Source organism: Copadichromis virginalis, linkage group LG7 (genome assembly GCF_057382275.1).
Source record: "Copadichromis virginalis isolate Kocher_CV1m ecotype Utaka linkage group LG7, C_Virginalis_male_GT1.1, whole genome shotgun sequence".
Lineage (NCBI taxonomy): Eukaryota > Metazoa > Chordata > Actinopteri > Cichliformes > Cichlidae > Copadichromis > Copadichromis virginalis.
In genome coordinates this window covers 44118862-44228815 of record NC_140624.1, presented here as the reverse complement: position 1 = coordinate 44228815, position 109954 = coordinate 44118862, and the positions used below count along the sequence as shown (strand labels likewise).

Here is a 109954-nt window from a genome sequence, read left to right as displayed (position 1 = left end):
TAACTCTTAAGAAATTCGCTAGAAATGATCGCAGTTTAGCTTGCCAAAACTCATGACAGCTTAAAATTTCATTTTCTAAATACAGTAAAAATAAAAATGCACTCTTGTTGGCCAATCCCAGTAGTTTTAACAATTTTTGAAATACTCACAGCAGTCCATCTGGAAACCAGCAATGTTCAAATTAATATAAATCACCTTTCATCCTCATTCGATGCTCAATTTGACCTCCAGCAGGTCGTCTCGTCTACGTTTCTAAATGCATTGAGTTCAGAGTGATAGACCAAGAGTTTGTCACTGAATGCTTTGGTAAGTATGAAAATAATGTGAATCACATGCTGCCTTTGTAGCCAGAACAAAGTCCGATTTTGGACTGACCTGTCAGACAGCAGCCTCTATGATCAAAATAGCTGGCATATTTCATCCCTGCAGAAGAAACTGGAAGAAATGCTCAGGACTTCACCAATACATGTGACATGATAATTTTTTCAGTACATTGTGTATATACATTGTAAAAAGATGCAAAAATAATTATTCCCCAAGAAAATTAACAAAGAGTGATCTAGAGTAACAAAAATTAGGATGGTAACAGGGCTAAAATAAAGATGATGGAAGGTTCCCTAACTTTTCAATGGTCAGTGTTCCCAACATTTTGAGATATTTAAAAAAAAGAATATAAAATCTTGTGATCTGCTATATTTTAAACTTACCAAAATGAAAAAAATCTATCAGAATATTACAAGAAACTTTGTCACCTAGTAGTCTGTATGGGTCAGTGCGTTCTCATATGAATTCAGAGGTCAGGGTCAGGTTTTTGCTGTTTTACGTGATGGAAATACAGTACATGGAAACAGATTGATGGGCCTATAAAAAAATTACCGGCTTATAACAAAACCTCTGACTGTTTTTACTTTTAGATTGTGAAGCATTGCCCAAAAATCTAAGACTTAAACGGGGGCCAGAAACCTCCGGTTTGTCATCAGTATTGGGACATACAATAAATAATAAGGAAAAAGGACTGAAGCATTTCTAAAAATAAGAAGTAGTTCAAAAAACAACCACAGGCACAGAAAGAGACATTTTTGGCCATATGATGACAGCTCTGAAACAATAAATATCTGTAATTCCTGGCATGCTCCAGCCCTGTCTATTTGTAGGCCTCCTGAATCATTCAGACATTTTTCAAAGAAAGAGAAGGAAAACAAAGCCTTTCCCACTAACTGGTCTTGTCTGTTTCCATGTTGTTGACCAGAACCAGACCTCTATAAGTACACTTCCTCACGCCATTCCCACTAGGTATGTCTTGTGATTCTGTGTTTCCGCTTGTCCTCAGCTCAACTCTTTTAACTTACTTCAGCTGACTTTTCCCTGTGTCTCCGCACTGACCTCCACATTTATTCTTGCACTCTATTTCCCTCAGGGCGCTCTCTCCCTCTTTCCCTCTAAGCTTTCCTATCTGCTCCCACCTGCTTCTTGGCTGTAAACAGCCTTGTGAATCAAATGGACAAACCTCAAGCAGCTGTAGGAAAATTCCACAGGTCTGGCTTTCTTGGAAGAGTTTTAGTATTTCATCTCTGTCTTTCTTTGCCTGTATCTGGTGGCAAATCTGCCATTTACCACTTTAAATCCAGTCGATCCTCTCATCTCATCTCAGCACTGCTCAGCTTACTCCTCCCTCCTCTGTTTGCTTTGTAAAAAGAATGATGACAGCCAAGCCTCATCCTTCAAACTAACCTTTGGACACTGTCTCCTCCTCTGACCCCTGTAACACAAGCTTAACGCCCTAAATGAAGTTCTGAAAAACAGACTTAACTTCTGTCCTCTTGAAACGACCTCCTGCTTGCTGTCCCGGACCACTGCTGCTGATCTGCACTACTTCCTAATGAGTATTATCAACCGTCCCTGACATCTGGCTGTGAACCATCTGCCTTTGAGTCAGCTCTCTGAGCTAAAGTTACCCTCACAAAACATCTTCTGGACCCTGTGACATCAGCTGTCAAAAACAATAAGTTATTGCCAAATATTAAGTCATTTTTAAAATTTTAGCAATGCCATTTTACTGGATTTTAATGGGTGGATAATGTGCACTTATCAGTGTATGGGTAGAGAGGTGAGCTCAATTTAAAAGCAAGATTTACATTCTGTTACATCATTTTGTGAAAGCCCAATAAAAGCTCAATCATAAATTACAGAGTAATAAATTTAGAACTTACATTTATTTATTTTTCCGGAAAATGAACGAGCAAGTGTGCAGGTCCTCTTCTTTGACGATCTACAGCACAATTCCAGGATCACTATAACTGCAAATATCCAGTAAGCAGCTACAATGCATGCTTATCATTTAGTAATTTATGAGCATGCTTTGTTTTATTAAATTATGCTAACAAGAAACAACATGTGGTTGATTGCATTGGCGTTAGTTATGCAAGCATTAGTCAAGAACTAGAACACAATTATGATAATTACAGTAATATAATAATATCTGATGATGGTAGATGTTAAAAACATAAATAAATCCAGAATTCAAAAAGTTTCTGCAATGCATCATGGTGGAGGCGCAACTTTGTGTGCTGAGATTTAGGCTAAAAAACAAAACTCAAAGGATTACGAACTCAGCGGGCCGATATCATCAACCAGTATCAGCTGTCTATAAATGCTGATATTAATCTATCAGTATCGATATTTATTTATCGATATCATTCTATTAATGATAAGGGAAAAATGAAGAGATGATTGAAGAGATGATTGAAGAGATCACCATTCAGATGTTACGAGTGTGAGTTTGCATAGCTTGTCCACCAGAGGGCACTATGCAACTGCCCTGTTTGTAACAACCAGCTGATCCAAGCTGCGTGAACAAGTAAATAAATATCTACGCAAAATCAGTTTACATTTTGTGTCTGAAAGAAAACAAATATTCCTGATAAATTGATTATTAAATGTGCAAATATCAATCTGAAAAAACGTACATCAAGTTGGATGGTTATGCACCATCAATATCTATAAAGAAAAACTTGTAATTCTAATCTTTCTAATAGTGGTTCAAATGTTTCTATCATAAGAAAAACAATGTCCACCACAACAAGTCTTTATTATACTGGTATGAGAGGCAAAAGCAGAACTCTCTGTACTGAAAACAGGCCTTAACAGGTCTGAAGTGGTGGGGAAGGCCTTGGTCAAGTCCATATCACAGTGCCTGTGGGCATCAGATAAAGTATGCCAACATTCCTCTGCTGAAGCAGAGGGTATAAAATAATATTTCACTCAGCTGCAGTTTGGCTGTGATTGCACAACGCCAGGCAATATAGACTGAATCACAAAAAAGGCTGAGGGTTAGGGCCCAGTCCTACTAGTCTTAAATTTGAAGCTTAAATCCATTCCGGTAAATGGTTTCCATATTTAACTTTGTACCAAGCCTTTAGTTATGTTCACAGTATGGGCAATAAAGTTACAAAATTGCCAAACACTGGCAGCTACGTTGTCACTGAGTTGCAGTTAAACTGTTGCGCAAAATGCAGGATTGCATTTGTGAACTTTCACTTCCTATTCAGTTAATGTTGCAACAGTAAATCACCAAAACACTTGTTTCACAGGGTTCCTCAGTCTCAGTGACTGAACGAGCAAAAACCTCTGACAAAAAACAAACAAAACAAAAAAAAGTCTGACAGTAAATTCACCACCACCAATCCAATGAAACCACAAAACTAACACCAGCACCGCCAACCCACAGCAACCCTCGTCGGCTTCCTGCTTCCAATGCGTGTCCCTGCAGCAGTGCCAACTGATGAGGTGTCAGAAATTGTCAGACTGACAGATATAGAGACAGTCACACTAACACAAGGCCAGCAGGAACTGATCAGTGAAATAGTGATGCACAGTAGCTGCTTTGCCATTTGTCTTATTCTGCAATGAATCACTTCCTCCTTTTTTTACTATTTTGGTTCCAGGAAAGCACATACAGGACGAAGTAGCTCCTGTGTTTAGCTTTGGTCAAGTGTGATAGTCTAATGCTGTTAGCCAGTTAAAAATACTTTTTTCCGTCTTTTGTGTGCGTGTGTCTGTGTGTGTGTGTGTGTGTCTGTGTGTGTGTCTGTGTGTGTGTGTGTGTGCGTGTGGGGGGGGGGGGGGGGGGGGGGGGGATTTGTCTGCCAAACTCTATGAAAAGCTCTTCTCCGCACTGTGCTTTTATGAACTGCACGCTCTTTATTACTGTAACACTTCTCCAGCTCTGTGGAGAGACAACACTCTGTCTGTTCACATTTTCTATGCTGGCCTCGGTTAATTGCCATAATGTGCTCCTAGTCTGTTGCAATTACTTTTCCCCCCTAAAACATTTAAATGCTTGGGTGTGGGCAAAATGGCCTGCAGGCATTATTAAGGTGTCAGAAAACATACTAACGCCACAATCATTTGCTGTACTGTTGACAAACTTATTTTTGACTGGGAGGTTCTGTTTATGAATGAACAGTATGTCTGTTATGCATTGACCTTGTGACCTTGATTTGTTGATTGCTCTGCACTAAATAATTTTCATCGTTAGTTGAAAATTGACATCTGTCTATTATTGCAATATAGCCTGTATATAAAAGATAACCACTATAACATCATGCCTTGGTCAATGAAGTCCTGTCTTTCAACTGTAACTTGGTGTTATGCAACTTAACAGTGGTGGATCTGACAGTAGGACCCTTATGCCAGTCCTTTATCTTCCATTTTGAATCTAATGAAGGCTACAGTTATGTTGTGTTAAATAAAACATGAAATTAGCAATTGAGACTATAAACACAGTAAACTGGGCAGTTTCCCCACAGATCTCAAAACAGCTTCTTTTTGCAACCAGAGGAGTTACTCTAAAGAAATCAGACTGGCTTTCGATTGGCCAACTTATCTGTGCGATTAGGGTTACATCGCCACCTGCTGCTTCGGCATGCTGTGGACATTAATATTTTCATGTGGACAGTAGAAAAATCCTCATTTTCATGCACTCAGAATAACCCTTTTAACACAATACAGCGACAGAACAGGTGCGAAAGTGAGAGAAACTGAAGCATGCGAAGGCTTGCACTGAGATGTGGTGAAAAGAAGCATAGAAACAGATGCAGGTAATGTGTGTTTTAATTGAACAATAATGCTGTAGATGCTATTAGTTGTAACCATAGCTGTTCCATCACATTTATCTCTCCCTAACTCACTTCCATTTCTGAGCTTTCTCTAAAACTTATTCAACTTTCATTGTGTTTTCCCCCCACTTTTATGTTTTATTCAGTTTGTGTTTTGCGTGCTTTTTCAGCATTTTTCTATTATTTTTTCACGGGTTCAGTACAATTAACTGATTTGCTATGGATTTAGATTCTTTCAGATTGACAGTGTGATGGATTTTGAAGGATACACTTTTGACAAGTTGAAGTAACACTCCTTATTTTCTTCCTGAACCTGGTCCACAGAGTAAAAAATCTTCTTGAAAAAGTAGCTAATTTATGATCGATACTTGCTGAAAATCCTGTTTTTAATCCACATCAAGATTGCAGCTGCAACCATATTCCAGTTCATTTTCTTTTTATCTCCCTTTCCATGGTGACCCTGCATTTTATAACCCCACTTAAGGGCCAGAATCATTTCCAGCCTCTCTGAGACCTTTCATTGTCATCTGTTCCATTACTTCACAAAGATCACAAAGATGCGAGTTCAGAGAAGCAATCCACCTATAATTAACAGGCTTACAGGTTTTCCAAATTCTGGGCAGTCTGCCCTCCAGTCTAAAAATGCCTCAGATGCCTTATCACTAACATCATCTGACCTAACCTTTTGGATGATTTTCGCTTTGATTTTTCCATCCTTCCATCCATTCATCTAAAAAAAAAAAAAAGCACTTTTCCGTGAGATTTGCTTATGTCTGATAGCTTTTTAACAATCACTTAGTTTCTGTTTTGTTTTGTTTTGTTTTACAGCCAGGTTGATTCCACGTGCATGCTGCCCTATGTCACTTACGTCATTTTCTTTGCTGAGAAGATAAATTTATCCAAAGGTAGACAATACAGAGTAGTCCAACAATAGTTCACAATCTGAACCCGTTATCCTGCTCAGGATTACTTCCCTAGCACATCACATTCAGGAAAATGTGAGGCAACTGCATCCACCAGGACATTTGGTGCTGATAAAAGCATTTGTCTTTATTCAAAGTCCATGTAATATAGGCCAAAAGCATCTAATCACAGAAACACTTTGTCCATGTAATAATTATTAAATGCCACTATATGGGCTACTACAGGGTCATAAATGATACTTACTCTGTCTCTGACGTATGAAAAACTGATACTAGCCAAGCCGCTGTCCTAACAGCACCTCTCCTGACAGCTATTTTAAAAACATAATGTAAAACATTCACCTTCTCAAAATTGTACATTTGCAGCGTCTATGTAGAAATAACAACCCCAGAAGTCCTGTGTCCATGAGGCCCAGGCTGTTTTGATGGACAAAAGGAGCCTACATAATATAAGACAGGTGATTTTAATTTGTGGCAAATAATAGCTTACCAAATCATCCAAATAACTTATCTGGAAACTTATCCTGGAAATCCAAATGCATGTTAACAACAACAACTTGGTTACAGTATTAGTTTAACATGTGCTTACTTTTTAACTTTGATAACAAAATGTTTACGCACATAAAAATATTTATCTTGGACTTGATAAGTCTGAACATAGTAGCTTATCTGGCATCACACACCCCGGTCGTTACTAAAGGAGAGCTGAGCATAAATTAAGAACACGTACACTAAGTATAAAAGTAAATTATCTCCTGGAACGGGATCAGAAGATGACGGTGACAAGAAGGTTTGAGTGTTTTATGCCTACAAGTAAATCTAAAAACAACCATATCATAGCTGTTTTAGGAACCGTGGAAATAGTTCTCAAAGTGGGTGATTTTTTTTTCCCCCACAGAAAAAAGAGAAGAAAATAAACCAGTCGGACCATAAAAGCAGGAGACTAAAGCTCAAAGAGTTCAGAAAAGCATCATTGTAATTGGTTTAAGGTAGTTGGCAGAATGAATGAACGGACCTCTGGGGCTGGCTTTACAAAGATAGATTAGACTGGTCTGTATGGTTAGATAAAGTCTCACATTTCCACAATGGAAGTCAGACCATTTAACAAAAACAACAATGGACTAATTTTCAGCCACAGAAACATCTTAACCCCAGACTAACTAACTCTATTATAATAATCTAATATAATAATATACCAACTATTTGTACCCAAATAAAAAAGAAAAGGGAAAACTGCTGATATGCAAGTGGTCTGTAGTTTCCTTGTATGCTGTATTATAAATTATATTAGTGAAATTCAATTCAACCTTTCAATTTAATTTTATTTATTTGGCACCAAATCACAACAACAGTCACCTTATATTATAAGCTAGAGAAACTAAAACAATAAAGAGAAAACCCCAACAATTAAACAAGAATCTATGAGCAAGTGATTTTGGTGACAGTGTGAAAGAAAAAATCCCTTTTAACAGGAAGAAACCTCCGGCAGAACAAGGCTGAGGGAGGGCCAGACATCTGCTGTGATCGATTGGGTGATGGGAGGACAACAGGACAAGAGACACACTGTGTAAGAAAGCAAGAGATACATAATAACTAGTGATTAAATCCAGATAGGTGTTTCAACGTATAATGGGTGAAAAAAAGGTGAGTAAAGAAGAAACTGAGTGCATCATGAGAAGCCCCCCAGCATCCTGGACCTATTACAGTATAACCAAGGGAGGATTCAGGGTCACCTGACCCTGCCCTAACTATATGCTTTATCAAACATGAAAGTTTTAAATCTAATCTTAAAAGTAGAGAGGGTGTCTGTCTCTTGAATGCAAATTAGGATCTGATCCAAATTAGCTTGTGTTTTATTTTTCCATTGATTAATATCAACCTGTCCACTGTTTATTCCCTAGACCAGAGGTGGCAGCTCATATATATCTTCAACGCTATATGTTTTATGGTCCTCCTCTTAATTTACCCATAATTCACTGCACTATTGTCCTGCTTAAGATAGTCAGAGTCTAAAGTTCTTTGTGCAATGGATGAATTTAGTCACCTACAGTGTATGTGAACTATGACTGCTTTATCAAAGCCATAGTCAAAATCTGTTCCCTGAAACTTCTGTGTACTCCTCTCATAGGCTCTGTATGTAATGAAGGTTTTACTTTGTTTTTTTTAGCTGCTGCCATGTCTAATGTTGGTGCTGTTTCAAATTTCAGCAAAACTTTTGCTAATGCCACTATCTCAACGTTTATCTTTCAAAGGCAGAAAGAAAATTGTATCCCAGATGTGATTATTTGAGATCTCAAGACATCTATATGTCACCTTCAGACTCCAGAAGTTATCCTGTCCTTTTCTTAGGTAACAGTAATGTAAAAATTGCTCAGTACAGGTGAAGGTTATGCTTTCAAAAGTAGAAATACTTTCTTTGTATATAACTATTGGATGTGGCTGATACAATACTACATATGGTATAACATTACTAAATCTGCTTCATCTACTTAAGAGCAGTAAAGGTGTTCTATCACATAAACTCACTTAAATCTTTTTGTCTTTTTTTTAAACTATTTGGCTCTTTGGGATTTAAACAGACATAAAATTACTCATGTCTGAGAAAGATTATGAAGAACCTCGCGAACCTGAATGGATAAGTGTTTAAGAAAATGAATAGGAAGAAGTTAAACAATGTGGCCCCAGCTAAAGGAGATACATTTCCACAAATTGGATACATTTCCACAGCAAACTGTAGTAAGAAACAACAGAAACTGGAAAAGTATAGATCTTGAATGAATGCCGTTGATGTCCAGCTAAGAAACGCCTCTGAACTACCTGTTAAATATAAAGTAGTAGACAATATTATCTCCATTTTTGGCTTCCAGAGTTCTTTCAGTTATTTCTCTTGTTCAGTGACGCACCACTTTTGCAGAGTTATGCTACTATGCCACCTTGTGGATAATATAATATAACATATCTAGTCTGTCTGTCACAGAGTGAACACAGAGGGGCATACAACCATTCACACCTAATTTAGAATTACCAGCTAACTTAACACGCATGTCTTTAGACTGTCAGGGGAACCCAGAGTGTCACGGATAAATACAACAAAATAAAACTAGTACTGGTACCGAAAAAAAGAAAATTTATTCATAACACAGGTGAAAAGACCCAGGGAAACCAAGTAAACGATAAAACGATAGCAAAATAACGCTGAAAACCGATAAAAACCCTGAAAACCATACATTTCACACCCGAGCCTCAACTCTCGCGGCCCGGTACCAAACGACTCACGGACCGGTACCGGTCCGAGGCCCGGGGGTTGGGGACTGCTGACTTAGATCACCTGGCTTCCCCTTTCTGATGCTCGAATTGATCTTCTGTATTTTTCTTGACCATGTCTACCTTAATGGACTGAGTTGCTGGATGTGAATGGCTGATTGGATATTTGCTTTAATGAGCAGCTGACCAGGTGTACCTAAGAAAGCATCCAGTGAGTGTATATTGCAGTTTGATGCCTTTAAAAATATTTTTTCACATCATCAAAACTAAGTAGTAATTCTATTTTCTTTTCTCTTTTCTAAAACTAACTATTATAGGCAGCTTTAAGGCATATTATTTATTTATTTGTTACATATTATTAAGGCAGTGTCTCACAGTAATGCTTGTATTTTGTCAGTTCTTTTGTGTTGGCATACGTCTTCTTCAGGATTATATTTCTCCCATTTTCCTAATAATAGGAGATAAGGTAAAGATCAGTTAGAGACAGTATCTGTAAATAATGTGAGATTTGTACAGCCACAATGTTTACACCATACGAGAATTAACCAGCTTTCACAACTTCTAGGCACACAGCACTGAACACCGTGGGTGTCCCATTGGGATCATCACTTATTTGGAAACATTTCTATTGTTGTTTGGGCTACACTCAGAGTAGCGCATATTTGGAGCTTATTTTTTTCATATTTGGATTTTCAATTTTCTTGTGTTTCCATCAGTTGCATGGTTTTTCTTAGGTTGCAGCCCACTTTGTTCTCAGAGTCACCACACAATAGGGCTCTCTGCAGACACCAGCGACACAGAGATATGCTCATAAGGCATCACATCTGCATTGAGCGCTGGAGATCACAGTTTATTTACCCAAGACTATTTTTTCACACTAGACTCACCCTCCCACAAATGATTGCTTTTTGGCACTATTCAGTAGTGTCTGTTTGTAGTCTTGCAGCACACTGATAGGATCATCTTTTGTGCTTAAAATACCAAGATGTCCCTGCCACATTATAGATTGAGTCTTGGTGAACAGAAGCCGAGAGACATAAAACTACAAAGAAAACATTACCCCATCTGGAGACTTTTGATGGTTGAAGTCTCTGCTTGTGTTTTAAAATCAGGACCAAATTCAGCGCATGCAACTGAGCCTTAATCCCCAAAGAGCATGGCCTCATTCCAGTGATTGATTCTCATTCAAATGAATATTGATTGTCCTCATTCAGAGAGTTCAAGCAGCCATTTGTAACAGTAACAGTCTGATATCTCCTCCTCTATTCCTCTTCCTCTCGCTGTCCTGGCTGTATTCAGTATCAGTAGGATGCTGTGGTGTAATAGTTACAAAAGCCTACAGACAAGGTTCAAGGTAAATAATAGTTTTTTTTATCAGAGCTCATAAATATAATCGGTATCATAACCATATAGTATTATAATCATTGTCATCATGCCAGCCTTACCAGGCCATTACTGCCAGAGCTGTCCAGGGTACTCTAGTGTTTAGCTCATCATTACCTAACACCCTAATCTAATAGATAGACAGAGCAACCTTTTTCTCTAAAGCTCACTCTGCAGGGCACAATCCCTCACGTACTGCTGAAGCTTTAAGGCACACAGCGGTCTCTCTTAATTTGATGCTAGCAAACATCTCAGCTCCTGTTACTCTGACAAACTGCAGCCTGCATGGCAGACAGATTGTCCTAAATACAGGTGTTACTTTCTTAAGTTTGGCAACATTTGATTTTTGCGTCATCGTTGACCACAAGTTTGGTGATTTTTATTCCATTTTCAAAGTGATGTGTCTCTGTTTACATTCCTTGTGTTGTGCTAAATCAGTTATTGCCTAATTGAGCCAGCAGTCTCTGATGTATATAATAAAGAAACCTATGGAGCAACAAAGTGTATTTGTTTTTTTTTGTACACCTATCTTGGCTTTAAAATACAAATATACCTGAGATACCCAATAACAGTCATTAGTTACTTCTTTTCCCTATTCGCACTTTGCTCCTCTCAGATGGTTAATGCATATCACTCTTCAATTAGTTTCGTTTTTGCATGCTGCAGTCTGGTGTTGGTTCTCATGCTGACAAAGAAATGTTTGCTTATCATAACAGGAAATTGTCATGCTCTGTGGTGACCACTGGGTTGTGCAGCGTTCCATCTGTACCATGTAATTTTTGCTGGCAGTCTTTAAGTGTACCACATGCACCTGTTTCCTGTCATTCTGTATTTGTAGTGGTTGTACAAATGTACCTAACACAGTGCCCCTTCGACCATGGTACATGTCGTCACGCCCTCATCTTGTTGAATTCAGTTGGGAAAATCCAAAGTTAGCTGCGAAGATTAGACCAGGTCAGCTGATCATAGCCTGTATGCAAATAAAATATAACAAGTCATTATGTGACTACTTTCTAATTAAATATTTTCCTCACACTGCACCGGTACACCCGATCTTAGGTTGGGTTCCCCCACCTCCCAAATCCCACTTTAACTACTGACCCCTTTTTCCCCTAAATTTTTTTTTATCAGATCATAAATATGAGTAAAAATTGGGCAATGTATGTGTTTTAACAAAAATTAAACATTTTTAGTTTGACAAATTTCCTTAATATAGTCATTCTAAAATTGAGGTGTGAACCCAATAAAATATGGAATAACAAGTTTGCTTGTATGTTTTTTCAGAGAAAATAAACAAATTATAGTTTGGTGCTATTTTGCAGATATTTATTCCACTTAAATTCAGCTTTGATCCTCTGTTGTTGTTAATGATTGATTAAAAGAAACTGTGGTGTGTGGGGCGTGAACCTTTTCCAGTTTCTCAAGTTTGAGAAGCAATGCTCTAATGGTTTCTCCTTTGCTCGCTCCTCGTGGAGCTGGCAGTAAAAGAATACTATAACCTTGGACATAGATCTCACCATAATGATGATAGATAAAGTGCCAAACAGAAATTTACTGGTTGGAAGGAGTACAGAAGCACTCGAACAAGTAAGTGTGAGACGTATGTTAGTGCAAGAAATCCTGTGCAGGCTACAATATGTGCCTTCAGAGGTGGTAAGCAGAAGAGTCTAAAAAGAGTAAAGTATTTGCCACAGCAACACTTTTAGGAACAACTAATACAGTTTTTGCCCTATCCAAGCTTTTTGAGCCAATTCAAATGAAAAATTACCTTTTTTTTTTAATGTTACAATTTCTCACTTACAACATTTGATTGCAATAAAATAAAGTTTCTGTTTTTATCTCCATTTTATTTTTTAAATTCAGTTGAAAACATCATCCTTGAATAAAGTAATCACTGGTTTAAGCTTCAACTTAAACTGTTTATATATTTGGTTGGTTATTGTTCAGTTCCTTAGGAGTTAGTTCATTTGCGTTATAATTACAGAGGATTATAATTAGCACATTTAAAGTTTCTGAAGATGCCAACAACCACTGCTAATTTGCCTGTGTATATAAAAAGCATAGCTACATTAAATCCCCACTGCTTCTTTAAGGAAATGAGTGTAGCTCTGCTGAGTAAACATTTGCTTTCTATATGGCTGTATTTATTGCTTTAAAAACAATAAAACCTCTGCTGAACAAATGGCAACTACAATAATGACTTTATTGTGCTGATGTCATGAAAGATTTTGATGAATCATGCAACAGTGTAATGCAGGAGGCCACACCTACATCGCTATCAATTACAGCACCATTTGAAAGTTTCAAGCATCACAGGTGGGAGCAGAGCCTTGAACACTAATCTATGGTTTGTCAATCCGGTGGCAGTTCCTCATCTGTACGAGCTTAGAGCCATCTGGTTTAGAAAATTGTTACTGCAGAGACACCTATTGGCTGCTGACAGTATTAGCTTCTTTATTTAGCTCACTATAGTTTTAATGCAGATTTACAATATACATTCATCCATTTACTTTGTGAAAATAATATATATATAAAAAAAGTAAAAGCTGTGATTTATTGATGTACAGAATTCAATTTGAGGTATTTGGTGGTTAAGGCCCAGCACAGCAGAATGGAATCCCAGCGGTGATAAGGATCGGGGCATTACCCTGTAGACACGGGTGGTGGAGATGAAGATGAAGGCTTGAACTGGGTTGCACAAAGGCGACTGCAAGGAAAAATGAAGATGAGCGGTGAGATTTAAAGTATGGAGTGAAGGCTGATTGGCCTGAAGAAGGCAAGCAGAAAGCTGATTGGGCTAGACCTGTGGTGTCACAATCAGCTTGAGAGTGTGGGAAAGTGGAAATGATGTAAAGCTTAGATTAGCCAGAAGCGTAAGCTTCATGTAAAACTGAGGTCATTGTAATCACCTCTAAACATTGACTTAATACTTACATTGGTATGACATATACGTATGTATGTACAAATATGTAGGGACTGCTTTCTTGCATTTGCCCAATATAAAATTAGAAAAATCCTATATTAGAGTGATGCTAAAACCTCTCCGCATCCCCAGCTGATCCAGGCAGACGGCTGCCCCTTCCTGAGTGTCAGGGTTCCTGGGTCAGTGACCCAGTGTTTTGCAGTTTTGTTCATGTTCAGGTTATTTTGCCACTTCCATGTGCTCACTTCCTGCTTTTCCTGTGTCAGCTCGTCTTGTGTCATTAGCCAGATTATGTTCAGCTGTGTACTCACTGGTCTCTCATTATCATCCTCATTAGTCTGTGTATTTAAGCCCTCTGTTTCTACTTGTTCACTGTCGTGTCATTGATGTTACGTTGTCCTTCCTGTGTGTTCCCTCAGTTCAGTCAGCCGTTCAGTTGTCTAGCCAGTCAGTGTCCGTTCACCCACTCCCTATAATAAACCTTCACCTACCTGCCAGTCCTGCGTTTGGGTTCCTTCTTCCTCGCCTCCACACAACGCCTGACACTGAGCCTGGTTCTGCCATCGGTTTCTTCCTGTTAAAAGAGGGTTTTTCCTTACCACTGTCATCAAGTGCTTGCTAAGAGGGCTGGCCATTTGCCAACAAACGATTGTTGGTGTTTTCTCTGTATTATTGTAAGGTCTTTACTTTATAATATAAATCTCAAATTTAATGGACTTGAATTACTTCTTGTATGTTTGTGTGTTTCAGGCTCTTGTTGTGGTTGTAATTCTGTAATGGATCTTTGTGCCCATCTACATTAAAGCTGGGGTAAACAGAACTCTAAGGCTGCATATTGACCTGAAAGATCCTCAAAATCTATTCATTTCCACTACCCAAATGACATAAATGACTACTATGTCTGACAACACTTTGAGTAATGACAAAAATCTCATGCTTTGTGGATGTATTTAAATCATCACCTGAATACCTGAATACTTCAGATGAGGTTTGGAGGACATGGCATTCGCATTTATATCTCTGTTCTCTCCCTTGTCTTGTATATCTTCACCAGAATTTCAGTAAGTGCCTCCAAAAGCAGCAGAAAATATTTATATTATACCTGTTTTCGATGGTCCTAAATGAAATCCTACACTTTTTTTCTCCCAATTCAGGCAGATATTTTTTCTGGTACAACTTTTGTCCAACAGGCCCTTGGGCCTTGGTTTTTCACTTCTAGCAGTTACTGCACTATATACTGTCAAAGGTTTGTACACAGGAAAAATTTCCTTTCTTTTCTATGGAACTCACAGATATTTTCCTAGAAAACTACAGTGTCATAGTACAATAACAAGTGTTATCGTACTTGAGAAGACTATGCCCAGTCATGGCACGATAATACTTGTTATCATACCATGACTGGACATAAAGTCTTCACAAGGCCATGTGACTACACATGGTGATTTAGAAACACATCACACACACACACACTCTCTGTCTTTCTTCACTGCTGGTTTAAATGTGCTGACTTGTTGTAGTCAATTGCCCGTGGACTATGATAACCATGAATTGGCCTTATGTTGCTTTGTAGTAACAACACATCCACAATTGAAAATTTTACAGAAGGAGTAGTTACATAATTACAATATGTGTGTTTCCAATAAATAAATAATACATTTTATCCAAGGTGGACTGATCTAAACAGACACTTTACAGACCATCATCGTGGTTATTGGATCATTCATTTTCATGGGCTTTGGTAATATTTTACTTACAATTTATTTGTTGGACAGTTTAAAAAAAAAGGTGGGTGGTGGTGATTCTCCTCAGCTTTCCATGAAGTGAAGGGCAATGAAAACTTCAAGAGACTCTAGATGCAAGCTGTCCCTCAATCAAGGGTAACATCAGTGCAAACTGCTATCAGCCCCTGCCAGACTCCTTCCATATCTTCAGGGATCCAGTTACAGGAGACCTCCCATTGCCTGGCATGGTGATCGGACTCATTATTTAGGCTACCTGGTACTGGTGTACTGATCAGGTGTGTGCTGGTGTAGTTCTTCTTCCCACCAGCAAGAGTCGCTACAGTTCTTTCATGTGTGGCGAGACGAGGTTGGGATATAAAGTAAATACTCTTTGCAGTTTTAAAAAGACAACGCCACCCTGGGAATTTCACCCAGAGAATACTGAAAGTAACACTAAATCACCAGAAAGGCACTTAGGTTCGCTATACTCAGTCCAGAGACGAGGTTCAATGATCAACAAATTCACAATTTATTAATAATTATTTAAAACACCATATAAAAGCACAATCATAAATATTCAAGTACAAATATGCTTAAAAAGGTATTCAGAGCTGAGGCTTACCAGTGGAGGGGCAGGGATGCCACACACAACTAAAGAAAGAAAACACACCAAAACACAAGTGCAACACACTATCACACACTCACACTAATAAACTAGACAAGGCAGGTGTGTACACTCAAGGGATCCCACCACCAAGGCACCCTAGTCTCCTCCACGTCGGCACTCCGCATCTGAATAAAAGAAACAAAGAAAATGTTAATATATTACAACAAACTAATGTGTAGCACCGGGGGATAACCCAACTGCAGGACCACACTGGTGATCTACAGCTAGAAAAAGGGCCTCCCACCAGTGGTGTAACAGAAATCCAAACTACAAATCAAAAGCAATAAAACAACATACAATCTGGATAAAACTCTAAAATCTGGAGCAAACGGAATCGCCGTACTGCTCCAACTTGCCGTCCACACGACGATAAGTTAACAGTCAATCAATATGCACGCCAGCTGACTCCGATAACCGGCATGCATATGGCCGTTGTCCACGCCGACGTCCACTGTAAAAGCTGACAGCAGCAGGGAAAGAATTCTCACAACGGGAACAGACGGTAAAAGCACAGCAAGGCAAAACAGCAGCACTTCAGTTCGCGTAGCTTGGCGCAAAACTAAGGCCCACACTTCCTGCGAAACATAATAAATAATTACTATAAAAGAACAATAGAAGGCAGAGAGCGTAACAAAAGTTGATTACGTACCAAGTAAGCCGGGTCACAGAACGTAAGCAGAATAGCTCAGAGGAGGCTTCTATAGCTACGACCAGCCGCGATGGAGACTTTAGAGGAGTAACCCACAAACGATCTCTACCACACCGAGGAAGTCAGGTGACCAAAAAGGAGATCACAGGCAAGCGATGCAGAGACACTCAAATGGCCACTATTTATACCAGCGCCCCCTAATGGGCCAGGCTGAAAGTGGGTTGGACCGAGGGATAACATTCATCCTGCCACACATGCCAAGTGCTTCTACAAACCACCAGGCAAAGACATGTAAGTCAGAAATACATTGTACAGAATGTGATTCAAAATTACACATTACAGCTCTTCATCCGGGACTGGCATCAACGACTACTGCGACAGCTACTATTGCAGAGTCGGTAACAGTTGACGGCGGGGAGCGCAATGCAGCACGGCCCACAGCTATCTCGACATGCACACAAGTATGTGGAAGTGAATTTGAAAGTCACTCATGTGCCAAGATCTGCCTTGTGTTCATTTACCCAAAGAACTCACCTGAAAAGAAACTTAAGGCCTATGCCATCCTAGACGACCAAAGCAACAGGTCACTCGCAAAATCATCGGTTTTTGACACATTTGGCATCACAAGAAACTCATTTCCATATAAATTGAGAACCTGTGCTGGATTGGAGGAAGTGACAGGGAGGAGAGCTTTTAACTTCATTGTGGAATCGGCAGATTGCACGTCACGTCTTGAGCTCCAGACACTTATCGAGTGTGATATGCTACCCGACAATCGCAGTGAGATTCCCACAGCTGAAGCTGCTCGAAACCACACCCACCTTCAGGAAATCGCAACCGAAATCCCGGCTCTCGACCAGAGTGCTCAGATCCTGCTGCTCATTGGAAGGGACGTTATTCAAGCACACAAAGTTCTCGACCAGCGCAATGGACCTCCAAATGCGCCATTTGCACAGAAGCTAGCTCTTGGATGGGTGATCATTGGCAACGTTTGCCTGGGTGGAGCTCACAAACCCGTGCGTGCTAACATTTTCAAAACGAACATCTTAGACAATGGTCGTCCAAGTCACTTCCTTCCATGCAAAAATGCCATTCAGGTAAAGGAAAGTTTCAACTCGCAAGGCTACAACAAGGTCAACACCCCAATGCGAAGAAAGCACTCTTCGATTGGAGAAACAGTTTTCAAACAAACAAGTTTGGACGAGAGCCTCGGCTACTCACAGGAGGAAAGGGCCTTTTTACAGATAATGGATAAGGAAGTCTACCAGGACAGTGCTAACAGTTGGGTCGCGCCACTACCTTTTCGTTCACCCAGGCCACGGCTGCCGAACAATAAGCGGCAGGCTATGCAACGCCTTACATCAGTACGCCACATGCTGAACAAACGCCCTCAGGTAAAAGGTCAGTTTACAGACTTTATGCAAACTTTGTTTGCATAAAGTTGAGATAGTACCACCACTCACTAAAGAAGAAGAGTGCTGGTACCTCCCCTTCTTCGGCGTGTACCACCCGCGCAAACCGGAACAAATACGCATTGTCTTCGACTCAAGCGCACAACACAATGGAGTATCCCTCAACGATGTTCTTCTTACTGGGCCCAACCTCAACAATAGCTTGTTGGGTGTGTTGATGCGACTCCGTGAAGAAAAGGTGGCAGTCACAGCCGATATCAAACAAATGTTCCATTGCTTCGTGGTCAGGGAGGACCACCGGAACTTTTTGAGATTCCTCTGGCACCAAAACAATGACATGGATCAACCGATCGTGGAATACAGAATGACTGTACATGTCTTTGGCAACAGCCCGTCGCCCGCGGTTGCAACTTACGGACTCAGAAGGGCATCAGAGGACCGAGACAAGCAAGACATCACTACACAACATCTGGTGGAACGACATTTTTACGTAGATGATTGTCTTGCCTCCTTCCAATCAAGTACTGATGCCACTGTTGTTATGCAAAACGCTCAAGACACTATGGCTTCATCTAATCTGAGGCTACACAAGATTGCATCCAATGACATGGACGTAATGAAGGCATTCCACAAAAACGATCTAGCCAAAGGTCTAAAAGACCTCGACCTAGGAGCTGACATTCCACCTATGCAAAGAAGCCTTGGAATAAGCTGGGACATTGCAACAGACAAATTCACGTTTCAAGTGTCCACTGCTGAGAAGCCCTATACCCGCAGAGGGGTACTTTCAGTTGTCAACAGTCTGTTTGACCCTCTCGGGTTTGCAGCTCCGGTCAGCATCAAAGGCAGAGCTCTCCTTAGAGAACTTTCCACAGACATATGTCAATGGGATGATCCACTCCCAGAAAAGTTGCTCCAAGAGTGGAGTGCATGGAAAGAGTCCCTGAAACTTCTCGAAGAAGTCAGAATACCGAGAATGTACACCTCTATATCCTTCAATGGTGCAGAAAAAAGGGAGTTCTGTATATTCTGTGACGCGTCTACAAAAGCAATCGCTGCAGTAGCCTATGTCAAGCTAACAGACTCAGAAGGCAACAATGAACTGGGATTCATGTTTGGCAAAGCAAAACTCACACCGCAGCAAGAAATAACAATCCCCAGGCTCGAGCTATGTGCAGCTGTTCTTGCTGTCGAGATTGCTGACATTATCACAGAGGAAATTGATGTTCCCTTCCATTCTACAAGATTTTTCACAGACAGCAGAGTGGTACTTGGATACATACAGAATGAATCCAGACGATTCTACGTCTATGTATGCAATCGCGTACAGAGGATTCGAAAATCGTCCAACCCAGAGCAGTGGAACTGCGTTCCAACAGAGCTTAACCCGGCCGACATAGCTTCAAGATCAATCCCAGCTAGTGCACTCTCATCAAGCACATGGCTCAAAGGACCAGATTACCTACTGAGAGCAACTCCTGAAGTGACTAAACATACCTTTGAACTAGTCAATCCTGAATCAGATCCTGAGATCCATCCAACAGTGACATCACTTTCAACCAATGTCGTGGCTTCTTTCCTCGAAACGAGACGATTTGCGTCTTTCTCTACTTGGGGGTCACTGTTGAAAGCAATAGCAAGGCTCATTCATATTGCAAAGTGTTACAGGAATAGCACTCCCCCAAAAGGGTGTCATGGCTGGCATATCTGCAAAAGTCTTAGTCCAGAAGATTACAGTAAGGCAAAGAGCGTTGTTCTGAGTGGTCTTCAACACGAGGTTTACCCTGACATCTTCACATGTCTTCAAGCCCAAAAAGACATTCCAAAACAGAGCCTTCTCAGAAAACTCTCTCCTTTCAAAGACAATGCAGACTGTCTCAGGGTTGGTGGTCGCCTTTCACAAGCCAGCATGGAAAGCGACGAAGCACACCCCATTATCATCCCAGGCAACCACCATTTAACTACTTTACTAATCCGACACTACCACCAACAGGTGCAGCACCAGGGGCGCCATTTCACAGAGGGAGCCATGAGATCCGCTGGCTTCTGGATTGTTGGTGGGAAACGGAGCATCAGTTCAGTCATCCACCACTGTGTAATTTGCCGCAAGCTCAGGTGGAACACAGAAACGCAAAAAATGTCAGACTCACCCATCGATCGTGTGACAGTCTGCCCCCCGTTCACTTACGTCGGAGTTGACGTCTTTGGACCGTGGACAATAAGCTCTCGGAGAACAAGAGGAGGCCTTGCTAGCAGCAAACGCTGGGCCGTCATCTTCACCTGCTTGGGCATCAGGGCCATTCATGTTGAGGTCATCGAGACGATGGAGTCGTCTAGTTTTATCAATGCTCTGAGACGATTCATCTCTATCCGAGGACCAGTAAAGCAGCTGAGGTCCGACTGTGGGACCAACTTTCTGGGAGCGTGCAAGGAGCTCGGAATAACTTCAAAACACTGCGGCAACCAGGAAATTCAAGACTTTTTATCCAAGAATGAATGCACATGGATCTTCAACCCTCCTCATAGTTCTCATATGGGAGGAAGTTGGGAGCGCATGATTGGCATCGTGAAGCGCATACTGGACTCTATGCTAACTGTCAACTCAGTTTGCCTGTTGACCCATGAGGTTCTCGTTACCCTTCTAGCAGAGGTAACCGCTATTGTAAACTCTCGACCGCTACTACCAGTCTCATCAGATCCAGATTGCCCCCTTCTTCTTACGCCTGCTACCCTCCTTTCGCAGAAAACTGGATTACCACCTACACCACCCGGACACTTTGACAATAAAGATATGTTCGGACGCCAATGGAGACAAGTGCAACATCTTTCAAATGTCTTCTGGCACCGTTGGAAAACACAGTACCTGCCGACACTCCAAGAGCGAAGAAAATGGCAATCTGTGAGTCAAAACCTTCAAAAGGGAGATCTAGTTCTTCTAAAGGACAGTCGAGCTAAAAGAAACCACTGGCCCATGGGGGTGGTTGTTGAGACCTTTCCTAGCCAAGACGGACATGTCAGAAAGATTGAGGTAAAGGTCACTTCTGGAGGAATATCTAAAACCTTCTTAAGACCAGTGACAGAGACTGTACTCCTGCTGCGAAATACTAATAGAGACATTGATCCTTAAAGATGGTGATGACATCCAATAGATGTCAGACGGGGAGTGTGCTGGTGTAGTTCTTCTTCCCACCAGCAAGAGTCGCTACAGTTCTTTCATGCCAAGATTTGTTTGTTATTAGCTGTAGAGTTAGTAATGCAGCACACTTTGAGAAAAGACTGACTCAGCATGTTGTTCAGATAAACATCTGCATCCATCCTCTTCGTTGTTTTACAGAAAGCATCGCTTGTGAGTATTTAAGTTGAACAAGAGTTAATGCAACTATATTTGCTATTATTTATGCACTTTTATGGTTAAAGGTGTACTGTATTCAGATTTACTTTCTTTCCAATGTTAGCTAGTTTAGCCAACTGATTTGCATTATCGTGTGAATATATAGGCTGAATATTGCTTATTTCTTCTGTTTGTAGTTTCACTCTGTTGATAATTGAAGGCAGCGTCAATAAAAGGGACGATACACCTGTCAGTTGTCGAGGAGTTTATCTATCTGCATAACTGTATCCAGTGTAGCAGTGAGGGCAGAATAAGGTGAGTAAAGAAATAAACAGAAACACTGGGCAGCTCAGGTGCAGTTTTTAGCAATCATTTACAGTTAGTCTGTAGTCATAACCAGAGACTCAAACAACTGATTTACAGATTAACTCATTAACATATACACATTAATGCTCCTTCATATTGATTTTTGAAGCATACTCAACAAGCAGTCTACAATGGGAGGATAACTATGCTTTTAGTTTAGTTCTCTTAGTAAGAGCCTGACGCCAATGTAATATTTTTTGTTCCATTACAGATAAAGATGAGTTGATTCATTGGTTGTGAAGGAAATTAATATTTAAAGTGGAAATCCATGACAACCAATTTTCATTTACTTACCAATCCAATCAACCATTCATGGAATAAAGCAAAACCCTCTTAGTCTCAGACTTCATCAGCCAATGCTGTGTTACTGCTGTACAGTTTTTGGTTTAAAGTCAAAATTACAAGACTAAACACACAGAAAAATGAAAAAACTCAACTGATGCAGAGTGGGAATGGATAGCTGCAAAATTAACAAGGACTTCTTTACCAAGTTTCATGAGGAACACTCAATAGCAGCTTTCTGACTTCACACAAAATTACAAAAAACAGTAAGCCATTTTCTGATGGGAAGTTTATCAACGATTGTTGGTGGGCTCTGATCTGCTAGTAAGCCCATAGAAAAAAGAAGAACAGGCAAGAACACTGAGTCATAGACAGTTTGTCGGACTTTGAAGCACGTGAAACGGAGCATGGTGCCATAGGCTTCCACACAGCTGTCAGGTGGCTAAGTCTGCGTAAAGTGCTAAAAAGAGTATGGGAGCAGAAACTCAAGCATTTTGTGAGGAGAAAGGCAATTGTATTTCAGATCTCTCATATGACAAATTATTGATGTGCACTAATAAATGAACTAAATAGCAAACTACAAGACCAGAATCTAATATGTGAATTGCACACCCTGTGATGACGTTTATGAGAATGTTGCAATTTATATCAAACCAGGTGGAGAGCAGCATTCGTACTCACATGTCAATAGTGAAAGAAATTGTACCATCCGTTGATCGCCTCAGGTGGTACTCACCCATGTTTGGAGCCTTGCATTTTAACTTTTTAAGGTGATTTGAAGACTTCAAATTAGTTAAGAGTGAAATGCACATGATTTTGTCTCCTCCACTTGCACTTTATATACTACATCCAGTGATGTTCAGCTTGAACTCACTGACCTGCAGTCTGATTCACTGCTGGCAAAGCATTTCACGTCAGTATGCTGACAAGGTGTAAAATATACACTCAAGTTTTATCCCAAACATTCATGTTTTTACACACTGGGTTATTCATAGATTAAATAAAGGATGTGTGTTAGTTACACAAACTGGTAAATGCTATTGTGACCATTTACCTCACGGCATTCACACTATAAAGATGGCCTAGGCTATAAGAAGGTTGCCAACACCCTGAAACTGAGCTGCACACGGTGGTCAAGACCATACAGCAGTTTAACAGGACAGGTTCCACTCAGAATAAACCTTGCCATGATCGATCAAAAAAGTTGAGTGCACGTGCTCAGTGTCATATCCAGAGGTTGTGTTTTGAAAATACATGTATGAATGCTGCCAGCATTGCTGCAGAGGTTGGAGATGTGGAGGGTCAGCCTGTCAGTGCTCAGACCGTACGCCATACACAGCATCACATGGCTGTCCTCCAAGAAGGAAGCCTCTTCTAAAGATAATTCATAAAAAACGCCTGCAAACAGTTTGCTGAAGACAAGCAGACTAAGGACATGGATTACCTGTGGTCTGATGAGACCAAGACAAACTTATTTGGTTCAGATGGTGTCAAATAACCAGGTGAGGAGTACAAAGAGTGTGTCTTGCCTACAGTCAAGCATGGTGGTGAGATGTCATTGTTTCGGGCTGCATGAGTGCTGCTGGCACTGAGGAGCTACAGTTAATTGCAGGAACCATAAAACAGAGCATGATCCCCTCCCTTCATAAACAGGGCCACAGGACAGTATTCCAACATGAAAACAACCCTACACACACCTCCAAAAAGACCAGTGCCTTGCTGAATAAACTGAGGGTAAAGGTACTTAACTGGCCAAACATGTCTTCAGACTTAAACCCTTTTCAGCATCTCTGGGGCATCCACAAATGGAAGTTGGAGGAGCGCAAGGTCTCTAACATCCACCAGCTCCATGATGTCATCATTGAGGAGTGAAAGAGCATTGTAATGGCAACCTGTGAAGCTCTGGTGAACTCCATGCCCAACAGAGTTAAGCCAGTGTTGGAAATAATGATTGCCATACAAAATATTGACACTTTGGGCACAGTTTGAACATTTCCACTTAAAGGTGTACTCACTTATGTTGCCAGCGATTTAGACATTAAGGGTTGTATGTTCAAGTGACGAATAAAGTATGCTGAAAAGCATGAAACCATGGTCGGGTCTGTCGTACAGTGATGAATTAGAATGGATGAGATGGATGGTAACGTTTTCAGACAATTTAATTGAAATTTTTGCTGTATAAGATGTATATATGTGTTTAAATGCTTTATTATTGCTCACTCACAACTTACATAACTTCAAATGGAGCTTTATATTCATACACAGGGAATTGCTGGTTGGGCTCCCATGAACCCCAGCTGGATGGGCTCTCCAGAGCCTCCGGCCAACGTGGAAGGTGCAGTCTCTGCAGAGTGTGCTCACTCTGAATAAACTGGCTTGGGTGCATAACAGTCCATAGGGGAGGCCTCAGTCTTTGCAGGTGCCAAGAAGAGGCCTAAGTTACAGTTTGTGACATTTGTATTTACAGACAGCTTAGAACCCAGCTGTGAAACACATGGCTTGGACTGTTCATGAATAGTGAACAGTATCGACCAGGTCCAAAAACAGACAGATAAACTGTGCTCACCTTACAGTAAGCACAGTTTGAAGAACACATTGCTGAAAAGCTGGTTCATGAACAAGGTACATGGATCTTTCCAATAACAGGCCTGAAACTAAATACTGCAGCCAGCTTTAGGTTTAGAAACATTAAACATTTTCTTATAACTCCCATTAGCAGAAATGAATGTTATTTTCAGTTGTCCCAGAGAATCCTTAATTATGGCAGATTTTGCCATGCTACATGCAGTCCTATTCCCATTGTTAAACACCTCTAAACACATAGCTACAGTTCTTTCAGGCACAGGGGTTATAATCACTGGACTTAAGTCTTTAGAAACAGAGTCAGTAGAACAATAATAGTCTCTTTTACTAGGCAAATTGGAAACAAAAGCCTCCTAATTCAGCTCTGCTGGATTGGCGGTACATGGAACTGATATGGAACCTATAGTCAGTACTATTTTAGTCTCAGCTCTCTCGGTTCTCAAGAGAGCTGGTGGCAAGAAGTCGCCATTACTCATCCCCGCTGTTTGATCCGGCAGCGTGGTGCAGAGGAAGCCGCTGGGTAGCCGACTCCTCATTCCCAGCTCACATTCTGGCCAGAAACATGGCCGAGCAAACCTGCTGCTGCGGCTGGGTGATGACTGGAAACCTGGAAGGCAGTAACGGGGAGGAGCCTCAGGGTGCTGACCTTAATCGCTGGGATGCCAGAAATACAAAACGAAACTGAACTGGAATACAGAAACCTAAACCAAACACACAGAGAAACACATAGCCATGAGGGAGATGGCAACACAGGACAGAGTGAGACGCAGACATGAATGAGCACGAGGGAAAACGAGCGAACAAACCACGGGAGGGAACACAACTGAACATGATCTAACTAACCAGACAGACAGCTGTCACAATAAAACAGGAAACACTGAGACGTAGACTGACACGAGCTTGACAACAGGACATGGAACAAACATGAAAACTTAGAACAGACTGGGGAGACGAGATGGGAAAAAAGGAGAGAAACTCTGGAACAGGTAAGGGAGACAAAACAGAGACACCTCTAAGACTGCAAGGGCAACAGAGAGGTAGAGAAAACACAAGACAGAGGTCGAGCGAGCGAGAGAGGGCGAGGGAGAGCTGATGGGCTGGGGAAACATGGGTAAACATGCCAGACAGGGGAGACATGGAATGAACACAAGGAGGGGGAACTTGACAACAGGAAAGGAAAACAAGACACAAGGACACACATAAACAAAAAACACACAGAAGACAAAGACACAAGGGCAACCTAAATAGACAAGAAACTAAAACATAGAATAAACTCAAAATGACTAAATAAACCTGAATAAAGACCAACCAACCAGAATACAAAATTGACACCAAAACAAAAGAACTCAAAAACACTTTGTCAAATGACCCAGGATCATGACAGTTACACATTTTAACACATTTTTCAGGTCAACATTCTTGAATCAGCAACGTTCATATGTGCATCCACCTTCAGCCAACTGGAGTATGTGTTAATGTCTTAGACAAACCCACTCTTTGTTTTCCCTTCTTTTACATCTACACTATCTACGCCTCCTGCTTTCATCTCCCTCTCACATGCACACCAAAGGTTATAAAGGTAATCGCTTTCTGTAAACGCTTCAAACAGAGCCGACTCAAACAACACTGCTGTTGTCTGTCTCAGCTAAAATGTCTCAAGATTATTCTTATTTTGAATTCTCTTACATAAACAGAAATGCAGAAAATGATGCAAAAAACACCACGGCTCTTAATAATGCTGCAGATATCTCTGTTATTGTGGTGTACTTCCTGGTCGTCTTGGCAGTTGGAGTTTGGGTAAGTTTTGCAATCACTTTTAAAACCAATTTCTCTGCAATTCCTCAATAATTTTATAAACTGTTTCCAGCTAAGAAGATTTAGTATAGTTTGTATGTTAATGTGTCCTAATGTGTCTTACACCCCTGATTCTAAAAAAGTCAGGACACTGTGTAAAACGTAAATGAAAGCTAAATGCAATGATTTGAAAATCTCATAAATTCATATTTTATTTCTAGTGGAAATTTCAAATTAACCTAAAAAAACATGTACCATTAAAAAAAATCCTAATTATGAATTGGATGGAGGAATTTTGTCCCATTTTTGTCTAATAATATAGGATTCTAGCTGCTCAACACTCTTGGGTGTTCCTCATATTTTTGCCTAAATGGTTGGAGTTGGTGAAAGGTCTGGATTAATGCCAGGGAAGATCAGTCTTTTCTACTATGAAGATATCCTGTTGTGATAGATGCAATGAGCATTGTCTTGCTGGATAATACAATGCTCTCACTGAAAAAGATGTCGTCTGGATGGGAGCATATGTTGCTCTAGAATCTGCACATACAACACCTTGCAGCATTAAAGGTTCCTTTACAGATCTGCAAGCTGCAATGGCATAGGAAGCAAGTCACCCTCATACCGTCGAGTGACTGAATGCTGTTAACAAGCCATGTTTTTCTTCTCCTCTTTAGTCTGGATGTCTTTGTTCCTTCAATGTAGTCTGTTACAGTTTTGCACATATTTAAGGATTTTCTAAAAACGTGCCTTTGTCCTGTTACAGTCTATGGTCCACACTAACAGATCCACTGTAGGTGGCTTCTTCCTTGCAGGGAGGAGTATGGTATGGTGGCCGGTGAGTATCTTTATATTTAGAATTAGATCCTTTACAGTATTCTTCCTGCATTTAGAGCCATTAACAATTTTTTATTGCTGTGTAATAAAATGTGATGTAAGCTATCATAAAAGAAGCATTTTATGGCACAGTGGTGGTTATCATGGTCATGTCACAGCGAAAACGTCCCCAGGTTCAAATCTTGACATGCAATTTAGGATAGCTGATCCTTCTACATGGACCATGGATGTGAGATAGATAATGTGCTGTATGAATGTGTGGTTAAAATATGCCTGGAGGTCTAAAGCATGTTGAATGCAGGGGCTTTTCCCAGGCACCTGGTTTCATCTCATAAACCTAAAAAATGCATGTTAGGTTCATTAGTGATTCTATACTGACCGTGGATGTGAGGTCGATAAATGTGATGTATGATTGGGTTTGGTTACTAGTCTAGTTTTGAATGGAGATTAAGAACAGTAACGTCCCATATAAATATGATTTATGGAGTTATTTGAGATTAACAAACTATCTTAATTACTTCTGTGTAATCAAATGTTTAAATCATTTAATATTTACACAATATACTGAGAATATGGGCTAGCATAAAAAGTAGGGGTGGGAGTCGATTAAAAAAAATTATCTAATTAATTAGAGGCTTCGTAATTAATTAATCTTGATTAATCACATTTAATCACACAAGAAGTTCAAATGTTTTTTAATTTTAAAGGGTTTTAGTGGACGACAGAAGAAATATTAGACATTGACATGAATATTGTCAACTGAAGCTCTTTTAATTTATGGGAAAAAAGGATTTAAACTGTATTTAAATGCAAAACAGAAAAAATAATAATATCCTTGGCCAAAACTGGACACACTTAAAAGTAGAGTTATTTTAAGTACTTTAAGTACATTTTTCAAAAAGGTATTGTCTTTAAATAATAATAATAATAACAATTTCAACATAAAGTGGAGTTTTAAATCTTACAAAAAATAAGGCAGAAACATAAGGATTATTTATTTGACCAGCTTCACCTTTAAACTCTGAGTAACCTTAACCAACATTATTTTGTACATTAGGCTAAAACAGTGTGGTCATCGAACATTTTAGTGCAAAAAATAACAAACTCACTGGACTCACAATACCTCCATGCTTATTTACTGTCCACCTCTATCAGCCAGTTACTTAGGAAAAAACTAGCCTGTTTACTTTTTCAGAGCTCAAAGCAGTTCTCTTTTTTGTTACAATGTAACTTGGAAGTGAGAACATTCTCTCACATGGGACAGAAGTGGCAGCACTAATCAAATACTTGCAGGCCAGGACTGGGTTCATCCCTGCTCGACCTGACCACCAGTCTGTCTCGCTGATGGTGATTTTCTGCTCTGTACAAACTCAGGGCCCTGTTGCACAGGGCTTCCTCATCTGAATCTGGAGCACAATTTCTAACGCCACTGATAGTGGTCTACAGTCCAGAGCAATCCATTTTGCGAGAGAATTTGTACGTTTGTCCGATGTTGACTTACTAATTTTGGTCCCGAAACCAGTCATTTCATCAAATTTGGGCTGCTGACACCCTTTGTTGGTAGTCGAACTGCTAGCACTAACAGCTCCCACGGTTTCTGTGCTCGCTGCAACATGTTTTGCATTTAGATGGTACCGTAAGGTTGAAGTGCTTCGGTGGTATGCAAAGTCCCTTTTGTGCTTTCTTCTGATTCTTCCATTTTTGTAACTGTGTGCATCAGTGTAATTGGTACACAAGGAAATTGTGCATTGGTAAAAGTTCTCCTTTGATTCCACTTTGAAATTAATTAATCGCAATTCACAAGTTAAATTCCCACCACTAATAAAAAGCATAACCAAGTTGATTCTTGAATGAATTCTTAAGTCTCCTTAATTTACAAATGGACCTACTGACAGATTGAACTGTGCTCTCCACAGATTGGAGCATCGCTGTTTGCCAGCAATATTGGCAGTGTCCATTTTGTAGGAATTGCTGGTACTGGCGCAGCTTCAGGAATAGCCATTGGTGGATTTGAATGGAATGTGAGTAACTGTTCCTGAGCCACTCATCAATTATCACTTGTTATATAGAAGAATTTCTCGCCTCTGATACTGAATCAGTTCATGTCAGCTCCTGGTTTACTGATTTTTATGAGCGCTCCATTGTGCAGAGAAAAAAGGATGAAAGGAAACAGAGTTCCTGATTATTGCATATCTGTGTGTTTCAGGCTCTTTTTGCGATTGTTATCCTGGGATGGATCTTTGTGCCCATCTACATTAGAGCTGGGGTAAACAAAAGCCCTCATATATATATTTATATATACATGAGGCACATATATTTACCCTTTCTAAATAAGCAATGATTAATGAGTAAAATCTCATGTGGATGTATTTAGATCATCACCATGCCTGAGTACTTGAAGAAGAGGTTCGGAGGACAGCGCATTTGCATTTATCTCTCTCTTCTCTCCCTTGTCTTGTATGTCTTCACCAAAATTTCAGTAAGTTCCTGAAAGAAAAGCAGAGAATATTTCTATTGTGCCTGTTTTGGATGATCCTAAATGAAATCCCACTTTTCTTTCCTCCCCATTCAGGCAGACATTTTCTCGGGTGCAATTTTCATCCAGCAGGCCTTTGGGTTGAATATCTATCTCGCTGTTATTGCACTTCTGGCGATTACGGCACTGTACACTGTCACAGGTTTGTACACGGGGAAAAAATCATTTCCTATTTTACTGAACTTACAAACAGACATTTTCCTCATAAACTACCCAAGAAGCAATATCTACAGTTATATTATGACTGGGGTAAAGTCCTCTCAAGGCCGTATGTGGAGATGTAGACACACGCCACACACACACACACGCACACACGCGCACACACACACACACACACACACACACACACACACACACACACACACACACACACACACACACACACACACACATAATTGCTCTCTTTCTTCAATGTTGGTTTATCTTTGCTGAGTTGCTGTGGTTGATTGCCATGGACTATGATAATCCTGAATTGGCCTTCTGTTGCTGTTTTGTAACAACACATCCACAATTACAAGTTTTAAAGAATGAGTAGTTACATAATGACATGATGAGTTTATTGAAGAGGACTTTTTTATGTATATTAGTGCTGATAAAATCTCAAGTGATTAAGTGAAGATTTTCACAGACTGATAACATCATATATTTTATCCCAGGTGGACTGGCAGCAGTGATCTACACGGACACTTTACAGACCTTTATCATGCTTATTGGATCATTCATTCTGATGGGCTTTGGTAATATGAAATATTTTACATACAAATTATTTGTTGGAAAGTTACAAAAATAAATAATAATGTTGATCTAACTTGCATATGATTTTCCTCAGCTTTTAATGAAGTGAAGGGATATGAAAACTTTGAGAAACTCTACATGCAAGCTATCCCCTCAATCACGGGTAACATCAGCGCAAACTGTTATGAGCCCCGGCCAGACTCCTTCCATCTCTTCAGGGATCCAGTTACAGGAGACCTCCCATGGCCTGGTCTCGTGTTTGGACTCACTATTCAGTGCATCTGGTACTTTTGCACTGATCAGGTGAGTTAAGCAAATAAGCATTGGGCAGCTCAACTGCAGTTTTCAGCAACCAGTCTGTAGTCAAAAACCAAGACAAATTCAACTGATTGCCTCGGTGTGTTCATATATTCATACTAAATTCTACTATTTCTATATGAACAGATCTATTGAAAGAAATTCACGTTCAAGGTGTTGAAAATGCAGATGGAGTCTTGGATCCATCTATGAGTAAACAGGGTGAAGCAGAAATGAGGAGGACCTGGGTTGCATGAATAGGAATCATAAAGGCAGAATGACAGACAAGCACTGAGATTTAAAGTATGCAGAGAGGGGAGTAGCAAGGATAGTATGTATTCTGCCCTCACTGCTACACTGGATACAGTTATGCAGATAGATAAACTCCTCGACAACTGACAGGTGTATCGTCCCTTTTATTGACGCTGCCTTCAATTATCAACAGAGTGAAACTACAAACAGAAGAAAATAAGCAATATTCAGCCTATATATTCACACGATAATGCAAATCAGTTGACTAAACTAGCTAACATTGGAAAGAAAGTATATCTGAATACAGTACACCTTTAACCATAAAAGTGCATAAATAATAGCAAATAGAGTTGCATTAACTCTTGTTCAACTTAAATACTCACAAGTGATGCTTTCTGTAAAACAACGAAGAGGATGGATGCAGGTGTTTATCCGAACAACATGCTGAGTCAGTCTTTTCTCAAAGTGTGCTGCATTACTGACTCTACAGCTAATAACAAACAAATCTTGGCATGAAAGAACTGTAGTGACTCTTGCTGGTGGGAAGAACTACACCAGCACAGTATGGCGTTATTTTTGTGCCACTATTCTGAGCGCACGTAAAAAAAATTTGCAAGTGTAGATGATGCATTTTGAGGAGAAATTTATTTTGAGCGAAGAAAAGCTCAATTTGAGTGAACAAAATTCATTCCTGTGTGCAAAAAATGTATTTCAGTGTTTGCTATTATCCACACACACACACACACACACACACACACACACACACACACACACACACACACACACACAATGGCAGCCCCTCTCGCTCGGTTTTTGCATTTGCGCTTGCTCGCAATGTGTTGCTTGCGCTCTCAACATTTCTGCCCGTGCGCGTTCAACTCTTTCTGTACACCGTTATATTTGTGCCACAAAACCAGCCAATCACAGACTTGACTCACAAAAATTCTGATTGGCTGTTTTGGTCTCCAATCAGCTCGAAATGACGAAATGCAATATCCCAGAATCTATTTTGTCCAAAATTCAAACAAGGCAGTGGCGGAGGAACACAGAGTGGCGGAGTTTGAAATATTACTCTTTCTGATCACAAAATAAACTTTTAAGATATTTTCATGCGAGAATGGTGCTGAGTAAACTCCAAATATCTGCTCGATTTATCAAGACATCACATATTTGCATAAGTGCTCTAATGTTTTCGGAAATGCCTGTTACCCTCCAGCTGACCGCAGAGCTGGACTAGCCATTGGGAATACCGGGCATTTGCCTGGTGGGCCATGGTGATTTTTCATTTTTATGTTTGTTTGTTTTTTTTTAAAACGGTATAAACAATGAAAGGTGGTGGATTAGCCAATTGGTCATGATCAACTCTGGGCTGGACCAATTACAATACATCTGTATTGAGGGGAAAAGGAACAAGATAAGTCCTTTAGCTAGAATGAAAAAAGACACAAAGCTGGAGTTATCCAGTGTTTTTGCTGCACAACTGAGTGTTCTCCCCTCATTCACCCCCCTCCCTCTCCTGTTGCTACTTCAATCATGAAACTGATCAATGATCAGCTGATCGGCTTTTCTGCCACAAGTCCTGTCTTTCTTGTTTGTTTATTGCCCACTTTGCACCAGAAAGACGAAACCAGCGGATGTCGCGCTAAACAACAGCAGCGCGATCAAGCTTGATCAGCTGTTGTTAGAATTTATTTAATATTAATTTTTCTAGTATCAGCTGATGTTTGCTGGAGCCACAGCTGTAAAAGTTGCTGCTCATGATATCGGTTTGGAAACATGAAGGTGATACAAATCATACATATATACCAACAAGACAGTGTACATCACTGTCACAACAGTGTTTGTTTTAGTTCAAAGGCTTTATGGTTTTTCCTATAATACCTGGTGGTGTAGTCGGCTGATTTTTTGTCAGTTCAGCCTTATACATTATGCTAAACCCGAGTGACCACCCCGTCAGCTAGTGGGTAACAGGCATCTCCGAAAACATTAGAGAACTTATGCAAATATGTGATGTCTTGATAAATCGAGCAGATATTTGGAGTTTACTCAGCACCATTCTCGCATGAAAATATCTTAAAAGTTTATTTTGTGATCAGAAAGCGTAATATTTCAAACTCCGCCACTCTGTGTTCCTCCGCCACTGCCTTGTTTGAGTTTTGGACAAAATAGATTCTGGGATATTGCATTTCGTCATTTCAAGCTGATTGGAGACCAAAACAGCCAATCAGAATTTTTGTGAGTCAAGTCTGTGATTGGCTGGTTTTGTGGCACAAATATAACGGTGTACAGAAAGAGTTGAACGCGCACGGGCAGAAATGTTGAGAGCGCAAGCAAGCGCAAATGCAAGTGTGTGTGTGTGCGTGTGTGTGCGTGTGTGCGTGTGTGTGTGTGTGTGTGTGTGTGTGTGGATAATAGCAAACACTGAAATACATTTCAGTGTTTGCACACTGCTCAAAATAAATTTCTCCTCAAAATGCAACACTTGCACCTGCAAATATTTTTTACGTGCGCTCAGAATAGTGGCACAAAAATAATGCCATAGGAGACATGACCAAAGGAACAGAATATAGTCAACTGATGAAAAGGTCCAGATAGCAATCAGGAAAAAGGGAAGCAGGACAGAAAATGAGCCTGCGATAAAAGCTCAAGGGCCATCAGAGGCCAGCAGAGAGTGATATGAACCTGCAATAAGATTTGTGGGTTGACAGAGGTGAGTGGGAAGAAAAAGGCCTGTAATAAGGCTGGAAAGCTGTTGGAGGCCAGGCCAGAGCCTGCATTAAGGCTGCAATGTTACAGGGGCCAGGAAAGGAGGAGAGAGAGAATTTTGGCTCAAGGCCTGTCAGAGGCCAGAAGAGAGTGTGAGCCTGAGATAAGACTTAAGGGCCATCAGAGGCCAGGATGGAAAGCAGAAAATCTCCAAAAGGCTGAGAGTTCAAGAAAGAAGACAGAACCTACAATATCGCTCAAGGGCCAATAGAGGCCAGGAGGAAGAGCACAGAACCTGCAAAAGGCTGAGAATTGACAATGGTCAGGAGATACAAGAGAGTCTGCAATAATGCTGGAAAACCATTTGAGGCAAGGAGAGCAGAGAGAGAGCCTACAAAAGAGATTGTAGACTAATGAAGACCAGAGAACAAAGTACTTGTAAACAGTAATAGAAATTTGAATAAAGGTGGAAAAAGGCTAAAACTCGCTGTATGTCTTCTTACCAAGAATTTAACTTTTGAGTGACTTTAACATGAGGAGCAGAAACCACAGATAAAGAAGACATGGATGAAGAGAGAAAACACATGGACGATCGGGGCGATCGTGGCTCAAGAGTTGGGAGTCCGCCTTGTAACCGGAAGGTTGCCGGTTCGAGCCCCGGCTTGGACAGTCTCGGTCATTGTGTCCTTGGGCAAGACACTTCACCCGTTGCCTACTGGTGGTGGTCAGAGGGCCCGGTGGCGCCAGTGTCCGGCAGCCTCGCCTCTGTCAGTGCGCCCCAGGGTGGCTGTGGCTACAATGTAGCTTGCCATCACCAGTGTGTGAATGTGTGTGTGAATGGGTGGATGAAGCGCTTTGGGGTCCTTAGGGACTAGTAAAGCGCTATATAAATACAGGCCATTTACCATATAGCATGATGCTGGAATTTAAGAAGAATAGGCTACTGCTGATCATAACAAGACAAGGAACAAAGCCTTGTGAAGCTGCTGAAGCGCCACCTGCCTAGCCTAGAGGTAGCAACCTTACTCAGAGCGGAAAGAGTGGTGCGGCTGGTCAAATAGAATAGGGTGGTTTTGCTCCATGATGAGCACTCCTTGTCTTGCACTCAGGGCCCCATCATCAACCGTAGACCCTAAACCCAACTTGAGAGACCACCGAGGAATCTTCAAAGCCAACTCAACGACAGTGTCACCTCCCCCAACAATTCAAAGATTTTGACATGGACATGTGGGGTTTTGGAGACAGCTAACCACCTAGTTGGGGGATCTCATAAGCTGATGAGGTAGGCCCTCGTTGATGCAAGTTCCCAGCAGAAACATGCTTACTGTATGATTCAGGGTGAAAGGTCTTGTACCTGGGGAGCAGGTGTGGGCCTTCAACCCGGAGAGAAAGATAAGCATTTCTCCTAAACTGATGAGCCAGTGCGTTGGACTCTGCAATGTGTATGACAGACTGTCAGATGTGGTTTACATGGTGTGGCTGGTCAAAATAAAAAGGGTGGTTGTGCTCCATCGTGACTGTCATGCACTCAGGGCTCCAGCACTAACCCTAGACTCTCAACCCAACTTGAGAGACCACTGAGAAATCTTCTAATCTGACTCAACGACAGTGTCACCTCCCCCAACATCTCAAAGATTTTGACACAGACATGTGGGTTGTTGGGGACAGCTAATCACCTAGGTGAGGGCTGTGTGGAGTGTGGGAGTGTCTAAATGTAATTTCCCATCATGCCTCTGGAACACTGTGTTTCATACTTAATTTAAGAAATTTATGTTTACTGTTATGGTTATGTAGCTGTAATAGTATGTTCCATGCTGCAGGTCTGTTTAGACTTATACGTGTTCTTTATGATGGAAAAGAGATGCATATGTTATAAGTTATGCACAGTGATAGTAACCTGCTGGAAGCACAGTGTTAATATGCTTTTTAAATGCAAATGCTCTCGCACTCTGGGGCCTCTGGATGTCTGGGGCCTGGATCTCCTCCATGCCTGCTTCATGCCCTGGGGGACCGGGCTATGGCTCGCTACATCCTCTTGCAGACCATTACATGTGGAAACCATTTGAATACAAGCGCGCTGATCCACACAGGTGTGCACATGGGTGTTCACTGTTCGTAGACTTAAATTACACCTTTCTTGGCTACTACTTCAAAGCACATTGTGCGCTGTCAGTCCTGCGTGCTGCACAACAACATTGAATATTTAGTATTTACTGCTGTCTACACTTAGCTAGATTAATGCGATGATGTTGTGTTTAGTATGTTGCTTTGGTTTTTGTTGCTTGTTTTCTATCCTTTTTCTCTCAACAGGTGATCCAGGAGATTCCCCCCCCCCCCTTTTCTCACTGTCCCTCTCACCTTCTGTTTTTCTTTTCCTTCCTCTTTCTTTCTCCCTTTCCTATCCCTCACTCATGTCTGTCCCGCCTGTAACAACTGAAAATAAAATAAAATAAATAATAAAAACAAAGGTCGATCAAATGGACCAATACGGCAATGCCACAATGATCCATTTGGCAAAATAAATCCATTGGGTATCCTTGTTGGTCTTCAGGCAACAATTCTGACGGCTAAAGAACCAAATGGGACAGGCAAAAAAATAATAATAATAATAAAAAAAATAAATGCAGAATAAAAGAGCACAGCCTTTGGAGTTGTAGGGTTTACAGCAGTATTTGAAGATTCAGTGCCTCCTTGTGAGTTTCTTGCTGTCTGATTTCTCAGCTTGTTGCAATACTTCACATTGAATCTGGCTCTATGAGTAAATGTATTTTGTTGCTTACCACCACTGAATTGTACTACAATTGTTTCCTAATTGTAGGTGATTGTGCAGCGCTGCCTCTCTGCCAAGAGTCTCTCTCACGTGAAAGGAGGTTGTATCCTATGTGGATACCTGAAGATACTGCCCATGTTCCTCATGGTTTTCCCCGGGATGATTAGCAGGATCCTGTACACAGGTGAGTGTGGTGTGTGGTTTTAAGAGTCTGTTGTATGCAACTTATGTAGCAAGCTTACTGGTATATTTAAAGTTGTGATAAACTGAAATACTGTGGATTTTCTTGCCTTTAATCTAGATGTGGTAGCATGTGTGGATCCAGATGAATGTGAAAAACACTGTGGGACCAGGGTGGGCTGCAGCAACATTGCTTATCCGAAACTGGTCGTGGAACTCATGCCTAAAGGTTGGTGACCTTTGTCTTATTAACTTTTAATTATTGCAGATTTTTTTTATATTTCTACTTTTTAATCTGTTACTCTATTTCAGGCTTGCGAGGTCTTATGCTGTCTGTGATGCTGGCCTCTTTGATGAGCTCCCTTACCTCTATCTTCAACAGTGCCAGTACTCTCTTCACCATGGACATCTACACTAGAATTCGTCGCTCTGCTAGTGAGAAGGAACTCATGATTGCTGGCAGGTAAAACACATTTTCGTCGCTGTGTCTGATACAATCATCGTCTAAATTGTTGAATACTGACTGGATTTGTTTCAAATGTCTAGAGTTTTTATCTTGGCCCTGATTGGTGTGAGCATAGCATGGATTCCTGTGGTGCAGGCAGCCCAAAGTGGTCAGCTTTTTGTCTACACTCAATCCATCACCAGTTACCTTGCCCCACCTGTTGCAGCTGTCTTCTTGCTTGCCATTTTTTGCAAACGTGTCAATGAGACTGTGAGTGTTTGCTTGACTTTTTCATGAAATAAGAAAGAAATCTGTTCTTCACTGTGGTTTTGCACAGTGAAAGAATCCTTCACATACCTCTGGGATTTAGTCAGGAAAATGTTATCAAGAGCAAAGCTTTTGTCATTTGACACTTTAAGAAAAACAGTTTACATCTTTGCTGAGTTTTAGGGATAAATGATTAAACCAATCTGTAAGTCTGTAGAGAAAAATAAGCCAAGTAGTTCATAGCTCGGCTCAGTAGATGGACTGGGAATAAAATAGAGCTGTCAGAGTGCTTCTTGGCAAAAGTAGTTATTTCCACCCACAACCACTGAAAAAGTTCAATAATTAATAAGTTGTTTAATTATTACAAAATGTCCACATCATGATTGAAATGTAAAACCAACAGATTAAAATGCAACATTGCGATAAGCGCTAGGCCACCACGAACTATTCATCCCCGTGGTGTCTTGGCAGACACTTACTACTTAAAACTCAGCAAGTCAGAAGGATTGTGAGCCCCTGCTTTCAAAGTCTGTATTCATAATTGAATTGCAAAATTTAATTGTCTTATAGTTATCTCTGGATTCCATATAAATAGTCACTTTCTATGTGTTGACAATCAGCTTGCGTAACATCCCAGTAGGTCCTGACCACAAAATAGTATTACACTTGGGCAAAAGTGGTAAATATTCCTTCATGAACTGTCAAACTACTTTTTGTAGACACATTTTTTATATTTTGGATCTGTACATATTAAACACAGGATGCAACAAGAGTTACAAATGCTGGTATGTTAATATACTGTAAGAATCATGATTCCAGCTTCCTGTTCAATATGCATCCAAATGTAGCGCTGATTCAATCTCACTTTTAGCAAGAAGCATTTATCCAAAACTATTTCTTCAAACACAATATTATATATACATATATATGTTGCTATCTATTAATATTTTACTATATTGTATTTATTTACCATTTTTAAACCTTTAAACTTTTTAAAAGTATTTTGATATAAAGTAATATTTGTCCTTTTTTCTTTCTTTCCACAGGGTGCATTTTATGGCCTCATAATTGGGCTGTGTATGGGCTTGAGCAGGATGATTACTGAGTTTATTTATGGGACAGGTAGCTGTGCTATCCCCAGTAACTGTCCCACTATCATATGTGGAGTTCACTACCTTTACTTTGGGCTAATTCTGTTTGTCATCTCCGGCATCGTCATGCTGGCAGTGTCTCTCATGACCAAACCTATTGACGACAAACATGTAAGTTTTTAATTTAAGACACCAAAATACCAATGCACCCATATATTTTTCTCTGTTGCTCCATTCATGCTGATGACACCCTACCATATACTTTCTCCACATCTACAACACCTCCTGACCTCTCATGATCCTGTCTGACACTCTCTTCACCTCTACAACAGTATACACATACTCTTACAGGGCTCTACACTAACTTTTTGCTTTTTGCCAATTGCACCAGCGCCAAAGTTAGGCACACCCAAATTTTTCAACCGCATTGCTTAACACCACAGTTTTAGATGTGCACTTTTTTGGGGGGGGGAATTGCAGTCCATACAGACAATATTGATTTGTAAATGATTAACTAACAATCTTGTCAACACAAAGTTCTTTATTTGGAGCACAGTTGTACAAGAAAGATAAGTTACTGAAAAAGTGCTTGTGCTTAAAGTGCATTGGCATTCTTTGGTAATATTGTTGACAAAATTAAACTTAATCATCACATCGGCCTCCTCTGACGACCTGTTTGCTGCTGCCTGCCGCTGAAAGGCAGTGGGGAGAGGGGACACTTGGGCAGTGCATTTATCACAGCATATAATGTGTTTTCTGGATATATGTATTTTTTCAGCGTTTAGATACTGATGGCTCCGTGTCAGAGCACTGACTATGAATTTCAGACGGATCAGGCCTTAACAAAAAAGTTGTCAATCGTTCTTTTCATCTTTTCTTATTACCCACAGCTACATCCACTTCTGTCGGGCCTAGGCTACTCACTAGGGCTGGGTATCATCACCGTTTTCTATAATCCATTCAATTCGATTCAACTTTGCCGCAGACAGTCAGAAATATTATAATTCTGATCATTTATCAGTGCTGATACATGTATGACTTCGTCAGAATTGTGAGCATCACAGCCTTTGTGTCAAAGTAACTGAGAATAAAACACAGAAAAACATGAAGGAGGTTTTCCTGGCTTTTTATAACAGAAAACTTAAAAGAAAACTTAAATTTAAAATTATTCTGCAATTTTACATAATTTCAAAAAGTTTAAATTTCTTCAGTATTGACCAGCAGAAATTAGGCTTTGTCCGAGGTCATTTAAGTAAAGTAAAAAATTTTTAAAAAGACAGCGGCCGACAGCACTGTAAACTACGGTAGACTGGTGGGTAATAAGCAGTGTTGGGTAAGTTACTTTAAAATAGTAACTTAGTTACATTACTAGTTACTTCTCTCAAAAGTAACTCAGTTACTTCAAGTTACTCGTTACTTTCAAAGTAACTAGTTACTAGGGAAAGTAACTTTGGTTTTACTCAGAATTCTCTTGTTAATGTGTTTCTTCCATAACTTTGCCAGTCTTCTAGCTTGCTTACTTGCCACAAGTGCACTGTGCCACCTACCAATAGAAAGGAAAAGATAATGTGCATATTTCCACGAGAGAAATCCCACGCCTGGACCGTCATTGACTGCTGCCATGATTCTAGCCTACATCACAGAGTCATGTGCGCCTTTTACATCCAACACAAAAACTGTAGTCGTGGTGCTTTCGATTGTACTCAGAACTCGGAAATTCTGCCTTCTGAATAGGAAGATGTAGGCAACACCAGACTGCAGATGAGCTGCATACAGGGCTGGACTGGGACAAAAAAATCGTCCCGGGCATTTTGACTAGAGACCGGCCCACCATTATAGGAAAAATCATAAAGCCTTTGAATGAAAACAAACGCTGTTGTGATGTACACTGTTTTGATGGTTAATATGCATCAATCTATCAATCGTTTGTTGTAAGATTCAGATAATTATTTTTTAAAAGCTAGACATTTTAAATGAGAATAAGAAAGAAAAGTATTTCTTTGTGCCCCCCTTTCCCTGTTAATGCCCTACATGCCCCCTGGCAATACTTTGCTAGACCCGCCCCTGCACAGTTACCAGCTGTCAGCTACCTAAAAAAGGATCCTGGGGTTATTTGTCTCTCAGAAACAGTTCATAACTTCCCTTCAACTCATTCATGTCACCTAAAAGGTAAACCTGTTTCTCCATCACAGCTCTGATGATCCAGTAAGGACATCTCCTGGTTTCATCTTCATGTTTCCCTCTCACCAGATAACCAAACCATATCATGACGAGCAGCTTTTTTGCAGCTGTGGCTCCAGCAAACATCAGCTGATACTAGAAATTAATATTAAATAAATTCTAACAACAGCTGATCAAGCTTAAACGTGCTGCTGTTGTTTAGCGCGACATCCGCTGGTTTCCTCTTTCGGCGCAAAGTGAGCGATAAACAAACAAGAGAGCCGATCAGCTGATCATTGATCAGTTTCATGATTGAAGTAGAAACGGGAGAGGGAGGGGGGAGAATGAGAGAAGAAGAGGCAGCTGTGCAGCAAAGACACAGAATAACTCCAGCTTTGTGCCTTTTCCATTGTAGCTGAATTACGGGACAAACTGTTCCTTTTCACCTCAATAAGAAGCGTTTAATATTTTCTCTGAATACCAGACGGGACGGTTGGCAACTCTAATAACTTATGAACAAAATAAAGTTCAACATCATTAACTTCATAGCACCCACCCAGCTGTATAGAAACTCCGTCATGCTAGCTAGTACGCAGTACGGAAAAAGTCAGAATAACGAAAATAAACTACACCTAAACTTGGTTCATATCTGACCCAGAGAGACTGCAGGTCATAACTTCTTACCTGAAGTTCAGTTCACACTTGGACCGGCGGCCGCCTCGGGTCTCTTTTCCTTCTGCGTCCCTTTTCCTTCATCCACCTGCTGGCCTCCACCACTTGCTAATGTTACTGAATCTGTGGAAGCTCCGCGATAGCCACCACACGAAGTATCGAGTAACGAGCCTATCTAAATCCCAGTAACGAGTAACGCGTTCCTGATTTTGGCATAATAACTAGTTACCGTGCTCGTTACCACAATAATAACGTAGTTACTGTAACGCGTTACTTAATAACGCGTTAGTCCCAACACTGGTAATAAGCGAATGAATAATACCGAAAACAGAGACTTGAGATGAGAAACTGTTCTTGAAGTACACAGAGAGAGAGAGAGAGAGCTGTGCATGAAGTGTGATTTTTATCATGGTGGAAGGAAAAAAAACAGCAAAAGTAAGAGGGAATTAATGACGACATTTATCAAATGTGAATCGTAGTTTGGATCATCTTTTGCTGCTGGTTCAGTGAATTTTGGTTGGAGAGAGACAAAACCTGCAGCTCTGTGTACCTGCTCTCATTTGCTGTTTGGTGGTTGTTGAAATAGTTTTGTGAGCTTTAACCTGAGATTCTGGCATTTCTGGCAAAATACGTTTATATTTAAAAGTCGATTCAGATTTAATAAATCGATAGCGCTTTATTCAAGCAGCTCACTAGTGATGGGTCGTTCGCGAACGAAATGGCTCTTAGAGCCGACTCTTTGACGTGAACGACGCGAGCCGACTTTTTATCGCGAGCCGTCACGTGGGTTTTTTGTTTGTTTTTTTTCTTTCTCTCAGCCTCTCTCTCGCACTTTTTTCCCGCTTCACTCTGCACGCGGGCCTTGTGCTTTACGCTGGGCAGAGGGGGGAGGGGCGGTAGTTACACTCAGTAGCACAGGAACAGAGCCAGAGAGAGAGAAAGAGAGGCAGGGACAACAACATTAGAAAGGTATAGTAATCATCCACAACTATTTTCGGTTGCAGATGATAAAGGATTGAGAAAGTTTATTCATGCAGGTCCATATGACAGAGAATATGCATGTTCTTTTAGTTTTCATATTATCATTTATATTTAATTGTGTTGTGGTTTGCAGTGTTTTGTGTTCTTTTCACTTTAAATTTGTGAAAGGAAAAAGCTGAAAATTTAAATAGTTAAAACTTGAAATGTGAATAGTTGATTTTTGTATTATATGATTTATTTATTACATTTTATGTGGAGTGAATAAATAAAAGTATATTTACGGTGGCCCCTAGAGACAAAGCACATACAAACTTCAAATCACGTACGAACTCTGAAGCATGTACAAACTCCAAAACACGTAAAAACACGTACAAACTCCAAAACACGTAAAAACTCCAAAACATGTAAAAACACGTACAAACTCCGAAGCATGTAAAAACTCAGAAGCATATAAAAGCTCAGAAGCACATAAAAACTCAAAACACGTACAAAAGACAACAGAAGTGCTCCAGGATGCTGGGCGCAGTGTTGAGCCTTTGTTATCTTGTGGCTACACAAGCCAGCAAGTACCAACGACCGGATTTGGTGTGTGGTAATAACAGGTAAATGAACTTTTTTTTAAATTATTTGAATATATATATGAGTGCCTGTGTATAAATACACAAACAATACACACATGCTTTCAATTGTGTAATTTAAGTGATCTAGTAGCTCTGCTTTGGAAGTTCAGTTCATGCTAGAAATGTGTTTTGGAGTTTGTACGTGTTTTGTCTCTAGGGGCCACCGCATATATTTATATATAAACATATATAAATAAAACCACTTGTTTTTACCTTAGTAATTCCTTTTGTGCATAATTTTATATTATTGTTAATAATAAATTAATTAAAGCAACAAAACAACCTGAAGAGCTGGTTCGGAGCCGAAAGAGCCGGCTCTTTTTAGTGAGCCGAACCGAAAGAGCCGGATCTCTAAAAAGAGCCGGAAATCCCATCACTACAGCTCACCTCTCTCTATCCGCCTGCACTTTCAAACGTACTTGCGAAAGGCTACAGGAATATCTAGACCAATCAGAGAGGTCCCACCCCTGACTATCCCTGATTGGTTTAGACCACGACAGAGGCATAATGTGTGTCTGTTGTTGACCACAGAGACTTTCAGAGTTGCGGAGTCTTTTTTTTTTTCCACTCGAACAGTTGGTCACCAGTGCGACCTAAGATTTTTTTTAGTCGCACCATTGAAATTGGTCGCACTCTAGAGTTTGAATCCATCTCCAGTGCTCTTGGCCTTGCTTCTATTCCATCTACTATTTTGCACACAATGCATCTACCTTCTTCATTATATCCTCCAGCTCTCTCCCTTTACCAGCCATAGTTGTAACCAGCCTACATTTAATGTTGCCTCTACACTCCTGCTTTTTTCTTCTATCTTGCTGCCTCCTAACACACCTTCCCTCTATCCTCATCCTCCAGCTTCCACCAGACTGATCTAGTATGGGGATTTAACTTGCTTTAACCTTCATATCTGCTGAGTCTCCTTGTTAAACTGTGTTTAATCAGTTATTAAGAAGTAAAATAAAATGATAAATTTTCTGATAATACTTTTTACCACATTTTGTGCCGTTTGACTAGTTGTATCGACTGTGCTGGAGCCTGAGGAACTGTACAGAGGAGAGGGTCGATCTTGAGATGGATGATTGGACTGATAACCAAGATTCCAACAGTGTGGACTCAGACGGTAATGAGCTGACATACGCAGCAGAGTAAAATATAGCACAGTAAATATGCATCCATATGTAACCCGTTCATGTGTTACGCCTGTTGTTGTTGCATTGTGTTCTGGCATGAAAGTAAGAGGCACAAGACAGCACTGGGTCTTTGGCTCTTTACTGCACATCTGTAACACAGAAATAAGTGTCTGATCTGTGTGTGTCACGCACCTGCCAGTACACCTCTCCTCCGGCCAGGCTGAAAGGAGCTGTGCCTGCAGCTTTATTAATGCTACAATAATATAATAAATCAAATACAACAAATTGTTTTAAAACAGTAACTTAAGCTCTCAAAAACAAAAAGCACAAAATAAATAATATGTTACTGAAAAATCATCAAAAGAACTTATAAGAACAATAAACAAAATAATTCAAAAACAAATAAACAGTCAGACAAATACAATTTAATAACCAGGACCCAATATTCTAGTGCTTATAGTTCAAACATTATACTTCAGTACAATCATATTAACAACCGCCATCCAACAGGCAATACAACACTGTACCATAAAAACACTGAATGAAAGACCGCATCTCCAAAACAAGAGAACATCTCCATACCTGCAACACAGAAATAAGGGTCTGATCAAGGTTCAAGGTTCTTTATTTGTCACATGCATAGTTATACAAGTATAACACACAGTGAAATGTAGCCTGACACGCTCCTCGACATGTGCAAAAAAATTGGGGGGGGGGGGATCTGTGTGTGTCACACACCTGCCAGTACACCTCTCCTAAAAAAAAAAACTGCAGCGAATGCGCCCACAAGCCGCTAGCGATCAGACTAACTTATCCCGAATGAGTCTCTTAATGACAAACAAAAACGCGGCGGTTCGGCTGTATTCAAATTGCAGCTTGGGGTCTGAGCAAACTTTAATTAGCTGAGAGCAACGTGGCAGTGACTTACCTCCGGCCATGCTGAAAGGAGCTGAGACCGGGGCACAAATGCACGCGCCTACGTCACCACGCAGCGCACACACACGAACGCACACAGACTCAGATCACACAGGTAGGAGATTGAGATGCAAAATGAAATATTTAATTGAAAAAAGGGGTGTTTTGTGTGAAACTGACAAGTATTTGAATGTGTGTGTGAATGGGTGGATGACTGGATATGTAAAGCGCTTTGGGGTCCTTAGGGACTAGTAAAGCACTATATAAATACAGGCCATTTACCATATTTAACACATGTTATGCATACATATAAACAAATACATGCAAACTTTCGTTTGTCTTGTTTCTTCTTTTGCAGATGATGAGCCTGGCTTCTTGAAGAAAGCGGTGATGTGCTTCTGCGGCCTGGAAACCAAGAAAGCCCCCAAGCTGACTAAAGAAGAGGAGGAAGAGCTGCAAAGGAAGCTGACAGACACCTCAGAGGTGCCTCTGTGGAGGAACGTAGTCAATGTCAACGCCGTCATCCTTCTGTGTGTGGCTGTGTTCTGTCATGCCTATTTTGGCTAAAAGTCAGCTGATTTCAACTGCTCACAGAGTCTAATTTATACAAATTTAACAGACTGCTCAGTAGGCCTCAGCCCTAAAACCCTGTTTAAACCTTATGTTTAGAGCACTGTGCTTTTCTTTATTGCTTCCTGGTATTTAAAAGTTTAAGTGAACCAGTAGACTGTAATATATTAATACATATTAGACTTAAAAAATGTTGAAGTGCATAAATATTTACACATTTGTATGCTATTTGTCATTCTAAAATGTCTGAAGATCATTTGGGAGAAGTATGAATTTTCTTCTTTATCTTAATGGTAAATTTGAAATATTTTGTGAATGAAGCTGCAGGTTAGCCTTCACTTGTAAAGAACAATCCAGCACTGTGATCTGTGATCATCTTTGGGCTCTTGTTTGTGTATTCTGAACCATTATTACATTTAACTTTCATTGCAGTGGTCACCAGGACATAAAAACCTTGCAATGGCCTGTATTTTGTATAGCACCTTACTAGTCCCGAAGGACCCCAAAGCCCTTTATACATCCAGTCATCCACACACTGGTGATGGCAAGCTACATTGTAGCCACAGCCACCCTGGGACGCACTGACAGAGGCGAGGCTGCCGGACACTGCCGCCACCGGGCCCTCTGACCACCACCAGTAGGCAACGGGTGAAGTGTCTTGCCCAAGGAGAAAACGACCGAGACTGTCGGAGCCGGGGTTCGAACCAGCAACTTTCCGATTACAAGACGAACTCCCAACTCATGAGCCACGATCACCACGTATATAAAATCACTATTCACATCAGACAAAAACACTCCAAAAGTTTATCCTAGAATAACGTATCATAACGTTTCTTCTACCTCCATCTTTTCCGTTGTAGAACTCGCTCATAGAGTAACACTCTAATGCCATATCTTTTTCTTATATCTTCTCTGGCCTTCAGGCAATATAAAAAAGACAATATAAAAGCAATAAAACCTTAACTGAACAGATAGTAACTACAATAATAATTTTATTATGCTGATGCCATAAAAAAGGTCGCTGAGTGTGGTCAATCATACGATCATGGAATGCAGGGCGTTGCTTTTTGGGAACCACACCTACACCACACCTGTGTCTTCACAACCAAATAATTACTGCAAGCTTTGCACATTACACGTGAGAACAGAGCCTTGAACACTATCATGTGGTTTGTTTATCAGGTGTCAAGCAAAGTAACTGGAAGCAAAGCATAAGGAAAGAAACTTTAACACAACCTGTTCTTCACCTGTCAGAGCTCAGTGACATCTGGCTCATAAAGCTGTTACTGTAGGGACACCTAGTGGCAGCTGATAGTACTTGCGTCTTTAGTCACCTCATAATATTGTTTGCTTGTGCTGCATCTATTTATTCCCGCTCTGTCCACTCTGATACTGTAATATTGTGAATTTCCCAACTGCTGGAACAACAAAGACTGTCTTATCCAAATGATATTAACATGCAAAGGTTCACAACATCAACTGTATCTGTCCATTGACTTTAACATACATACATAAAAATCATACATATCGCCCTCTGATGTGTTTCCTTTGTTGTTTTGGTGCTGTTTGGTTTGGCTGAATAGCACAGGTAACATTTTTTATTCTGACATTGGTTCTCGTGTATTTTTCAGTCTGTTACAGACCTCCTCAAACAGCAGTGAGACTAATAAATAACCTAGAAAGGGGAAATAAAACATCTTTTATCAATATTATTTCCTGTGAGTATTAGTTGTCATAGACTTGCAGTAAGTGAGAAAAAAATATTTCCTTGACATGAGTGAGACAAGTTATCAGCGGCAGTGTTTGACGGCTATTCTTGTTTTACTTATCAACAAAGCTGTCACAATCAGTTTATCAGTGACACAGCAAATGGTTACAGTTTAACAGAGCTGTCATGTACACACTTGCAGCAACCTAAACTGGATTATACTTTATTAAATTTGAGCTATAACCCACTGCGATACAAATACTACCTGTTAGGTTTTTGTATCTCAAGTATCTTCACTTGAGGTATTTCCTTGTAGGTTTATAATTAACAATATTATTTGCTAAACAGTTACATATTTTAACACATTCATTTTTAAACCAACATTTGTGAAACCGTAAGATTTACATGCCAATCTGTACATGCATCCACTTTCAACTAGTATGTGCTTTAACGATTTAGATGATTAAATCATGATCAATGATTAAATCCACTCTTTATTACCCTCCTTTACATCTATGCCTCCTTCTTTGACACACTATCTCTCCAACACACACACACACACACACACCAAAGGTTATAAAGGTAATCGCTTTGTGTAAATGCTTCAGACAAACACGGGCAGCTCGAGCAACACTGCCGTTGTCCATCACAGCCAAAATGTCACAAGATTATTCGTATCATGGATTTTCCTACATAAACAGAAATGCAGAAAACAACACAATCAACACGGTGGCCCTTAGAAATGCGGCAGATATCTCCGTTATTGTGGTCTACTTTCTGGTTGTCCTGGGGGTCGGAGTATTGGTAAGTTTTACAATCCTTCACCTGATCATTCTTTAAATCCCCTGTCTCTGCAGCTCCCTGACATTTTTATAGCTTTAAGTTGTTTTGAGTTATTACATTTTCTGTTAATAGTAATAATGAATTACATTGCCAAAGAAAAAAATAGCATTTCTTTTTATGTTAATTTGAGAGGCAACTTACTAAATAACAAAGGTGTCATTCTTTACTAATAATCATTTTGCACAATTGACACAGTCATTTTTCTCAGCAACCTGGTACACAATAGCTTGTTGCTGAGTTGTTGGTAAATGTAATATCTAGGAGGGAAGACACTTAAGGGACTAGTTGCAACAGTGGTATTCTATTAGACTGGAGTTCTATTATTTTTAAATTACTCATTCTTCCACTAATATTTTTAAAGCACAGTGGCTAGGTGCTTGATTTCATACACCTGTGGCAATGGAACTGAAAACTTAAGCGGTGTGGCCAGATACTTTTGTCCATATATTGTATGTGATGCTTATGAACAGATTATCAGAGTAGTGTGTTGCTATTTTGCACAGATTTAATCATTTTCAAAAATTGTTCTATTACAGGCTATGATCCGCACCAACCGATCCACTGTAGGTGGCTTCTTCCTTGCAGGGAGGAGTATGGTTTGGTGGCCGGTGAGTATCTTTCCTTGGAAGACTCCTTTACTTTATAATCCATGCAAAGTAATTAGTTCTTATTGCTTTGTTCAAATAGATGGAATGTAATGTGATTAAGGGTGTCATAATAGAATAATTTTATGAATTGTCATATTTTTATTAGAGCAATCAAGTGTGTAAAACCATTTAGTACTTATTTAGTATGCTGAGTATATGACCTTTCAAAAAAACCCATAATGGATTCTAATTGAATTTTAAAAGGAGCTACTGACAGATTTAACTGTGCTCTCCACAGATCGGAGCATCGCTGTTTGCCAGCAATATTGGCAGTGGCCACTTTGTAGGAATCGCTGGTACTGGCGCAGCTGCAGGAATAGCCATTGGTGGATTTGAATGGAATGTGAGTAACTGTTCTTGAGTCAGTTATACCACTTCTCATGTAGTTCTTGTCCCTGATACTCTATCAGTTATCTTTGTCATGTCAACTGATAGATTGTTACGAGAGCTCCGGCCTGAAGAGGATGAAATGAAACAGGATATCTGATTATTTCTTCTATGTTCGTGTTTTTCAGGCTCTTGTTGTGGTTGTCATTCTGGGATGGCTCTTTGTGCCCATCTACATTAAAGCTGGGGTAAACAGAATACTACTGCTACACACTGGCCTGAAAGCTCCTTATATGTATTAATTCTCCTATCCAAATGTGCATTCATAACCACCGTGTTTATCTACAGTGTGAGTAATGAGTAAAATCTCATCTGTTGTCGATGTATTTAGATCGTCACCATGCCTGAGTACTTGAAGAAGAGGTTTGGAGGACAGCGCATTCGCATTTATCTCTCTGTTCTCTCCCTCTTCTTGTATGTCTTCACCAAAATCTCAGTGAGTCCCTCCAAGAGATGCAGAACACACTGTTCCATTTGTGGATGATCGTGAATAAAATCCTGCATTTTTTACCCTTCCCCATATAGGCAGACATGTTCTCGGGTGCAATTTTCATCCAGCAGGCACTTGGGTTGAACATCTACCTCGCTGTTATTGCACTTCTAGCGATTACGGCACTGTACACTGTCACAGGTTTGTACGCGGAAGAAATACACTTCCTTTTCTACGGAACTTATAGATTGACATTTTCCTCAGAAACTACCCAAGAAGTGTTATCTACAAAAATTATATTATGACCGGGGTAAAGTCTTCCCAAGCCCATATGTGGTGATGTAGACACACACCACATACACACAATCTCTTTCGTTCCTCATTGCTGGTTTATCTTTGCTGAGTTGCTGTGGTTAATTGCCCATGGACTATGATAAGCCTGAATTGGCCTTCTGTTGCTGTTTTGTAACAACACATCCACAATTACAAGTCTTACAGAATGAGTAGTTACATAATGACATGATGAGTTGATTTTTGTTCTTTCAAACAAGTGTAGTCTGTTAGTTGTGATAAGATGTCAAGATTTTAGGTGAAAATGTTTACAGATTGATAACATTGACATAACATTGATAATCCTATTTTATCTCAGGTGGACTGGCAGCAGTGATCTACACAGACACTTTACAGACCATCATCATGGTTATTGGATCATTCATTCTCATGGGCTTTGGTAATATGACACTTATCATATATCACATATCTGTTTGAAAGGTTTAAAAAGTCTAATTTCCATATGATTTTCCTCAGCTTTCCATGAGGTGGGAGGCTATGTAAACTTTGAGAAACTCTACATGCAAGCTATCCCCTCAATCACGGGTAACATCAGTGCAAACTGCTATGAGCCCCGGGCAGACTCCTTCCATATCTTCAGAAATGCAGTTACAGGAGACCTCCCATGGCCTGGTCTCGTGTTTGGACTCACCATTCAAGCTACCTGGTACTGGTGTACTGATCAGGTGAGCAAAGAAATGAGCACTGGGCAGCTCAACTGCAGTTTTCAGCAACCAGTCTGTAGTGAAAAACTGAGACACGTTCAACTGATTGCCTCGGTGTGTTCACTAGACTCAATTTCTATACGGAGAGATAATTTGGAAGAAATTTATGTTCAAGGTGTTGAAAATGCAGATGGAGTCTTGGATCGAGCTGGGCACGTCAATAGTTTTTAGCAATCATTCACAACAAATGGGTGGTCATAAACACTGACTCAGCCAACTGATTTACTCACATGCACATTCATGCCCGTTCATACAGATTTAAAAAAAAAAACAATATTCAAAAAACAGTCTGCAGTGAGAGGATAACCATGCTTTTAGTTTAGACGCTGGATCTCAGCGAGAGCCTGACACCAATTCATGTGACATAGAGCACACGCGAACAAAACACTATGGTATATCTATTTTCCGTTACAGAAGAAGATGATTTGCTTCTTTGGTTTACTCAGCAAACATTTTGAGTTCAACCACAAAGACTGAAAGTGGTTTGAAATCCATGACAACCACTTACCCACCCAGTCTATCATTCAGCCAAGTCCCCCTTATGCTCAGAATCAATTGGCCAGGCTGTTGATTTAAGCTTGATTTATAGTACTGTATTACTACAGCCTGACGTTCAGCTTTCTAGAAATGTTCATACATGTTGCACCAATGCAGACAAAAACAACTATGTAAACAGGGTATATCAATTAGCATAAGGATAATACATCTGCTAAACCAAAGAGACTGCAATTGTATCTAGTTTGTATCCTAACACGAACAACATATGTTGTGTTTTTAATTTTCATGGCTCTGACAATTCGTGTTTCAAGGTTAAGTAAAAGCCATGATCGTTCCAAATGTAGTTGTTTTTTGTTTTTTTTTTCACATCAGCTCATAAGTGCAAATGTAAAAATGTAGTGTCAGCCACTTGTATAGGCTTTGCGGTCAATTAATGCAGGGCTAGGAACAGGTGTACACACAGAAGAGACTGGCAACGTGGCAACCAGAGACTGTAACAAGTCAATGAAATTCAGTATTCTCAAGCAACAATGAGTAAACTAACCATTGGCAATGCAAGCAGGTCAGCTGAAGGCTTATCAGGGGGCTTTTAGGACAAGCTGATAATAATGCCACCTAGAAGTAATAAGCATCACTAACATCACTCTGAGACCGTATTTTTCTGATTTTGGAGATGTTGCACAAATGCAAGAACCACTACACTGCAATACCTGCAGCGACCCAAGTTAACTGTCTGTTGGGATCTCTGGATCTGTTTCCTGGTGTTTTGGACTTTTTGAATCAATACTGTATTGTGTTTTGAGAAAAGGGTTCTTAATTTATGTCTGGATTTAGTGATTATACTACTGTTGTTTTATACACAAGAGTGTTAGCCAGACAACAGGACCCTGGAATATATGCAAGCAAACTGCTTCCAAACAGGAAGCAACATGCATCAATAGAGAGCCAATGACTTCAAGAGAAAAAGAACAATACACTGGTGACCCAAAGTGGTTGGATCTTAAATTAAACTTTTAGCATCTTTAAGGTCAGCGCTCCAACAGCTTCAGCATTTATAAGGCTGATGAATTAAATTTCAAAAAGTAAAGAACATCACAGTGCACTCTGTGACATCCCTGCTGGCAATACAAATTAAACAAGTAAATAGCAATACATAACAAATGCTAGAGAAATTGATTTATGTTTCGTGTCTCTGAAAGGTGTATCCTGTGTGGATACAGATATATTAAACAAGCCCATAAAAGCCCATGTTTTCATGATAGTTGATGATTTCGAATTTATAAGCTTTTATTTAACACCATGCGCACAAAGCCTGCTCCAATGTGACTGGACAAGAGAACTCTAGAAAGCAGATAAAAGCTTCTAGTACCCAAAGTATTTTCCATGACCACATATTCTACATATTATTTTCTAAAAACGAGTCTTGTTGAAGCTTTTGCTCTTGAATGTTCATAGATGTTCCTCTACATGTATAAACTATACTTTATAATTTGGAAACATATCATATGATTTGTGAAATCTTAGTTTGAATGTAAAAGACATTACTATTCTACAAGTATAATATTTTGCATCGAATCTCAATGAACTAGAAATAACAACTACCACCAAGTTTAAAAGTACAGTAAATGTGGGTAAAATTGTGATACCTGAGTAAATGTATTTAGTTGCTTATGACCACTGAATTGTACTCCCATTGTTTCCTAATTGTAGGTGATTGTGCAGCGCTGCCTCTCTGCCAAGAGTCTCTCTCACGTTAAAGCAGGTTGTATCCTATGTGGTTACCTGAAGCTGCTGCCCATGTTCCTCATGGTTTTCCCCGGGATGATTAGCAGGATCCTGTACACAGGTGAGTGTGGTTACATGTGTGTGACATGGGTGGCTGTAGCTCAGGTGGCAGAGCAGGTCAGCCACTAATCAGAAGGTCGGTGGTTCGATCCCAGGCTGCATCCTGGCTGCATGCCAAATATCCTTGGCCAAGATACTAACCCCGTGTTTGCCTACTGGTGGTGGTCAGAGGGCCCGGTGGCGCCTGTGTCCGGCAGCCTCGCCTCTGTCAGTGTGCCCCAGGGCAGCTGTGGCTACAATGTAGCTTGCTATCGCCAGTGTGTGTGAATGGGTGGATGACTGAATGTAGTGTAAAGCGCTTTGGGGTCCTATGGACTAGAAAAGCGCTATACAAATGCAGGCCATTTACCATTTACATGCAACTTATGTAGCAAGCTTATTGGTTAACATTATATTTGTAGTTCATGCACAAAATTATTCAGTGCTGACCTCACGCACTGTGGATTTTCTTGCCTTTAATCTAGATGTGGTAGCATGTGTGGATCCAACCGAATGTGAAAAATACTGTGGGACCAAGGTGGGCTGCAGCAATATCGCTTATCCGAAACTGGTCGTCGAACTCATGCCTGATGGTTGGTGACCTTTGTCTTATGAGCTGTTAATAATAACTACAGGCTTCTTTGCTTATCTTTCCTTTTCTTGATCTGTTACTCTATTTCAGGCTTGCGAGGTCTTATGCTGTCTGTGATGCTGGCCTCTTTGATGAGCTCCCTTACCTCTATCTTCAACAGTGCCAGCACTCTCTTCACCATGGACATCTACACTAAAATCCGTCGCTCTGCTAGTGAGAAGGAACTCATGATTGCTGGCAGGTAAAACACATTTTCGTCGCTGTGTCTGATACAATCATCGTCTAAATTGTTGAATACTGACTGGATTTGTTTCAAATGTCTAGAGTTTTTATCTTGGTCCTGATTGGTGTGAGCATAGCATGGATTCCTGTGGTGCAGGCAGCCCAAAGTGGTCAGCTCTTCGACTACATCCAGTCCATCACCAGCTTCCTAACTCCACCTGTCGCAGCTGTTTTCTTGCTTGCCATCTTCTGCAAACGTGTCAATGAGACTGTGAGTTGCCTCCTTTGATTCAATGTTCTTTTTTTTTTCTTTTCTAAATCAGATTTCCAGTGTGGTTTTGTGCACTGACATTATTTTTCCCATACCTCTGAGATTTATTGAAAAATGACATTTGTTTCCATTCTTGCTGTGGGTTAAATGAGATGATTGGTACAAGTCTCATGTCTGTACAGGAAATTAGCTGGAGCCAAGAGCTGGTTAGCTTATGTTAGCTTAGTATATGGACTGGAAATAAAGGAAAGCCTTTAGAGTGCTTTTTGTCAGAGCCGCTCTACACACAAGCCAGTTATCCCTGTGTATCATTTCGGAAATTTCCTGCTTAAAAACCTGAAAGTCAGAAAGCTTGTGAGGCCAAACTTTGATGCTCATTCACAACTAAATTACTGAGTTCTGAGGTCATCCAATTGTCACTTCTGGTGTGTGGAGACCTTAAGAATACCAGCATTTTGGGGGAGAATCAGTTTTAGGTCAGTAATTTTCTGCCTGGTCCTACTTTAGTCCAAAAGTGTTGCAAATGCTAGTAGGAGCATGTCATGGTGATAGCTTCCTAATTTTTGTGCAGCAAAGAGTGGTGTTGACGTGATCAAATGTACAGCAAGAAGGATCCATCAAAAATTATTCCCTTAAATACAATATTGTGGTAATATCACTCACTTTACTTGATTTAGACTGACCTTTGTCCTGTTTCTTTCTTTCTCCAGGGGGCCTTTTTTGGACTGGTAATTGGACTGGTTATTGGCTTGATTAGGATGATTGCTGAGTTTGTTTATGGGACAGGTAGCTGTGCTTCCCCCAGTAACTGTCCCACTATCATATGTGGCGTTCACTACCTTTACTTTGGGATCCTCCTGTTTGTCATCTCCTGCGTCATCATTCTGACAGTGTCTCTCGTGACCAAACCCATCGATGACAAACATGTAAGTGATAAATTATTATTATTATTATTATGTAAATTAGGGGAGAGCATTTACTCCAACATAACTGTCAAGTTTTTGATGATTGTCGCCAAAGCTCACCTGCCCACAGCACTTTAGGCAGCCATAGATCAGCCAATAAGCAGTCACTTGGTTTGCAGTGACACATTTTGGTTTGCTTCGAGTTCACTATTATTATAGTGAGAATAAATCTGTGAGAATAAAAATTAAACCCTCATATTCTTACACATACACACCTCATCGCTACTAAAAACACCAGTAAAAACAGTAACTATTCTTAATGTGCTGTAACAAACACCAAGAAGCTTGTATAAGAGCAAGAAGGCTAATTGTCTAATTCTAGGCACTCACATGTCACAAGAACATGTTTTACAGAACATTTGTGTTCTGTAAATCTTTCGTGTCAGTGCGTTTACTCACTCAAAACGATTACAGAACTTTGCATTAACCCCTTAAAGGGAGCAGCTGAAAGAAGAAGACACAATATTAAATTGAGAACCCCAATGATCAGATGAGTGAGGACTTGGCAATGATGTGGAGGAAGAACTCCCAGCAGAACCAAGATCAGGGAGTGGCAGTCAGCAGCTCAGGGATAAGAGGACAGAAAGGCATAAAAGAAGAATGTACAACCAGGATAAAATACAAACTACAAGAAAGAGCAGACAAAGGTTAATGCCATACAACAGCAACATAACAACAACTGAGGAGTAAAAAGATGAGTGCAGCTAATAACCACAGGCAGCTAGCTATTTAAACGGCAGCATCTACACATGAAAAACTGCTTAAGTCTTTACTGGTGGCCTTCACATCTCCTCAAGCTGCCACGCCTAACTGCAGAGGACAAAAGTATTGTTGTTGACATCACTTAGGCATTACGCAAAAATTGTATGTTTGGCTGATGGTAAAAAGATATGTGCAAATTCCCATTTTGTATCTTATTATATTAATATTTAGTGACTATATTATTACTTCAATGCAAACAAACTAAACATGTGATCTATGCAGCATCTTTGATGTTTCTACAGCGCAAAAACTTACTGCAGTCTGAATAGTAATTTTGTAATAACAAAGTGAGTCATCACCAGTCTCTACAACCACATAGCCATCTAGTCAAGTCTTTGCATGAACCAACATTTAGTAAGCTATTAAGAAGCACCCCAAAATAAAATGACAAATAATCTATTTCTCACCACATGCTTTGTCATTTGACTAGCTGTACCGACTGTGCTGGAGCCTGAGAAACCGCACGGAGGAGAGGGTTGACCTTGAGATGGATGATTGGGCTGATAACCAAGATTCCAGCAGTGAGGACTCAGACGGTAAGGAGCTCACGTACCCAGCATACATACAGAGTAAATATGCATTCATGCACAGATACATGCAAACTTTCATTTTTCTTGTTTCTTCTTTTGCAGATGATGAGCCTGGCTTCTGTAAGAAGGCGGTGATGTGCTTCTGTGGCCTGGAAACCAAGAAAGCCCCCAAGCTGACTAAAGAAGAAGAGGAAGAGCTGCAAAGGAAGCTGACAGACACCTCAGAGGTGCCTCTGTGGAGGAACGTGGTCAATGCCAACGCCATCATCCTTCTGTGTGTGTGCGTGTTCTGTCATGGCTATTTTGGCTAAGAGTCAGCTGATTTCAAGTGCTCTCTGACTCTCTAATTTATACAAATATAACACACCACTCAGTAGCCCTCAACACTCTAAAACACAACCATGCACTTGCAACTATATTACAATGTTTAGCCTTTGATGTAAAATATAGTTTTGTAAAGCACTGTGCTTTTCATGAACTTGTCCTGGTAGATCGCACTGTAATATATGAACACATATTGCACTTACTGTAAAACATGTTAAAGTTGTGTATATTCATATTTGCATGCTACCCATTGTCCCTATGAGTTTTCTTTGTCGTCTTAACAGAAACATTCAAACAGCTCACGACAGGAGCTGCAGGTGTGCATCCACCTGTAGAGACCACTCTCACGCAGTAAGCGTTATGTAAATGTGTGGTTTTATTTGCAACACATATTAACCACAACACGATAAAATGAGCTGCAGCACACGCTTGTAATCTATTTAATTAATGATTAATCTGTTCAAAGCCAATCTCCAACTAAAGGAATTGTAAAAACGTCATGAGTGTCTTTTGTACTTTCGAGTTTACACATGAGTGGGGAGAAGGGGAATAGAGCATGTCTGTTTTAAAATTCAGGATTCTGTCTTTTGTCAGTGAAGAAGGGAGACAAAATAATATGCAATACACCAGCAAGTGATCTGTTATATAAAACCAACAAAGCACAGCATGGGAGACACTTTAAAATTCCTCGAATTACAGTGTGTGCTACCTCATTCCACTTAAGCTCTGTTTCCTGATTATGTGTGCTCAAAGTCCATTAGTGCTGTCACTTCTTAAATCCACACACCTTACTCTGTGTTGTTTTAGGTGTTAATGAATAAAAGCATCTCAGGGATGAAGTGCTGAGAATCACTCAATAGTCATGGCTGACTAACTCTACTGCCCTCTAATGGTTTATTCTTGTTTCTGTTAAACTAAATGTAAAATATTTGTTTTCTGATTGATTGTCATTTGGCTAAATTTTTCTTCTCTAACTGAGGATGAATTTCATTCGTATTGCTCGGTAAACAAATGTTAAATTTCAAACAAACATGTAGTACTATTTTTGAATTTACTAGGAGGCCTGTGAGTCATTCCCATTAACTCTATCTTATCAGTAACTCTGTGGTTAATGTGCACTGATTGCAGATCACCAGCATATGAACAGTTGAATCATTTATGATTGCTTGGACCTTCAGGCTCTGTTCCCTTAACTTTTATATCTTTTACCTCCAGCTTACTCTTCACCAGGTGTATATTACTTTATAGCTCCCTGCAACTAATCTCTGGCAGATCCAAACGGTAACTAAGCCTAAAAAAACCTAAAACAAACCAACAACCTGAGACAAAATATATGCTTATCTCACTCCCCCTGGGCAGAAGAGGTTTTTTCCCTTCTTTTTTTTTTCATTTTATTGCTAGTGTGCAAACACTGTCTGTAGATCAGCCTGTCTGTGACGAGGAACTGGAAGTGTTTGACATTATTTCGAAGCTGCAAACAAAAGATTGAGTGTATTGTGATATGCAGCATTGTATGACACTGTGCCTCTGTTTAAGGAAAAGAAGAAATGAAAATGAAATAAATTATCTTCAGTGTGTTCAGCCTAATGCCCATTTAAAATAAGGGGAAAGGGCTTGTGATAACAAATGCTTAATAGCACTGTGAGCCCTTGAGGACTGAATGTGCAGCACAAGACTTACACAAGTTGTGTGATTAAGAATGCAGTGAGTTTGATGAGACGTGAGCCTAAAGGTCCCTCACCGTGCCACCTTTATGCAATAAAAGGCACTGGTTATGACTCTCTATAAATCAGTTCCTAACTGATACTGAGGACGACAAAATGTCTCCCAATAAGCTTCACAAAGCTACTAAATGATTACGTCTGGTTATGGAATCTTTACAGATTTATAACAGGAAGCTATATCTGTGACCAACACTCAAATGATACTGAGTGAAAACGGCACATATTTGTTGTTCTGTAAAGATCCCAATCAGCGTTTGACACAGGAGGAAGAACGCAGGAGAAGACAAAGGTGGCTTAGACACAGGCGCCATCTAGTGGCAGAAGATTGGGGTTGGGGTTTAACATGACATGTGATATTACACGTCCAGTTTAATTGTGTAATTGGTGTGGCACTGGCTGTATTCGCACCCAGCACTCATTTGACTGTAAACTGACACCAGTGGAAGTGCTTTCTAATGAGTTTGATGTGTGTGCTGGATGATATCCTACTTTCTAAACAAAACTACAAAATCATCAGGAGAAACAATTTTCATCTTTCATGCTTATATAAAATTATTTCAGTTCTGTGTTCCCAAACAAATCAGAGCTGTTGTACCAGGAATGACATCATTTCACGCCCACCTCTTCTTATGCATTTGAAAAACAAGTATTATTAAATTTAACTGTGAATTTCAATGGTCAAAACCTGCATGTACAGAACCAACAATCAAGTCAGTTTAAAAATGCTTCAAAGGTTTTTCTTTCTCCTTTCTTCAAAAGGAGTTATTACTTCTTTCCTGTCACAAACAAATTAGTTTCATCTGACACAATGAAATTAAAGAGGGAGGAGAATTTTAACATCAATACAAATACACATGATGGACAGATGATGGACCTATGCATTATATGTTCCTAAAGTTATGTTTTTTTCATAGTGTGAAACATATAAAAGTTATACTGACTTTGTGTTATTAAAGGGTTACTTAAAAATACCAGGCAGTTTATTCCTGGCTACACTGGATGGTGTGCAGTGCTGTTTATAGCTGCTATATTGGACAGATGTAGATGAGCTGTGGTGTTCATGGTCTGTGTGAGGCTACGTTAAGTTTAGCAGACATAATTTTATTAAGGTGATGATACTGATTAAATTCATCCACTGAATATCAACTTCATACAAGCTTTATATAGGCACCACTCAGTACAGAAACTGTACTTGCACCCACAATGCAAATTATTGTGACTTATTTCTAAATAATTCTGTTCCCCATGTTGCCCCCTACCTGCCAAATCCCACTTTAACTTTAGTAATTGATTTTACTCATTTTTCTCTGTGGGTGCTAAGGCTAAGTCACTCTTTTACAATGCAGGTAACAGCAAATACAGCTAGATTTCTTTTACGCCCTTTGCTTTTCTCTGCTTTCTCTGGGATGAAATAAAGTTTATATTCCTTCCAATTAATATTGTTTTAAACCTGATATTAGTATGATACTCTTAAAAAAACGCTTTGTTTTTTATGGGCCACCTCTGATTATACATAACACCAGCAGGTACTTGGCAGCCACCTGGCAACAGCAAAAATTACCTGTTTTCTCCTTTTTGCACCTCCGACACCTTATGAAAGCATCCTGTCACTTTAATTTCAAGACAGCAACACTTCATCTATAACCAGAAAAGCCGAATTACAGGCCCTGTGTTACTTAACCTCATCATGTTGCATAGCAACCACCTAGCCATGGTCTCAAATGACCTACTTTTTTGTATTTGTGCACCTATGCCTTATAACAATCATCATTTCAGCTCATAAACAAACCAAACATTACTGTAGCATGGGCATGCACCAGTAAATAAAAATAACCGAGGTGCTAATTAATTGATAAGATATAATTACTTAGTAGCTATTAAAATAAATTACCTCTCATTGGTGCTGGTAACAGCGTGTATTGTACAATATTTTTTGACACGTGTGTAATGGGAAATCAGACATTTCATCAAGCAGCCAGCTTACCTTCAGCTTCAGATATTAATGAGCAGATAGTTTAACTTTAGCCTTGAGCGCTCTCCAGACATCCTGTCTAGCCCTCAGCAGAAAGCCACAGATTTCACATGCACTCCCTCCAGCTCCGTATAAAGCCAGGTGATTCATGGCCTCTAAGGTAAGGTAAGGTACGGGGAGTGGGCCTCCTTTTTTTTCCCTACAGCATGCTGCCTTCAGGGAGACAATGCTACATGAAAAATTCTGCTGAAAATATCTTCGAGTTAGTCACTGAACTGTTTCGATTCACATTTGGGTCAGATTTATGCAGCAGCATTGATTTACTGTAGTCAGCAGTTGAAGAGTTATTTTATTCTGCAGTTGTACTGCAGTTTTTAGACTTTTAAAATCCAGCTATTAAATGTGACTGTCTTTGTGAATGGTGTAGTCCTGTATCTATAGCAGGCACCATGAATGTTGGACATTCTGCATGATTTCAAACATGAATCGTTACCTGAGGCAAATGCTAAAAAATATGCTAAGAGGGAGCTAATTGGTATGCAGAGTTGTCAAATATATTATGCATTTGATTCCCACATTATGTAAGCAAACCCCTATTGCTTTAATAGAAAATTCACATGCTGTCTTTTCCTACTTTGATCTGAGGATTATCTATTGGTCAGCATGAAAGCTTGAGCAGATAGAAACTTATTATGCAACATCCCTGCTTATGTGGGTCCAGGGCTTAGGATAGTGCATTTAAGTTTTTGAGTGAATTTACAGAAAAGTCTGCAGTCTCAGATTTAGCTTTGAAAAAATCTAATTAAAAGTCTTAAAGAAGAATTAATACAAATAACATCACCCTGCTCCAGTTTGTGTTTATAGAGCCTGTAAACTGACGTGCAGTGACTGATTTGTTTTTCCAGAGTTTCCAGTCAGGTATGCAGTACATCAGTGGGTCAGTTTGTCTTTTGTTTTCTCATCTCGTGTATCAGCTGTACTCTGTAGATTACAGATCTGTTTATACCAGCTTCCTGTGCCCAGCTGGTGCACTGAACCATTCATTTCAGTCTGTGCATGTAAAGTATGATTCATAGCTTCTGGTGCTTTCATATCTGAAAAGGCATCGTGTGCGCCTGTGTGTAAATATGCGTTTGTGTGCTTAGATGGGGGTATGAGAGTGGGGGTGGGAGTGTGGTTCTGCTCCTCATTGGCTGATTTTTTTTCTCTCTGACAACCAGAAAACGTGATGCTGGCTGCAGAGGCACTGCAGTGTGTGCTGCAGCGAGAGAGTGAACAAGAGGAAAAGAGAGGCCTGTGTGTGTGTGTGTGTGTGTGTGTGTGTGTGTGTGTGTGTGTGTGTGTGTGTGTGTGTGTCTGTCTGAGAGAGAGAGAGAGAGAGAGAGAGAGAGAGAGAGAGAGAGAGAGAGAGAGAAGGGGGCAGGCAGGCAAAATAAGCCACATGCATAAGGAGGGAGCCAGAAGCACAGAGAGAGAGTGTATATGTGTGAAAACACCGCGCATGTGTGACTGTGAGGTGCACTGACGGGAGCAGACGGAGGAGGAGAAAGAGCAGCGATGAACGGCAGTGGAGCCAAGAGAGAGAACAGCAGGGGAGACGGAAGGGAGGAGAAGTGAGGTTTACCTGAAAACCAGAAGAAAGGAAGGAAGAAAGGAAGAAAGAAAGGGAAGGAGACATATGAGAGTCACAGCACAGAAGCTCATATCAGTGCACAGAATGAGCTGTATCATCTGAAGGAGGAAGAGGAAAAAAGGGATGGAGAAAAGGATACCGGAGGCAGACGTTCAGCCACAGCTCAGAGGAGAAGAAACAGGGTTAGTGGAGTGAAGGACGAAAGGCTCCAGAGAAACGAAACAAGGGATGTGGAGGTCGATGAAAGCAGCCCAGAGACGTGATGTATCCACCTAGCAGCAGCTTCCTCCATCTTACTTCCCCGTTGATGCCTCCCTTCGCTGCTGCTAGTCGCTGATGCTTCAAGAAGAAGACTGAGAGGAGAGAGAGAGTCCTCCCTCGAACAAAGAGACCACACGGTTTGGTTTTACCTTCACAGAACGAAAGATATCACAGCAAAAACAGAAAGACAGGAACGTGGCGCGAGACAGGACTGAAACAAGACAACTGCGTAGACAGGCAGGTGAGGCTCGGTGTATGCTTCATGGTGAAGACGCTCAGGTTTTTGCTCTGTGTTGCTCCTTGGATTATCTGTGTGACCTGTACATTTAGGCTCTGAGAGGTGTGGCTCATGTATGTTGCGTTCATAGCAACATACACACTTTTTGTTTTTTGTCTTTGTGCTTGAATGAAATAGACAGGCTTTGCTTTATTTTTTTATTTATTTTTTTTGCTTTGTTACATTAAGCTGGGATTTGTGTGAGTGTTGCATCATGGCCATCCGTTCTGCAGACACACACACCCACCTGGATGTATGAATGGAGACACACGTGCGCGTCTGCAGAATGGGACCTGCACCTGCCTGCGTATTTATCTGCACGGAGCACAAACAAACATTGTCTGGAAACTGTGAACAGAGCCTGAGCATGTGTGAGTTTGCGTGTTAACAGTATATTCAGGTTTTCCTGTCTCTGGTTTTGACATTTGACAGAGATCTGCGTGGATGGACAACAGGGGCAGGAGGAGGAAGGGTAGTGGTAGCAGGGATGGGGCAGGAACGCGCTGTTCTGTAGCTGTCAGCATCTCCGTATTGGCCATACATTGGCGCCGCAGTGAGAAAGCGGTACACCACCATGCTGTGATTGCATAACTGCTGCTCCCGAACGCACCCCTCCCACATGCAACCAGCACACTGAAGCGAGCTTATCTCACACAGTCCGAACATTTTGGCCAACGCACATTAGTCCCTCCGGAGCATCATCAGTGCCATCAGCCTTAAACATGTGCCGAGACAGCCTCTTTAAAGAGAAAAAAAATCAATTGCCTCAGTCAATCGAGCCACTGTTGTTGAAGAGCTCACCCCCCCATAATTCTTGTATGAGGTCTGTGTGAGGCATGAGACATTCAGGTTGTTGCTTTTATTTTACTGCCTGTGTGCGGCTCTGCCATGTTGCTGTGGGAGCTACACAGATGAGAACAAAGAGCACTTGGCTGTAATAAATTGTGAGGGAAAATGGCCGATGTCTGCCATGAATGGCAGCGTGCTTAATTATTAAAAACAACACCTCGCCGCTCATGCACGGAGCACTCTGTGCCCATCTAAAAACACAAACATCAGACTGCATTCAGCCAGTCAGTCAGCTGACTGTAAACATGACAGATGGATGGTTACAAACATGTGCCTAAAAATCCAGCAAATAACAGTGAGATGTATTTAAATGCTGTCATTTAAATTTTATTAGCTTGACAGCACTTTATTGGATTATGAGTGAATGAGTGTCCAAAGCCAGGAAATTAGACATCTATATGTCGCATATAATGGGGTTAAAAATATTAAGAAAAACAGGAATGTAAACAGGAGAAAAGCTCTGTTGTCTTTATAAATTAGCAACCACAATTAACCACAGGAGTAACTCATACTTTCGAATCAGCAACTCCATAATTTGCAGAGAAAAGCTGCAGCCAGCAAACATACAGTAAATCTGGGGATTTGCCCTCAGTGCCCGCTAAGGTCACCACATGTTATGCAATCAAAATAGAGCATAATATTTCACACGGGTCCGACTGGAAAGTTTGTTTGTTTGGCTTTTTTTACCAGCCGGGGTACGAATGTAGATGCAAATTTCAACATAGCTGGCATACTTGACATACTACTGGTATGAGGTATCGGGGCATGATGACCCAATCCTCTGCTCTCTCCATCCGGACAGATATATGGGAGACAGAAACGGTGACGGGCAGATTTTCACTGAGAAAATGAGACAGACAGACATGGAGACTCGCGCATCGTCTCTATGACTCATTCAGAACATGGTGCCCTTCTCCTGCACTCCGATGTGCACAGGTGGAATCTATCCACTGTGATCAGGAGGACCAGAGCAGAGCGCTACGTAAATGTGTGTTAATAAATCCACCACTAAGTATACGAGACGTTTAAAAATCCTAATTTTAGCGGCAGTTATCAGCCGGTTATCTGGTTTGTTTGTGTGTCCAGGAATGTAAAGGGTGGTGCCCTGTACGTGATGGGGAGTATGCTGGTGAGAATGTGCTGTGTGTGTGTGTGTGTGTCAGAAATGTGAATGCAGCTCTGTGTGTCTTCTAATGGTATGAGGAATGTGCAGCTGAGGCAGCCTCCTCTATCATCTCTGTGGTCAGCTCTGCTTTTCCTCCTCGTGCTTGTGATGATGAGGTCAAATGCCTGCCATGATTTCATTAGTGTAATAATTCCTGTGCAGGAAGATCCAGCTATGTACACACACAAACACACACAAACAGTGTCAAAGCTGTGTAGGGCAGTTTGCACTGTTAATATGGTGTCTTGGTAGAAGATGAGCTCCTTACATAACCGCAGAGGGCTCCGTTGGTTAGGAGGAGGCTGCGCCAAGGCTGGCCCATCAGCAAGCAATCTGCATCCGTTATCAGCCCTTTTTGTAACACTGTCACCAAATTAGAGGGTAATTTTAGCTTCTTCTACTCCCCCAGGCTCAAAGGATCCTCATGCAGTCTAGATACTTTATCAAATTGACCCTTGCCATTGTCAGAGTTATTTTTACAAGCTCCGTCTAGACATGAAAGATCTTTTTTGATTAATAATCATTTGATCCAAATAGAAATTTCAGACTTTTAGATAATGATATTTTCTGTGTTATCTATATGAACATATGACAAAGTTTATTTGTGCTGCTGTGGTGCATAGTAATAGTTGTTGTTGTTGTTGTTGTTTTCATCTTTTTAAGGCTCTACTACAGATTTTGTGTTTTAAGCTACATTTGGTGAAAACGTAGATAAGACTATAAGATTAGAGGGAAAAAACTCGTCTAAGTAAATTGCAGTCTAAAATGGACAAAACGAGATTTAAAGTAGACCTATTAAATTATTTACTTTCGCTCATACAGTATATATGCTATATTAGTGTCTATTCATGTCAAACATAGCTGAAGTTTTAAATAATAAGTACAAAGGATCCCTGTGAATGATGAGCTCAGGGCTCAGGCTGCTGTAAACTTTTGTTTCAGGTTGTTTTTCTGTTAGTGGCTCTGTATAATGTCAAAGAAAGGGCACATTCTAAATATGGTCATGTTAAGCACACTGCTTTCACTGTTAGCAAATCAGCTCCACCCACCTGCTGCTGGAGAGGGGCAGAGGGGCCACCAGTCAAAAGAAGGGCCTAAAGTGACAGTGGCATTAAAGTGAAGCCCAAATGGTTCATTTCGGCACCTTCTTTTTTGCTTTCTTTTGATAAATATATGTATATAATGCCTCCGCACAACAACACTCATTCCAAGGTGCTTTGTATTATAAGACGAAGACGCTGCAGTATTAGAGAAAGAGTCCCACTAACTTGGTGACAGTAGGGAGGAAAGACCTCTTTTTTAGCAGGAATGATATCTGATAGAAGCTAGCTCATGGAGGTACATCCTCTTTAACTGGGGTGGGTGGGTAAGAGCACAGAGAGAGACAGAGGATCAGTGGAAGAGTTCCATGAAGGCCTGGTATAATATAAAGAAGGATTATTTTACACTTTGAATCATGTAAAGCTACTGTCACAACATCCAAACATTAAAACATGAAGCTGGAAATTAACAAAGCATCAGAGACACGATCGAAGAATAAAGTATAGAAAGCAAAAAAGTTGGTCTTTGCACCTGACCTTAAATATACTGAATCCATGAAATAAGTTTGATATCTAGTAGAAAAATTGTACAAATATTTTGTCTTTAACAAAAGTTTTATGCCAATTATTAAACGAATTGTGAAATCGGTTAAACGTGTCCCACAGCATTAACATTGTCTAAAAGAAGGCGCAAATAAAAGTCTGTAAACTATATCATGTACATTCTTGTTGTTTATCTCTTTGAGAATTCCCACGTAAATATTTTTTGAAAGAATCAAGGATTTTAAATGAAAATGAGATGGCACTTTGTCTTAACTGCCAACACCACCGAGCCTTGTGAAATGTACAAATTTTATTAATGTTGATTGTGTGCGCAAGAGGATGAGAAAGGCTGTTTTTGGGAGGAGTGTTGTGGCATTGCAGTGTTGGATGATGGTGTAATTGTGAATGATGTTTCCCCACACCTATGCCTGTGTGCAAGTATGACAAGAGATTAATAGAGAGCAGATAAATGGGAGAAACAAAGCCTAAAATGGCTCGCTGCAGAGTAATGAGCTAAAGACTTCCGCCGTCTGCGTACATCTTCCTCATTCAGCATGAATCTGCAGCAGGGGTTGGGGGCAGGAAACCACTGAGAAGTGAATAGATAAACAACCCAGAAATAGAAACCAGGACCTGTGCTGTGCTCTCTCTCTCTCTCTCTCTGTCTTTTTTTTTCCTCCTCGCCATGTAGGTCACCTCCTCTGCTCATTTTTTTCCCTCTCTCTCTAATGAATCATCACCGCTGACAGCCACGCGGAGAATGAAAGATGTGTCATCCTCCCTCTTCTGCTTTTCGACAGCTTTTGTATTGGTCAAGCTAAAAAAAAATTCATCTGTGCATTTGTTCTTTCTCGCAAAAAACCCACACGCGGTATGACACAAGCTCCCCATTGCTTGATTGTAACCTGTTCCCACGCGTGTTGGAGTCGGACTGACGCAGCTCAGATGATGGCTGGGTGTTGACAGGAAGCAGGAGGAGTGACAAGAGTAGGCCTGAAACTTGTGGCACAATCACCTGCTCTAACCACACGGTGTAGCAAGCTATGACTTAAAATACATGTCAGTTACATTTACTGGGGGGGGTGCACCCAGTTCCCAGCACCGTTTACTTTATGTAGAAGATATAGGTACACACTAGTGTTTTTGAAAGCTGCGAGAAGATTTTAGAGGTGATTGCTTTGCTTGGGGTGGCACAAATGTTCAGTTTATCTTTAAACTTGTCATGTAAGCCTAAAATAAGAAGGCAAAAATAAAAAATACATTTGATGAAATCCCCCTGGTCAAGATTATCAGCACTATGTTGAGGCACTTCATGACTCAGTGCTTCTTCAATCCTTGCTGCAGTGTTACCAGAACATTAGTGCAGTCTACTACACTGAATGATAGAGGCTCAAAAGAATAAAGAAAGGCATACACTGAGTGGTAACTTTGTTAGGCTCATTCCAGGCCCTGTGTTTGTGATTCTTTCGCCATTGCACATTAGATATCAGCACGATCTTCAGACCTGGCAGCGTGCTGATTGTGTTTAGTCACAGGAAGGCATGCTCCCTGTGCTGTGCCCCAGAGCGTCTGGAAACATGATATTTATCTGTCTTTGTAGAGACTCACCTGAGCCAAATGTAAAGATGAAAGAAGGAAGTAGGACCATTTTTTTTTACCCCTTAATGAACTGTTGTGATATCCTCTGTCATCAGAATGAAAAACAATCAGTATACAGATAGAGCGGAACAAATTCCGGTCGGTCACACGCACATATTTGGCACCATTTTAGAGAAAGCAACCGTGGATTTTTCGAGAACCAATGCTAAAACTATTTTCTTTTTCTTTCTGATCACAGGTGGATGGACAAAAGGAATCCGGTTATTGGACTGAGGCACCAAACTGTTACCACTCTTTCTGCTTAGCTGGGACGACTATCTGAAAGTCCAAATAAACCACCCTTCACTCCCACCTCCGAGGAATTCAGGAGCCTTGGAGATTTAAGGAGTCATTGCAACAGCTTTTTTTCCTTTTCTTTTTTTTTATGGCACCTTCCAATAAAAGGCCTCCTCGCTACTTCTTATCACTGAGCCAGTTCAATTCAACTTTATTTATATAGCGCCAAATCACAACAACAGTTGCCTCAAGGCGCTTACAAGGGTCACACAGGGTCAGCTGACCAACCTGGACCAAGAATTTATTCTTTCGTTCTCACACACTCAAGTTGATGTGTAACACATCCGCAGCCAAAAACAGGAAGCTAAGCAAGGCTGAGCAAGAAACATATCTAAAGCCTTAGCAGGGCACAGGATATCGTTTCAGACAATACCTCGTGGACCTTTCTGAACTGCCTGTAATCCAACCCTCCACTAAACCTGTACTGTATGTGTACATGTGAGAATCTGTGTGCATATGAGATTATTTATCAGTGTTTATCTCTGTGCTGAGCAGTTCTTGTGAGTGAATAGCCATCAGAGACAGCAGAGAACCATCAGCATAAGTGAGTTAAAACAGTAACAACAAAAAAAACTACCTTTAAGTAGTCAACACTGGTCCGATACTGTAAGCTGGACTGTTAAGTCATCTGTACATATTAGCTGTGACAGAATAAGAGCTACAGATTGTGGTGCTCTGGCAAAGCTCTCCTATCTGTCTCCACCTCATAAAGACTCAGGCTGACAACAGTGCCCACCAAGGGGAGGGTGTGGGGGATCTCTGAGGGAAACATGGAGGGAACCATCCGTCCCCATGTCCCCTCTAATGGCTGACTTCAAAAAAGGAGTCTAATCTTTTTTGCCGTCGCACAGAACCAGGCAGAGTTGTCTAGCGCTGATAAGAGCCATTGCTCCTCTCTTTCCCACCTCCAAAACCGTGCGAATGTCCTGCCTCAGGCGTCAGCCCGTGACCATCCCGATGGACACCGTCAAGATCATCCAGTCTGAGAAGTTTCCCAGAGAGTGTCCTGTGCCCGTCACCCAGCCACGCTATGCCCCGCCCCCCAGAGTGGCGTGGGACGGTGGAGGTGAGGGTGAGATCATCGTCAACCAGGCCTGCAGCGACCTAACTCTGGACATAGCAGGGTCTCCCAGGCCGATGGTGTCCCCCCCGGCCCCCGTGATGCGCAGGGAACAGAGCTTCCTGGCGCAGCGAAAAACCAGTGCCAATGAAATCTGCTACCACCAGTTCCACTACAAGATGGACGACGTCATAGTCAACCAGTACGTGCTACGTTCCTCTTCCACCTCCTCCTCTTCTTCCTCCTCCTCCTCGGGACCCGTAATGCCCTGCGAGCCCCTGGATTGCCCTACCTGTGGCCACACATACAACTTCGCCGGGAAGCGGCCGCGCATCCTCTCCTGCCTGCACTCAGTGTGCGAGGAATGCCTGCAGATCCTCTACGAGTCGTGTCCCAAGTACAAGTTCATCTCCTGCCCCACGTGTCGCCGCGAGACAGTGCTGTTCACTGACTATGGCCTGGCTGCTCTGGCCATCAACACCAGCATCCTGAGCCGCTTGCCCTCTGACCCCAACGGGCCCGTGCAGTGGGGCGGGGACGCCGACCGCAGCTGCTACCAGACTGTGCGTCAGTACTGCCAGTCAGCCTGCACCTGTCAGATTGCCAACCCCTTGTCTTCCTGTGGCATCATGTAGACAAGGACGGACACTGCAGGCATGACTTGACGCTGCTCTACCACCACCACCACCACCACTCCTCGTCTATAAGCTCTGCCTGTTCTGCCAATTCCCTCCTTCACTCACACATACAGTAAATAAAGCCCTCCATAGATGTTATCTATATATATTTAATAGCACAGATGGATGCTGTGTGGGACTAATGGATGCCGGTGGTTCAATAAATAGTAAATAAATGTATTTTATGTATGGACTGGAATCCTGTTCACCCTCTCTCGTTTGGTTGGACGTGTTTGTCTTTGTTGACATCTCTTTACATGGGAATGCCTGGGGAGGTCCATCTCCCCCAACTTAGGTGAATAAAGATTATCTAAATGAGAAAAAGTACCTCTGTGTGGCCTGCACTTGTTGGGTGGGAATCATAGGGTACTCACAATACTGACTTTTAAGTACAAAAAAAAGAATGCTAAACCAGTTTCTTACAGCATTCAGATGAAAACCCCAAAATTGGATTAAAAAGTGTAAAATTTTTGATAAGCAAGGAAATTTTAAAGGCAGTTTTAGCCCATGAAACCCTTAAATTGAATAGTTAAAGTTTCTAAGTAGTGAAAACCAATTTACTCCAAATCTGAAATAGCTGATTCATTAAGTTCAACAGTCCAACAGCAACTGATGAACAATACATTTGGCAGTTGGTTAAAATCTTCCACATACTGTAATGAGTTGGTTCAAGTCTGTTCTGAGTTTCCTAAAAACTTACTGGACGGTTTATTAGGTATACCATGTTAGTACTGGTTTGGACCACCCTTTATTCTTTGTGGTACAGATTCAACAAAGTGGTGTAAACATTTCTCTGAGATTTTGTTCCATTTAGCATGATACCATCACATAGCTGCTAAAAATTTGTCAGCTGCACATCCACGAGCTTCTTATTTCTAAAAGTGTTCTACTGGAATGAGATCAGGAGTCTGGAGGCCAATCCCTTGAGGTGGTGTGAGATTTGGGACATGGTTAATTATCCGGCTGGAAGCAGCCATCAAAAGATAGGTACACCGTGGTCATAAGGGGATGGACAGCAATAATACTCAGATGGGTTGTATTGTATTTCTGTAACAATACAGAAAAAACACTATTACACCGACACCAAAAGCCTGAACCAGTCATACAAGTGAAGATGGATCCATGTTTTCATGTTGATTATACCAAATTCTGACCCTACCATCTGAGGGTTGCGGAAGAAATCAAGAGTCATCAGACCAGGAAATATTTTTCCAGTGGTCTGTAGTAAATTTGCTTCAAGGTTCCATATGTTGTATGTTCAGAGATGCTCTTTGGCACACCTTGGTATTAATATGTTGTTGTTTATGTTGTCTTCCTATGAGGCCATTCTTGTTTGACATATCCTGTGGTCAGAGAACTGCTGACCACTGGATATTTTCTCTTTACTCTTTGTAAACTCTGGAGATGTTTGTGCTGAAAAATCCTAGTAGATCAGCACTTTCTGAAATACTCAGACCAGCCTATCTGGCACTAACAACAACACCATGCACGTAAGTCACTTAAATCACCTTTCGTTCCCATTCTTCTGCTGCTTGGTTTGAGCTTCATCAGGTTGTCTTGACCATGTCTACGTGCCTGAATACAGTCCGTTGCTGCCATGTGATTAACTGATAAGAAATGAATAAGTTGAGTCTATGAAAAGGTCACTGAGTGTAACCCTTGAACTCCTGATGATTAAAAATTCTAAATAATAAGAAGGAAAAAAGCAACATTGTTTAAACTGCACGGTCTAAGGTAGGTTTTCACATTAAGCAGAAACTCTGTGTTATGTAATCATGGTTCTTCTTAGACATGAACAACATGAACTTTGTGTTGTCAAATTACAAGAAGACAAAACTCTGGAACTTCTGTGAAGTATTTTCATCATTCCTTTATTTGACATTTGCAGTATAGCCTGCTTTAATTGTTAAAAACAGTAACATAGGACATTTTTGTTGTGCTAATTGTAAATAATGAGAGAACCACTTAACCATTTACTTCCCAGTCAAATAAACAGTATTGAAATTGCCTTTATTTGTCAATATAAATTTTTAAAAAGCAAGTAAACTTTTTACATTTATATAATGCAGCACACTGGTGCATAAAGGGATGAATAGGAAGTAGTTTTGAAAGCAGTTAAAGTGCTTGTAGTTTTGCAGAAAAGCCTTTTCTCCTCAGAATCTCTAACATCAAAACATCAAGCCAGACACTGTGGTCCATTTATACAGTTTTGTCTTTCCTCTTGAACAGTTGGCTCAGCCTTCGACGGGTCGAGTTTTTCTCAGATGGCTGCATCTGTTGGCTTTAAAAAATTCATTAGAAAGAGATGAAACGAGTCAACGTCAGAAAGTGGAGGTTGCGTTTGTGCTGCGTTTCATGAAAAAAAGAACAAAATGTTCAAGAGGAGCAGATGCATCGTCTGAAAATCAACACCAAAAATCTCACCAAAGCCTCCTTATCGATGATCCATTACCTGTGGACCACTGCATCAGTGTATAAATAACACAACTCACCTCCTTTTATATGAAGCATCTCTTCTCAAGGACAGGAGTTTTTTCCTCCAGTTCATTATAGGTTTTTTTGTCTCCTTCTCTGTGGATTCCTGAAGAGGAAAAGAAGATTAAGAGTACATTAATAAAATAACATATTTCTTATCACTTATAATTCATGATATACACATGTATTTTTTCTTATTTACTTCTGATGTTCTACCTGATTTTCTTGGACTTCCTCAAGCTCCTCCAGCAGGTCATGTGTACTCATATGCTGCCCTCTCCAGCCTGCATTCACTTTTTCTGCAGCAGGAACACAAATAAGGCTTCATGATCACAGAAAGTACACATTCTATTCAACAAATGGACAGAAATACAACCACAAGAAGTAATCAGGCTTTTTTTTAAAAACAACAGTAGGATGATAACTCACTTAAATGCATCATGGCAAGAGTTGTATCTGAAGCTGATCTCTGCCGAAAATGTCCGTATTTCCGCTGCTTGGGTTCGCTGCTAACATGCTCTACATTTACTGTATCTTCAAGGCTTTGACAAGTGGTTAAGTCCTTCTCTGCAGTTACAGAGTCAGTCTGACAGATGTCAGGAGTCTAAAACAAAAAAAAAGTGAGCTTTTTAATTCATATAGGTCTCCAGATTGCAGGATAATTTGTCATCACTAATCTGACAAACTCGTGTCAGTTTTATTACCTGTTGAAACTGTTACGAGTTCTTAACTGTGAGACATCATAGAGCCTTGAAGGGACTGTTGTTGTGATTTGGCGCTATATACATAAAATTGAATTGGACTGGACTGAATTGAATTCATACATTAAGAAATGAATGACGTCACCTGGCTCACTTGGAAGACTTTGTGTTGCACGAGGACGTCTGCCTCCATCTGTAGCGCTCGGTTTTCCATCTGCTGTCTTGCAATATCTTCTAGCTTCTGACACACCTGCTCCAGGTAGATGAACCCAGGACTCAGTTCTTTTATCTCATTGCAACCAAAGCCCTGCAAATGTCAAAGAGCAAATCAAATGTTAACTTAAAAATCCTGCTGTTTTGTTACAAATACACTTCGCACATGCAAGGAAATTTTGTGCAGATATTACTTCTGGGAGTGGGAAACTCTTCCATGATTCCCCTTTTTTTAAATTTAGCACCACTATGAAACATACCTGTTTAAAACATCTCAACACTTTATTTAAAAAACTCCAACAACAACTGGATTTTCTGTCCCGCAACCCCTGCAAACTTGATTACAAGCTGTGAAGCCAACATTTGCACATGCCAGAAATTTGAGTCAGTACCTTTTATTAAAACAGGTGTCAAAAGATGAAACAGCTGCGGCAGTCATACTATCAACCTTTTCATTTTACATTATAATGCTTCCTCTTGGCCACGAGGCAGAGTGGCTAACTGCCAGCAGAACTGGCTCTGACAGTTCCTGTCACAGTTAAACTGATTAACCTGCAGTTCTGCCGATTAACGAAAATCCCACTTTTTGTGCAAAATGTATGCGATTCTCTGCAAAGTTTTTACATAGCGCCTTCTTAGGGGCCTAATTTCACCATGCCTGTGGTGTTTGGAGCTAATTGAGTGTGTTAGCATGTTAAATGAAGCAATATATCATATTACTTTTTCAAGTTATTAAGTTCAGATGAGTTGAGATGAAAACCTAACAATGGAAATCACAACCTGTTTAGTTATAATATCCACATTCATCTGACTGACACATTCATACGCATCTGATTGCATGTAATTAAAAAAGTATATAGTTATGTAGATGTGACTACTTGGCATTAAGTAGCTTCCTTGTATTGCATTACCCAAAGCTATTTAACCTTGGCCAAACGAATACAAGAACAAACTTATGACACACACCCAGTGGCTAAAAACAAAGCATTGTGAACTAAATGCTTTCAAATGGTTCAGGTAATCCAGTTGTTTCTTCACCTTTGTGCACTGTCAGCGTGAACTGGTTTTCACATTTTTTGAGAATTGAATCCATTCATCTCAATCTTGTACACCCAAAATAATTTTCCAAAACAAGACATTTTTTCTGCCCTCTGATTAACGAAATATGTCTCACATTCTGAAAAAAAAAAGACCCACAGACTCCCCACATGTCCTATATCCATTCTTCACATGCCTGCTAACTGGGCAGACTGGTTTATGAGCCCATGCGCAGACGACGGTCTTGTGAAAGTTTGTTGAAAGAGATCTTGTCTGATTAATGACATGCAAGCTTTACTTTGAATATGAAAGCAGCTTTCTGTGTTGCAACCCTCCAGGAAAAAGTGGAGGGCCTGTTAAACCTCTTGTACAGTCTATCAACCGTTCCTCTAATGTCTGGCTTGTGCCGTGCAAGATGGTACATGTAACCGTGACTAAATTATGTCATCCCGAAACTGGCCCCAGAAAAGCACAAACAGAAACCAAAAACAATATTTAAGTGATAGAGCATTACTATGGAAAAAACACAAAATCTTAAGAGATTCAAAGCTTGGTTCATGATAGAAGAGCTTCTCACCTCTGATGTCCGCCTGTTACTAATCATAGACTGAGTCCGTCTGCACATTTCTGACACTGGCTGAATGGAAACAGGTGGACTGACTGTCCTTCTTTCGTCAAGTCTGTCTGATCTTTGACCTCTTACTAACTCCGATGTGTGCCGTTTGATCGGAAAAGACGCTTGAGGTCGCCGACTGAGCATTTCTTCTGGTGTCAGGGGCTTTGAGTTGCCCTTTGAATACATAGAATCAGTCCTTTGTAACACTTGCTCTAATTTAAGGTGCGAGGCAGTAGAGTCTTTCTGAGTGCTGCTGGAACATAGAAGCGGGGATGAAGAAGGGCAGCAGGTGGGCTTGGGAGAGGAGAACACAGGAGACTGCGATGTTAATGCTGGAGTGAGATCTTCTTCTATTTCTGTTGAGGCAAAGGACGATGTAGCACGAAAACATGTGTCACAGCTGGCCGTCTCCACTCCAGAGTCCACTGATTCTGAGCGCCCGTTTGTTTCCATCTCTGAGGAAGGTGTTGGAGGGTCTTTAGCATTGCGCTGAAACCACTCTGAGTCAGGACTTGTGTCATCAGTTACCCAAGTCTCCATGAGGTTTCCAAAGCTCTTGTACAGATTCATGCTTGTTTCGTCCCTTGCACCTGTGCTGCCAGGCTGAAAGAGGAAAATAAGCGAGGCACCAGCTTAGACAACCCACGCAGTCATTTGCAGAGATGAACTAGAATTCACAACATGCCTTCTGATTCGCCTGTGCGCCTTCACCACGCCCATCCCGGTCACAGCTTGCAGCTGCATGTTGATACCTGCTCCTTCCTCGCTAATTACTTGGAAAAGAAGGTGACTCAGATGCAATGCAGCTGAAATATTGCATTTGTCCTCACACCTGTAACAACGTCCAGAAAATGACATGAGCAAGCCTCAGCATGGCCACATATCTTCAACCTGGGAATCGTGTGTAATTACAGGTGAAATAATAATAATAATAACATGCACTGAGCTTCTAAGAAAGTGAGGTAGAAACGAAGGAATGCTGATATTTAAGGTAAATCGTATAAGTGCTGCCATTTATGTTACCCCCACGAGATAAAAGTGGAAACATACTGACGTTCCTCAGTGGATACAAAGAGTCCAAGAGGGAAAAGCAAAAGAGCTTGACTGATAAACGCTGCTTCGTCACTTCACAAAATTCAGGTTTATCTGATCCTGTAGGCATGTGCAGCACGGACGGTCATGTCTGCTGCATTCCCCAGGTGAGCGGTGACAGCACGGGTCATCTGAGCAAATGCAAAGGCTCCTTCGCAATCCTGGAAACACTGAACAGACATAATGTTCTCACAGTGGTGTTTGTTGTCATCTTGATAAATATTTTCCTTACTCCAAAACTTCATCACACTCTGTAAATGACTTTTAAGGATACTTATTCAGTCTTTTCAAAGGATTTTACACACACACACACACACACACACACACACACGTGTGTGTGTGTGTGTGTGTGTGTGTGTGTTTTCAAAAATCAGTGTTTCTCACATTGTATTCTGTATTAGTACATTTTTTAATCTAAATGCAGTACTGTGCAAAAGTATTGAGCCACCTCTCATTTCTTTTTATTTTGCTTCCATGAAGCCAGACTTTCTTATCCTTTTTTTTAGCAATTGAGCAATCAATCAATCAATCAATCAATCTTTATTTATAAAGCACTTTTCATACAAAAAAAAAAAAAATGTAGCACAAAGTGCTTTACATAGTTAAAAGCAGCACATCCCACCCTCCAACTCACTCCCCGCACTCTCATTAACATAAATGATGTGAATACACACATATCCCTGAAACACACGGGGAGCCAATGCAGCGATTCTAAAACCGGTGTAATGTGGGCCCGCCCTCTGGTCTTCGTCAGCACACGAGCTGCCGAGTTTTGCAAAAGTTGTAAAGTTGAAATATTCTTTTTAGGAAGACCAGAGAGCAGGGCATTACAGTAATCAATGCGACTGGTAATAAAAGCATGCATCAGCATCTCCGTGTTGGCCCGAGAGAGAATAGGGCGGACTCTGGCTATATTTTTTAGATGATAAAATCCAATTTTGGTTACATGTTTAACATGTGGGATAAAACCAAGCTCAGAGTCAAAAATAACACCCAGGTTTTTCACTTGTAGCGAAGGACATAGTGAAAATGCCTCTAATTTAGACAAGAGTTTCTCTCTCTGAGCCTCAGGACCGACAATTAAAACTTCAGCTTTGTCCTGGTTAAGCTGTAAAAAGTTTTCTGCCATCCAAGATCGTATATCTAAGATACAGTTAAAAAGGGCATCCATTGGTCTGGTGTCATCAGGAGACACGGAGATGTACAGCTGCGTGTCATCAGCGTAACTGTGGAAGTTCACTCCATGCCTCCTGATGACACTGCCGAGAGGCAACATATACAAATTAAAAAGTACAGGGCCTAAAACCGACCCTTGAGGCACACCACATGTCATTCTATGGATCTTAGAGGAGCATATATCCATACTCACCATAAAAGTTCTGTCAGAGAGATATGAAGTGAACCAGTTATGTACAGCACCAGAGAGGCCCACCATGTGTTTCAGTCTGTTTAAAAGAATAGCGTGGTCTACTGTATCAAAGGCTGCGCTTAGATCCAGTAGCACCAGGACTGAGAGCTTTTGGGAGTCCCAGTTACATCTAAGATCATTTAAAACCTTTAGGAGAGCCGTCTCTGTGCTGTGGTTCACCCTAAATCCAGACTGGAATATCTCCAGGATCTGTCTATCATTGAGAAAATCAGTAATCTGAGTAAAAACAAGTTTTTCTAAGACTTTACTTAAAAATGGTAAGTTGGATACAGGTCTGTAGTTATTAAAATCATTACAATCCAAATTGCTCTTCTTCAGAAGGGGCCTCACCACCGCCGTTTTAAAGGCAGCAGGGAAGACACCCAACTGAAGAGAGCAATTCATCATGTATAAAAGCTCAGCCTCAAAAAATCCATAAAGTGTTTTAAAGAGTGAAGAAGGGATTGGATCTAAAAGACATGCGGTGGGTCTCACTGTGGAGAAAACTTTCTGAAGGTTCTCAGCATTAACCAGGACAAAGCTGTCCAGTGTCTCCTCAGGTACAATCGAGCCATCAGATGTGTTTACAAACATATCGCGATTAGATAAAATATCAGATCTGATGGCGCTGATTTTTCCCCTGAAGTGGTCTGCAAACTGCTCACAGAGTGAGTCTGTGGGGTTCTTTGGGAGCTGTTAAAATCAGGGTTAAATAAATGATCTATGGTGGAAAAGAGGACCTTGGGATTATTTTTGTTATTACTGATTATTTTGGCGAAGTATGAATTTCTTGAGTTCCTTAATGTATTATTGTACATTTTAAGTTGCTCGCAAAATATTTGATGGTTGATAGTATTTTTATTTTTCCTCCACCTCCTTTCTGCTGCCCTGACTCCGGGGGCGTAGTGGTGGAGATGGCGCAGACCTCAGCAACACAGCGGGATGGCGAGGGCTAGCGGTCAGAGAAGGAAAGTCCACAGGATCCAGGACATTGAATTTATTCTCCAGTACTACCGCGCCGGAGGGGTGAGGGTGCGAGAGACGGATCCTCCTGCCCCCTCTGCAGCCACCACGCGTCTCAGCCACGGTCCATGGCGCTGGTTGGAGTGGAGTGGAGCTGACCAGAGCCTTGTGTCTGGCCCCTAGCTGAAACCAGGAGTTCTCGTCCATCCATGCGTGGCTGACTGTCCGTCCCGTGCACTGGTTTCTCCTGTTTATGTCGGCATAGACTTTGACGCTATGGCCGCTGACCAGCGTGCCGACCCGGACGTCCTTGCTCTGTGGTCTGCGCAAACGGGCCTTGTACTGAAGGACGTTTCGTTTCGGTCCCCCCACCGACATCACCTCAGACAGGGGCCCCCAGTTCTTTTCGGAGCTTTGGTCTGCCATGGCTGATGGCCTGGGGGGTTAAGGTCCACCAAACCACTGCGTACCATCCGCAGGCCAACGGGATGTGCAAGCATTTCCACCAGTCGCTTAAGGCCGTGCTCCGTGCTTCTCTTACAGATGGCAACTGGGTTGACCGCCTTCCGTGGGTTTTACTGGGGTTGCGCTGTGCGGTTAAAGAAGACCTCGGAGTTTCCCCGGCTGAACTTGTCCTCGGCCAGCCCTTCCGGGTCCCCGGGGAATTCTTGCCCGAGAGCCTGCCCCGTGCTTCGATCCCTCTGTGCTGTTTCTCTGTCCCCCAAGAGACTCGTTTTCTGTTCCTGGCCCAGTGCACCATTGTGTGCCCGTCACTTTTGTTCCGAGGTTGTTGCAGTTTGTTTTCGTCAGGCATGACGCTCATAGGCCTCCGCTGCGTCCACTGTATGAAGGCCCGTTTAGGGTTATTCAACCGGGCTGGAAGCATTTCCTTTTGGACTTTGGGGGTCAGCAGGAGGTTGTTTCCAATGACAAACTTAAACCGGCACATGTTCTTCTGGATGATCAGGTGGTGCCGGCCCAGGCCCCCCGCCGTGGCCACCCGCCTTCCATTGGACTGGACAACTCTGCTTCTTCCCCCACCTGGCGGGGCCCGAGCTATCTTCAGCTTTTCCTGACTGCCCATGCCAGAACTGGACTGAAAATCAGTGTCAACAGGTTTTACGAAGTGATTAACCCTCTGGGGTCCAGGGTATAATTGGCCGTTTTTGACCACTTTTGATTTTACCTCTATATTTCACCTTTAAAATGTGTTTTTCTTGCCTTGTTTGGTATCATTATTTTCAGCACAACCTCAAATATCTGAAATTTGAGTTCTTTTTTCATTTGGGTATACTATATTAGCACAGTTGATCTAAATTCAAACAAAAAATTCAAAATCCGAGTAGAAAAAAGTTATATTTTTTACTGTAAAACCCACAAACATGTTTAACGAATCATTTTCATAACTTGAAATGCAAATAGAAATTGTATATTTCTAAAAATTATGCACAAGTTTTGCAAACAACAAAGTTATAAGGTACTATTTATTTACCTAAAAATGCAGCCAAGGCCTCAGGCGTTTTTTTATATAACCATTTAAATCTATTTACAGAACAATCAGGTGTGCTGCATCAAATAAGAAGGCACACAAATTATTTGTGCCAGTCAAAAAAAATAGTTTGTGTTCAGTATAAGACAGAGGAGAACACCACAGGCCCAAACCCTGCAGGTCTGACAGCAGGAGGTGCATCAGTCCAGTTTTCCATATGGGAACTTTGACGGCTTTTTTAGAGCAAATATGAAATTCAGCAGTCTAACTGACACACAATACAAGACAGTAACTACACAACAAACTAACTATAGCCTCCAAACACGCTAAACGTCACTAATGTCTCACATATGAAAACTTGCGCGCTCTCTCTCTCTGTCTTTCGCTCGCCCGCTTTCCGTTGCAGGTGTCACCCCTAAAAACTTCCCCTTCTCCCTAAACAACCAAATCTCACATGTTTGCCATATCATTTTTTTGATTGGCTGACATGGTAAACTCTAACACCAATAGGGAAGGGGTGTTTTTTCTTTTTCTTTTTTCACTCGCAAGCGGAGAGTGTTTGCTAGCGCTGTCTGTAGAAAATGCAGTTTTACCGTTCTTCCCGCTGTAAACACCACTGTTTTGTTCAGAAAAAAAACATCGCGTGTATTTTTTATCATAACTCTGGTTTTACGTGGCCCATCGACACAATTCAAAAACTGGTATATAGTTTGAGGTCCGCACTTTCGACCCAAGTTGAAATGGAGACTCTGACGTGCTGCATCTTGTAGCTGTGTCGTCTTAAATTGGTCATGTGATTTTGATGCGCCAGCGCGTCTGGTATGGAACGCCAGGACTGCCATAATGAATTAATTAAATACACCATTAAATAATTAATTAAATGTGGCAATAATTAATTAAAATTGGAATTAATTAATTAAATAAATAGTTATGACACATGTAATTAATTAATTATTGACACATTTAATTAATTATTTATGTATTTCACATTTTAATTAATTATTGACACATGTAATTAATTAATTATTGACACATTTAATTAATTATTTATGTATTTCACATTTTAATTAATTATTGACACATTTAATTAATTATTGACACATTTAATTAATTATTTAATGATATATTTATTTATTTCATTTTGGCAGTCCTGGCGCCTGGCTCTCATCATGAAATAATTTTATCTGTCAGCCTCACCCATCAAACTCAGGGGGCGGGGTTAACGCTGCCCATGCAGCTTCTCCAACATTTGATTGGTTGCCGTGCAAAGTAAGTCAAAACAGGTCGATCCTAGATAATCGATTGCTTGTGTAGACTTGGGGCAGCCAGGTATCCCAGAATGCAGATCAAATCACAGGCAGCAATGGTGGTGGTGTAGTTTTAAAATACCCCGTTTTTCTGTCACCAGCTACACTTTTAACAGTGTTTTAGCCGTGAATGTCGCGCCGTATGTCTGGTCAGGTTGTCAACATAGAACATGTTTGCAAAAGTGCTCAGATGTTTTCAGAGATTTCACTAGCTCTGCTAACAGTTAGCATGCAGAGTGCACCCAGGGGGTTACGTTAACCGGTTTGTTTACATATTCCACTCTCCGTGTTCCACATGTTGCATTCGCAGATTCTCATTTTCACCGAACGATCGTCTCTTTTCCGCCTGGTCTTGTGTCTCTGTGCTTCTGTAACATAAAGAACGAGCTGACATTTTTCTCACGAAACCATGCGATCAGCTCAACAGACCCTCAGTTTACCTGCATGCATCCTCCTCCTCATCTGTCAGCTGTTTAACACCTGCTGCTAATTCAAGAAACACGCCTACGTTACCTGGTGATAGTCACAGTTTAACTGGGCAGCCGGTGCTCGATATAACGCAATGTCAGCGCATTTTTCTGCACAAGATAAGTAAATATAGTGTTTTCCCCGAGCGCAGAGCTGCTGGAGCTTGTTTCCTTACAGAGCACTTTATAGGCGAGCCAGCTTTATCAGCGGCTGATGTCCAATCACCGGCACACAGCTTTGAAACCTCTGCTGAGTTTTAGCTCTCAGTGGTTAAACGCTGGACTTCATTCACTCAGGTTCTGTCTGTCGGGTCACGTTTACTTCGCTGTTTTATTTACAACTGAGCAAATCGGTTTGGCTGAGGTTAAAGTTACGTTTCATAACTGCATAGTTTCACAGACGTTTAATGGTTCACTGGCACATGTGTTAGACTGAACTATCATCTAAATATCATCTGTTTTTTAATAGTTATTCAACTGTATTCTAAGCACCAGCTGTCTGTTAGAATGTGATTTTTTTTCTCTCTCTGTTGGCAGAGGTATAAAAATGCGCAGGAAAATCTGACGTGCATGGCAAACTTCACCGACGATATTTAGGGAGGAATAAACACACATCAAACATAAATGAACCATTTGCCTGTCTCCATAATTGAGAGCATTTTCTCTTCTTATGTCAACACTCTCTCTCTCTCTCTCTCTTTTTTTTTTTTTTTGCTTTTTCGGTCATGTTATGTTTACCTGTCAAAGGCTTGTTACAAACTATGAAACGCATCGTGCAGACTTCTGGATGTTAGAAGAAAACTAATACTGCTCATGAATGAGACTAAAGGCAGGAAGGTCTTAAAACTAAACATGTTAATAGGACCTCCCTGTTTATATCATAGTTTATGATATAGCACGTGTATTTCAGTAATAGCCTGCTGAGGCCACTATACGTGCTGGCCTCATATCAAATGTGAAGGCAGACTGAGTCTATGTTTGACGTTTTTTATATCTAATCTTCCTTTTCAAACATTTAAACAGCAGCGAGTCTGCAGCTGAGGGAATACAAACTCAAATTGTCGGAACAGGTTTGCTCGTTTCTTGGATTCATTTGGTGATTTATTAAATGTATAACTGTTATTCTAATCTGCTGCTGAGTCTCTTGCACTTTTCTTTATGCTGTATATTTTCACGTCTCTGGAATAGTTGGAAGTTAGATAGTCAGCTGGGAAACTTTGTGTTAACTCATGGAGCTGAGGATATCGTGGATATCGTGGATATGCTGATCTCGCTCCGTGGTGTACAGGGCCGTTTACCCTCATGATTAATATTCACAATAAAAATATTAGCCGAACATCATGAAGTCTGTATGTGTTTCATAGTGTCGAACAACCTTTGTACAGTTAAAGCCAGCAGTTACTACATGACGGAAACACCAACGTTATCTCTTTTATGTGTTTATACACAGGTCACGCTGATTGCTGAAAAAAAAACCCAAAGATCAGATGTTAAACAGATTTATTTGCTCTCTCTCCTCCTTAAACATGTTTTTAATGTTAGTTATAATTCAGAATTGGCGACTGAAACACGTAGGACACATAAGAACATCAGGAAATAAAACACCGATAAATATAACCTCAGTAAAAGAAGTCAGCGGGGGTTATTACAGCTGTGTACCGGGGCCTGCGCTTTGTCGGTGGGATTGCTTGCGAGGCGAGCAGGTCTATCCCACGCTTTGCCGTGAGACTGGGCAGACATCTCCGAAATCATCGAAGCACTTTTGCAAAGAGGCTGTATCTTGACAAACCGACCAGACATATGAAGATTAAACCACTATACATTCTCGGCTAAAAAAATATTAAAACGGTATTTGGTAACACACAAACAGGGTTTTTCAAAGCTCAGTTCTGTTAGCTTCCACATGCCGGTTGTTGTGTGCTAGAAACAATGGCCACCAGGCCAAAGCAATGGTTTTGACTCGATCAGCGTTAACCCCGCCCCCTGAGTTTGATGGGTGAGGCTGACAGATAAAATTATTTCATGATGAGAGCCAGGCGCCAGGACTGCCAAAATGAAATAAATAAATATATCATTAAATAATTAATTAAATGTGTCAATAATTAATTAAATGTGTCAATAATTAATTAAAATGTGAAATACATAAATAATTAATTAAATGTGTCAATAATTAATTAATTACATGTGTCATAACTATTTATTTAATTAATTAATTCCAATTTTAATTAATTATTGCCACATTTAATTAATTATTTAATGGTGTATTTAATTAATTCATTATGGCAGTCCTGGCGTTCCATAGTCCGGCGACCCCAGAGGGTTAATCTAAAACTTTAAATTTTCAGTTCAAAGAAGTACAGGAGTGAGTATGTATAGCTATCTGTAAAACATGGTGGAGGCTCTGTCATGGTTTGGGTTGCACAAAAATGTATCAGATTTTGATCCTCTATGTATCACCTGAAAGTGTCAGATTAGCAGCAGTTTCATTTTTTGGGCCCATGATGCTGAACACACTGCCAATCCAGTAAAAGTGTGTGTGTCTTCAGGTTGTGTCATGTGAAGGCTGTGTGCAGGCAGGAGTGGTGATATAGAGGACCCAAAGTGCAGACACTCGGGGGCAAAACGTGAACTCAAAACTGCTTTAATGCTGAACTCAAAAGTAACAAAACTAAGAATCCAAAATAAACTTATACAGACAGACAGAACACAGCAAGATGAAGGTAGATTGCGACACAGGAGACAGGAGGGAAACACAGCTGGGGCAAATCAGGGCTGACGAGACAAAGGAAGCAAAACCAGAGGCATTAACATGAGACACGGACTTTCAAAGTAAAAGAGGAACCACAGACTGAACTTACAGTCACAGACTCACAAGCAGGCACTGCAACAGAGGGAACAGAGACGTGGGACCAGGCAGCCCATTCTCACTCCCGAGGCGTAACATGTCGACGTTTTGTCACGTCCCGCGGCGTTCCTGAGGAACGCGAAAGGAGACCTTTGGCGTTCTTATGGTACGCGGCGGGTTATGGCTGGAATCCAGTGCAATGACGCTCCCACGTAATAGACATTCCAGCCCTGTATTCCAGCCCTAAACCTAACCTTATCCGTAGCCCTGACCATAACCTTATTCCTGACCTTAACCAGGACTTTAATGATGTTAAATAGCGTGTTTCTAAGCGATTTGAAGAAAAAGAGCAAACGTGTAGATTCAGTCCAGACGGTTCTCATATTTCCTCTTTTTTCCGAGGTCGTCATTTAGGAACGTGGTGGGTAGCCGAAAGCGTAATATGGTGACGATTTGACACCTAGCGTAAAATGTTACGCTTTGGGAGTGAGAACGTGTTGAGACACAGACAGTGACACAGATAGAATAGAGGGAGTATGGAAACTAAAACTTAAGAACTACATAATTACACAACAAGAAGAACTGGGGAAAATAGAAATGCAAAACAGAAACCAAAACCTTCACAATAATAACTAAGATGAGAACACAAATAAAGGTACAAAACTGAAACCACTGGCTCAACGACCCAGGTACCCTAACAGGTTGTGTTGAAGAATAAAGTTTGCCATACCACATGTTGACTTTTAGGCTTATTTTAATTGTACAAACTCTCATTTTACCTTGCATATTGTATTTCCATGTATGTGTGCATGTTTCAATAAATCACTGCAACTATTTCCCATTTTCCAAAGATTAAGTATCCTCTGGTAAGACACTGAATGTAACACTTTATAATACAGCCTGTGACTAAGCATGTAATTCTGCTGTAATAGGGTTGAATTTTGTTTTATTTGAAATTCAAAAGTAAATAATATTTACCTACAATTATTTAAAGGTAGGTAGACTAGATTAAAGTAAATTAAGTACAGCGTAAGTCATTCTAAGTAATACTTATATTTACTTTTACTTATAATCGAACCCAAAACTTAACTTATCAGAATTAACAATAAACTGTTCCAAATTCCTGCTAAATGCCTAATATAAAGTGGGGGAAACTCAATAATAGAACATCCATCGTGCACATTAACATAATGATTATTAAATACAGATGTAAAAAAAGGCAAGATTAATGCACTCCATAACATGAACCGCACCCTGAGAAGTACACATTAACAATTTAAGACATGAGGAAAGAATGTTTGTTTTTTTGCAAAAGAACCATAAAAATTATGCAGTACTTACAGTTACTTACACAATACTGTGTGCTTCCTTTCCTGTAAAGTTGTGCAATACTTATAATATTTAGAATTACTCGTGCACTAAGTAAAATTACTTAGACATTACTTAAAATGTACTTACAGTATAATTCTTTTTTCCCATAGACTTGTTGCTCCCTTATTCTAGCTTGTTTTTAAGCATTTGTAGGCAAATATAATTAAATTCTAATCTGAAATAAAATACTTTGACATTCTATTTAATTACAGGGGGATTTACAGCCTTGGTCATATTATAAAGTGTTAATCTATAATTTATGATCCCTTTTCAGTAAGTCTTTCGAAAAATTCCTCTAAAGAGTTTTAGTTAATGGTATTTCGTTTCTTCCCAGAATAAGATATCCACAGTTCATCTTCTTTCCATTGAAAACAATTTGTGAAACGTTCTCACACCCATCTTCGTCATATCACGTGTCCTTCCTGCTGACAGTCGCTAGGGGTCGCCCTTGAGCGTTTTCCCAGAATTTTATTTTATTATTGTTTTTGGTGTGTGTATTTGTATAAAATATTACTTATATGAAGAAAACTATCACTTGAAATTCTGTCTGAGATGAAATGCTGCTTACTCGACTACAAATATTTTTTGGTGGGGGAATAAATGGAGCCGATAATCTGTTAACGGGACTGAACAGAAACGTCTCAGCTCTGTTAGCGAGCACAATAAAATCACCAGACCACAGACTGTGCACTTCCTAGCAGACATTTTAAAGTCTTCTATCGGGAGAGGTTTCGGTGCTCTTGTTGGTTCCATTAGGACTTTGAGCTCCATCAGTTTGTTTCAATTTAATTCTCTGTAGCAACTGGTAAACACCACAGTGCAACCAGGAGGCCGAGCGCTGCTTCCTGTGTGTGCTTCCACATGGAGAAATACCCCCCCGCCAAAAATAAAAGAAGTGGACAGATCTTTTTTTTTTCTTTTCCAGAATTCTGAGAAAACAGTCAGAATTCTGACTGTTTTCCCATAACTCTGAGGTGGGCACCTGCAAGCAACTAGCTTCAGTGACAGCGATGTGTTTATTTTGAGTGTCTTCATAGTTTTATTTTTGCAATACACCAATTTAAACTTCCAACAGTGCAATTTGAGTTCTGGGCATCCCAGGCACTATACAGAAAGGCATAAAGTCAAACATGACGAGTAAAGACAAAAGGACCAAACCATAAACACAGAATGAAGACAATAAAAGGAGACGCAAACTGAATCACTGTCTACTGTTAAAAACAGACGAGGCAGTAAGCAGAACACAATATATATATATATATATATATATATATATATATATATATATATATATATATATGTATAAGTAGCTGCTGCCATTGTTGGAAACTGGAATTGACTGGGCCGCGCTATGAATTCTGTTATATTGTGGGCCACGAAGGATACACCTGACCCATCCTTCAAATCTAGGGAAAAGGAGGGTGCATTTGTTGGCTGAGTCTATGAATTTGGACCGCCCTGTGACATAATCGGCCTACAAATGTGACCTCAGGAGGATGCAGCCTATGAATTTGGACACCCCCCCTTCTGTCTCCAAAAGTGCAACATGGCAGCTCCCACAAGTGGGATATGTCTATTCCTACACCATCCTACAGGGTACCTTTTCCTGTGTGGACATACCTTTGGTAAACCTTCCCAGACTGCACTGGAAAAGAGCAGCAAGTCAAAAAAATACCACACATCCCAATAAAATGATCGTAACCAGCATGATGAAGTTGTAAAATTTGTCAAATCCTTTCAAATCACAAGCAGTTAAATGTAAAGACACAAAAAAGAAAAAGGTGAATACATGTGAAGATGTCAAGTCTTTATTAACAGGTTGATTGTCACTGGGCATTAGAGGAAGCATTCAGGGGAAAAGAGAAACTATAGGAAGAAGGAAAAACTTAACAGACCTCATACTATTCAATGAAAGTCACATTTACCTCCATTTTCTTCCATCTTATATCAATACCAGTCAATCAAAGTATACCTGACACACAGTTAAATACCTGAAACGGCCACAAGGTGGCTTATGTGGTTAACATCACTGGAAGACCTGAAGGCATGCTACAGTATTAACCAAACAGCTCTACACATTTAAAAGTTCCATGCCAGAAAATGTCCAGAACAAAATCTGCACCTGTAAAAACGTCAAAGGGGAGAAAAGCAGCGAAAGGAAGTTGAGAGATCCAATGAAGACAGGACGACCTTCTGTACTTTTGCTGACTCGACATGCATTTACAATAAATCCATGCTGTGAATATGGAGAAGAAAGGCAAGTTACTGGGAATAAAACCATCACTGACAATCTACTACATGAGGCTGGTGTGTGTGAGTGTGTGTGTGGCGTATCTGGCACTGATAAGCACCTATTTCTTTCTTTTTTCTTTTTTTCATCAATAAAATGACAATGACGGAAAGTAATGTGAGAAACGGGAAGTTTTGAACATCTGTCTACAACAGATTCACATTGTATGAATGACATCGCCTTGCAGGAGAACCCTGTGTGTGGCACCCTGTGTCATATGTTGTATTTACACAGAAACCTCCCAGTCTCTACTACAGCCATGATGCTGGAACATGTGCATATCAGGTGCTGACGTCCTGATATCAGTTTAATCTTCCGAGAAAATGATGGTCGAGATGTTCTTGAAAGCGAATGCTGCCCCTCAAGGGCCCAAAGATCACCAGTACCATCTTTACTTCGGACAGACAGCGCCTCTATGATGCTCTTTTTTATCATTTAATCACGTTAGACTGCAAAGATGGTTCACAAAGTGCTTATTTTTGTTTTGTTTTGTCCCCTATTTTCTGAAAAGTGTTACTGGCATCAAATTAAAAAATTTGCTTAAAACCAATTACTTACCATTTTCAATATTTGATGCTGTCTTTTTCTACTTTTTGGTAAATGATGGGCTAAATTGTTTGCAGGTAATTTTATTCCTGTTTTTTGTTTGTTTGTTTGTTATTGGGGTTTTTTTAAAGATTTTATATGGCTTCCCATCTTTTTTTAAATAGATTTGTATTTTTGTTAGCCTGATCATATTTATCAAGTCATATCTGACAACTTATGGCACAAATTACAAAACTCCACAGAAAAAAAAGAACCAATTGCTGTACTCCCTTTTTGAAACCTCAGACTAAGCAACCTACTGAGCAACCATCTGCAGGTTATAAACACACTAACTGGCTCTTAGAAGGTTTGTCACTGCACATGCACACACCTTGCTACACTGGGTTGAACCTGGACTTCAGAACAGCCTTTATTCTTTATGGCATAGATTCAACAAGTTGCTGTAAACATTGCTTGGAAATTTTAGTTCATATCAACATGACTACGGATGCAGATTTTTCAGCTGCACATCCATGATTTGAATCATAACGAGGTCATAAAGGGATGGGCGTCATCAGCAACAACACTCAGGTGGGCTGTGGTGTTTAAATGATGCTCGGTTACTCCTGAGCCCAAAGTGTGCTAAGAAAATATCCCCCACACCATCACAACAACAACAACCTGAACTGTTGATTCAAGGCAGCATGAATCCATGCTTCATGTTATTTACGCCAAGTTCTGACCCTACAGAAATCGACACTCATTAGACAAGGCAGTGTTTTTCAGATCTCGTTTTCCAATTTTGCGGACAGGAGTGTCAAGGTCCCAGGTTTGATGTGCTGTGCGTTCATGCTCTTCTGCAAACCTTGATTGTGACGAATGCTTATTTGAGTCACTGTTACTTTCCTATCAGCTCAAAGTAGTATGGCCATGCTCACCTGGCCTTTTTTTGACCATTCTCTGTATTTTAGAAACTGTAAACTGGTTCCTAAATTACCCAGCCTAGCCCATTAAGCAACTATTTTCATGCTCAGTTTGAACTTCAGCAGGTCATCTTGACCTTGTATACTTGCCTAAATGCATTGGATTGCTACCATGTGACTAACTGATTAGATGTGCATCAACAAGCAGTTGAACAGGTCTAGCTTATGAAGTGAGTGCATATCTAATCCAATTTGAGTGACTAGTTAGAGAGCTATTATATCAGTATCACTAGGTCTTTTCCTGACATTTATAATTTCATGAATACTATATGTAACACATGTTTCTGCATACATAGACAATTAATTTATACATTGACACATTATTAGTCTGATGTGAAGATCTGCCACTTAAACTAGTCTTTTTTTGCTGTTATGCTACACTTTGTGATGCTACACCCTCCCCTGTCCATAGCGCTAATTTGTTTTAAAAGCACAACATGGTGATAAGCTGATATTTAACAGGTACTCAGCAAGAACACAAAAACATTGCTTTGATTCACAACATTTGGTGTAATGCAAAGCTTGCTGAGTAAGAGCCAAAGCTGTTAATCTTGCGTTTTTGTGCTTTCTTCTCAGTTCTGCAGCAGCATGGCTAAGCGCTGCACTTTCATCCAGTTAAGACTTTTGTTCTTACAGTAAATAATCTGCAGTCTGGCTCTCCCCCATGGAGGGTTTAGTTTTCAGCAGTCCTTGTCTGTTTGAGCTCCTCCTAGCTTCATGGACCTGATGGATTGAGCCAAGAGTCCAAGCTGTGATCGGTCCAAACGTAGCCACTGTGATGGTCGCCTGTGGCTTCAAAACAAATGATAAAGAGATAATGCTCATGAGTAGAGTAACACACTGTCTGGATAGCATCCTCACAAAGACAACAACTACAACAACTACTACTCAGGATTACTCGCTCATTCACTCACTGGTTCTTACTTTGTGGTGTGTGCTCCTGTGTGACTCTGAGAAATTGCTCCCAGTGTGGATGAAGTACCAGTTGCTCCAAACAGTTTAGCCCAGCGAAGCCCACCCCAACAAGGACTTTGTGCCTGTTCGGTAGTAGGTGGATTTGAGATGCCACAGTCTTTTTCCACCTTTGTTTCTTCTTTCTTGTTGTCCATACTTATTTGAAACCAAGTATCTGTATGATTTTGGCTACAGTCCTCCATTCCATCCACAACGTCAGGCTCCTTAGGACACCACTCTGGAATAGGAGCTAACACTGGACTCCTGCTGGTCTGCATACAACCACACTGTTGCTTGTTGCAGCTTGAACTGTGAGAGCTGAGAGACTCTTGGTGGTGCAAATCAATCTGGTGTGAAATCTGACTGTAGTAGCTGATGCCTTCCTTTTTGTCGCCTTGCAGTCTTGGCCAGCTGGTTGCTAAAAGCGCTGAGCACGGTTGAGGTGGGGAGAGAGCCTGCTCCTCTGACCACAGCTGTCTGTGGCGTAACAGTCGGGGCTCCAGAAGCAAGTTGAGGTCAAAGGGCAACACAGAGAGTGGTTGCAGGAGAAGAAGCAGCTCCTGAAACAAAGGATGACAGCGACCCAGGGACATAGACAGGAACCCCCAAGAATGGTAGTAGGTTTTCACAACATCTAGGAAGAAAGTAAAGGAAGTGATCACACACAGATCCACACATAAGCAATAATATTTTGATAGCTTCGGTTCAGTTTTTATCATGGGTACTTTGGACTAGAGCATTTAAAAAGCTGTATTATGTCTTATCTTATTTAAAGTTGGATGCTCGTATTTTTCATGGATAAATGTTCAATTAATAAGATAAATCTAGTCCTGGTATGCTTCAGAAAGACTCCAAACACAAATTCTCCAACATTTTTTCTACTGACCCGACATTCCTGGCGAGGGACAACCAGTCAGAAAAATTGAACTTCTAGGGAGACAGCCTTAAAGCGACAGGAGCTAAGATTTCCAGCTCCTGTACTATAGATAACTACTGACAAGTTTTTGATAAGCTTACAGCTGTTTAGCTGGTTAACCTGACTTTAGGTTGTTAGACTGATAGCATTCCCTAATTGGTGCTAAATCCAAAGAAGACAGCCAACAGACTGAAAGTATTGAGGAGTAAAAAAAAGCAGGATACAGGTGGGAGATTATGTTATTTCAAGAGTCGTTGCAATCCATTTAGTTGTTAAGCTCACTGAGTGTCAGCGAAAGTGGTGCACAAGCTGAGTTATGGCTCCCTGGAGGCAGAAATAAAGAACTATAAATTGCCTGTCGCCTCACCTTTTTGACTCTGAAGATGACTGAGCCAGAACTCCAAAGCTCTCAAGCTGTAAGAAAAGAAACAACCAAGAGAACATCAAAGGTTATGTTCTTCGCACATCTTTATTTGCCTCATTAGTAACATCAAAGGTATTTACTTAAGCAGGCCCATGATGAAGGCTCTCAGTTTCATGCAGTGGCTGGTGAGCTGGGGACAGCGTCTGATTTTGGAAACAAGACTGTGAAGAACTCTGGTGGATGGACCTGTGTTAAACAGAGATTATAAAACTATATCAAAGACCACAGAATCCTGCTTGGGCAAACTGATGAGACCCTTTAGCCTACCAATCCTAGTAGAGGTTTCGACCACACTCCAGGCATGATTGCGGCGTTGTCCGATTATAAAATCCAGTTTGTGATCCCTAAGACCGTCCTCTAGAATATCCTGGATCGTTGGACACAAGTGTTCCAGGACCAGACCAGCGATTGTAGGACTGTAAGAACTGTTCCCCAGGCGCATCTGAGCCAGAGGAAATGTTATACATTATATTTTTTGCTTACACAATATACCTGCTGGCACATTTATATTGTGATATGTCAATAACAATGCTAAGGTCAGCAAAATACCTTTTCTTCAGGATCTCTGCTGCTGCCAAAATGAGCCATAATCAGATCCACCGCCCTGCTCACAGACCTCAGCAACCCTGGAGACACCAAACAAGCAAGTTGGACAGGATGAATTTTATTCAGATACAATATCTGACAACTTTATACTTTATACTTGTTCAAGAGCATGAACTGGTGTGGTGTTAAGGTGTCTCTGTTGATTTCATTGCTAGTTAAAGCTTATGTGTGGTGTGATGCATGACCAACCAATGAGTAACACCCAGAAACTGTCAGGTTTAGGCTGATATACACTCACTGGACACTTTGGTGCAACTTTTTGACTGCCATCCAATCAGCCAGTTCCATGGCAGCAACAATGCATTCAGACATGTGGAAATGGATAATGTCAGTAACTTAAATAGCAACTTTAATAGCTGTTTCTAACAGGAAAGGGAGCCTACAATTCACACAAACTCACCAAAATTGGACAACAGAAAATTGGAAAAATGTTGCCTGATCTGCTGCGACATTCAGAAGGTATTTGGCCAAAACTTTGGCCTGCCTTGTATCAACAATTCAGGCTGATGCTGGTTGTGCAATGTATGGGAGGTATTTTCTTGGCACACGCTGTTGCTGACCATGACGCCATCATGTCACAAAGCCTAAATCATCTCAAACTGGTTTCTTTAACATGACAGTAAGTTCACTGTACTCAAATGGCCTCCACGGTCACCTGACCTCAGTCCAATAGATGTTTGGCATGTGGTAGAACTGGAGATTCACATCATGGATGTGCAGCCAACAATTCTGCAGTAAATGCATGTGCTATCATAGCAATGTTGATCAAAATCTCAGAGGAATTTTTCCAGCACCTTGTCGAATCTATGAGACGAAGAATTAAAGGCAGTCTGATGGCAAAAGCGATCAAACCTTGTACTGACAAGCTGTAACTAATAAGGTGGCCAGTGAGCGTATTTGTGTAAGTTAAGGATTCTGACAGTGTTCAAAATGTATTAAATGAAATTCAAAAACTAATTCAGGAAGCTTAAGCTTTCTAACTGCTAGACACAGCTCCACTTTAGCCCTGTAAGACTGGGACTGGCCCGGAGAGACTGGCAACCTGTCCAGGGTGACCTCTGCCTCTTAGCTGGAACAGGCTCCAACCCCTCCACAATCCTGAATTGGATAAGGAAAAGAAAAATGGATGGCTGGAGTTTTTTTTTATTTCAGTCCTCAATTTCAGATTTTATACTGGCCAACTGTTTCCCCCTAGTGCGACTGATTTGCTGCATTGCTGTCTCTCTATGTAGATTATTTTCCAAAAAGCCATATCTTCTTTTAATGATGAATTAAAACTCTGGAGATGGATAGTTCTAGGTAGGTTTTGGTATAAGTCAGCTTGTTTTGGGACTTTCCTTGTACTATCAGTTTAAAATCATGACACTAGACCAGTGGTTCTTAACCTGGGTTCAATCGAACCCTAGGGGTTCGGCAGAGTCTCCACCGTGACATGCACGGCTCATTTTGTGCACCAATAAAAAACATATCTATGTCTTGAATTTGAAAAATAAAATCATATTTTATTTTTCACTAAAGAGGGGTTCAGTGAATGCGCATATGAAACTGGTGGGGTTCAGTACCTCCAACAAGGTTAAGAACCACTGCACTAGACTATCAGCGTGTGTTTCAAGAAAGTGTTCACTAACTGGGTCAATACACAGTCATAGGAGAGCAGGGTTTCGGGGTTCATTATCATATTTCAGGAATGCAAATGTCGAAGGGAACCAAAGATGAAAGAGTCGTTTTTTCCATTTCAGCAGCGGTCTTCAATGACTTGCTTCACCCTGTCTCTCTTCTTCATCTCTCATACTGGCTAGCCTCTGCAAATGTCACAGTAAATTCTTTATGCATGTTGATGCTGCCTGCAGTGCTGCACCACATAGACTTTTTGCAGTTGTGCAAATGCCTCCTCTATTACTAATCTTTATCTTATTGGAAATGGTTTACATTTATATAACTATATTTACACCAAGCGACTTATATGGTAGCACTAAAACAAAGTGATTGCGATATAAATCATTAACACTGTTTCTACTGCATCCTTCTCTCTTTTGTCCCGCAGTCGCGCACACATAGGCTACAGAGAGGACGGCTCAGCCAATCCTGTGCTGGGAGAGTTAAAAATAGGTCATGTTTGAGAGGAAGCCCCTTCAGGGTATTCAAAGCACTGCTGCAGCACTGTGAGTTTTTATTGCTGCTCTTAACAACTCATCACCGGCTAGACAATCCAGTCACTTTTTACTACATTTCAATTATAATATATTGACAGTATTTCACATCATTTATCAGCAGTCAACTGAGGCTCACTTCTCCTCTGAAGATGGCTGATAGACATGGACTCATAAGACGTATCGGGTGAGAGGTTGAACTCTGTGGGCGGCCTGTCGCTCAGGATCAGAGACTCACTGTGATGACTCTGATTTGGCTTCAAACTGTGTCCAGCAGAGTCCTGGATTTGCAGCCCTGAAGCGGCCAAGGAGAGGAGAGAACTCAGAGAGGAGAGAGGAGCCACTGAGGAGAGGGCAGCTGTGAAACTAGAGTGAAAAAAGCCTGAGTCAGCTGCAGGTGCCGCTCCACACTGTGGGAGCTTTTCCTGTGGCAGTGAGGTTTTGGGAGGAGAAACAGACACCTGCGAGTTTGGGTGGTGGGTGTCAGTGGTGATGGTTAAAGTGGGTGGGTTTTGAGACAATATTGAATGATAGGTGGTGCAGTTAAGGGAATGATTAGCACTTTTAGGCTCGGCGCGCACTTGGCTTTGCTCAAAGGTGAGACTGATCAAGTCCTGGTAGGTGGGAATCCTAATGAGACTGGATCGACTCGGAGCCGAGACAAGACTAAGCAAAGTGTTAGTCTGAGTTTGGCCTGAATGTGGGCCTGCTTTGTCTTGCTCTTGGGCCTCTGTGGGACAACTAGTATGATGTGAATCCAGGCTGCTGTTTGACGTGCATGGACCGGTGCAGTCTTGGCTTTCACCCAACTGATTCCATGAACGCGTGCGGATGAAGCACTCTGGGCTTGGTGTGCAGGTGGAGCAGGTATCAGAGCTAGAAGGAGCCTCTAGGAAGATGGAGCAGTGGTTGTCTGTCGGTGATGGGTGAAAATCTGAAAAACTTTGGCTGCTTTTGCCTTTGAAACTGAAGGCCGGCTGCATGTTAGCAGTCTTACTGCTCTTTTTATTTAGATACTGCTCTAGCAGGCAGCCAAGGGGCTGGGACGGCGGCTGCGGCTTTCCTGCAGGAACCAGAACAAAGGGCTGGATGGGCAGCGAGGTTGGCCTCTGGGCTTTACTGTAGCGCACCACATCTGGACTTGGTCCTGAGAAGGACATGTAAGATAAAGATTTTTCACTCAAAATCACAGACACAAAGCAAAAGAACTGGATTTTTCTATTAGCCACTGCTTTACCCTTCTCAGTATCACAAGGATAGTTGTGCTCCTGGTCCTGCATCACAGATGGCTGTGTGGTTGCCACTCTTGCGTCTTGGCATTTACTGCTATGTGGGCCACACTGGCTGGGGCACAGCGAGCAAGGCGTGTGGGAGAGGTTCTGGATGCTATCTGCCTGTTTCTTTCTGCAGAGGGCTTTGTCAGTGGAGGTGGTTGCAACCTGGTAATCTTGGATCTGAAAATGAGAACAGCAAAACTGAACACCCGTCTCCTTTTGCTGGTCCTCTATCAAGTTTATAAATGCTGTTCCCAAAAGGTGGTCAGATTGTCAAAAGGGAACAATGTGTGCAGCAGCAAAGTTCATTACTCTTATCAAAGCTGTGTAACTGATATATAAAACATTAGTACATAATTTAATTGAGTCATTTGCCATTTCTTCTATTTGCAAATCACATTAAAATTATAGATCTAAAAACAGTACTTCTAAATCTTTTTTTTAATCATCCAAACACTATAAAGTTTTTTTTTTTACCTTCTCAATTTCATTCTGCTGTCCTTCTTTCTTCTGATCAAAACTGAGAAGGAAGGGGCTGCCTCTGCTCTGACCTTCGGGGCAGCCGGTGACACTGGACCAGGCCGGGCTGGGTGACTGGGAAGAGAGGTCACAAGTCACAAGCTTGTAGTACTTCTGGTTGGTCCCCATGGCCAGTGTGGCCTGGCTTTGAAGACAGGCAGTCAGGTCTGATACCTCTAGAGAGGAGAGACCCGCGGGTAGCTCCTCTAGTGAGAACAGATTGCAGTTAGAGTCAAGGCCCCGAGGGGACAGGCGGGAAGCAGAAAGCAGCATGTCAACCTCCTCTTTCGGAGGAGAGTAAACCGTCATGCTATCAAGTTTGACTTCTTCATTCTGACTTTGGGGGACAGGTTGGAGGTTGAGGAATACACATCCCTCTGATGACCCAGAGGGGTGAGCTGCAGGACTGCTGAGATCATGAGGTGTGGCAGGATTGTTGCTCCTGTTGTACATAGTGCAGAAGTTAACCAAGACGCCGTCAGAACTGTTACAGGAAGAGTCACTGACATACTCCGTGTGGTTGTTGGAAAGAAGCTCTGGGGAACATTTGTGTTGGCCGTGGAGGCAGCAGGACATGTTATCCTCCAGTCTGTCTAAGTCCTTCTCCAAACAAGCCAACATCGTGATGCTAGATCTGCTCATGTGACAGCACTGGCATTCAGGTGGCAGTGAGTCCATCTGGTTGGACTGGTTAGAGAGCCACTCCTGATCGCTCTCACTAACCAGCATAGTTCCCTCATTGCCCCATTCACTGTCCAGGTTCCCGTGGGGCTTTGGGTATATTGGGTAGTTTGTGGCGACATTACTTAGCGGCCAATTGGAATTTCCATGCAGCACGAACGAAGAGTCCTCGTGATATCTGTGCAGATTATCTCCGTCGCTGTCTTCATCCTCTTCGTCCTCATTTAGCTCTGTACAGGGAAGGAAGGAGTTGCGTGACCGGACATTGCTTCTAGGCACGGAGCTTTCCTTCTTCTGGTGGGAACTCGTCTCTTCGGGCGACGAGGTGGATTCGTACTTCCAGCTTCCGTCGCTGCCTCCCTCCTCTTCTGTCCGGTCCTCGTTGAGGCTGCTGTAGCTGCTGGAAAAATGTCTCCGGTCACCGGTGAAGGCATGCTCACAGTTTATCGACTCTTGCTCTGGGAGGGACACGGCCCGAGTCAGGCCTGCTGAGCACAGCCGGCCGGGCCTCTTGGCAGAGCTGCACAGGGCCTGGACAGGAAGCTGCCAAGTGGAAAGCTGCACCACGGGGAAGTGGCAGGCTATCAAGGTGTCCCCAGAGAGACTGGATGCTCCAATCATACTTCTGGATAGGGCTGGACAACGAAAGCTGTCTCCATGTTCCTATAATTTAATCCTGGAAGAGTAACACAGAATAGATTAAATTTTGGGGATTCTGCAGAAATTCATTCAGAATTATACAACAGGAAGCTTGTACAAGCGAAGATAAAATCAGTATTAAGCAGTGTTGGGACTAACGCGTTATTAAGTAACGCGTTACAGTAACTACGTTATTATTGTGGTAACGAGCACGGTAACTAGTTATTATGCCAAAATCAGGAACGCGTTACTCGTTACTGGGATTTAGATAGGGTCGTTACTCGTTACTTCGTGTGGTGGCATCGCGGAGCTTCCACAGATTCAGTAACATTAGCAAGTGGTGGAGGCCAGCAGGTGGATGAAGGAAAAGGGACGCAGAAGGAAAAGAGACCCGAGGCGGCCGCCGGTCCAAGTGTGAACTGAACTTCAGGTAAGAAGTTATGACCTGCAGTCTCTCTGGGTCAGATATGAACCAAGTTTAGGTGTAGTTTATTTTCGTTATTCTGACTTTTTCCGTACTGCTACTAGCTAGCATGACGGGAGTTTCTATACAGCTGGGTGGGTGCTATGAAGTTAATGAAGTTGAACTTTATTTTGTTCATAAGTTATTAGAGTTGCCAACCGTCCCGTCTGGTATTCAGAGAAAATATTAAACGCTTCTTATTGAGGTGAAAAGGAACAGTTTGTCCCGTAATTCAGCTACAATGGAAAAGGCACAAAGCTGGAGTTATTCTGTGTCTTTGCTGCACAGCTGCCTCTTCTTCTCTCTTTCTCCCCCCTCCCTCTCCCGTTTCTACTTCAATCATGAAAACTGATCAATGATCAGCTGATCGGCTCTCTTGTTTGTTTATCGCTCACTTTGCGCCGAAAGAGGAAACCAGCGGATGTCGCGCTAAACAACAGCAGCACGTTTAAGCTTGATCAGCTGTTGTTAGAATTTATTTAATATTAATTTCTAGTATCAGCTGATGTTTGCTGGAGCCACAGCTGTAAACCTGCTGGTCATGATATGGTTTGGTTATCTGGTGAGAGGGAAACATGAAGATGAAACCAGGAGATGTCCTTACTGGATCATCAGAGCTGAACAGGTGATGGAGAAACAGGTTTACTTTTTAGGTGACATGAATGAGTTGAAGGGAAGTTATGAACTGTTTCTGAGAGACAAATAACACCAGGATCCTTTTTTAGGTAGCTGACAGCTGGTAACTGTGCAGGGGCGGATCTAGCAAAGTGTTGCCAGGGGGTTGTAGGGCATTAACAGGGAAAGGGGGGCACAAAGAAATACTTTTCTTTCTTATTCTCATTTAAAATGTCGAGCTTTTAAAAAATAATTATCTGAATCTTACAACAAACGATTGATAGATTGATGCATATATACCATCAAAACAGTGTACATCACTGTCACAACAGTGTTTATTTTCATTCAAAGGCTTTATGATTTTTCCTATAATGGTGGGCCAGTTTCTAGTCAAAATGCCCGGGCTGATTTTCTGTCCCAGTCCAGCCCTGTATGCAGCTCATCTGCAGTCTGGTGTTGCCTACATCTTCCTATTCAGAAGGCAGAATTTCCGAGTTCTGAGTACAATCGAAAGCACCACGACTGCAGTTTTTGTGTTGGATGTAAAAGGCGCACATGACGCTGTGACGTAGGCTAGAATCATGGCAGCAGTCAATGATGGTCCAGGCGTGGGATTTCTCTCGTGGAAATATGCACGTTATCATATCCTTTCTATTGGTAGGTGGCACAGTGCACTTGTGGCAAGTAAGCAAGCTAGAAGACTGGCAAAGTTATGGGAGAAACACATTAACAAGAGAATTCTGAGTAAAACCAAAGTTACTTTCCCTAGTAACTAGTTACTTTGAAAGTAACGAGTAACTTGAAGTAACTGAGTTACTTTTGAGAGAAGTAACTAGTAATGTAACTAAGTTACTATTTTAAAGTAACTTACCCAACACTGGTATTAAGTACACTACATTGATGGAATGCTCAGTCTCTATGTACAGCCATCAGCTAACACTGACAAGCATTAATCATAACTGAAAACGTTTAGAGTTTTGTGCAAAGCACAATTACATCTTTTTAAAAAATATATTTGCTGTTGCCATTTGCATGAGGATTTGTCTATTACTGCATACGTGCTTCTCATTTTTCTGTTTTCTTACCTCAGTGATTACTGCAGCTCAATGTTTTATGACGTGAACAGATTAAAGAGAAAAGCGAGAGTGTACAGTTTATCAAGTGGATTTTCCAACTGTATATGCAGCTCAGGGGCCTACTTAAACATTTTAGTGTTAGATTTAAAAAAATGCATTTTCAAATCTGGAGTAAAAAAAGAAGAAAAAAAGAAGAAGATAAAAACCTAAAACACATCTGCAAGCTACTGCTGTCACAGTCTTCTCCCTCAATTTACCCCCCCGGTCCTGCCATCCAAGTCTGCTTCTAGCAGCCTACACTCCATAATTCAGTCAACCATAACAAACTCCTCCTCTCTCAGCCTGGGCCAACCACAGTCACTCACAGTCATCTGGCTGCTCTGTAACTAGGGCAGCTGCACTGCAGAGTTGCTCCGCTGGCACTCCTAAGAGTAAATACACTTTCACATCACTTTAGTTAATTGAAAGTGTTCCATCATGTTCACGTGTAGTGCTGCTGACTTTGCACACACTCGTTTAAAATAAAAACATCTCCCCTTCATGCAATAAAATAATGAGGACAAGAAAAAAAGATAAATACAAAGCAAGTGCAAACTACATATAAAATATTCATCCAGTGGTGAGCGCTAATGATGTTCAGTCACAGAAGAAAAGTGTGTTGTTGTAGTGTTGTTTTATGACTTTAAACCAGACTGAAATTGGAAAAATAAAGAACAAAGTAGAATAGAGGTTTAGGAACAAGTGAAGTAGCTTCCTGAAAACAAAACAAGTGTCTGATTTTCCTCACCCACATTAGCTCAGTCAGTAATGGAGATTATGTTGATGGATGAGTGGCTATGATTACCGTCTTGCAGTTATAGGCCTTCACTGACCCATAAAGCCTGCAGTTTATATTCCTACCCTGACTCGTATAACACGCGCAGTGAAAACTTTCAAGAGTCAAGAACTTACAGATATGATTGTTTCAAATTTAAATGTGTAATGTGTTACTGATTAACTATTAAGGTTTTTTTTAGATCTCTTATTTTCTTTATTTGAAATTTGATTGCACAGGTTCACAGAAAAATATATTTAAAATACCATTTTTATGATTCTGGCTCAGATACAGGCTTTATATATCAGAGGTGTCAAACTCAATTTACCACAGTCAAAATTTTGAAATAGCTGACACCATAAGAACGATAAGAACGGTGAAAGACGTCCCTCAGCGAAATCTTCTTAATATATTTGTGTCATTTAGTGTGTGATCTATTAACAAAACCTGATTAACAACCAGAGATAGGTGAACACACACACACACGAACACACAGTGGAATCCCAGTAAGAAGGGATAATGTGGATATTTAGTAACTGCACATTAATGTTTTATAGTCAAGCATCTTGTCTACATCCAGAAATACTTTCAATTTTCCAACCATTTTCACTCCTGTATAATCCACAAGAGGAACAGGAGTTCATATTACTGAAAAATGTAAGCGATTAATGAGTTCGTTACAATCTTTACATTTTCCAAAACCATCCATTGGGACAGATTACGCAGATTTGGATTTCGCAGACGCTTTTTTAAAAACACTGTAATGTAACTGTAATGTAATTCAACACATACATACTAAAATAACAATTGTACGCTTTTTTGTTTCTTGTAGGAGTTTTGCTAATTTTTTGACAGCTAATTTTTTATATTATGGCAAAAATTCACTTAGGGGACTGAAATAACAGTTGCAGGACAGCAGTGCTCATAAAACAACATTACACAGTTTACAATTATCATAATTCAGGTAATATAAAATATATATTATTAAAATATGCATGTCACGCCTGGCCATAAAGTAAAAGGCATACAGTTATCACCATCATATAGACGAGTTATCTTTGATTAAAGCACATTCTGTGTATTTCTGTGGGTTATTGCACATAACATATAATCACATCATATGACACAAAATCCTGTTTCTGGTAAATATTTTTGAATGATTATATAACATTGTTTAGTGCATGTCACACTTCAACTCTTTGTAATAAACCTGGTTTTCAAGATTGACCGTTTCAATTGACTGACAGTTTAATGGCCAGGTGAGGCCTGCTCCCTTGTTATATCATGACAAATAAAGTTGATTGAAATTCTGTACTCATATTTTATATATTTCACCTCATGTTGACAAAAAGAGGTGTCAGGGGCAGTAAGGGGGGGGGGGGGTGTAAAAATCATGCAATTGAAGCTTTGAGAGACAGCAACAACTTAAGGAATTGGTCCAAGTGTGCAATCAAGAAATGCCTGCATGAATGTAAATACAGAGTTCACAACAAGGCACAAACCACTGGCTACACTCAAGAACTAGCAGGCCAGATTAGACGGCCAGAAAAGATCTGAAAGTGCCAGGTTTGGAAAAAGCATTTTAGACAGACCAAGATGAATTTTTCAGCAGAATGATAATAGTAAGAGAAAAGTCTGGAGAAGAAGTGAAACAGCTCATTATCTGAAACGTACCACATCACCTGTCTAATTTTTGTGGAGTCAATGTTTATTGCATGGACATATATGGCTCCCAGTGGAACTGGGTCACTGGTGTTTATTGATGATGTGACTGCCGATAGAAGCAGGAGCATGAATTGTGAAGTGCGTAGGGCTACACTCTCTGCTCAGATTCAACTAAATGCTGCAAAACTGATAAGACAGAGCTTGATTGTGCACATGGACAAAAACCCAATACATGCTCCAAAAGCAACCCAAGAATTTGTCAAGGCAAAGAAACGAGATATTCTTCAATGGCCAAGTCTTTAACCTGATCTCAGCTTTTCAGTTATTAAATACAAAAGTGAGGGCAGAGAGATCCACAGACAAGCAGCAGCTGAAGGTGGCTGCTGTAAAAGCCTGGCAGAGCATCTCGTGGGAGGAAACTGTTTTTGTGGGGACTTCAGGCAGTCGCTGACTGCAGAGGATTTTCAAACTTTTAAAAATAATGCTTATTTTTTTAAAATGATGTTAGTTTGTCCAATTAATTTTGAGCCTCTGGAGATGAGGACTGTGTATTAAAAAAGTAAACCCCTTGAATTAAAGCTTAAAGTCTGCGCTTCAGTCACACATTGACTGTCTGATTTGAAACCAACTGTGGTGGTGTACAGAGGCAAATTTCAACAATGTTTGTCCAACAAGTTATGAACCTGAATATGTTTTTCTGTGTTTGTCTTTATTTCTTCATTTCATTTGTTGCAGATCATTTTTGGCTCCTTAAATACGAGGACATGATTAATTTAGAAATGAAAGCTTTTCCACTTCCCAACTGCATAACAGCCTTGTTCATGGGCATCATTCCCTGATGGTCTTGGAACATGTAAGATATTATAGCTACATTTGACATTAGTATCAACAGCTATACTGAAAATAAAGGCATTTATGAATTTCAGTCCAGGTATGTATGGTGGAAGGTCTCAGAATCCCACTGAACCCCTGAATTATCACAAGTCACATCTATACATCAAGTGTCAGTATCCCAAACCTCAGCACATGCTGCTTCTGACTTCTAACCCTTGTCTACCTTATATTATGAAGGAATTTGCTCATAAAATGTAACTATAGTTATGTTTATTATTTAAAGTATTATCCATACTCGTAATAAACAAATCAGTTTAAGTTATTTGGTCAACATTTAGGAACCTTACACGAATATCAGTCCTTTAGTTTAGTTTCCCTTGAGTCACCCTATTTTCAGTATTATAATATAACAGGAATGTAGGCCAGAACCTCAGACTACTTGTCTGCAACAACATCACTGCAAAGTGGATACAACTCCTCATCTTTGCCGGTAGTCCTCCTACCTTGCATCTCAAATATCTAAGCCAATCAAACCGGCCCTCTGCGTACTGGAGCGCATGGACATGGTTCTGATTAACTGAGCTGCTTCTCTAGAAATATCTGTCAGGTCTAGTTAGCATCAACCTGAAGGATGGATGTTGTGGTTACATGAAAGCAAAGAGGCCCAGACAGTGCTTGTTAAGAGCGACGATGCCCTGTAACTAGACAACATCAGTGACTGCTCATCGTGGTCTCCAGTTAATGTGAAGGGAAAGTTTCACGAGGATCTCGAGAATCAGAGATGATGTCTGACCTGCATCTTACCTTGCGGCCAGGTGTTTGTGTGCATCTACACAATGGCAAAGAAATATTCAAAGTGGCTTAAGTGGGACACGTTAGACAACAAGAGGCAGGGCACACAGCTTCTAGAAATAGCAAACCCACACACAAGAAAATGTGAAGTGACCAAATACGAGAACAAGATATGAGCTGAAGCACTTAATGAAAGGCAACATAGCAGGAGCGCAAAACGCATTCAAAGCAGCACCTACTTGAAAACAGCCGTCAGTTAAAGGTGATCTCCATCCGAGCAGGTGCTTCATGTGGATGTGGTTTGGTCCAAAAACATGCACTTTTTTTTATTATTACGGACGAGACTATTCGACGCACTAGAGCCGTCAAAGGCGTATTATGAAAGCTAATGTTTTCATCTATGTTGTCAGAGATCTCCGGTTAAAACCTCTTATTCATAACTATTAATAAACACTAGGGTAATATGAAACCGCTCCGGCATTGAAGTCCCCCACAGACACAGCGGTCCCCACGCCGCCGCTTCTCCACCGCTCAGGATGGATGGGTTGCTGCGTCACGACCAGGTTAGCCAATGAGGAGGGAGAAGTTCCTGTTACTCAAGTATCCAAGACACCCGGTAGGAAGCAAGTAAAACCTAATATACTTCGATTTTTCTTATTTTGTTATTGTTGTTTTTTGTTTTGTCTTGTTTTGTTTTTGGCGGGGGTGGAAACGATAAAAATAAACATGCTGTTCAGTGCCTCGTCTGATTGCTGACATCTATTTTTCTTACTCAAGAATAAATATTATTATTATTATTGTTATCCACACTCATAATAAACAATATAAGTGGTGGGTGTAGTAAACAGTGAAGGCATGATCCATTGGTTCTCAAAACTATACGCCCTTGCTGCTCTAATAATAGAGTATTATTTGGCGGATAGCAGGCCTGTACGTCTCAAACGTGCTTTTGCCATAGCATATTCACTTCTTAAACAGCCCCAGCTCGCCCTCTAGCGGTGAAACTGAGGATTTAGGGTTCAGTTGTTGATGTGTTTCACTTCCCATTCTCACGTGATTGACAGCTCTAAAACCCCTTTTAGGTGAGGGTATCAATAACAGCTTCAGTCCAAGTAAGAGACGTGATATGTTCAAGACCTTCTGTAATACTGGCTGACGCTCTGCTGGCTGACCCCATGTAAACCCAACTGGTGGGAAATATGGCCACCTCTGCTTTCATATGTAAGCCAGATTTTGAAGGAGAGAATTGGGCATCTATCAAAGCTTAATAAGAGTGAGGACGCAGCTCTGAATCTACAGTTTTAAGGCCACCTCAGAGGGCAAATCAGTTCTCCTCATTAATGCGAGATATAAACCATTTAGGGCAGGTATCTTCAAATCTCATTGGTGTGAGGTCATGGGCTCAGGCAGTATTTGTGGCATTTTTAAAAAGCTGCCAAACATGTCAGAATAACTACAGAGGCATAAGTACTAAGTACTACTGCAGGTATGAGTAATGACAGTAGATTTTGGCACAAAGTTCCAGCCCAAATTCTGTTTTTAGCTGGGTGGAAAGCTGTTTTTCAAGCTCCTCAACTGAAAGAGTAGCAGGAAGTGTGAGAAATATATAAATGTGTTTTGAATTTATTTTACTACTAAAAAAGAAAATGAAGATGTGGGCAGTACAACCTCTTCAAAAAAAATGTATAGTATATTTGAATTTTTACATTATTTACAATATTTACAAATAAATACATTAAAAAAATCTCTTTAAAAAAAAACAAAAAAACAACAGCAACAACCTTGAACCAATAAACCCAGAGCGGCTCAAACTTTGCATGGATATTTATATTTTCTTATAAAACACATTCAGATTACACAGCTTGTGTGATGTTGCAGCAGCGTTTTAGACAAATCACTTAAGGTGGTGCCATTTGATTGGTTATGCATGCCTGGATTTTACAGCTTTGTTTTTGATACAGCGCGGTGGAAAAAGATCTGATTGCTCAGAATGAATGTTGGAGCCAGAATAAAGGAGCGGGCAGGTTTTTGAAAACAAAACAAAACAGGCAGTTGTGGTCCATAAAGCAGATGTCTGTTGTAGATTCTGATGGTGTTTGTGCATCTCTTTTTCAGGTGGTGATCCAGAAAGAACAGATATTTTTCCTGTAAAGATAAGAATGATTGCACCATTATTACCCTTTGACTTTATCCAGACCATGCATGCAAAATACACGTGTACACACCTTCACACTGCCTATGTACAGCATAGTAATGAACACACTGTGAAAACTGTTTTTTTTTTTAAAGAATATGATGCTGAGTTTGACATTTAAGAGCTACACAGAGTTAATGTAAAATAGTCAAAAAATGATCAGGAGTATCAGGAAGACAGGTAAACCGATGGACTGTCATGAAATATTTAAGCTTCAGCTGTACCTGCAGTATTTTGTGCCACACTCTAGGTGATCCCTGCAGCTGGCACCGACTGGCTTCAGACTGTTCCAGCGCCACAACAGTGAACGTTTGGTTCGCTGAATTAAGCCATGCCACTCGTCAGGCACAGGCATTGAATGAACCTGTAAAGGCAAATACTTGATCCTTTAGCTTTGTCATATAAAACACTGATTAGAAAAAAAAATATTTCCATGAAAGTTCAACAAACAATAAATAACTTACCTGAACGACACATAACAAAGACAGAAAAACAGAAAGGATGATAATTTTTTCCTGGAGAGTCCTCATGCTGCTTACAGATGACGTTCAAGACAGGGGCTGTTTTGCTGCAGGCTTGGTTTGTGAGCTACGCCTGTATTAAAGGCTTTAATTGGGTTGGGGAGGAGTTACCTTCTGAATAATTCATTAATTTGTTACTTTATTGACTAAGGCGTAAGGTTTGGCAGACTGAGCAAGTCAAGTCAAAGTCACTGATGGGAATCTGTTGCACAGTGGTAGTTATCACACAGCTGAAGACAAAGTTTATCTATGTGACTCCAAAGTACACTTTGGACCTCAACCTACTAAATGAGGCCAACTCCACGTCGGAGGTTTCTAAGTGAAACCCTAACGTGACTTTAGACCACTATGCATTTAGCCTTTTGCTCCACCCATGGAGTCTTGCCGGAAGGAACTTAAAAAATTAAATGAAGTTGCTTCATCAGATGTCCAAGATCTGATGAAGTGACTTCCCGAAGATTCCCTGAATTCCCCCCTTTCCCTACAATCAGTTTAGTTTCTGCCCAAACAAAACTTCGAACAGAGAGACCGCTTCCAGACTTTAAGCTAAGCTAACTAATAACATAACTTAAAAATCATTCAGATATGAATATGCAATTCCCACAAATTATCAAAATATTCAAGAATTTAGGATTTTGTGCACTGAAGTTTACATGAAGCTGGCAAAAAGAAACTAACAGTTAATGCAGATATAAACAACCATTTCTAATGGAAAAAAAATTAATTACACCATATGCACCCGTAAATATCAGGGGTTAAACTGCAGTTCACTGACAGACCACTTGGGGCAATATATAAAAATGATTTCATAAATATCTTCTTGCTATGATATAGCAAGCGTATTTAAAGCGTATGCGTGTCTTTATGCATCATAAATATTACAAGTTATTATTATTATTACTACTACATCCTCCTTAATGGTTGGGCCATTCTGAACAAAAGTCTTCATGACCATCACCACACATTGATTATTAACATCTATGTGTTTAAAAAAAAAAAAAGATTTATTGTTTCACGTGTTGCCCATATGTAACAATGGTCACTAATATTTGTATTCATGACGAATTTTGTTTGAAGAATTAGAAATAAAGTCTTTAAATATCACAGATACATAACAGACAAAAATTCTAATTCTGTCGATACTGAATATGTTTACGACGACCATCAGGACTTGCGTGAATGCTACGGCAAGTACTGCTAAGTTTTATGTAAACCTTTAATTGCTGTTATTCATTCCTGTATTACACATGTCTGTTCTGCATGTAGCATATACCGATTTAAAATATAGATGAAAGACAGTGAAGGCAGCATTTTAAACTAAATGATCAGCCTGTGGGCAAACTTTGATCAGCAGCCATGATGTGAATCCAGAAGGCTACAATACAATTGGGTTGTTTGTGTGTGTGTGTGTGTGTGTGTGTGTGTGTGTGTGTGTGTGTGTGTGTGTTTTTAATGATTACTACCGGTCACACCAACATTATGGTATTACGGTTTTCCACGTAAACATTAAAACCCAAGGTTTACAGGTTAAGTTTTTTTCTCCTTAAAAACTAATCAGCTTTTCTCAAAAGCTTGCAAAGACAATGACTGAATATATCTTTATATTGTTGTTACAACCAAAAAAGATGTTTTGGTTATCAACCTACATACAGCGCTATATTAAAGAAGGGAAAAAGCAGTGCACCGTAGTTAGTCAGACCTTAGTTTGTCATAAAGCCCGTCTTGCTTTATTGGTCATCTGCAGAGCAATGATTCAATACTTTTGCAATGTCAGACAGGAACTACAAACACACCTTCAGGGAATAGCATAGAAAGTTTATTGTTGAGTCATAGCAAACGACAACGTGCAAACTGTCATACATGTGACCCTAATGAGAGATTTGCGTATAAATCGTGATTATAGTTAAGTACTGATTTTGCCAGGGAGTAGTAGTAGTGTAAACAATGTTCTCTTTTAGGCACAAAACAAACACACACACTCAAAAAAAGAAATTGAACACAAAAGATTTTGTCAGCAAAAAATAGTGACTGAAATAGCAAAAACATCTATATTATAGTGAAACTGTGTGCAACGTTGGATAGAAAAATAACATTTAGTCATATGTGCTCTAAAAATTCATAGGCCAAAAGGAAAACAATGTGGGGTTGTTGTTTTTTATTATTAAAAATGCTTCAATAAAGTTATAAAATGCCACAGAAGTTAAACTGGGGAAAAAACTAAATCAGTCTAAGTGCTTCAAAAGTTTTTGTGTGTTTGTCAGTGTCACTACCACAAAGCTTCATATTCCGGTTTCAGCAATGTAAATCAGTATAATTTATATTAACATATTTATGACAGTACTGGAATTAAATGAAATAATATTGTATTAGACATTCACAACAGGAAGAAAGCCATCCTGTCATTGTTGGGTTAATACTGATTGGATCACAAGGAGGACACACATGTATATATACACTAGGGCTGCCACAAACGATTATTTTGATAGTCGACTAGTCACCGATTATTTTTGCGATCAGTCGACTAATCAGATCATCATCCACTGGACGTAAAACGTACAGCTTATTGCACCAGCATGAGTCTGCTCTTATATAACTATCATTAGCTTACAGCTTTAAGTGTTTAAGGTATGTGGTAACTAAAAATAAAGACAAGATGGTAGTTTATTAAATTTTAATGAAATTTGCAGATCGTTTCAGTGCAGTTTAATAAACTCCTTGCTATCTAAAATATAACAGGACACCGGAGTATATTCTCGAGCATCTCACACTTCTGATAATCAGCTGTCTGCTTGACGTTTATTCAGATGTGTAAAAACTATAACTTTAATCTCAGACAAACTGATTTACTCAGGAACAAATAAAATACTAAAAAAAAAAAAAGCCAAACAACAACATTTTTAAGTTATCTAAGTGACTTATATATGTTTAACCTGAGTGGCGAAAGACGGCGGTGGGTTTGAAAACGATTTGCGGGGAGTCTGGGATTCTCACGGGCTCTAGTGAGCCTTGAACCCCGGCTAACACTGGAGCTGGTGGGTAACAGACGTCTCCGAAAACGTCGGAGCGCTTTTGAAAATATGAGATGTCTTGATAAACTGAGCAGATATGTGAGGTTTACATAGTTACATTCTTGCCTGAAAATATGTTAAACGTTTATTTTGTGGCCCAAAAAGAATAATAAGAGTACTATTAAAACTAACTAGCTGCCGCCATTGTTGGAAACTGAGCTGGGCTGCGCTATGAATTCTGGGACAGAGCTTCTTCTTC

At 40.7% G+C, this 109954-nt stretch overlaps 7 protein-coding genes, 1 long non-coding RNA gene and 1 pseudogene across 10 annotated transcripts in view; 4 read left to right on the top strand and 5 right to left on the bottom strand.

The window, feature by feature from the left end:
- The first annotated feature begins 7669 nt into the window (after positions 1 to 7669).
- On the top strand, positions 7670 to 15600 carry LOC146705758 (sodium/glucose cotransporter 1-like; annotated as a pseudogene).
- Positions 15601 to 15841: 241 nt separating this feature from the next.
- Positions 15842 to 16894, bottom strand: LOC146705757 (uncharacterized). Its single transcript, XR_014921723.1, has 2 exons — positions 16648 to 16894; positions 15842 to 16573 (listed from the first exon to the last, which is right to left on the bottom strand). It is a non-coding gene; the product is annotated as an uncharacterized LOC146705757 (long non-coding RNA).
- A 9377-nt stretch (positions 16895 to 26271) lies between these two features.
- LOC146705756 (sodium/glucose cotransporter 1-like) lies at positions 26272 to 45796 on the top strand. The gene is made up of 15 exons (XM_085463567.1): positions 26272 to 26418; positions 27179 to 27250; positions 29166 to 29270; positions 29456 to 29515; positions 29624 to 29728; positions 29822 to 29927; positions 30442 to 30522; positions 30615 to 30823; positions 36594 to 36729; positions 36847 to 36954; positions 37038 to 37188; positions 37272 to 37440; positions 38484 to 38699; positions 43973 to 44078; positions 45362 to 45796. Exons 1-15 carry the CDS (start codon positions 26272 to 26274, stop codon positions 45568 to 45570), a joined length of 1980 nt encoding a protein of 659 aa, XP_085319693.1. The 3' UTR covers positions 45571 to 45796.
- A 2112-nt stretch (positions 45797 to 47908) lies between these two features.
- LOC146705755 (sodium/glucose cotransporter 1-like) lies at positions 47909 to 56877 on the top strand. The gene is made up of 15 exons (XM_085463566.1): positions 47909 to 48085; positions 48661 to 48732; positions 49010 to 49114; positions 49287 to 49346; positions 49490 to 49594; positions 49684 to 49789; positions 50238 to 50318; positions 50396 to 50604; positions 52852 to 52987; positions 53451 to 53558; positions 53648 to 53798; positions 53882 to 54050; positions 54761 to 54976; positions 56208 to 56313; positions 56410 to 56877. The coding sequence occupies exons 1-15, from the start codon at positions 47939 to 47941 to the stop codon at positions 56616 to 56618; spliced, it is 1980 nt and encodes a 659-aa protein (XP_085319692.1). The 5' UTR covers positions 47909 to 47938; the 3' UTR covers positions 56619 to 56877.
- Positions 56878 to 61590: 4713 nt separating this feature from the next.
- rnf208 (ring finger protein 208) lies at positions 61591 to 70094 on the top strand. 2 transcript variants are annotated; one of them, XM_085463565.1, is made up of 2 exons: positions 61591 to 62458; positions 67933 to 70094. In XM_085463565.1, exon 2 carries the CDS (start codon positions 68952 to 68954, stop codon positions 69723 to 69725), a length of 774 nt encoding a protein of 257 aa, XP_085319691.1. In that variant the 5' UTR covers positions 61591 to 62458; positions 67933 to 68951; the 3' UTR covers positions 69726 to 70094. The 2 variants fall into 2 exon arrangements, with proteins under 2 accessions (XP_085319691.1, XP_085319690.1); XM_085463564.1 differs by having other exon boundaries at positions 61591 to 62462.
- Positions 70095 to 71612: 1518 nt separating this feature from the next.
- Positions 71613 to 75464, bottom strand: LOC146705753 (uncharacterized). Its single transcript, XM_085463563.1, has 6 exons — positions 74772 to 75464; positions 73089 to 73250; positions 72672 to 72846; positions 72459 to 72541; positions 72260 to 72348; positions 71613 to 72048 (listed from the first exon to the last, which is right to left on the bottom strand). The coding sequence occupies exons 1-6, from the start codon at positions 75378 to 75380 to the stop codon at positions 71967 to 71969; spliced, it is 1200 nt and encodes a 399-aa protein (XP_085319689.1). The 5' UTR covers positions 75381 to 75464; the 3' UTR covers positions 71613 to 71966.
- Positions 75465 to 87544: 12080 nt separating this feature from the next.
- Positions 87545 to 104497, bottom strand: LOC146705752 (AP-4 complex accessory subunit RUSC2). 2 transcript variants are annotated; one of them, XM_085463561.1, is made up of 10 exons: positions 104212 to 104497; positions 96352 to 97750; positions 95838 to 96054; positions 94740 to 95747; positions 92394 to 92470; positions 92112 to 92286; positions 91925 to 92030; positions 91788 to 91834; positions 90475 to 91138; positions 87545 to 90342 (listed from the first exon to the last, which is right to left on the bottom strand). In XM_085463561.1, exons 2-10 carry the CDS (start codon positions 97693 to 97695, stop codon positions 90231 to 90233), a joined length of 3750 nt encoding a protein of 1249 aa, XP_085319687.1. In that variant the 5' UTR covers positions 97696 to 97750; positions 104212 to 104497; the 3' UTR covers positions 87545 to 90230. The 2 variants fall into 2 exon arrangements, with proteins under 2 accessions (XP_085319687.1, XP_085319688.1); XM_085463562.1 differs by having other exon boundaries at positions 94839 to 95747.
- Positions 104498 to 105778: 1281 nt separating this feature from the next.
- On the bottom strand, positions 105779 to 106943 carry LOC146705751 (liver-expressed antimicrobial peptide 2). The gene is made up of 3 exons (XM_085463559.1): positions 106631 to 106943; positions 106391 to 106530; positions 105779 to 106117 (listed from the first exon to the last, which is right to left on the bottom strand). The coding sequence occupies exons 1-3, from the start codon at positions 106694 to 106696 to the stop codon at positions 106084 to 106086; spliced, it is 240 nt and encodes a 79-aa protein (XP_085319685.1). The 5' UTR covers positions 106697 to 106943; the 3' UTR covers positions 105779 to 106083.
- Positions 106944 to 108481: 1538 nt separating this feature from the next.
- The window catches only part of scarb2c (scavenger receptor class B, member 2c), a 22388-nt gene continuing 20915 nt past the window's right edge, over positions 108482 to 109954 (bottom strand). Inside the window, exon 12 of the mRNA XM_085463558.1 lies at positions 108482 to 109954. This exon is cut by the window's right edge and continues 1637 nt beyond it. The gene's annotated coding sequence lies outside the window, so the exon portion shown is untranslated.

Coding starts and splice junctions, on each gene's coding strand:
- LOC146705751 (XM_085463559.1), bottom strand. CDS start 106,696: ATGAGGACTCTCCAGGAAAAAATTATCATCCTTTCTGTTTTTCTGTCT. Junction 106,531..106,630: donor CTTTGTTATGTGTCGTTCAG/GTAAGTTATTTA, acceptor TTGCCTTTACAG/GTTCATTCAATGCCTGTGCC. Junction 106,118..106,390: donor TGTGGCACAAAATACTGCAG/GTACAGCTGAAG, acceptor TTATCTTTACAG/GAAAAATATCTGTTCTTTCT.
- LOC146705755 (XM_085463566.1), top strand. CDS start 47,939: ATGTCACAAGATTATTCGTATCATGGATTTTCCTACATAAACAGAAAT. Junction 49,595..49,683: donor ATGTCTTCACCAAAATCTCA/GTGAGTCCCTCC, acceptor TTCCCCATATAG/GCAGACATGTTCTCGGGTGC. Junction 49,790..50,237: donor GGCACTGTACACTGTCACAG/GTTTGTACGCGG, acceptor ATTTTATCTCAG/GTGGACTGGCAGCAGTGATC.
- LOC146705752 (XM_085463561.1), bottom strand. CDS start 97,695: ATGATTGGAGCATCCAGTCTCTCTGGGGACACCTTGATAGCCTGCCAC. Junction 92,287..92,393: donor GCAGAGATCCTGAAGAAAAG/GTATTTTGCTGA, acceptor CCTCTGGCTCAG/ATGCGCCTGGGGAACAGTTC. Junction 91,139..91,787: donor TCATCTTCAGAGTCAAAAAG/GTGAGGCGACAG, acceptor CTTTCTTCCTAG/ATGTTGTGAAAACCTACTAC.
- LOC146705753 (XM_085463563.1), bottom strand. CDS start 75,380: ATGAATCTGTACAAGAGCTTTGGAAACCTCATGGAGACTTGGGTAACT. Junction 72,349..72,458: donor AGGAAGTCCAAGAAAATCAG/GTAGAACATCAG, acceptor TTTCCTCTTCAG/GAATCCACAGAGAAGGAGAC. Junction 72,049..72,259: donor GATGCTTCATATAAAAGGAG/GTGAGTTGTGTT, acceptor AATTTTTTAAAG/CCAACAGATGCAGCCATCTG.
- rnf208 (XM_085463565.1), top strand. CDS start 68,952: ATGTCCTGCCTCAGGCGTCAGCCCGTGACCATCCCGATGGACACCGTC.
- LOC146705756 (XM_085463567.1), top strand. CDS start 26,272: ATGTCTCAAGATTATTCTTATTTTGAATTCTCTTACATAAACAGAAAT. Junction 29,271..29,455: donor TTGGTGGATTTGAATGGAAT/GTGAGTAACTGT, acceptor TGTGTGTTTCAG/GCTCTTTTTGCGATTGTTAT. Junction 30,523..30,614: donor ATTCATTCTGATGGGCTTTG/GTAATATGAAAT, acceptor GATTTTCCTCAG/CTTTTAATGAAGTGAAGGGA.